The following is a 142,104-nucleotide window of genomic DNA, read 5'->3' on the forward strand; positions in this document are numbered from 1 at the left end:
GGCTCTCCAAAAGTGCTTTATTGTTTCCTTTAAAACTGAATATTTATTTCTATCATATTTTCTCATCTTTAGATGGTGATCGATCCCAAATGCAAATGAGTGATGTGAAAATGATTGCACACCAGGGGAATGGGACAATTGTTTGCACACCAAACACAGACAGTCCATAAAGCCACTTCCAATGTTTGTATGAGCAAACACACCCTTTGCCTCAGAGGCAATGTGATTACATGGCAGATACCTCGTTCCCCACGTTGGCTAAAACTGAGGAATTTCATGATCATGTTTTCACATATTACATTTTTACATTACATTTCATTTAGCTGACGCTTTTATCCAAAGCGGCTTACAATAAGTGCATTTCAACCATGGGGGTACAAAACCCAGAACAACAAGAATCAAGAAAATACAATTTCTTCAAGAAAGCCAAACTACAAAGTTCTATCATTAAGTGTCATTTTAAGCGCTACTAAAGTTCTACTATTCAAGGTAAAGTCTGAAGAGGTGTGTTTTTAGTTTGCGGCGGAAGATGTACAGAGTTTCTGCTGTCCTGATGTCGGTGGGGAGCTCATTCTACCATTTAGGAGCCAGGACAGCAAACAGTCTTGATTTTGTAGAGTGTTTAGCTCGCAGCGAGGGAGCAACAAGCCGATTGGTAGAAGCAGAGCGGAGTGAGCGGACTGGGATGTAAGGTTGGACCATGTCCTGGATGTACACTGGACCCGATCTGTTCGTAGCACGGTACGCAAGTACCAGTGTTTTGAAACAGATGCGGGCAGCTACTGGTAACCAGTGAAGGGAGCGGAGGAGCAGAGTAGTGTGAGTGTATTTCGGGAGGTTAAAGACCAGTCGAGCTGCGGCATTCTGGACGAGCTGCAGAGGTCGGATGGCACTAACAGGTAGACCTGCCAGGAAGGAGTTACAGTAGTCTAGGTGTGAGATAACCAAAGCCTGGACCAGAACCTGCGCCGCCTTCTGAGTGAGAAGAGGACGTATTCTCCTGATGTTGTGCAGCATGTATCTACAGGAACGTGTTGTTGCAGTGATGTTGGCAGTAAGAGAGAGTTGACTGTCGAGTGTCACGCCGAGGTTCCTAGCAGTCAGGGTCGGGGATAACAGAGTTGTCCAAGGTAGTAGTCAGGTCGAGGGTGGGAGAGTCTTTCCCTGGAAGGAAGAGCAGTTTGGTCTTGTCGAGGTTGATTTTCAGGTGGTGTGAGGACATCCACTGAGAGATGTCAGTCAGACAGGCAGAGATTCGTGCTGCTACTTGCGTTTCAGATTGGGGAAAAGAGAGGATCAGTTGGGTATCATCAGCATACTGTAGCTGTGGTAGGAAAAGCCATGTGAGTGAATGACAGAGCCGAGAGAGTTGGTGTACAGAGAGAAGAGGAGGGGACCCAGGACGGAGCCTTGAGGGACACCAGTAGTGAGAGGACAAGGTTCAGACACAGATCCTCTCCAAGTTACCCGGTAGGTGCGGTCGTTGAGGTAGGATGAGAAAAGGGAGAGAGCAGAGCCTGAGACACCGAGGTCCTGAAGGGAGGAAAGAAGGATCTGGTGGTTCACTGTGTCAAATGCAGCAGAAAGGTCAAGAAGGATCAGGACAGAGGAGAGAGAGGCTGCTCTAGCAGTGTGGAGCTGCTCAGAGACAGCAAGGAGGGCCGTCTCTGTTGAGTGGCCTGCCTTGAAACCAGACTGGTGAGGGTCAAGAAGATTATTATGGTGAAGATAGGAGGAGAGTTGATTGAAGATAGCTCGTTCGAGAGTTTTGGAAAGAAACGGAAGAAGAGAGACGGGTCTGTAGTTGTTTACTTTAGCTGGGTTGAGGGTGGGTTTCTTCAGGAGAGGGTTCACTCTCGCCTCCTTCAGAGAGTTCAGGAAGCAGCCAGTTGACAGAGAAGTGTTAATAAGATGGGTGAGAAAAGGAAGAAGGACAGGAGCAATAGACTGGAGATGAATACCAAATAGTTTGTTAACTGATACTCATGTTTCCACTTAAACTGAAAAGTAAACTGAAAAGATGGAGAGCTTGAATGATTTGAACATATAGAATAAGATATAATGGAATAACAAGGTCATCTTGAAATATATTTATTAAAATATACTTTAACTGTAATCAAATCATTTCAGCACATTATAACATTTTTGACATTATCGTTATTACAAATCATTCATTATACATAAAATATAGTATGATATAAAAATAAAGACAATAATTAAAGCTTTGAATTGAAACAGAATTCAAATCTTGGCTCCATATTCACCTACACGTTACAGTATACATAAATTCCTGCACCATCTGTATGCTCCACAAGTACATTCAATACCATGCATCTAAAACACAACTAGACCTTAAGAAGATAAGCTGATTGACATTTGCTTTCTGTTGGCCTGTTTACATTTCATGTTGTGCTCACCTGAGTTATAAGTACAGTAATAGACCTGTCAAGCAACGCTTGCTCTAAAAATACAGTAGGGTGATAAAGTGCTTATGTTACATTGGCACCTCATTGTCACATTGGGTCCTGGGACAGGAAGTGCTTCCAATGTAGATTACAAGTTAAAACATGCAATAGACTCCAGCATTAAAAGTGTTTTACATAGATTTGAGTAAAGCAAGTAAAGATTTTAGAGGCAACAAAGAGGTGAAAATTGTTTGTGGGCTGTTTGGACAAATATATAAAGACATCTTGTTCATACTCTTTGGGCAAAATGCCTCTACGTGCTGCATGAACATGTTTCCTTTGTATCATGTCAGTACAATCCAGGTGCTGAAGACATACAGTTTACCAACACAGTAAGGACAAACCATTGGACTTTTAAACAGGTTAGTGTAAATATAGGCAAGAAGTAACCAAGGCCTGGGTCTCAACTCATTTTTAGTAACACAAAATGACCAAGGCATGTGCTGACAGACTTACTAACACTGCTCCCAAGTTTAAAATTGAAAAACTGAATCTTGAATGGATATTTACTAAGAATGTATCACTGTGCTCTTCTGTCTTGTGAGCTGCATTACTGTTTTGATTTTACCCAGCTGTGAGAAGATCCTCAATTTCTGGTATGTGTTGCATCGTCGGACATTTTTGGATCAAATCAAGTGATTTCAGCATACATGCTGGCATTTTTAAATAGACTTCACTTGGTGATTCTACAGTATGGGTGTCCTGCTGTACAATTATACAATACAACTATGCAATTTCTTTCAAAACAAAGTTCGAATTATAATTTATAGAACTGTAAACCATAAACTGAACTTTTGGGCTACAAGGAAGATGTTTCCAGAGATAACAGACACAGCTGCATTACCTTTATCTGGAATTGCTTCTAATTTTATATCACCCCTGAAAACTCCAGACTTTGAGAGCCATAAAGGTCAACGTGCAGCAGAACATGCTCACTGACCCACCTACCCCACAGACCTTCACATTACCTGACACTGAAGCAATAGCTAAATGTTTGCTCACACCGCTGAGAAATGACCTTGGGTTCATATGCTGTCAGAGCCAAAGTTACCCAACTGATCAACCGACTTGTGTAAATAATACAGTGCAGATGCTGATTAAACATATTTAAACTGTGTGCAGCATCGGCTGCACTTAACCCTCATGTTGTCCTTGGATCAAAATGACCCGCAGCTGTGGTCAACCAAGTTCTATTTTATTTTCATATTTTTTGGGATCATTGGTGACAAGGAGGCTGTGAGGGTTTCTTTAAAAAATGATGACCAATGATCCCAAAAAATATAAAAATATAGAAATAAAATAGAACTTGGTTGAACACAGCTGCAACCCAGAACCCAGTGTTTTGACCCGAGGACAACACGAGGGTTAAACAGAGCTCAGGGCAAATTTCACCTGCGTAAAACAATTCAGTCCAGTGTTTTGTTGTGCTGTAATAACAACCGCTTCTCATCGCAGCTTCACTACACAATCAACAGGTTTGTTGAACGATTAGGTCATATAAATCATTGTACATATTGTGTCACGTGTCCACATAACAATACACTGAAAGTCAACAATGGAAAGAGGTGAAAAGCTTAAAAGGGCATGACTGTTTTGTCAGTTGGCCAATTTTATCAGCTGTTAAAAATCCAGCATCAGTCAGGCTCTAGTTTAAACTGAAAGTCAAGTATAAACTGATCCTCTTTGGTATTTAGATTTCTTTCTGTCAAAACAATAATGCATCTCCAAGTTGCACTTGTCATCACAAATTAAAAAAGAAGGCACACTTTAAATCAAGGATCTCTTTCACTTTTTCAAACCCTTTGGTTTAAAATGGCAACATTTATGTAGATCAAGAAAAGGTGCAGATTTGCAATGTAAATATAAATGTTTTTAGATATTGTATGTGGATACTGTGGCTATAACATGTAACATAGTGGTGTCAGTTCTGCTCACATTTACCCGAGATCCGTAAAACATTTTACTGCATCTCCAGAACTGAATTCCAGCAGCATTATTTAAAGAACTAAATAATTAAAACAAAAAAATGGAAATTGCTTTACACTACAATGAGTGGTTTACAGTATCATAATTTCTTAATATAGCCAACCCTGGCCCAATTATTTGTTGAGTTACTGTTTGTCAGGGTTACTTTGTTTCCATCCTCTTTAATTGATGCCTCTGACATATGGATGAAGAACTGTGACTCCATTCAAGGTTGTTTAGGTTCACTTACTTCCAGGCACTGAAATGTGTTTCAGTCTTTGAAACGGAAAAGTGGAATTTTGATCTACAACCTGTTTTTTTTTTACAAACTGCAAATTACAATACTTTAAAATGGTATTGTATTGTATGATTTCTTAAATATAATTTTTAAATTCTAGTGGTTTAGTATTGTAGTTTTTAATCATGAAATTATGCCTGACTGTATAATAAATAAACTGTACAGCCTTTAATATTCTCTTTTTGTTTGTGTCTAGAAGTTCCCTAATATAATCTTAATTTTGAAATTTTCGTATAAAATAAACACTTTCCAACTTTCTGTCAGCTTTAGGACAAAACAAACTTGTTGTCTCTTATTTTTAGAAAAAGCACAGGTAACATCATAAGTAGATTATTTAAAAATCTATTCTTTTTGGAAAAGACTATTTGAAACTAAACATGTCGTATTTAAAGTATATTCCCAAGAATGTATCTTTTTTTGTATCTTGTAGCCTTGAGTGGAAAAGTAATATAAATGTCCACTTTCCATTTGTGTTTCTATGAGTTTGTCTGTCTACAACACAGACTAAACAAATCCAATAACTAAATGATGTCTTCCATACTATGTCCCTTATGTGCATCCACAGGACTCCACTATCATGTCGGGGACGTCCGTTTTGACAATGCTGTGCTGGGAGTTGAAGTAGACCATGGAGAGCGGTCGGCGCTCGGTGGGAATGCAACATGAAGTTGTAGCTGTGTTAATGCCGTTGACTTTGAGCTGGCTGAAGACAGTGGCATGGAAGGAGGATGCTATGCCCGGAGATCCAGACAGATGTTGGGGGCACTGACCCATGCAGTAGTTCATATGGTAGCCTTCAGGTGCAATGATCCACTCATCCCACTGGATATCCTTGAACTTGATATAGAAGTCTCTCTTGCAGCACACTGTTACTTCGTCACCACAATGCAACGAGCGCTTCCTGAGTACTCGTTTGGAGTGGTCGTCACGGAGACGCACCTGGGCCACCATGAAGGGCTGGTTGGGGTTTTCAGCAGAGCAAAGGTTCTTTCCATCTTCTTCGCAGCTGACCTCCAGCCTCAGCCGGTTTTGGCTCCCGTTCAAGAAGGCCTGCAGGGTGCGGGTGATGGGGAAAGTGTGCCAATTACTCTCCTGGACCTCCAGCATCTTTTCTATCACCAGAGTGCGATTAGAAGCGGATGTCCCACCATCTGCAGAGAGGAAGACCCGGGCAAGGAGACGGGAGTCCCGGTGAGGGTCCTCAGAGGAGCGGGCATAGATCCACAGGGAGGACTGGAGGACCTGGATACTTTGGCTACGTTCCTGTAGAAACTGGAAGGTAAGGCTTAGGCTCGCCTCGTCACTGCTCCCTCTCTTATCTATTAGACAATGACAATTTAAAAACAACACAGACTGTTAATAGTTTGAACAATTTAGAGACTGTCTTCTTTCACCCATTTCAAGTATTTTACCATATCACTGTAGTATGGTTGACCTTTACCATTAGCTCAAAACAAGACGTGGAGATATACTACAGTGGTATGCAAAAGTTTGGGCAAATAACTTTTTTTTTTTCTTTAAGTGAAAATAAGTAAAGACAAACCCTGCAAGGTTATAGAAAGTGAGCTTTTCTTCAAATGTTAATACACAGTTACTTTTTACTCCCTCTTTGGCAGATATCACAGCCTGCAAATACTTTTTGTAGCCACATAGGAGGCTTTCTGTTCTGTATTTAGATATGCATACTCACTTCTCTTTCCAGAAGTTATCTTGCACACATATCATGTTAAAAATCTACCCACAAATCTTCAGTGATGTTCAAGTGGAGGGACTGTGAGGGGCGCTCCAAAAGACTTAGTTTACGTTTCTTAAAGTAATTCATGGTGGATTTTGAGATCTACTTTTGCTATATTTTGTGGAACAGTACCATAACCTAAACTAACAAGTCACAAGGAAAGTTTGACTAATGTGCGTATTTTACGCACGAACACGTGTCCTTGTAAAGTTCACAAAGAGAATAACAGCTTTACAATATAAAAGGTGAATACCAAACTTACTTATATCTGCAAAGCTCACTATTTCATAGCCTTGATCTTTGGTTGGTATATTGTTTTCTAGTTCAAGGGTGCCATCCTGTCTGACGCGCCCCGAGTGCAGTTTGCGCAGGGCAGTGAGAAGCGCTACCCGGGGCACAGTTTGAGTGATGTTTGGTCTCTCTTTCAGGTGTAGCTTGTCCAAAAGTTGCTGCTTTGCGATTTCTATCATCAGCCTTTCCTCTGCGTCTCTCTCCATTGCCGGCAAGCCACAGGACGCGCAGCCCGGGGAGCCACTGACCCACAGACCCTGTAACAGCAACGGTGCCAAAACAAGAAACGCTGAAAATGACGAAGACGGCGTCATCCTTGAAGTAAATAAATGCTTTTTTTTTTTTGCACACTGAGTGCGCAGACAAGAAATAAAAATCTTCAAATCCTTTCTCCTGAGTTGTTCTTTGGAAATCAACAGTTTCCCAAATGTTGTCAAAATTCCTCGCAGGCAGCTGGACACCGTGATGACAGGAGTTGAGAAAACGAAGTGGTGTTTCACTCTCTTGATGGTGAAGATATCTGGGGTAATCCACCAAAACTGGTGACACGTTGGAAGGATGCACCAATGAGCGCATCCGGGAAATTACTGGCAGAGCATCTATGTCCTTTTATCAACACAGACACTCACACAACACTCACTTAACACGCGCTCACACGTAAGTTACTGACTCAGTCAACACGCGGATTCCATAAAACTTCTATCAGTGACACTGCGGGTACAAGATCTCACACGCAGCTTCATATTAATAACTGCGTAAAGTGACAGGCTTGGAGACATTTCAAGAAACCCGTACAATCAGGTCGCGCATTTATCTCAACAGGTATTTTCCCTGCCACGTTGCCCTCTCCAGGTCGAAGGATACGCATACTGTCACCACTCTTGCCGATCAAAGTTTGAATTTCTGTGCCCTTTAACCCAGTTACAGAATAGAAAAGACTCGAAGCCATCGAACAATTGAATGGTAGCCTGGTGCAAATTGTGCAAATGCGCTCGAAGCTATGAGGCGGAGAGCTTAGCGCGGTATTTGAAACACGTCCCGTCATGTTTCTTTCAAGGTAGGATAATATCTCGCAGCAAAAATAATTACTCATATAAAGAAGATAAAAAAAACAAAAAAAACCCGACAAAAAGAAACATGCTGTTGATGGTCTGTCTGGATCCTCACGCTCATTTGTATTCATAAAATAAAACCCGACCCAGAACGAGATTGCAGAGCTTTTAATCAAGTCTATTGTTAAACTGTAACTGTATCATATAGCCTGTGTCTAACATATAGGCCTACACTGACTTTCGTAGGCTACCTAATATAGGCTATATACTGGTTTACGGTAACAGACCCTTAATCTAAAGGATTTCAAGAAAGCTATTGTAACAAATCATTTCAACAGTGGACCTGCACACTACAAGCCTAAAACATTTTAAAGTGGGGAACACGTTTCTAATATGGCTTACTACTTTACAATATAAACTATTGGATAAAGAATCGTATGCACAGAGGAAAAATAATGAATTTCAAAATAAAATCAAAATTCAAAATAAACTAATAGACACGTACCTGGTCATGTTTTCACAGCATTGTCCTAAAACAGGACACGTTTTGAGTGTGTACCCCTCACTGACTCATATGATACAAGCAGTATGGATAATCAAACCCAATTTCTTTAGCGTTACAGGTAATCAGTACCCATCGTGAACATGTAGCTCTGCTTTGCTGTGTGCCTTGAGTAGGAGAGGCACTAACACAACAGGAGTATTTGCCTGCCGACATGTGGGAAATTGTTGGAACTACAACTAACTTCACTTCACGTACTGATTGATACCTGTGAATAATGTGTCAAATACAAGTGTGTAAAATAAAAGTAAAGAAAGACATGTATTTCACTCCACAGCTGGCTATTAATCCAGGCTACGTCATCTCACGAGGAAAGTTACAAAAAGTCACGTCAAAACTCTTTTCGGTTTTAGACAGCCGATGTTAATGTAAATAATGTTGCTTACATTTCGATAACGTATTTTAAAAAAAATATATTTTTTAATCAGATTGATTGGGTCTGATACGTGGGAGATTTTCCGCAAACGTGCAGTTCAACAGTTGCAGAATGACAACACGCTTCGCTCGCCATTGATTTACAACATAACCGCGACAGCTGTCAAAAACGACATCTTAAATCTTAAAATGCACGCTGTTAACAAACCAACACAGATCGCACTACGTTTCGTGGCAACAAATATGAACAAGTTTACTGTCCCCTGAACGTCTCTCTGCTGCGACTGTGAAAGTACGCCGCTGACGTAAACTGTCGGTAAGAGAGGAGAAAAAAAAAAAAAAAAAAAAAAAAAAAAAAAAAAAAGTGACGCTGACACTCGCAAGCCGGAGCCGAGAAGGAGGAATAGCGTTTTGTTTATTTTTTTTTCTTTAATTTATGTCCTTTTATTCTTTGCTCCCCCACCCCTTTTGTTGTTGTTGTTGTTGTTGTTGTTGTGGTTTAGCGGTGTAACCGATTCGACTGCCTCGCGCTCCAGCAGCGCGTGCTGTCTTATCGCTAACGTTCACGCCGCTTCCCCCTCACGCGGCGCTATTTTGACAGTCGGGGTCGCAGCGCACCATTAAACTAGCACTGGTAAGTCATTCGGAAAGCTAGCAAACCGGACCGAGGTTCAGCCTCACTAATAAACAGTCGATACTTTGTTGGTGAACGAGTTTGCCGTGTTAAAAAAAAAAAAAAAAAAAAAAGGTTAGTTTTTTGTTTTGTTTTGGGGGGATAGCTAATGTACACAGAAAAAAAAAAAAAAAAAAGAAAAGGCTAGCTAGCGCGCAGCTAACGTGAGCTAGGTGGCTAATTATACTCGCCGGAGGAAGCGAGCTAATACCGTGAGCTAGCTATTGTTAGCGTGTGGGCAAGCTAATATTTTCAGTCAACTGCAACGCGCAAGCCACGACTTCTGACTCCGCACTGCATTTTGTTCTCCTTTACAGAAAAACAACGGAGAGGGATCGTCCACACGGCCGAGCACGACGGTAAGATGAACCGCGAAGATCACCTGAGATAAGTTAAAAAAAAAAAAAAAAAAAAAAAAAAAAAAAAAAAATTCGATGATTTAAGTCAGGTATCGTTAAGCACCATCTTTAAAGTCCGCGTTCTCCACGCCGGACACGAGATGGCCGTGTTTAACATGTTGTCCGTGTTTAACATGTTGTCCGTCCGATTAAAGCACATATCGGATGGTGGCAACGAGGTGCTATTTATGCATTTGCGTCCTTGCGTGTGTGTGTGTCCCCACTGTTGGTCAGAAACTACTGCAAACAAACGTGAACATGTGATACCAAATCCAGCGTGAGTTTGTTTAGTTTGTGGGTTGTGAGACTAAAGCTTGGTTATCTGATTTTAGAAATTGGTTTACAGTGCTGCTCAAGGTGTAGTCGTTGCATTACGGCGTTTCAAGTTTATAAACTAATGTAATACTATTCATTTTAGGCTGTGGCTCATTTATGGTGTGACTCTTCCTTAATTGATTGAGATGAATCAGAAATGAAATTGCTCTGTGTGGCTTGGCTTTACCTCTACTTTTTGTATTCTCAGGATGAAAACAGAAGGTGAGACTGTTGTAGTAAAACAAAAAAAAGTTGGAATCAGAGCACAGCGACTATTGGAGCTGTAATCCAAACATCTGCTCTGGGAAAATGGCATGTGTGTCTGAAAACAAAAAAATTTCCATATCAATTGCCATTTCCCAGTCATGTGATGTTGAGACTTGGCAAGTGGCTGCCAGGGGCTGCCAACAAAGTCACATTTGATGTTCACACTGTCATGAAAATATCACATTTTGTTGCTTCCTTTGTAGACTGAGTGAGATCAACAACAGTTTATGGCTTTACATCTGCAGTTTGTGGTTGAAAGAATTGGTATACTTTTATTTATTTATTTTTTGCATCACCCCCATGTTTTCTCTTAATTTGTGTACTATGGAGAAGCAATGCTGAGTTCAGTTGCTGGTGCAAAGGCAGTATCATTGAGAAAAAGTCTTATCCATAGTAAGAACTGGTGGAGGTGAGTCATTGAATCAACAGTCTGCTGTTGCTAGGGCCACCATGAGAGAGATGGAGTATCCTGCCTCCCTGTCAACATATTTCCCCCCCTTATACCCTGCAGCTCGTGGATCTTTATGCATCTTAAGGCATTCTGCATTACTTATCAAATTGTGAGGTGTCAGTAAATTGTTGTATTGGTTTACATTACAGTAAGAAACACATTTATGGTGGAAAAGTGCAAGTATTTGCTAAATAGATTACACAAGTGTGCTGATTTTGGTTTGCAGGTTGCATGACGACAAACGGTTCTTTTTCCTTACACTATTAGAACATGTGGTTACTTGCTTTTCCTGTATTCACTTCCTGCAATCAAATATTTATACAAGCCAAAGTGGACATTGTAAAAGTGTTCGTAATATTCTATTTTATGGACTGATGTAATTGTAACGGGCAGTTGTTATCTAATAAGATGTGATCTCTGTTTATTTGTCAGCAAGGTATCCATATCTGCTTCTGTCTCTGAATCTCTGTTTGCAGCAGCATAAGTAGAAGAGTGGCTTTTTCTAGAGAGATTTGAAGAGCTATTTATAGATCTCTGCCAGAGCACCAAGCGTGGTGCTGTTGCTGCTGCTCCTATCCGTCTCTTCTCTTAACCGCTCCTGCTTCTGTTTCTCTCTCCCCTTTTCTTCATCTTTATTTGCCGCCCCCCCCCCCCACCATTTTTTTTGTGTTCTCTGTTTTTTTTAATGCTATTTTTCTCATTATGTCTTCCCCTTTCAGTGTTTGTCAATCTTCTTTTTCCATATCCATCCTTCATTGCTTGCTTTAATGTAAAATATTGATCAGAGCAGAAGGGAGGTGACTGGTTGCATGGCTGTAAGTCTGTACTCAGATTGGGTTCATCGGCCTGACTGACTTCACAGTCATTGCTGCAAAGCTGGAGGGTTTTCCCATGATAGTTCAAAGGGAAAGAAAAGGGAAAAGGTTATCACATGTTGGAATGTTGAATCATAGGATCCAAGCACAGATTGGAAAAAAGTGTCTGTTAGTTTTTTTAGGGAAATTATAAAACACTTTTCAAATAAGTATCTCCTAGCTGAAGGGATGTGTAGCTTTAGTTATTAAAAAAAAAAAAATTGGCTCATAATAAGCCTCAATCAATCCATGCAGAACCATAAGTCAGAAATAAGCTGCTTATGTCCACGTTTTGTTGGTTTTAGTAAAGGCCTGTTTTGGATTGTTTGTATGTTTGCAGTGTAAATAATAACGGTTTTCCTAGTGTGTCCTAATAGCTTAATGTCAGCTGTACGCTTCATGCAGGAACTGCAGCATGTTGTTTGGGTATTGTGCTCACAAATGCTCTATTTGTGGTATCTTTGGCCACTGATCCTTGTTCAGCTTGTCCCCTTTCTCCTTCCTACCTTCTACGCCCCTCTTTTACCTCCCTGTGAAAGAAGCTACCTGGCTGCTCAAGTGCAGAAGAAACGGCTTCACTTGTTTTAAGCAATTACGTGGCAATAGTGCATGCCATCCCTTTTATCCCAGTCATGTGGTCAACCTGAGACAAGCGTTTTTCCACGGCCATGCGAGGATTGCAGAGTCACTGGTTAGGTTTTCATCCTAACGTAGCAAAGTAAGGATGGAAAGCAAGTTCTATGCTAAACATCCGCCCATGTATTTTCTCTGTGTGCTTATTTTGTCCGCAAAGTTCATGGTGAAGTGACAGTGCTAACCATTGAGCCCCAATGCCTCCCCTTAATGTATACAGTTGTAGTGCAATCTACTGTATATTCAAAGAACATACAAAACATAGACTATTGATATAAGCCTGATCAGATATATATGATATATATGATATATAAGCTCATATATATATATATATATATCAGAGCTTTGCTTGTTATTAAAAGTAAAATCTAAGTGACATTATGGAATACCTCAGAGTAACCAAAGTGGCTTTATCACCGTGCAGGCCCTTTTTTCCTGCCTCAGATTCTAGTACTTTAAAACAGAGTAGTCCCCTTGGAAGTAAACATTGGATGATTAGCATGCTGGACTTTCTAGTATTTGTATTATGCCCCAGCCCATGAAAACAGGGTTTTGAGAAAGAAAAATTGAAGTGAGACTTCAGTGAATTCTGGAACTGGTGAGTGTATGTTGTAATATGCATTTCAGTAGGCTAAATGCATCTCACCAATTGTAATACTCGGGCTATAATGGACTTAAAACACTATATACGTTACTCTAAAATTGGGAAAGGACTGGACAAGCCACGATGCTGACTGGACAACCAGTATATCTCAAATCTATGGTTTAATGTTGAGTACTATAACTGTAGGAAACAGGGACATTGCTTACAAATTTGCCAGGGGCACCTTTGTGACCTTTTGAAAGTGAATTCTAAGCTTGAGTTAAGATCTACTGTTTCTACCCTTTACCTCATTGGTTGTACACGCACAGTCCGCTACAATACTGTAGCTGACACAAAAGCAAAAGTTATTGTACACTAGCCTTGACCCGTGTCAGTGCTGGAAAATGGGACAGTGTTGTCGTTTTGCAGAGTCCTGCCCTGAGGAGCACCTTGAAAATAACAGTCCCAGCTGGTTTAATGCAGTTCGTACGCAGTTGACTTAATGCGTGAACATAGTTGCATCCCTAATTTTTACCGTTGTTCTCGTTACCTTGCACTTTTCTTGGTTATTGTGCTGTTGAATGTTGAAACTGCTAATTGATCTTTTTGGTTACAATTACAGCCAAAATATTCACTACTTCAGACTGAGCTATGAGAGACGAGCCCGATCACTGCAATTTAATCAAACTTGAAGCTGAAACGCCCTCAAACTTGGCCACACATCTGTTCACAATGAAGCCTGGTCACATACTGTCAACTCATCTATCTTTAAGACAGACATCGGTGGCACCTTATGCAAAATTTGACTGCTTGTGTGTCCTTTTGGTTCTGAACTTTTGACTGCCTCTTTCCCACTGCATCTTTGAGCTGCAGTTAGTGGGCTGCAGGGAGAACATGCAAATATATTGTCTTGTGGGATTAAGGTTTTTCCTTGCTAATGAGGTAGTTTCATTATTTCCCTCCACTATCTTCCCCTCCAAATCCCCCTCCTTATATTTTTATTTGGATCATTGCAGCAGTGCTCGGTTTCACCAGCAGCTGTCAGTACTTTTCTGCTTGTTCAGTTTGTCCAGACACAGGCTACAGATAATGACTTCAGATATTTCCGTAAAATGGTAAGTGATGAATGGGGACTAATGTGAGCGCGGACTGTTTCTTCTGCCTGCCTGCAGATGTAAACGACGTCCTTTTAGGGGGAGAAAAGAAAGTACCAAACCTTTAAGTGGAAAATAAGTCTATTTATTGTAAGCTTCTATTATAGAGTCCTGCTGTTGCATCAAGTGACATATTAGCTGATTCAAGCAGCCCTTTAAACAGCTGGGCTTCTAACGCGCCTTGGTTTGGCTGTCATTGCAATTATATTGTTTCACAGAGGCAGAGAGCAAACAAGATATGTAAGAGGGAGAGAGAGAATCTACACGAAAGGGAGGGTTGGAGGAGAAGGGAGCGGTGCAAACTCTGCGCCTGATAGCATAAGAGTGGTGGAGAGAGAGGGAGCCAGCAAGCAAGCGAGATATTCTGTTTCACTGTTGAGCTTGCGCTTCATTCAGAAAAAGAAAGGGGGCAGTCAAAATAGACTTTTTTTTTTGACCATTTTCATGAAACTCATTAAGAAAACGGAGCTGCTAGTACCTACAGACAGGAAGGCAACATGGCAAGCTTGAAGACGAAGACAGTTGAATGAGCTGAAGAGAGTGACAGACCTAAACACTCCTGAAGTCTGCTGTATGCACGCTGAAGCAAATGGAGTTCATTCATTTATAATCTTTATCAAGATAAAATAATGCCAGAGCTTCTTTTTAATTCCGATTTAAATCTGCGAGACTCCTGATTTGGATTGGCTGGAGATCCCCAGAGCTGAACTCCAAATACAGTAAGGATGTGCGGTGCATGTGTGTGTCTGTGTGTCTTTGTCACCGGGTGTTCATAATTTGTCGGTGAAAGTAGCTTCGTTAGCTGTAGATTTGGTTCAACGTTCAGCCTTTACGGTTGTTATAATTACCACTTATCATGGCACATTTCATTGTTGCGCTTTGTAAAGTTCCCAAAGCAATTTCTTTAATTATGCCTCAGTAACGGTGCAGAAATCATATAATGTGGTTCACAGAAATCTAGTTTCATATACCGTGCATGCAGTTTCTACTTGTGTAAGTGCAGTTCATTGTATCAATGTGGCAAAGACAGATTGGTTTTGCATAGATGTATTTTACACATTACACGCTGTACGATGCTTTCATGTGTGGTGACTTGGATGTTGTTTGTGCCATGTGGTCCGGTAATGTTCATATATGTATGCACAGGCACATGCAAAGCCTGTTTAGTGAGGCAAACGCTGAGGTAATGAGGAATTCCCTTCCACTGTCCCTGTGTGGGAGGAGGGGAGGAGGGAAGGAGGGAGGAAGGAGGAGGGAGGAGGGAGGAGGGTGGAGGTGGCCTGGTGGGGGTGGAGAGTCACTGAGAAGTAGGCGTTACTCTCTGCAACACTGTCATACTGAAGAGGGAGCGATGGAGAGGTGCAGTGAAAAAGGACAACCTATTGGCTTACATAAGGCATGTGGGAAGTCCTGGATTCAGAGACCCTGAAGTTGATCCTCACTGACCGTCTAGACTTAAAGGTGCAGTAATGGGTTTTTGATTGTGACTGTTAATGGGTGCATCTTAAATTAGAAAACTCCTTTGATCTCAAAATGCAATGAGCATTTTATCCCTCCATATGTCTGTGTATTCCACCTTTATTTGTGGAGCATGATGTGAGGGAACCGAGAGAATACAGAGGAGGTGGGAGAGAGGCAGCACATGCGTGAGAGAAAGCACAACAACAGAGCCCTCTTTAATAAAAAAAAAAAATAAAATAAAAAAAAATCGGTCACTATAAATAGCACGCCATCCTCATGGCCTGAGCTTTGTTTCAGGTTTAGAAGACCTGGCTTTTCCCTCTCCTTCACTGTTCTGATCATTGCAGCATTGCAAAATCAGGCTCACAATCCTCATCATCATCACTTCCTTTTATTATTTTTTTGTTCACTTGGCCCAGATCTGTTTGTGCTTCTTTTACTCATGGCCTGTTTATATAATGTCTGCCTCTTTCCGTGCGTGCGTGCGTGCGTGTCTTTCTGCATTAAAATAAACCAATATGCATCAGTGTCCTATGTGATGCACCTTAATTCAACTAGCTTGGTATTTATAAAACGATGATGATACCATGATTCGACACAATTGTCAGTTAGAAATACAAAAGACAGACATCCACTTCCGCATCCCTCAAATTCGATAGGCCGCCGATTTGGTGTCGGGTTGCTCAAGCTAATGTTGTTTTCCTCCAGCGGTCTGTTGGTCAACATGTTAAATCAGGGGTGTCAAACTCATTTTAGTTAAGGGGCCCACATACTGCCCACTTTGATCTTAAGTGGGCCAGACCAGTAAAATCATCTGCTTTGTATGTATGCGTTATCATAATAACGCATATATAATGAAAATATTTCTCTTTGTTTAAATCATTGGTGAAGGTTTTTGGATGATAAACCCTATTTTAAGGTCTTTCTTTAATAAACTAGAAACAAAAAGAGCAAAAACTCAGACATCAGCCCACTGTTTGTCTGCCTGGGCTCTCCTCTGCAGATTCCCTCGCTTTGTGACGCGTTTGACAAAGCGAGCGCTGCTGCCTCCGGAGCAGACGTCGCATTTACGCTGTTTTTGAAGCAATTACTGGATCGATTAAAAAAAAAAAAAAAATTACAAAACGTTTGTACTCATAAACCTCCATATTCTCATAGAAATGCAATTTATGTCTTTCTGTAATTTTCACACTTAGCAAAGTCATCCGGCGGGCCGAGCTGGACTCCCTGGCGGGCCGGATCCGGCCCGCGGGCCGTATATTTGACACCCCTGTGTTAGACCCTTTCTTGAGCGAGACAACAAAGGGACAGGGGAAGTGACTATAGCTTAGCTTTGACCAACATAAAGAAGTCCATCCTCTTGCATTAAGCCATTGTGTCTGTGTGCTTCCCACTTTGTGGGTATGACCAATGCTTCTGTTGTTCGTTTGTTTGTGACTTTGGAGTTCTGTTCCCCAGGTAGTTGGTGCTCCTATACCCCCACTCCTCCATACTAATTGCCAATGCGTGGGAAAAAGACAGAGTATGAAAGAGAGGAAGCTCAAAAGGGAGAAGAAGGGAGGTAAAAAAATCAATAGCAAACCCCGGCGTAACTTTCTGCTGTAATTGCCTTAAAGTCAGAAGGTTCACACTTTCTTTTCTGCTGCTTTCCCCCCCCAAAAAACAAACTTTTTGTTTAGATTAATAAATCAAATAAAAACAATAATGTCATTAAGGCAGCCCCACATTATATCCTTTCTTTCCCCTCTGGTTCCATAGTCTCTTACTATTATACCTCCCTCTGCATTTGAACTTTCTGCTGCCTCTGGTTCCATTGTCACTTTTTAATGGTGTTAATGTATGTTTACATAACATTACATTACATTTCATTTAGCTGACGCTTTTATCCAAAGCGACTTACAATAAGTGCATTTCAACCATGAGGGTACAAAACCCAGAACAACAACATGTTTAGATTAGGTAATGCAAATAGTTGTTGTGGATGCAAAGCAGAGGTTTAACAAAAGTAGTTTGCAGGGGTAAGTGTTCATTCATCTCTGAATTGCAATTTTTGTAACAATAAAATATAGAGAAAAGTACTCTCTTTAGGGCTGACATAATAAAGGCTAATGACAGTGTGGTGCAAATTGGGCCAGTCCAACCTTGTATCAGCCTCATACTCAAAGACCTCGCACACACCTGGCATCAAGATCCCCCATGGCTTGAACAGCACAAGTTTTCACCTAAAAGTACGGGTGTGAACGAGCCGAGGACGCATTAAGTCCAGTCTGCTCAGGCCACATTCGGAGTCGGTCTGGGACGCATGTGGCCACATTTGTTAAGCGGTGTGTACGCAATGCGCCCTCAATGCGCCCTCCTCAATGCGCTCGGGGCCTTATTGGAAGACGGCCTGCTCAGCTGACGTCCTCTGAAGTAACAAACATTAATCCAGCTCTCTTTGACACGTTCCTGTGTTCGTATCTGACCTGGCGCTTCCACAGGTTACCGTTACGTGACGGCATGTTAGTTTTTTCTTTAACCTGAAGATCACTACGTGCTGTGATTTTTATATTTTTTGTTTCCTGAAAAGAATCTCCACCATGATTGTTCCAAGTGCAGCTGAACTGTACAGAAAGCAGAAGGGATGTTTCTGTTTCACCAAAGCCTCCTCTGGGCTTATCTTTTTTTATTTTAGTTTATCTTGTGTTTTTTTCCAACACACATCAGACCCACAGCTGTGAGAGAGCGTCCGACCCTGGTGCAGTTTTTAATTGTTTTTTTTTTTTTTTATCCACAGCAGCGGTGTTTAACGCAATGGAACAATTATTTAATATGACCCGAGCTGACCCGGTCCTCACAGTGAAGGTTGTGAACTAGCCTACAAACTCACTGAACTGTGTTTAAACATTTACAAATGTGAAATAGCCTACATTGTAGATTAAAATGAGGCTTCATTGAGCAAAGATTTCTTTTTTTTGTAAATGCCTGTTTCTTAAACTCCTCTCCTCCTGTTTCGTTTCGCGTTTCTGTGGTTATTTACTTGTATATACTCGTGACGCTGTGCTCATTTGCATATAGAGCGGAGATATGAGATCTGATCGCAAGTGGCCACTCGAGAAGTATGTGGAGACGCATGAAATGCCAGGTGTGAACAGACGGCATAAAGCTGGCCTCTTGGGACAGATGAGGACAGACTGATGATACCAGGTGTAAACGGGGTTAAAAAAACAAAACGCACCCACTTGGTAAAGTTTCTCGAGAGACGGACAAATGGAGCAACTGAGAGAAGGCAAAAGGTGTCAGCTAGAAGCCTCTAAAGCCCATAGATCACCTTTTCAATCACACTACATTTAAACAGAAGTTTAGGAGCGGTTGTTTCTGACATATTTAGAAAGTTGCCATGACGGATGGGGAGTTTGAGGGACAGAGAGGCAAGAAAAACTGGCAGGAGGTGGGGAACAGATAAATTGCTATCTTTAGGCAAGCCGAAGTATTGGGAGTGGTTGGCTTTTATAGGTAAACAGATGGCATCGCACAGCGCAACGCTGACCCGCCACCGCTGTCAGGTCAGCTACGTGATCTAGTGACTAGCTGCCGTGTGCAGTTTCTCTAATTAACACGGCCTCCTAATTTGTGCTGTGGCTGCAGTGTTGCGAGTGCCACACACACACACACACACACACACACACACACACACACACACACACACACACACACACACACACACACACACACACACACACACACACACACACACTCTCTCACAAATGAAATGGGTAAGAATGGAACAAAATCATCTATGAATTTAACAATGCCATCAAATTTCAAACACAAATAGTTTGTTTTAAACATGTCAAGTACAGCTTAGGATCTGCACAGCTGTATTCAGATATAGTATAATAGCCCTGCTAAATTGAGCTCATACGTCTGTCGAAGCGCATACATACTATGCTTGTCATTTTGTATCCACAACCCGTACAGCCGACAGCAGGCCTGTCATCATCATACCCCTATTTTTTTTCTATTTCAGCACAGTGTCGTCATTGTTGGAACATTGCAGTCGTCCGATGCCTGTTGTAATGATAATGCATAAAGGACAGAGGCCATTTTCTATCCGTTTGTGCTGACTTACTGGTATGGTTGCATTTGTTTCTGCCTCTCGTGCTCTCTGGATTTATGGATGCTACAGATCTGTACTGGTGTGTGATAGAGAGATCATGTTTGGGTGTGTGTCTGGGTTTCAGACCCTGACCTGTGGTACCGTGGCTTATGGGATTTGAAGGGGCAATATTTAGTGGGCTTGGTGCCTGAGGAATGAAGGGGCAGAGAAGAAACATGGAAGGGGAGTTGAAGGGGGTCACTTAGCGTTACACTGAGCTGAGTGTTAGTTAGCTTGAGGTTGGCTGGATGGATGTCTGAATGACTGGCAATGTTGCCTTCCTGCTGGCTATTCTGGAGTGCACAAGACACATTGTAAAAGACCACGCTTTGCACTGGTCCACCAGAGACAGCCTGGCAGGGTTCATGGCTGGATGCCTGACTTCTGGGTTAGGCTGGCTGGCTGACAGCACTTAAGCCTCCATCACTGTTGTGGCATGGCAGCCCAGAATACCAGCTGTCATTAAGTGCGGTTGTGGCAAAAGGAAGTGTTGTGTAGACCATAGAGGACATTGGTCACCATTTGGATACATCCAGTTTTTAATCAGTGCATTATTTAACATATTCAGAGATAAAGCCTGGCAGTAGCTTGTTGTTCTGACCCCCCCCCCCCCCCAATAACAGTGTTACAACATAATGCAAGGTGTGGTTGTGTTGGTACAGACACTGCTAAAGGGAGGACATAAAGTCTAGTTTGGATTATTCACATTGCCAAACTGAACAATCCAGTCGATCAGGCTCTATTGAAAACTGTTCAAAGGTCATCCGAGGTAAAGTTAGTACGGTTTTATTGATAAACAGTGAAAGGAATCTGAAGGGACGACACAGTTTCTGGCAAGTTTGTCATCAGTATGTCTGCCCTGTTATGTGATGCACAAAAGTCATTACAGGAATATTTTAAATGTCCTCAGTCAGGAAATGCATCCATTTGATTGCAAAACTGAGGTCAACTTTCCAAAAAATATGTCTATATAAAATGTGCAGTCTATCTAAAATACAGATGCTTTTGTCGGTTAGTATCAAGACAAGAAGTATGTATTTTGTGTTTCTTTTACATTTCTGTATGGACATTTGTGTGTGTACATGGCAAACACTGACAACATCTTCAAAACGACATAAAAAAATACAAAGTCTAATTGCTGGTCTGATGAAAACCGATTGATAAACAAAATTCTGAAACTTCAAACTCAAAGGTATGCTTTTACAGCAGAAATGTCAGTTTAGAACCTATGTTGACAAAGTGATTATCCACACTAGTTGTGAACTTCCCACCGGCTCAATCAGTTCCCATGACTGACACACATGCTGTGGAACAGCCAAGTGTGATGGATGTCCTACTGGGAACGACTATTAAAAAGAAAAACAAAACAAAAAGAAACAACATGACAACTGATGAGCACTTGAGGAACATCTTTGGCTCAATGGACTCTGATGCAGTAATACACAACTAAGGTTTTTTTTTTTTTTCTGCACACAGTAATAAGCTTCTCACCACTTTTTATTTGCTAAGTCTACCATCAAAACTCTCACAATGCATGTAGTAATGGGAAGCTCACAATAACTTATCAGTATAGTCTCTCTGTTAATGTTAAGTGCCATCAAATCCAGCAGTCATTTACTCATTAGCTGATCGCTGTCTGCGTGTGAACTTTACTCTGACAAAGCTCAGCTTATAAGTGTCAAGATCTCCAAAAAATAAATAAATATATATTTTTTTTAAAGCAATTACAGCATCAAGGCTTTATTAGGTGGGGAATATCCACACCGAGGTGTCTCATGAATTGGTAAAAGTTAAAAACGAACTTCTACTTTAGCTCAGTAAAATTGCTGCTGGTAGTGTTGCAAGTTCGTGTTCATGTTGATGGAAAATTACATATAACTATTACAAAACACAAAATGCATACATCTTTTCTTGATACTGTCCCACAGAAGCATCTGCATTCGGATTGACTGCACATTTTTATAGCTTTAGTTTTGGGAAATTTACATCAGTTTTGCAACCAAAGGTTTGTATTTCCCGACTAAGTTTTATGCATCGTGTAACAGGGCGGACATACTGATGACAAACTTGCCAGCAACGCTGTTGTCTTTTATCTTCCTCCAGATTCGTGTTACTCCTTTCACTGTTTACCAATAAAATCATACTTGCAATACTTGGGATAATGACAAATTTTCTTTTGGGTTTAAACAGTTTTCAGTAGAGCATATGACTATATATATATATATATATATATATACACACACACACACCATAGAGACTGTTTATACAGAACCAGAAAATGATTTCAAGGTTCTGCAGCAGGTACTAAGATGCTGTGATCAACTCAATCTTTCTCACTGCTTTCAAACACCACTAAACCTCCGATTCAGGCACGACGAACCCTTTGCAATTGGTTAATGGTCGTGTTTACTTTGCTGTTCATACAGCTGTTATTTCACTTATTGCACAGACCTGCCACTTCAAGTCCGCAGAATTGGCATGCACCTCTTTGGAATAGTGAATTGAAATGGAGTGGAAACAAGATCCAGCAAGCTCTAAATGCTGCTGTGCCCATCAGGTTTTGGAGTGCGTCCACAAGTCAAACACTTACAAATACACAGCCGGCACAACAAATTAGTTAATACCTGTACGTGGATCAGACGGCACACTTTAGTAATTGCCTTTACTCATAGATATGAGTTATCTGTACCCGGATTGGAATACAATTCACGTACTGAAGCTTCTTTATATAGTTTTAGTTATTCTGAGCTCTCTCTCTCTGTCTTTTTTTTTTACTACATCATTGTCATGTTTTTCCCACTCGACAGCCATTCCTGGAGAGGCTGTGTGCCGAGCAGTATTTGTCTGTCATTTTGTGGCAAACAAAATACAATTGGAGTGTGCTTAAGGATGTCGCACGGGTTCTGGGAGACTTTATCTTTCTGCATGGAAAGTCAAATTTGAGGGGTTAACTTCAGATGTTAAGACAAGTGTCCAGTGGTTTACCACCAAATGTCAGCTAGCTCTAGCTCATGAAGCTAGTTTAGTAAACTCTGATGTATGCTGACTTCACATTGTGCATATATATATATATATATATATATATATATACATATATCTGTGAGTAAAGGGCAGTTTCTCTCTGCTGGGGCCTACTTACTTCTTCTGGAGGTCTGTTCTTGTGTCTGAGCTCAATCTGTTCAGTTCAAGGTTCAGCTCCACCAGATCTGATAGATAGTTCCAGCACTCACCAGGACGGTGTGCAACAGCAGTCTGCAGTCAGACAGCGTGTCAGGGAAGTCATCGCCATCTGCACATTTAAATAACTGTGTGTGTGAATGACTCACATTCTGATCACTTCGTAAGCCCCGTTAAGTCTGTGTGTACATCTGCAAGCCTTGATGGATCGCATGTGTTTGTTTGTTGTGTCTGTGCAATTGAGCTGTGTTGCTCAGCCTGTAAGTAACCCATGATGCTGCTCTGTGTGTCTGTGTGTCTTTGTGTGTGCACTGTTTTATTTGTCTTTACGTGAGGACCCAATGATAAATACACTGGGCCTTGTAATTGGGGAAAGGAGGGGGGTCGTGAGAGAGAAAAGGAGAGAAAAATATGGGGGTGTTGAGGGATATGGCTTCTTTTCTCTTGGTGACAGAGCCTGTTGCCATGGAGCTGGTCCTCCCATTGGTGGAGGTCTGGTCCAATCGCTTAACGGTGCAGATTGTTTCATCATTGAGAAGTTTTTCCTCTCTTCCTGTCTCACTAGCCACCCCTCGCTCCTCCATCTTTCGCTCCTCTTTTCTCTCCCCTATCTCTCGTCCACCCGCTTCCACTGCTCCCTGCTTCTCACTAAAAGAAGCTGAAGAATTACATAAGGTTTATAATGAGTTCGGGAGCTGCCACCCAATTTCATTTTGACACGGTTGTTCATTTTACATCAGCAGCTCAAGTGTAGCGGCAGAATCTTTCACTAATCTTCTTACGGTGAGACAAGATAACCACACAGCCCACGATACACAATATCCATTTATTGGACAGCGAAGTAATGTCATTATTTTGAATCATGTTTCCGACTGTCCAGAAGGTTTAATGATTGAGATATCCACTATTTTGACTGGCAGACTTTCTTTTAGTACAGTTAGCTGATGGTTTAGTATTGCGATTCTAAAATGTCAGTGTTTGTTTAAGTTCTTTGCTTTGCAGACATTTGATTGGTTTTCTTGGAGTTTCTTGTCTGTCTGGGAGCTGCCTCAGCTCTAAAGCTAAAATTTTGTTTTCATGTGGCACTTTTATTTGAACATTTTCTCATTTCAGCAGCTCTGTCTTCCCATGTTTCCATAAATGCAGTATTCTTTTGCTATTATTGCATTCTAGAACCCAAGAATTAATATAGATTAATATCCTATTTTCTAATCAAAGGCTTTAACCTGTCAGAGTAACGTTATTTGCACAAAGTTTGAATTGGGCGTGTTAATTATCATTCTGGCATTGTGTGTTTTGTGAGTTGGCATCATGGAATGTGCTCTGGTGGTGTTATTATCATGCTCCTTAAAAGCTCCCAATTAATATACAGTACATCGGGATGTCTTGTAGGCTGAGCAGGCTTCTGGACATTACATTGGTCATTGATCAGTTGTAGTGCAATGCTGTCGCTACACCAAAAACTTTCTTGATTATCACATTCTTTTTTTTATTTTGAAAGTTTCCAACAACAGAACATGATCTATAATTTGGTGCAAAGCCAATCATTCTTTCAGCAGTTGGATCAGACAAATTTCTTTCCTTCCTTTCTTTCCTTTAAAACGGTTTTCATGGTTGTGACTCATTTTCTCTCCTCAGTTGTTCCTTAGAAGCATTTTCTAGTACTGCAGTCGTTCACACATTCGATTTGTTTCTGCCTCCACTTGTCTGTGCAAAGTTTGGCACGTTTAAATGTGGTCTTGTCATTTCAATTCAATTCAATTTTATTTATATTATACATTTTTCCTGATTATTTTTGCCTTTTCTTAACTCATTTATAATAATAATAATAATAATAAAAAGAATAATCAATCACATGAATGATAATAAAAGTGATTATTTGATAAGTCTTATTTACTTGTTTGATTTTGAGCCACAAAAAACTAAATATTTCTCTCCGTCACCCACATTCCTGCACTCTTTCCGTCATCAACAATGCAGCCAAGCTCAGGATCCCTTCTCTCGCCTCTGCTATTCGTTCATTATGCAGAAGATAGACTCTTGTTTACTTTGCCAACGTATTTTCTCTCCCATCACCCACTTTCTCATTGTGATTTTAGTCTTCGGGCTTCCGTCTCTCCGTGCACCTTCTGCATGATCCTCCACATGCGGCATAGAACTATACATACGTTATATCTACCGAGGGCAACACACAGAGAGAGAGAGAGAGAGAGAGAGCTACAGAAAGGCAGGTAGGTAGGTAAATAGGAAGGTAGAGGAGGGAAGGAGGGAGAGAATGAGTCATAGCTCGTCCCACAGGACTGAGTGGGCTGGCTGAGTGGAGGAGGATGGCGTCAGCAGCAGGCCTGACAATTTAAGAAGACACGTTAAAAGAGCAAGAAAAAGAGAGGGAGAGAGAGCTAATATTTAGTAGTGGGTGGATGGAGAGAGATCTTGATGGGAGGGGTTGACGTGGAGGAGGTGGAAGGTAGGAAGGGGTATCCTCATCGCGCTGAGAGAAATGAAAGGGGGTGTCAGGGAGAAGGACAGAAAGAGACATGGATGGAAGAAGAGAAACCCCGTCTTCCGCTGCATCTGACCATTTATGTTCTCCTCATCTTCCTGTTATGTGGCTCCAGGATGTTCGTCATCGAAGTTCCCTTCTCCTTTTCTAAACCATACAGTCAGCTTAATCCCTTTTTATTTAGCTCGTAGCATAAAACAATATCCGGGAGTTTTGTGTAATGATGGATCTATGCATATTTTTACTCTTGTTTTTGTTGTTTTTAAGCACAAATGTGCCTCGTCTGTTGCTCTAGAGTCCCGTGTGTTTTGCCGCCCGTCCCCCCCCCCCGTCCCCCTCCGTCCCCTCCCTGTGTGAAATTGTACAACCAACGCAAAGGGGAATCCTCTCTGACACAGACGAGCACTGGTGCGCACACACCGCAAGGGAGGCTGATATGTAATATGTGCCGGCCCTGAGCTTGCACAAACTCTGCCATTACTACATACATCAGCCTCCGCTCCGTGAAGACATAACCTTGCTGCCTTTTGTGAAATGGGTCCTCTCTGACGTCAAATGGGCGAGGTGTGCAGCTGAATATAGAGGCGCTGAATTGGGTCGAGCTGCCTGTGTGTGTCTCTCCCACTGCTGTCTGTGGGTTTGTACGTGCTCGCTCGCCCGCTCCTGTTTGCAGCGTTCTGCGCCTCCATTCACCTTCATCTTTCATTCAGCCTCTGCAGAGAAAATGGAGAGGCATGTTTGCTATGCACGCTTCTCCATTTATGAAATTCGAAATAATGTCATGAATGAAATAAATAATTGATCATAGTAGCAGCTTTTACCCACACAGATTTGTAGGAATATATATATGAACGCAAGTAGTTATTCTCTTTCCACCTGCACCTATGCTGCCTTCACTGAAAATGTACCTGGACAAGACAGAATAGATGTATTCATGTATATTCATCTGTTTGTACTCTGTCTGTGCTGATTTGTACATTTCTTTTAACTGTTGAACTTATGCTTATTTATATTGTCAACTATGATTTAATCTTAATGATTCTTGGTCAGCTGATTAATCTGTAAAGTGTCTTCAGTCCATGTTGTCATCCTGAGGTGAATGACAGGTGATGATGCATCAACAAATGTTTAAAAAACAAAAAATAAGCAATGGGAGGCTGAAGCTCAGTTGCTGGAGTGGGTTGCACACTAATCGGAATGTTGGTGGTTCAATCCCAGCTCCTCCTGTCCACATGCCTAAGTGTCCTTGAGCAAGACACTGAACCCTAAAAAAATTGCTCTCGATGGTGTACCATCGGTGTGTTGCAAGTCGCTTTGGATAAAAGCGTCAGCTAAATGTAATGTAATGCAGTGGCATTCAGTTTATAATTATGAGTTACCCACACGGAACAATCTGAAATGGATACATATAATAATTTTATATAAAAAAATAAAAAAATAAATACTTAAGATGATTAATCAATTAGTGGGATTGTTTTTACATTTGTTTTTCTTTGGATCCACTAATAAATACATTTTGTGTGGAGGATAACATTTGGCCAAATGTCCCGTGGTTTTATAATCAAACCCTCAACCTGTGGATTTTGTTTTACTGTCTGATTATGTCTGCTAATTAAACAGCCATTAAGGCTTGATATCTTCTCTCTCTGCTCTTACCATCTGCCCTGCAGTAGAATTCCTCCCATTTCTCTGGCTTGCCCCCACTGCTAACTATTGCCGAGACCCTGACCCGGCTTGACCTGGGGCAGCTAAATTTGACAGTGAGCTCATACCTTCATGAAATATGTAGTCGGGCAAGCCCACTGACCGAAGTGGTCCTATATAGTTTGTCTGCCTTAACACAAACACACACACACACACACACACACACACTTATACACACCGCGTCGACCAGGCCGGTAGCTCTATCTGTCTCTTTCCCTCACTGGCCCACTCACTCACACAGATGCTCGTCTCACTCGGGGCTCCCTTCCATTCGCGGTTTCTGATGTGGTAACCTGACCCAGTGGGCAGGGCAGTGAGTGGCCTGTGTGTCTCAGCTGGTCGCCTGTCATCAGGAGGGCCCATGCAAGTGTGAGAGTCTGTTCATGCGCTCTTGCACTGCGTGATTACAACTGATGAGGATTGATGCGATTGTTTTTGGTTTCATATTTTCACATTGTGCAATAACTTGGCGCAGATAAATTCACATTGACACCAACAGCTGTGATGTTGCCTAAAAGTTGAAAGAACATGCATGACTGAAATGTAGGCGTGGTTGTCGGTAATGCCATTTGATTGGTCATCTTGCTCAGTGATAATTCGTTGAGAAGGATGCATGCTGATTTTTGGAGAGTTGCAATATAAAGCAAGCTGATATGAAAAAAAAAAAAAAAAATGTACTTCTGAAACGAGCAACTAGTGGCATCTCGGGCTGAAATCAAGTTTGTGCATTGGCAACAAAAGTGGTGGATTTTACAGGTTACTTCAGTGTGAGCTTTTTGTAAAAACAATCAGGAATAAAAACCCATCTGTCATCATTTTTTTTAAATTTGAATACTTAGGACTTCAACGGGTTTGAAATGCCTGATGAAAGCGTCCTGTTGTATTGTACCAGTCCGTTTGAGGTTTTATGAGGCCAGCTATGAGGCTAACTCATTTGCTATGATGTAACTGGCCCAAGTCCTGTGTGAATCAGCTGCCCGGCTGCATATCTGCAGCCACAAGTGATGATGCAGACAGAGAGATGTCAGCACCAGGACCACCAACACACTGACTGAACTGGGACACAACAGGCTGAGAGCAGTGCTGCTGCTGGTATTGTAGTTGTTGAGTCTGCACTGCGAGTTACCACTTCCTAGGAATAAGGATGTTATTTTGTTCATTTGAGTTAAAACTATAGCTGCACTAATATTATTTTGGGTTAAGTACCACAGTACGATTGCAACATGGGACATACTGCTCTGTTGAATTGGTTAACCATCAAGGTGATTTTCCAGCAACAATAAAGCAAGATGTCTAGTAGTAAATTCCAGGAGTGTAGTTCAGGTAGTTTGGTTCCGTATGAGACTTCTGTTTTGTTCACCCTGTGACAGATAGAGATTCTTACCGTCTGAAGTCCATTAATGTCTGTGCACTTTCGCTCCTGGAGCCGAAGCTCTCGAGCATGATTTGGACCTGGAACGTTTTGGTTGTGCTCTTTCTATCAGCTAAACTACATGCTTGTAGGATCAGCTATGAAAGAGGAGATACTGATTGATTTGTTGTTGTTGTTGTTGTTGGTATTCTTCCGTTATCACAATCTTACATAACACAGTTTTTCTTTTCCTTTTAAGGACAGAACCTCTTAACTTCTCTGCTACTGTACACGTCAGTCAACCGACCCCCGTTGAGCTCCTACTGAGCACAGCTGAACCAAAGCCCTTTTGTCCAGTGATAGTTCCAATAAAGTTTATTAAAACAAAATGGCTGCGTCGTTAGTGTTGACTTAAAGAGAGAAAGGCAGCAATACTATGTTTAGTTTTTTAAAGCTAAAAGTGCACTGCTGGCTTCACGGTTGATTATAAGGGAATTATGAATATTGTGCACTTTTTGATATTTACTTTATAATTGGGAGTATAAAGGTCAGAGTCTCACAATGGTGCATTTTTCATGCCAGTATTTGAGTACCTAAATTGTTGCAGTAACAATTATGGCCAATAGGTTTTCTTTGCTGTACCAGAAACATTCCGATCCAAATCGTAAACCAGATCAGGAACTTTGTGTTCGACCCTTGTCGATTGTTTTTCCTCATCTGGTCTGCTCAGCACTTGGATTGATTGTTTTTGTTGATTCTCATGAACACTTCAGCAATATTCACCCTAATTTCTGGGATTATGGGTTATTGAATGTTCTGGTAATCATTTCTGTTGCAGTGACAATTTATCAGGTGATATAAGAACAGATAACTTGAACTGTCTTGTCTTGAAATTCAAGGTTTCAGGCAGGTTTTATGGTCTTGTCTGAATTGAAAGTCGAGTGGTCCGATATAATGGTCACACCTTTGGTCGCACCTTTCTAAAGTCAGATGGGGGTGTCTGCGTTCTCCAAGAACAACCACATCACGTTGTAATTCACCACCTGTGTGAGTGGGACGAGGCATTGCACTTTGTTTTTCATTTAATTTCTTGCTTCTTCTTTTTTTTTTGGGGGGGGGGGGGGGGGGGCTTTTTTTGAACGTGTACACTCCAACACTGAACCACACACAGCTTGCATAATGCACCCCCCCAGCGTGTGGTTTTTAGAGAGCGTGCCGGCTTTTCGTAATGGAGAGGTGACCTCGCACGGCAGCGTCTGCGTCTTGTCCTGCGCCACGCCAGCTCTCCGTGTCTGTGGGAAAACCAAAGCCGGTCTTGTGCAGATTTTTACTCTCATCTCCCAGCTTTTCTGTTTGGAATGACTTCAAACGCATTTGATTTCCGCCGTGATTGCACATGCCTCCTAAAAACTAAGCCAAGCCCTTAGACAATCAGTCATTTTTAAAAAGGTAAATGGGGGGGTTTTCAAGTATTGGCGGGTCAAAGGCAAATGAAGATAGTGTTTGAAGAGGCATCACTACTCATCTGAGAGGTTTTATCAGTTCAGCAGCACTAATTAGACTTTCTCTATTTGATATCCCATTACCTGGCTAATTAAGGACCCACATTGTTATATCGCAGTCTAAGATCTTCTTAACTGAGAAGAAATTGTAACATCGGCAGCAGCATGTCCTGGTCTCGTAGCTATTGTTTTCACCATGGCCCTGTTCTCTTTGCTTCTGTCTTTCCGTTTCGCTCTGTATGTGCACACAGCAATCCATGTATTTATTTTTAATATCATTCTTCTCCCATCCCATCTCACTGGTATTCGCTCAGCACAAATGGCAGCAGTTGAGAATGACGTTACCATCTCCTTGGCAACCTAGTGGGCTGGCATGTGGTTGTTAAGGGAAGCTGGGGGGAGTGTTGATGAGAGAGCTGAGGAAACGTATGAGAGGAATGGCTGGAGAAGGAGAGAATAGGTAAAGCTTGTCTATTCATAAGCACCTTATTACTGGCTCTGATTCCTATTTTATTTTCTGCAGCCCCTCCCTACCATTAAGCAGGAGACTCCGCTCAGCCAAGAGATCTGACATTGCCTCTTAAAATGAATTGTTTTCTTTTCTCTCTAATCCAAAACCATTCACTCCTTTTGTGCAAGAATACACTGTATGTGTGTGAACAAGCAGAAGGAGATTATTTTAAAATGACTGAGTCAGGCCTACATTGCAGTGTGGCTGTATTTTGTGCTGCTGTATGGTGGATTTGTGTAAGCAGAGTGGGGTTGGGTCATGTGGGTGTCCTGGTCAGTGATGCAGTGTAATGCTGCTGATGCTGCTGCCGATGACGCATTTGCTGTTGCTGTTGCATTGCCTGGGTCTTTCCCAGGCTGGGAATCCCTGCCTCGGTTTTTCACTCATCTCATCTATTCTACAGCACAGCACAGCGGCACAGACAGGGACATGCATGGATGACACGCACCCATGCACGCATACTGACAATTGGAGGTCAACCAATTAATTGGTTTAGCCGATTAATCAGTGCAGATAGGACGTTTTACAAATGATCCTTATTTAGGGACTGGGCTCCGATAGTTGTCAATGGCTACACAGCCTCCTACGCTGACAGCGTTTTGCAATGGAGGATCTATACAAAAGGCCAACTAATGTCATCATGCACTTGAGATCAGTAGTATACTGGCTACCTGGCACACCGGGACAAATCCCGGTCAGCCTGTGGACCGTCAAAAAAATCCATAAAGATTTTACTGGCCCAAATAATCGTTTATTGGCTGTTTTCTGTTTTAAACTGTCACAATTTAAAATCCGCAATCGGTCGACCTTAACCGGCAATAGCACTTGTGATGCCTGAATTTGTGCTAATTGCATTTTATTTCAATTTTACATGCATTTATGCATGCAGGATTTTATGCATTCTTTTTTTATTCATCTCAACAAGGTCACAACTTGTGTTGCTGTTGACAGAGAATACAGACTTGTAGGACCGATGGATTTCTGTTCACTGGTAGCTGCGTTCCTGCATGTTTGCACGACACCAGAATCGCACCCGAAAGCAGCATAGAGGGAAATTACCAAAGGCTGGTAAAATATAAAAGTGCCTGGTCGATTTCAGACACAAAAACCGATTTACTATTGAGTTGTTGGTGAATTTGAACAATTATCTGTAAATGTTCACATTCTAAATCTAAACAGAATTTGTTGCAATAGAAAAATGGGTTTATCGATGTTAAATTAGTGGAAGTAAATAGGGGCAAGATCGTTATAGTAATTGATGTAATTTATTTCTGTTGGTGAAGATCAGCCCACATATAACCTGTTTTTGTGACTGATTGAAGTTAGATTAAAGGAACTTGCCATGGAAAGAGGGGATTGAAAAAGCCAGTGCATTTATGTATTATGTGTGTCGAACTAAAGTGAATATGTTGACACAGAGTAGCTCAGTCAAATGGTGCTTATGATCCAGTTCTCGGTCTGCATTGTATCGTGAACTGCCAATATGATGCTTCTCCTTGTTGGCTTATTTTAGTGATTCTTTGTGCAAAAAAACGAATGAGAAGTGAAAAAGTTGGCAAGCGTGTCAATACCCAAAGTCCGGGGATATACCTGACTGTCGAGTTCTTAACAGTTCTTCAGTAAAAAAAAAAAAAGTGTAACTGTTGTTTGCACCACCGTTGAAATGGGCAGTAATTTTCAGTGCACTTTGCTTTACCAGATGATGCATGTCTGATATCTTTCTACGATGATAAGTTTTAGGGGTAACCCCCCCCCCCCACATTTCTCATGAATAAAGATATGAGAAGAGACACTGTGGAAATGTGCACTTTTAGAAATGACAAAGTCCAATAACGAACGATGTAGCGCTTAGCGTCTCATTTTTGAAACCAGTGTGCATGTAGGCTCTGAGCTTTCTGCTGCTTTATTCCCCTCCCTGCTAGAATTAGCAGCAGCAGCGGCGGCGGCGGCAGCAGCAGCAGCAGCGATGAGTCACTCAGTGTGTGAAACATGACGTCATCCGTGTCTTCCTCTTCCGCTCTCGGTGTCCAGGGCTCCTGACTGTAGGACACACCATGCTGCTCCACTAAGCCAGAGGGAGAGAAGAGAGAGAGAGAAAAGGCCCCAGAGGACCGCTGAGGTGGTGGCTAGCCTGCTGGTGTGCCCCTCCTCCTTGTCTGGCTGGCTAACTGCTGCCTCTTCAGTTCACCTGATCGCTGTAAATATATATATATATATTTTTTTCCTCACATGTGCATGTTTTTCTTGATATTGTCCTACTAAAGATTTGTTCTCTGGAGCAGGTTTGTTATTAACAGATCTTTAGAGAAGTACATGTTTATGAATTAAAGGAAATAGTTCTCGCTTCCAGTAAAACACCTTAGCATATATATATATATATATATATATATATATAAAAAGTCAGAGTGAGAAAACAATCTTACTGGGTATGCTTTTTTTAAATTGAGATCCTGATTCTGTTCACATTCCCTTTACCAACCCCTCATGGTAATGTATCAAACTGGACTTTTTGCCCCCCCCCCCCAATATGATGTATCTTATTCTGAACATGTAGTAAAACAAAAAGGATGAGTGGATTATTTTTTATTCTGTAGAAAACAATACTTTATTTCAGTAAATTTGTTATTTTGAATACAGTTTGGTCATTTTTTTCTACTGTGTTGTTTCCCCACAGCCCCACCCCAAGGCTAAGGCTTGCTATGGATTGCGCTTCGCCCCCTGCTGCAGCTCGGCCCAGTACAGCACCTTAGTGGGCTCCCCTCATCTTTCTGTGTGTGGTTCCTCTCACGACTCACTGTACAGAGTCCAGCACAGATCTGGTACCACCTACAGGTAGACGGTGTTAAAATACTCCCACAAATAAGCTGTCTGTGTCTGCTTTCTCTTTGGTAATTAATTGTAATGCATTTTTGGGCCTTTCTGTCAGAGCCCAGAATTTCCCTCTCTTATCACTCGCCTCTTTACTTTCAGCCACTCCTGGGTCCTCCACCCAACCCCCTCCCCACTCCCACCCTCTCCCCCTCCCTTAAGAAGATGTCAGTGAGCCTGACAACAGACATCCAGCAGGAGGGAGAGAGTGGGCCACTTATCGAGCCCTGCAGTCGAGGCAAAACCTCCCCTCAACCACAGGGCACTAAGGAAGGGACCGGAGAGAGCCTGGAGCCTGACGAAAGCTCCCCACATGATGCACAGGTGGGAGGAAGTGGCAACATGAGTGCTAATAACAATATTAAACCATTACATTTAGTTGCAATGGATTTGTTGAATAATTGAATAAAACCAAGGCAGAGAATATACACCCTCTGTACTAAACTGGCAACGGCCAAACCAGCATTTTCATTCAGCCCAGTTGTAATAAAGTATTTTTCTAATGTCTAATTTCTGTTTACCTCGTGTCAGACAACTGGATTCTTGTGGTCAACAATAAATAAATTGTTTGAATATTTATTGGTACAGTATAAGTGTTATAAACAAAATCAAATGAAGCAAGTACAACGTCTATTATTACGAGTCTCCTTTATCTATTTCATGTTTAATACTTTGGTAGTAAATTCTTGTGTGTCTTTTAATGTTGCGACTTATTATTAAAATAGTGAAGTAACACCTTATTTTTGCAGAAGCGGGCTCCTAACCACAGCCATGGCAGGAAAAGGGCCAAGGTAAGTGATTTGTGGTCAGTGATTTATCTATTTATTTATTTCAAACTCAGAAAGATTAATATCTGGTTTTGTAAAGTCACCCACCTAACTTCATAATCCTGCCCCTTGAAATAACCCCCCTGCTGGTTTGTTGTGTAAAATAAACTTCTAATACTCTCAACTACTTTGGACCACCTTTTTGGTTAAAAGTATGAAAATAATATGCTATATCCAGCTAAATATGAAAAATAGATATGGGTTTGCTAAATAAATAGATACATTGTGCCAAAAGACTCATGAACAGTGTAAATAATTTGTGTGGAGTACAGAGGAACAGCATTATCGTTTACACCTAAGCTATAGGTGTACAGAGCTGTGAACCCTGTGGAAACACATCATTGTCAACTGTTATTTTACTTTAAAGCAAGAAAATGCTAATAATTACTCCAATACAGTATTCTGTAGTTCCCTTATACTAACTTTACCTTGCTTATAACCCAAAGACATATGCACATTGTTTCCCAGCCTGCTGTGCATCTATAAAGATGTCAAGGCAGTATTTGCTCATACGTGATCATTTCAGTTTTTGGGGGTTTTTTTGGAGAGCGTTTTGAGAGAGGCTTTCTGGTGTGGCATGCCATGCTTACTGTAAAGAGGTTTAGCTCAAACTACTTTTGTCTCTGTAATAATATTTTCTAAAAGTTCAATCATTTCATTGTGCTATTGGTTTTAGTACATTATCCACAAAGGGAACCTGTCCCTATCAGCTATGTTGTCTCAAAGCCTGGTGTGTTCTCCATATCTCTCTTCCATAACTCCCCCCCCATTCCTCAGGGAACGCTATTACTAGTTGTTATTCAGGGTTTTACGTAAGCTTTACAGTCGTACAAGGGCTCGAGTCATATTTAGGCTCTTGTTTATGCGATGAAAACGCAAAGTTACTAAAGAACTTTGTGGTGCAGCAAAAGACAGCAAACCTTTAAAATATAGGGCAGAGGATTTTCTCTTCCCATCAAAATGTCAGGTGAAAAAAACCCACTTGGTATTACACACATAGCTACATATGATGTGATTGCACAAAATACGTTTTACCTCAGTACTTTAACTGCCTGCATTGAGTGTTATAAAAGATGATTAGGACATTTTTTAATAGTTGGATTTAATTTTGTTTTTCAAACCACACGCCATGGTTTGTTTAACAAATAAAAATTATTTGTATTTTATAGGACAGGTGGACTTTTCTTTTGTTTTTCTTTTAAGAGTTGCTGTTTACTGTAAACTACAATGATCTGTTAATGCAGGAAACAGTCAATTTGTTCATGTGGACATCAAATCTGAAAAAAACATATAGAAGTGCTTTGCTAAATTTAAAATGGTTAAATCTCTTAGAACAATCAAGCCTTGAAGATAATATATTCATGTGATTCTTTTTTTTTTTTTTTTTTTAGTCGAATGCCAAACTGAAGCTGGTGCGGAGTCTAGCAGTGTGTGAGGAGTCCTCTGGTCCGTTCTCCAATGATGGACCCCCAGATTCGGTACCTTTCCTCTTCTCTATCCATTTACAGTAACCTCAGTCCATAACCCAGAGTTACTCAAGCTTACAGTTTGTTTTTTGAATACACCAGTGTTTTCAGTAGGATTAGAAATTCTTAATGGCTAAAGAACATTAGAATTTAAAATTGTGACATCTGTTCTCATAGTAATGTAATGTTTCCAGGATATCATCCAGCTTCATATCAGCTGTCCATCAGACAAAGAAGAGGAAAAGTCCTCGAAGGACGAGTATGAAAATGAAGAGAAGGAGAAGAAGGACAAGACTCCCCGAAAGATGTTGTCGCGTGGTAAGATGCAGATTAGGTGCTTAAATGCATTTTGGAGCTGGTGTCATCAAACCTAATCAAACATGTGTCCACGTCGGTTTTGGTGTCATTCTTAAAATCCTGCGTGGTTAAATTTGAAAAAAAGTTTCGTCATATCATGTCTATTACATGCTGGTATGATGTCTACTGTGTGTTTAATAACAATGGGATCCCCTCCCTGTTCTTTTTTTTTTTTCCTCATTTACCTACCTCAGTCTCCGTCTCTGCAGAGGCCCTCAGGTGTCATTAGACTGAGAGCAGCAGAGATGAAATGGCTCGCCCAACTGTCTAGAGTAGTGGAAAATAGTGAAAATTGATCCCCTGAAGAGAGTGTTTGTGTGTGTATGTGGAGGAAGAACAGCGAGCTGGCGTCTCATGCTATTTGCTACCAATGTTTATCCTTCCTGAGAAACCTGGAATGTCGTCGCTGCTGTATTAGGGTGCCGTTTTAGAACACATACTTTGCAGCATTGTGACTTTGCTCTTTCTAACTTGTTCTTTATGAAAGTGCCACATTCTCTTTCTCTACTCATTCATTCAACCTTTTAGTCTCATCTCAGCCTCATCCGCCCATTTCTTTTTTTTCTCTTTTTTGATAGACTCCAGTCAGGAATACACTGACTCCACGGGAATCGATGTTCATGAGTTTTTGGTCAACACACTGAAAAACAATCCCAGGTATGAGAAAAACACTGATAAACATGGTCGTTATAAAAAAAGAACACAACAGTGAATGAAGTGGGATAATGGTCTCTGTTTATATTATTAGATTTATTCATTTACATGTATGTTTATATACGGTTCAAACAAAACAAATTATGGAAATACATCAATTGAATTTGTATATTAATTGAATATTTTTGATAATATAATCCAATATTTTATCTTTTTTCTTTTTCTTTCTATTGACTAATTAACATATGAAAATAATTTACATCAGACAAATTAAACAAACACTTCATCTTTTAGTTTCCATCAAACAGAATGAGATGCAGTTTAGTAATATTTTAGATGCATTGGTGGCAACTTGCACTGACACGATGTGGAATCATCTAATTCGCCAAAAGAACCACAATGTTAAAGAAAAACACTGAAGATCATCAATAGTATATTTGTAGACCCATTTGAGGGTAAATTTCCAATTGCACTCGATCATCGCCGGTCCTCGCATTTGCTGTGGAAAATTGGCAGCCGAAATACTGACCTTCACCCTTTGCATGCTTTTCTGCTTGAGATGTTGATACAAGTTGTTTTGTATTCCCCAAAAATGGCAAGATGATTGCAGCCAGATGTTTAAAAGCGCAGGCAGAGTTTGGAAAACCTCATCTTTTAAAGTTCGGAAGGATCTCGTCATAATGGCACGGTGGTGATACGCTGTGCTCTCGTCACTGACTCTCCTTCCCTCTTTGGCCCACCAGGGATCGAATGATGCTGCTCAAACTAGAACAAGATATCCTGGAGTTCATTAACGACGACAAGTAAGCCATGTTCTTCGTAACACTCACTTGTGTTTAAATTTAGACCTCCTGCATGGATTCCTTGTTATTTATAGATTGCTGCGGTAATAACATAAATGCACCTATGTCAAGTTGTAGTTGACATGTTTATCCCTTATGCGGCAGGTTTAGGCTTACTTTATTTTTGGCTACGACTCTGTATTTCTCTCTGTTTCCCTGTAATGAATGTATTGTTATTAAACTTGCACATTATGATCTGAAGTAATTCTCAAAGTGCTAAAGTTCCTTGTACACAATAGAGCCCAATGAATTGCCCCATTAAGTGAGACATCCTGCTTGCCACCTAGAATTCAAACCTTTATGAAGAGGATAATTTTTGTGCAACATCTTTCTTTTTATTACAGGAGTTTTTCAAAAATGACATAATTGGACTTTTGGCCACTGTTCTTTAAAAAAATGTGTGGAATACAGTTTAATGGGATGGTTGAGGAAGCCCAGTGAAACATCTATAAAAGTGTTTGCAGAACCCTAACAAGCAAATCTATGGGGTATACATATGTGAAACATAACTTTATTTTCTCAAATGATTTGCTATTTATTGGAGTAAACACGACAGAATTTAACAGCAAGAAAAAAAAACTTAGATTGTAGTAATTTAGCACTTCTTTGCAATGCTGTGTGGAAATAACATTCTACTCACAACTTCATCATTGGCGTCTCTTGCAGTAACCAGTATAAGAAGTTTCCCCAGATGACTTCTTATCATCGTATGCTGCTGCACCGCGTGGCTGCCTACTTTGGGATGGACCACAATGTGGATCAGACGGGCAAAGCTGTCATCATCAACAAGACGGGCAACACACGCATGTGAGTGTAGCCTCTGATTATCGTTAATACGATAACGTACGATAATTCGTTGGTTTCTCTGCGTCTCTTTCTCGCCACCATAAGAGCAGCCGTCTCTCCAAATTTGCAGACCTGATTAATACCTTTCAGTCGTGCTAAAATAGACACGCAATCACTTCTCCCTTTTCTACTGTCAGGTTTAGTAAATATCGCTGCGGGTGCCAAATTTATTTATTTGCATTTCCTCTCCCCATGTTTTGCACCTTCAAGTAGAAATGCTCAATATTACATATGCACTCAGGCAAACACGCGAAATGGACGTGTGCAAAATTGCACATTTGGGAGACGCACTCCTCACCGCACGTCGTTAGGAAATCAGCTTGGACATTTTTTTGCGGGTGCTGTGGAGTTTTCACGTGATTTTACACATGCAGACCTTTAGTAAATCAGGGCCTTAGTGTGAACATGAGACAAAGAGGAGGAAGTCAGTAATTTATCTACCAGCTGTTTTAAGTTTTATTCCACAGCGTTTGAGTGAAATATATGTTGCTAGTAAATGCATCACTAGTGGTTCATTTATTTATTTTTTCATTCCCGTCTCCATGCCAACAGGTTGTTGTTTAAGTTTTCTTTAACATCTATAACAACTGTGACATACAAACCATCTTGTCGAACATGCAGTTTGACCAAATCTATAGAAAAAAGTATCACAATTAACCATTTGTACTAACATAGAGGGCATTGATCTCTATCCATTCTTATTTTAGTGTTGGTAGCTCTTCTGGGTGAAGTTTAAAATCATACACGGTAAACGTGGAAGCCCTTACTTGGTGTAACCAATGTGTCAGTGTCCATGTTTTGAGGATTTTTTTTTTTTTTTTCCTGATAAGCCTGTTAAAAGTTCAAATGTCAGAGTTTTCCAAATGAATGTTTGAAGATTTTTCGAGGAATTCACAAGCCAATTGTGAAGTCTGGGCAGATTTGATATTCAGATTCTGAGCTGCTACCATTTGCCACATTCAATGTGAAACTGCTTTTAAACACGTTACTTTTGCTGTTAGCTTACTTTTGTTTTTTTTTTGTTTCACTTCCTCTGCAGCCCAGAACAAAGGTTCTCTGAACACATTAAGGATGAACGAAATATGGACTTCCAGAAGAAATTCATCCTCAAGAGAGATGATGCTAGCATGGACAAAGATGATAATCAGGTAGGCTGGTTGTTACCACTAGATACTTGAAAACACCTACTTATTGTTCTAAACATATACTATTTCTTCTTACACGTTCCTCCCCCTAATACTGCCATCATTGCTACAACCATCAGTTGAGTTAGTCATTAAACTACAAAGAACTGCCACGAGCTTGTCTTCATGTAATCTTTCATAATGACCTTAAAAGCAACTATTTAAAGTCTAAATCACTTAGAAATGTTGTCCTTAAGTAAAGTGGTCTTGCTGCTGCAGGTAGCAGCTTTTCTAGATGGATCCCTTAGATGTTTCTCTAACAGGATTTGATGACATAAGGCTGTTTCTTACCTGGCAAAGTGTATTTTTGATGGCAACTTAGCTGTCAGTCAAACACTCAGTGTGGGCCCACAGACTATCTGGGCAACTGGAAGTGGGAGCAGTAGTGGGATGGAGTAGCTTCAACATCACTACAGCATCATCTGGGCCCAGCCATGTGTTAATAATCAGAAATAACCCTTTAATTATCTCAAATAAAGGAGAAGGCTAAATAGATTTGTTATTAATAGTTATGCGTAAGAAAATGCAGGGTTTGATCAGTGCTTACTGAACATTGTTATAGTTAGCAGGAGGGTGTGAAGCTGCATTCATTTCAAGAGCTGACAATTAGTGATCCCACTAATGGAGGAAGTTCAGGCTCCACTTTAAGACTTTGTTTAAGTCCAAAAATGTGGTTGGACCAAGGTTGAACAGAGAAATCCAGTGTTGGGCTTCCTCTATGCAAAATACTTTCCCCTTTGTTCCTTTTGTTAAATCGCTCATGATGAATTTAGAATTAGAATTGGAGATGGCTCGATTCCACCTTTTCTATTTCCAACATCACCAACATGGTGAGCATATAGAACCGTTTTAAGCCGTACTTCCCTACAGTTTAGTTTTCACTTTGCAAGGCATATAAAATCTCCCCCAATACCGCCGATTCCCCATTCATCCATCAGCCAAAACATTGTGACCTGTCGCAGATGAAATAAATAACATGAATTATCTCATAACAACTGTTAAGTTAACCGGCTTGGAGCGTCTCCAAAATGGCAGGGCTTGTAGGGTGCTTCAGTGGTGAATACCTAGTGACAGAGGTCAAGGGAGGGACTAACCCAAAAATAGGAGGCATGGTGTTCTGGGATATCCTAGAACAAGTCTAATCCTTGGTGGCTCCAGCTCACAACTTACTGCAGTTAAAGGATCTGCTGCTGCCATGGCGGTGCCAGATCCAACAGCAAACTGTTTTGGCGTAAAGAACCAACAGAATGTCTGGCAGGGGTGCTCATAAAATTTGGGATTATCCATATATGCTAACCACAAAGCTTGTGAGCCTTAAGCACTGCTTTTTGATTAGTAAAACTTGAATCCATCCACTGTGCCGTCAGACTTGGTAATAACACAAAACACATGATTCAACTTTGTATTTCAGCTATAAAAGTCACAACAGCAATTTTCCCATTTGTTTTGAAGGAATTTAAAACCTTTCTTGCAAACACGTTCAACCGTAGTGTCTGAGGTTTTGAAACCTGAGATTTTGAACCACAGAAACAGTTTGATCATCACATGAAGGATTATACATTTTTTTGTTAATATCTAGAGCAAGTTTCTCATGCTGCTGTATTCCTTACAGCAGTGTTTGTTTGAAGCACTGACACTTCTCTCTGGCACCTATTGCTTGGACAGATTTGTTATATTCCTGTGTATGATTCTGTGTTCCATCACATTTGTGGCGTTAAACCCACCCACGCTGATTCCATCCCTCAAAACACTCACTTTGCGCAGTTTCCGTTCTGCAGTCTTGTTTTGACAGCAGACATCTGCTCTTCCTCACATGCTATTGTTGTAATCCTTTACAGCAGGTCGCACTGAGTGTGACTACATCAGTATTTACATACGGTTTTGGAATATATTTGTCGATTGAGCACATTAAATCCTAAGATTAATGTTTTTTTTTATTATTATTGCTGTCTTTCCAAATATTAGATCCGTGTGCCACTGCAGGACGGGCGGCGTAGCAAATCCATTGAAGAGCGAGAGGAAGAATATCAGCGGGTACGAGACCGGATCTTTGCCCGAGAAGTAAGTATTGAAACTGCACAGGGTGTGAAGCACTCGGAAGGAAAGATTTAAATTAAATTACAAGACATTTCACACACATTAGCTGTTGCCTCATGAACAGAAAAAAAGCATAATTTTTACTTAAAATGAGTGGCTCCCAGTGCTTTCTGCTTGTGACCCCTCAATGTAAATCAAACTGTACTTGCAACTAATCATCATGCAGTAAATGAGTTGTGAGCAGTTCATTCAAAGTGATTTTTATCTTCTTAGAGGGTTTATTAATAACCGTTTCTAGAGTACTTAAGAGGTTAAAAGGTAGAATGTTTGCCATTAAATGAGCAAAGACTAGAAAGACTTATTTCACATTCATTTTGTAACCATAAATGAATGTCACCCTCCCTTGAGGGGTTCCAGACCTCTAAAATGAATTCAAACCAGAAAACCTCTGAAAGGTTGATATGCAAAGAAATGTTGCCCCTGGAAGAATGATGCTTTTCATAATGTGCAGGTGTCCTTTTTCTTACAGTCCTCTCAAAATGGATACATCAATGACAACAGGTAAGATGATGCATCCTCATGGAGACTTCAGTGTATGTAATTTATAAGACATTTCCCTCCACTCCCATTATTGATACTGTTTGCTTGTTAGGTTTGAGTTTTGAAAGGTAGGCTGATATTATCACATAAACATAGCACGTTTAAATGTTTGTATATTCATTTCCTGTACAAATCTGACCTTTCTGACAATGGTCGTCTTATATAACATTTGCTTATAAAGGAAAAATGAACAAAAACAGCATTTATTAAATAACATATACACTTATTCATCTCCTGGCAAATGATCCAAATTTTCCAAATTTTGTATCTTTGATATTTTATGGTGAAAGCAGTAGAGTAGTGGAACACATATTTTCTAGGAATAAGGCAGCTACAGTCAGCCTCCATCCTGAAGCACCCTGGACATTGAGGTTGAAAGATTAGGACATAATATGCTGAGAGAGAGGGAACGAGGAAGCGTGGGCTTTTCAACAGTCAAATTTCTGCCTTGTGTGCGTTTTATTTTTTGTCTCAGGGGTAAAAGTTCTACATTGTGCCTACATCTACCTCCCACCCCTCTTTATCTCACCCTTCTTAAAACCCTCTCCTGTTCTCCAATGCAGTCCTGTAACCCCAGCATTTTCTCCTAATGTTAACCCCAACAGACTTTCCACTGAGGGCTACTGCTCTAGCTCTCAAAAGAGGAGGCAGATCTTTAGGTATTGGGGTGCTGCTGACTGACTTGTGTGTTGCCATGCCCATTTTTGAAAGTGGTTTGGTGATGATAGTGGTGACTTGTGGTGGTTATTATCTCTGCTTGGTGTAGTCGGCTGATATATGGCTATTCCAGCATTGCACCGTGGGGCTTCCCATGGCCCATGCATGGCTGCTTCGTGGTTTCACTAGGAACTGATTGACCTACTTACCCTTCCATCCATCCACCATCAACTACACTTTTATATAGAGTAAGTGCATCGCTTTCACAGTAACCTGTTTGTTTTTTGTGGTTGACTTTAGTCTTGTAGTTTCTGTGAACATGTCACCTGTTGCATAGTAGTACATAGAAACATGGAAGTAGTGCATACATGCAATAATGCTGCTCAACTGACAATGAAGTTGAGCTGAAAACAAACATGAGACTGTGAATAAATGACTCATCATGATTTTTGGAAAGTGCAAATGGACTGCAGCTGAGAATTATTTTAATTATTGATCAATAATCTCATTATTTTATCAATTAATCAATCTTTTGGTCTCTGAAATATTAGAAAATAATGCAAAATTCTCAACATAATTTCCAGGAGCCCAGGTTGACATATTAGTGTTGCCTTTTTTTTTTGTCCAACTACCGATCAAAACGCAAAGATACACTGAAAAACACTACGACCACCTGCCTAACATGCTGTTGGTTCAACTCACCACAGCATGGAGTCCATAAGACTTCCATAGACACCCTGTGGTACCGAGACGTTAGCAGCAGGTCTTTTTAGTGCTGTATGTTGTGGACTGGAGGCGTCACAGATCTGACTTGTTTGAACACATCGCCAAACATCCTGTCTCCTCTAAATGGCTTTTGCCTCCACTGACCACTGTCACCTGGAACACCTCACAAACGTTGCTGTTCGGGACGTGCCCTGACTCAGTTGTCTGGCTGTGACAATAGTGTCACGCAGGTCTTTAAATCTTCCCATCTCACTTAACATGTATTGTACGCCAAAAATGATCCTTCGTTACAAGATAATAGGATTATTCACGTGTGATCATTTATGTTTTGGCTTATTTGTGTACTCGCTTTACTCAGTTTGTGTACAATTTACAGTGAATATTCACATTTTAGAAGTAGGAACTTATTAACTGAGAGACATTCATCATTTCTCTAATCAATCAACAAATGACCAGTTTCAGCTGTGAACTGCAGTAATAGATAGTGTTTTTGTCTGCTGTTTGTAAACAATCTTTTTGTTTTGTGCATAATGTAATTTTTTGAGATTAATTTTTTGACACAGCCCTTCTTTCATTTTAAAGTTTTTTTTTAATCGAATTATTTTTCTCATGTAACTCGAAGGATCACATTTTTCATCTCCAGCCTCTGAACAATCCACTTATTTGGTGCCTATTTCTTAATTCCATTTTTATAACTTTTACTTCAGCTGTTTGTAGAAATGTAATCTGCGTTTCACATGGAATCTGAAATTACACTCTTCATATGGATGATCGAAGTTTTGTCCCTACAGCTAAAAACAAACATAATAACCGAAGCCCCTCATTCGTATCAAGTATACGGTATGAGATGTACATCTTTTCCAGGATATATGCTGTTAAACTAACGAAGCCGTAAAATCACAGATTTTAATTCAAATGAACCAAAACAAGAAGCTCTTTGGTTAATTCAGCACCTAAAAAAGACAAAGAGTATAAAGCAGATAACAACAGCAGCAGCCTATCCTCCCTGTTTGTGATGGGGAACACTGTCGTGAGGAGAGAGTGGAGATGGGAATATCATGTGATCAACAGCAGAGTCCCTCCTCCTCCTCTTTTTTTTCTCGCTCATCCTGCACTCATCTTTGTCTGCAGAGTGAAGCGAGCAAGTGCACAGCTGCCTGTGCGGAGAATGTCAGAGCACCCACCCTTCCATAAAACGGGCTGTTTAGAGAGAGGCCTCAAAATAGATCCTCCATTAATTACCGTCGCTCTCAAATATTTATGAGCCGCAGCCACCTTTAAACACTTACTCGCTCTTAGTCGGGTTTTACAACCCTTACCGCATCCCTGTCTTCGTCATGGAGATTCCCACAATCTGTCTTACATATTTTGAATTCATTCGACTTGTGTTCTCTCCACGTGGACACGCTCTGTTTATAACCCACCTCCACCTCTTAAAGGGTGAAAAAAGCAGGTGCTAACAGCTGACTTGGCTGTTCTTCTTCTTCTCTGCTGTCCTCACTGCGGAGTCGTAGGTCTCTGTTCACCTGCGAGGCTTTCTGTCTACATTAAGCTTTGTACGTATAGCGTTACGTAACATTTTCCTTTATTAATTTAAATTTCATTCAGATCCCCCCCCCCCCCCCCCCCCCCCCAAGCGAAAGCACAAGCACACTATAACATGTTCAAATAGAATGATAATATTCCTAATGCTGACATGTCAACGGCAGACCCTACCATTCACTTGTGATGGAGGGGTTTCCAAAGAGTGGTGGTTGCGCTTACAGTGTGATCATTGATTTTTCTCGGCAGCTACCTTTATCCAGAGTGACAGCATCACAACAACACAATGAGTGTGTATACAGCAATATAGTTCACAGAACCATAGTGGTGAACCAGTGGTAGCAAGTGATTATTTTGTAGCTAGTGTGTGTCTGAGTGTTGATGTACATCTGCTCTTAATGTGTGTGTGTGTGTGTGTGTGTGTGTGTGTGTGTGTGTGTGTGTGTGTGTGTGTGTGTGTGTGTGTGTCTGTGTGTGTGTGTGTGTGTGTGTCTGTGTGTGTACATCGGGTATTAATTAAAAGATGTACCTGTGTCGTGTTTCTGTCCTTTCTTGTCTTCAATACAACAGATCTTAAGTGCATGTGTTACTGTTTTATCTGTATTTCAATGTGTGACATGTATGTTTGCAAGTACTCTTTCTGTAAGTCATTTTATGTGAATGGTGTCTACAATCTTCAATGGTGTGTGTGTGTGTGTGTGTGTGTGTGTGTGTGTGTGTGTGTGTGTGTGTGTGTGTGTGTGTGTGTGTGTGTGTGTGGCGAATTCATGGAAGTTTGTCTCATCTTATGATATCCTCTTTACACCCTGCTGTTGTTTGGAGCATCTTTTCTCCCTGCATGTGTGTTTCCTTACGTGGATGGGTTTGTGTGTGTGAATGTGTGGGTGGCCGTACGTTTAAAATTGGAGGTAATATCGTCTGGTGGTATGTTGCCTGACTTTGTACCGTGGTTACACTAAACCAGACTATATGCATCTATGTCGAATGCCCCATCCTAGAACCTGTCAAACTGTGCGTCCTCCCAAGTTGTTGATGACCTGACTCTGCTCTTCTGCTCTCCCCTTTCTATCCTACTCTGTCTTTCACCGTCTTTATGTTTCTGCCTCCACCCACACATCTTTCTGCTTCAAATTCTCCTATACGTGTCCCATCTTTCTTTTTTTCTTTTTTTTAATCTTTTTTTATACACGTTCCTGATCCTGCTCTTATACATTTTTGTCTCTTTCCTGTGACTATTCTTGAATTGTGATCTCTGTAATTTGCACATATCCATCACTTGCTACCTCTCAACTCTTTTTGCTATTCTGCATCCACCCGTTCTCCCATTTCATCCCCGTCATTTCACCTCTTTTTGCTCTCTTCTTCCTCCCCCGTTCTGTCGTCTCGCAGAGGGAACCGTGAGAGCTCCAGCCGGGCGTCGAGCAGTCGTCAAAGCAGCACCGATAGTGACATGAAGTGCCTGGAGCCACGGCCCTGGAGCAGCACCGACTCAGACAGCTCCAACCGCACCCTCCGGCCACCCGTCACTAAAGCCAGCAGCTTCTCTGGCATCTCCATCCTTACCAGGGGGGACAGCCTTGGCAGCAACAAAGGCTCACAGGGAAGCTGCAAAGGCTCTCGCTCTGGTAAGGAAAAGGAAGAGAGGCATCTGCGTCTCTCTAGTGTTTGTCTTGAAGACTAACATTAGATAACTTGTAACAGAAACAGAAGCTTTCCCTATTCATTATAAATATTGTTACTTAAGTGAAGCAAGCACAGCAAAAAATAAATGGATTATCTTGAGTCATGTAAGCTACTTTTTACATTAAGGGTAATGTCATAGATTTAATGACTTGGAGCCACTGAAGCTTATTAATTGAAAAAAAAATAAATATATATATATATATAGCACTGAGCTGCACAAATTTAAGGCAACAGCTATAAGGTGATTCCAGTTTCTGCCATGATAATGAACCGTTTCAAATGTCTGGGGGTTTGTTAGCGTTGACAACCTGTGCAGGTTTTTATACGTTTTCAGAGCAGAAGATAATTATCCTCCTAAGTGCACAGTGAATGTACCCTCATATTGTTTTGGGACACGTGTCATTTCGAAGATACTGCTGAATGGGCCTGCTGAAGCAGTTTCTCTTAGATATTAATGGGGGAGGCTGTGGCTCAGACGGTAGAGTGGGTCGCACACTAATCAGAAGGTTGGTGGCTCAATCCCCAGCTCCTCCTGTCCACATTCCTAAGTGTCCCTGAGCAAGACACTGAACCCTAAGTTGCTCCCAATGGTGTACCATCGGTGTGTTGTAAGTCGCTTTGGATAAAAGCGTCAGCTAAATGTAATGTAATTAATAATCCAAGACGGTCCTTGAAGGTTTTTCCTTTCAGAAATGAGAACCTAAATGTCAGCCACATCCTCACACACCAAGCTCTCTGAAGTAGTCAGAATAATAATAGCATTGTTTATCTTTTTTCATTGTGATTGAATTCTGGGACACCATCAACTTTAAGCTAAATGACAGAGGATTCAGTCCATTTGGTTTCTATAGTAGAGACATCAAGAAAGGCTTTTAACTCAACTTTTTCTTCAGAATTTATGGTAGTTTGTGGTAGCCAAACACATCACAGAAATCATCAGAAACTTCTGTTGTTTAAAAGAATTAACTGAGAGTAACATAATGTATCTTACAGTGAGCCCTAAAAGTATATAAAGTTATTTCACAATGAAACCTTCCACCTATTTTATGTCTGACGGTGCACAATCATTAAATAACATGATGTTAAATTAGGTCTTAATTAGTTTTTCACATATACTGTATGTTAAGTATTTTTCTATATTTGATTCATTCGTCCACACAGTTGAGATGAATGAACTTTGGAGATACATGAACTTTGGAGATACATGCAGAGACATTAAATTGGTTGCACTGATGCGTCTTCCTTTTTCATCCAAGTGCACCGACTCAGAGGTTAGAAGCAACGTAACATTTCCAGTTCACCTTTTGGTGCTGCATAAACACATTTTAGGCGTTACCTTTTTTTTGTCAGTTCCCACACACAGGCTGTTGTTGTTGTTTTTTTTTACACAAAGTGGCAAAGGACTGATGTTTAAAGTGCCTGACAAACTCAAATAAATAGAAACTCAAACAAAAAGGGTCTTTACACAACTTCTCCCTCGGCTGGGCCGTGCCAACACCTGCAGGGGAAGCAGGTGGCGGAGCCGCTGTAACGGACACCGCAGTATTATTCTTGAAAAACAACAATCAATAGCTCTCTTCGTTTCGGATTACAAGTAAGTTTTTAAGGTTGCGATGTTGCTTGAGGAGTACTGGGTGTAGTCAGAGCCAGTCAGAGTCTTAATGCAAGTGGCGGAAAAAAGAATTACATAACACGGATGTACACAGAGACACACCTGCTAAATGTCAAGCTCACTGGTGCGACCAATGACAATGTTTAGGCCTACTCGACAGATTGTTGGTCACACTCTGCAGGAGGTCATGCTGTTGGTCAAATTATTATCGCAAGAGGTTATTTTAAATTCTCTTCTGCTCTGCTCACACTCTGCGGGGAAGTGTGTTTTTTATAGATGAATCCGATCTGTTGTGAGAAGAATCTCTTAAACACCTTAAAATTGGCTCATTCACAGTGTTTCACAGTTTTTTGCGCAAGACTTGAAGATTCACTTCATATATTCATTAGTGATCTTAGAAGGCGGGGAAAGTGTTGAAAGTGATACGGACACGTTTGAGAGTTCCAGCGTTGCTTTAAGGAAACTGGAGGACGTGAGACGGGTACATTGGATTGCCGTCACATTAAAAGAAAGTGGTGCACGTCTGAAAGCAGCTCATACGATCGTAATACTTGTGTGAATAGGGAAGCTTTTGTGGGTTCATAATTTTCGAGAGATGAATATGCAAAATTATTTCCTGTATGTATCATGTTTTCTTCTGCGTCACTAGGCCTGCCCCTAGTCAGTCCTGATGTGTGTCCCCCACCTGCAGCCTCCCAGTCCAGCCGTAGCCTGCTTCCGTGCCCATCTCAACCGCCCCAGCAGCCTCAGCCCCAGCCGCAGCCTCAGACTGCCCTGCTGCCCACTCCACAGCAGCACCCCATGAGCAACCACATGATTGCTCAGGTGAGTACCTCCACTCGCATCCGTAGCAGTAAAAATGGAGAGCTGCGTTGAAGTTGCAGAACATCTAATTGAAACACGAATTGAATTTAACGCCTTTAGTTGCTGCTCCTCTAACAAAGTGGGTTATTAATTGAATGCCGTGCCCAAGGCTGAGTTCTGTTTACATGTAAAGAGCAGGTACAACAATATGAAACATTTGACAGCCTGTAACCGTATGTCTAATGACGGACATTTCCTTACTTGTCTCTCTTTGAGTAGTAGTGATTACATTTCATTTTCTATACACAGTTTTATTGGGTTTAGAAACTATATGCGATTCCCTTTACTATCCTGTCTGCTCATTTAACAACTTTTCCTTTGTCTCCTAACCCTCATTTTTTCCCCTACGTCTTCATTTTCTCTTTATTCCCTTCTGTCCGTCTGCTTTTGACGCCTTTCTTCTCACTGCCTTGCTCTGCTTTCTCTACACTCTTCCTCTTTATTTCCTCCCTCTTTCTGGTGTGTATAGCCGGCGTCTCTGCAGCCCTCTCAGCCTGTCTCCTACTCCAGCCCTTCCTGTCCCCAGGTTCTCCTGCCAGTTTCTCCTCCCCAGCAGTACACAATGGTACTGACACCTCTCATAGCTTCATCTCTTAAAACCTACATCAAGACTGACACCCTCACACTTAGCTAATGCTGTGTTCAACTAAGAATTCGTGCACTCATTTATCCGGCTTTCATTTCCATTGGTTAATTATTCAACTTGGAGAAGTTACATCTTTGCTGCTTTAACAAGTGAAGTTTAACTTTCTCTCATGCTGCACACCTATCTGACACCGCCTGGGCGACCAAATTCAGGGCAAAAGAAGTCTGTTGACCCGACCAAGATATTAACGCTTGTGTGTTCGCATGTGATGTTTGTTATGAAGTACATGTACCTTTATATTACTTTTTTTTTTTTAAAGTGATAAGTGGCACAGTTATGCTTTATAGCACTTTATGTTTGTATTTTATGTAATATTTTTGAAAATAAGTTTAATTCAGCATTTTTTTTTTTTATATTGAAGGACTATTTTGGGGAAGCAGGTTGGTATTAGCTGTTACTGTTCTCATATATTTTAAATATCTGCAGAGTACCGTTTTAAGGTTCCAAAAACCATTCAAGTTTTAAAAGAAAAAGAGAGCTCAAGACCTCAGACTTCAAAAGTGGGTTGAAAATACAAATACATACTTGACTTATTACAATAGTTGACTTGTGTGTTTTTGTAGAATTAACTTCTGAAATTGATACATACAATCATGGAAACTCATCAGCGGTGATCATTTAGATCTGGCCAAAATTTGGGTCAGGTAAAGATTTCCAGTCAAATTACTTTTGTGCTCGACGCAAAGAAATGAAAATGGTATTGTTGGATTCAGTGCTGGGTGATTTGGGTAAAATCAAATATTACAGTATTTTTTTTCCCCAAATACCTCCATATCAATATTGCAATAATGTTGTAGGGATGATCGTCGGAGCTTTCACAACATGTTTACACAATCATTTTTTTTTTATAAATGCTCCTCAGTAATGTGGATACAATTACTGAGTGGGTGGAGGGAAATAATAGAAAAGCTAGAACAGCCTGGTAAGTTCGGAAAAGGACATCACTTCACTGTAACGCAGCCTTTAAAACTAGGAAAATACAACAACCGTATCACGATATTACAACATCCAAAATCTAAGGCGATATCTTATCTCACATAACGATATAAAAAAAAAAAAAAAAAATGATATATTGCCCAGCCAGGGGTATTTTCCAAGATAACATGTTATTTCTTTAATGCTAATGTCTCCAATACTTTTACACAGTTGCTAATGTAACGTTATAGCTTTGATGATCACTCTCAGTAATGCCATTCACTGCAGCTCCAAAATGTACAAAAATACTTATATTTAGACATCAGCCGCAAATCAAACCCCACTAATGACATCATTCCTATCCCCCCCCAGGGAGAAGAGCTAGCGCCCCAGTTCACCCAGATGACGCTGAGTCGGCAGGGTTCCAGCGAGAACCCTGAGCCTCCCCCTATGTATCAGGCTCCTCCCACAGTGCTGTCGCAGCATCCCCCTCCTCAGACCAGCTACATCATGGCTACTACGGGTCAGCCTATGGCGCCTCCGTCTGGCTACCAGCCTGCCACTGGACACCCCCATCCTCCACCGCCACCGCCTCCTCCATCCCAGCCTGTCATGCAGGCTCCACCCCCTCCACAAAGCTACATGCAGCCCCCTCCTCCTCAACAGGTACGCCATCCAACACAGGATGTCAGGCGAAGGCATCAAACATCTAAACGTCTGCATTTAAATCCAGTTCTCAAGTTTTTTTAGGCTTTGTTTCAATGTCTTCAGAGCACCAGAAATTGGCAGACTTGGGAAATCGTACCAAGATTAGAGTTGCAGATATTCCCAGCAAATCATACGCAAGGATTAGAAGATGAATTTGCAGCAGCACCTGTAATAAATGTTTGACTGGACAGTTAATTGGTATGTGCAAAGGGTAATGTGATATTCTGCCGATGCATGGGTTTACCTAGTCATACAACACAATACGAATGTCTAATAAGCCCAAGAACTAATTAGGGCATAACACTTACTTTCTCCACAGTTAGAATAATGGTAATGAAAATGATCGATTTCTGTCTGATGTACCGATGAGAACTGATTTTTATCGAAGGGAACCAAACAACTTGTGTCAAGCGAAATAAGGACAAGAAACTATTAATTTAAAGATTTGCTCCGTTAATGCTTCGAGACCTTTTTAAATCTAGTTTGAAGAACAGTCCTGACTTGTGCAAGTTCTTTGAGGAGCTACATTTGAGCCCCTATAGCTAAAATAGCATTTAACTCAGGACTGTTGGTGGTCAGTACATAGTGTAAAGACAATTGTTCATGTACAGTACCAGTATTTATCCACTTACACTATTTGTCTGAGGTTTAGGTGTGAACCGCACAGACAAAATTGTCATCACCGTGACTATCCCAGTATTACCACTTATTCATTATTTTTACTACAGTTTTGCATTAGTGTCAAAATGAAAGTATTGTTCTTCTCTGGGAGTCAGCTGGTGTTTGATGAAAGACGGGTACACGGTGTGATCATCACTGCACCTCGTTGACACAGACGGATGGCATTTTTATTTGTTTTCTTTCATGTGACCCTGAATGAGTCATCTTACTGTGGTTTTCCATTACATGTCGAGAACCAAAACGCTCATCGCTGGTCTTTTTTTTTTTTTTAAGCAGCGCATGATCGGAAATTTTATTACACAAGCGTTAAACAACGATCTAATTCAGTCATCTCCCTCTAAAGGTGTAGAGGAAAAACTTTGTAGCAAGAAATACTCATCACAACAGAGCTGCAGAATTGTTTTCTGGTGTTTTCTGTTTTATAAAATATGACAAACATCACGATTAAACAACATCATGCTGTTTTCAAGTGAGTAACAGTTTTCCAGTTACAAGGGAAAACTGTTTTAGTGCTCTCCACTGGTTGCAGCCAGCTCGACTCACTGTAATTGCTTTGTCTATCACTGTTTCCAACTGTGGCACATGTGCGCCACTCACCACAAAATTATCACAAGGTGTGTCATCACGAGTGAAAAAAAAATAAAAATAAATTGAAACCCACATATCCTGATTCAAATGCAAGTCAAAAAAAATGCAACACTGTCATGTCACCTTCGGTCTGTAATTTTATACTCATTTAAATTCAAGAAAGGTAAGAATTTGCATGAAAAAAAAATCACCCTGGAAAATCCTCAATCTTTTGCTTGACTCTTCACATATGTTGAATTGCATGCTTGTTTGTAGACAGATTTGACACTTCAGCATGTTTAGCTGCCCTGCTCTGCACTGACTGAAACACCAGGTCACAGCAGCTTAGCAATTTTAATTGGAAGTGTGCCAGTGGTAACTCTGTCTCTACCTCACATATGACTGGTATCAAATGCATTGTTTTTAGGAAACTTCCAGGGAAATAATTAGGAAATAACAGACCGGTAAAAAACAAAAACCTGATGAATGGACGTCATAAATAATCACAAAATAAAAAGATCAAATTCTTGGAACGGTAAAAAAAGTCAAACATTATTTTTCCTCTATAAACTTGTGATGTGATTACTCTGAAGTAGCAGGTTTCACCCAGTAGGGAGTTTTCATTCAGAGTGCTATGTGTCACCATCACTAGCTCGGTCTCAGTCAGTCAGCTAGCCTGTCACATTCTGCTAATTGCAGAGGCGGTGACAATAATGAGTTCTCTCACTCTGTGTCACTCACACTCTTCCGTCCTTCCCTCGGGCCTTTGCTTGAATCCATAAAGTAGTTATTAGAATTCATTTAAGGAGAGATGAACTAAATTGACCTGGCCATTAAACACCCTGTGGGAGACGTTAGGTCCTGTAATGTTGCTCTGGGGCTAAGCTATAAAAGAAGATGGTCTGTTTCGTAGAGTTTTAATAGGTGAAGTGAGTATTTTTTTTTTTCTAAAGTGGCAATAGTTTGTGCTTCTAACAGGAGAATTTGGGGTCAGTAATATTTCAGCATGGCAGATTGACAGTTGCTGCATGTAAAACACTTGTAAAGCTCACTATTATAAGAGGTGTGCCTTTGTCACAGCAGCAATAATAGAGAATACCAGGTTTCCAGTAATCAGATGCACAATTTACAGCACCCAATAATTGTAGTGCTTTTGTGTTGCTCTACCACATGTACCTGTTGGGATTTGTGTTATCAAATAGTAGATACTTTATGTGCGCCTACTATTTCCAGTCTTACAATTAGTTAAAAAAAAAAAATAAAAAAAAAGGTTTTGTGCTGTAGATTTTTTTTTTTTTTTTTTTTTTTTTAAATTTTTTTTTAGATATTTATTTCTGAATTGATGTATCTCTTGTTTTCTGACTTTTTTTTTTCAGCTTTCATTTTCTGCACTTTTATTTTCTAGTTCCAAGCTCTGACTTGTAAAGACAGCATCTTTTCATGCCTTTTATCACCCTACACACCTGCCTATATTTTTCTGTCTCTTGGATATCTATACTTGTGCAGACAGTATCGGTTGGAAATGGAAAATGCACTGTGTTGGTCAATGTGTGGGCGGTCGACAGTGTAACTGGCAAATCCTGACACCGCTGCAGCCTCTAGATGGGCTGATAGTTGTCGTGTATGCAGATGAAGGTGGAGGCATGAACTATCGATCCTCCTCACATTCAACTTCCTCTCGCTTTGCCCGTTAGATGGCTCCTTTGGAATTTCTGTGTGCTACATTTAGCCCAGTTGTATAAGCTGCAAGTTGTTCAAGCTTTAACGCTTGGCGCCGCTGTCTACTGTTGCACTTGATATTTACACTCTTGCTTGCGGCATCACTGTTGAATACAAAGAAGCACAGAATTGAGTTCTTCAGGCATCGTCTTAAGCTCAATACATTGGTTTACATGACTATTTGTATGTACTGTAAAAGGAGTTGGTTGTTGTTGGAAACCCACAGACTGAGGGGGAGTCGGCAGTTAATCACCTTTTTATATCATCATTTTACATTTAGTCTCACCTGTCTCGTATGTAGTCCGTGTCAGCCATGCCATGTTTTGGCTACAGCAATTTTCAGCAAAAAAAGTTCAAAAAAAATCTGAATTACTTGTTCAACTATTTGCACCAATTTGCCTAAAAAACGCAAACTATTTAACAGTTTGTCAAATATTTACGAAAACCTTTGATGCTATATATATATATATATATATATATATGCACTGTTAAATTTCTGTACAAATTTGGTTTGAGAATTGGATTCTTTGGCAGAAACTAAATTAATTCATGCTATAGTTTATTACTATGTAGTAAATCTATATAGTAAATCATACAATGGTGTCTAAACCCTATTTTGGTAAAGGGTGACTTAAAGAGTAATACAACACCAACTTTTAACACAAGTAAAGCCTCTCTCTCTCTCTCTCTCTCAAGAGAGAGAGGCTGTAGCTCAGTCAGTAGCATGGGTTGCACACCAATCAGAAGGTTGGCGGTTCAATCCCAGCTCCTCCTGTCCACATGCCTAAGTGTCCTTGAGCAAGACACTGCTACGTACACTAAAATTGCTCCCGATGGTGTACCATCGGTGTGTTGTAAGTCGCTTTGGATAAAAGCGTCAGCTTAATGTAATAAATAAAGCACAAATAATACAATATATGATCTGTATTAATCATATACAATACTATTACACATTACATAGAAAGGTGGAACTAATTGAGCAACAACTCTTCTCCTGTGTCTGTATTTATTGTCCTTTTAAACTGTTTCTGTTGATGTTCCTCTACAGATACAGGTGTCATACTACTCTCCCAGTCAGTATCCCAGCTCAGGCCAGCAGTACCGTGTGCCACAGCCTATGTCCCACCAGGTGTCTTATCCTGCCCAGCGCACACAACCCATGCCTCAGCCCACACAGCAGTCAGGTCAGTCCATTTTGTTACGCTCTGCCGTGCTGTTTTGTCATCACCTCTTATCTCCGTTCTGCATAGATGAATGGATTTATACAGTCAAGGCTCAGAAAAAGGTTGAATATCTCTGATCAAATTACTTTTTTTTTTTTTTTTTGTGGAAAGAAGTAAATACCACTCATAGAGCATACAGACACGAGGAAGAATTAGCCTTTCTTGAAATGTTAATGCACTGTTAGTTTTTATTTCAAAAACTTGACGTCGCATTTTTTGAAAAAAAAAAAAAAAAAAAAAGAAATTGTATGTGTAAACGCATGGACGCCCTTCTGCTCAAAACTTTTACCTGAATTGACTTGTGTCTGCAGTGAAGACTGATATATTTACATTTGTAGTCAAACTGTTCATACAGTTCATACAGCTCATACCACTTCACTGTTTTGGTGTCTATAGACAGATGTGGCATATGAGTTTAATCCAGCTGCAGCGCCATCGTCACCATCATGTTACTATGACAATAACTTAAAAAAACCCACTTCTGTGTCATTGTGTTTGTTATTAGGTATTGTAATAAAGAGACAACACTGCCGGCAAGAAGTCAGACAAAACGTACAACATTCCCCTCCTGTATTTATGCAGAATACTGTTGTTTAAAAAAAAAAAAAAAAAAAAAGAAAATATCTCAGAACTTGAAATGATTTGCAAGGGAAAAGTGAAAATGGGGGAAAGAGGTTTGCACAGATGTCAATTGCTGTTTTATTTGTTTATTTTCTGTTCATTAAAATAAAAAAGTAAATGTGCATTTAAATTAGTAGAAAGGCTGAGTTTTGTGTGTTCGTGACCGAGGCTGCATGTGCCTCTTTTCACTTCTTGAAATCATATAAATATGTACTTTTCCCACCCATTGTCTTATCTGTGTTATAATATTTCCAATGTGATGTACACGTATAGTTTCCTCTCTGAAAAGTTGAAACATAATAATTCACCTGCTCAGGCCACTTTCCAACATTTATCCAGAACAAGTCAATACACAGATCAAGTCCACCTGTCTTTATATTATGCTGTCCCTCAGCAAAGAAGCTGCTAAATCATACTGAGCTTTAAGTCCACCAGGTGAAAGGTTGAATTTCAACAACTTTGGTTGTTAAACAACTAAGGTTGTTTAACAAACAAGTCAAATGCACTTGGACAAATATAGAGCTTTTTTCTTTACACTGGCAGGCAGCAGCAGCTTTGTCCTTCAGTCTGTTTAATTTGTTCTTTGTGAAGGCTGAATGTGGGTTGATATACTGTAAGTGACGGATAGACATTGTTGACAACGTAAATGGACATTGGATCATAATGGAAGACTGCCAAATCCACATAGCTCATGAACACTCAGGTCAGTCAGACGTTGCATCAAGCTTAGACTTCTGTCAGGTTTGAAATATACGTTTTATGATGGTGGAGATTTATATTCAAAGGAAGTCTGAACTTAGACCTTTTGGATTGCAATACTTTGCTTCCTTCTACATATTTTATCACAATTGAGATTGTTGCCTCTCAGTTGGTGTAAAACCACTTGATCTTTATTTGTAAAACCACCAATTTTGAATGAATAAAGTATCTTTATATAATCCTAAAAAAGTAAAGAGACAATTGGGTTTTTCTGCCATCACTTAAGTTGTTTAAATTTGAACCAGTAATCAAGGATTACTCATTACATAGTATTCTGTAAAATGTTTCGCTCAGTGTTTACTGTCCTGTTGTACTGTCTTCTCTATCTTCTGTTCTTCCCTTTTCACCCGCCTTGTACTGTGTTCTGTCTTTAACCTCCCCAAATGTTCTTCTCCAATTTGTGCGTGTTTTAATCAGGACTCCAGACAATGATGCCCAGCCAGCAGCCGAGCTACCAGGGCATGATGGGTGTGCAGCAGCCTCAAAACCCTGGACTTCTCAATTCTCAGAGGGCAGGCATAGGAGGACAAATGCAAAGCATAATGGTCCAGTACCCACAGATGCCATCATATCAGGTACGGACTGTTTTCAATCATCTGTTGAATGATTAATAAATGCTACATACGTAGAGCTTTTCTTGTCTTTGTTAAGTAAACATTATGAATTGATGATTGCAGAGTTGTCTGTTTGCTTAAATTTGATCCCCACCAGCAGCCAAACACCTTTGGTTTATTTCAGCATGTTAAACAGCTCCATCTGGTGCACAGTTAAAACATCTTGAGGAGTCAAAGATATAGGACACTGAAAACATATGGTTTTAATTGTTAATCTTGATGAACACGAATATAAGCAATAAGTACACTATCAAGGATTATGTCGAAAAAACAAAGCAAATGCAGTGAAATTGTACCAATTAGCACATTATTTCCTGATACGTTTGATGCGTGAGCCAGTTTTAACATCATCAAAAGCATCTGCCATATCCCCACTGCACATAAACACACCACGGCACACAAAGAAGTTTGTGCTACTTCTCAATCTGAATTTATTAAATGGGAAAAGTCATGCAAAACACTGGTGTAGAAAATAAACAGGTCTTGAGTGAATCCTTCTGTCAGTCTTGTCCTTTCTCCGATCTCTGTTGGCTCCGACAAGAGTCCAGCAGAAGCACCGTTATATTTTCTTGAATGGTGTCGTTTTCTCTTCACCCTCAATACTTTTCCAGGTACCAGTGGGAAATGAAAATCAGCAGGTGGTGCAGCAGCAGTACCAGCAGCAGGTGATGGTGCCAGTCAGCCAGTCTGTCCAGGGGCCCATGCCTGTCTACTACAGTGTTATCACACCCACTCAGCAGAATAGCACAAGGTAGGTACAATTGTCAGACTTGGATTGATTGCTAAGTCAATTTACTTGTGAAGAACTTGCCTTGGTGTAGTGGTGCATAACAATCAAAAAACGGAAAAAAATTAAGAAACAAAAAGTAACACTCATCACATTCATTCAAGAGATTTGGTAAAGCTACCGAAACTTTTTTTTTTTTCCAGCCGTCTGTAAAAAAAAAAATAATGTTTTGAATCAATTATAAGCACACAGTGCCGCGATGACTAAACCAGTTTACCGTCTTACTGAATTTGTGTTTTCTCTGACGGCATCTGACTCATTCTCACCGACATGTCTTGAAACTTCAGATGAATTGTGTGCGGATGTGATATGCTCCGACAGATGGCCGGTACACATTGGAAAAATGCCTTAAAAATTTGACATGGGTGAAATTTTGTATAATATTCACCTGAAAGTGTTGTTTGCATCTTTCGCTGTGTGTGCATGGATTACCTTTTATGTAATATTTGTCTTCCTGTGTTTGTGCCTGCAGCCCGTCGGTAGGTTACCTGCAGCCTCCCAGCTCAGAGCAGTATCAGATTACACAGTCGCCGTCCCCCTGCAACCCTCAACAGTTGCAGCAGCAATATTCAGGTATGACTTCATGTCAAGTGATGTAACGCTAGAGGAACATTAGTTTAGATTTTTTTTAAGCTGTGGTTTGATTTTTGTTACCCAAGTGGGTGTTATTCTGCCAAAATGAACATCATGGTATTTGACATTTGAGTGACATCCATAATTTATGTACAAATATTGGTCTTTAAAAGTGCAGATTCTCAAATCTTTTTCAACTGAGTGTATTTGGATCAGCACTAACATTAAAACCACTGACTGCCATTAATATGAATTGAGTTGACAAAATATTGTACACCTCTCAGTACAGCCCAGTGCAGTTCAACAGCAGCACAAACTACAGTCTCTACGTATGGTAGTCGTTTGTTCTGAAAGTTACATTTTAGTCTGTTTCCAAGATATCACTTTCTATGAGATATCAAGCCCGAGCATTGTTTTGGGGTTTTTAAAGATGTTGTCAGCAGTTTATTGTATATTGAGGACTATGAATGTAGTTTATCTTCTCAGTTTGTCTTACAGGTTGTCTGCAGGTCACTAAAAAAAAAAACATTTCACAGATTCCCAATTTTCAATAGTTGTAACATATCATATGAAGATATAATTTATACTAATAAGTGATCCAGTATTTGTTTATACAGCCGCATCAACTTAAGGGATCCCTCAGGTTTAGTCATAGTTGTTAACTTATAAGTGCATTATAATGTGCTGAGAACTAAATGTTTATATGGCTCATAAAAAAAGAAAGCTGGTATTTGATTCAGTTTGTTTGAAGCAACCTTTGTGCTATTTTTGGTCTTTTATAACAGGTGAAAGGCTGAACACCGGAGACGTGTCCGTGCTGTTCTCAGTCCATGAAACTCATAAATCATCTGTTTATCTACTTGCTCTGTCTGTGCTCTCTCAGGAGTGCCTCCTCCTGGACCCGGGGTAATGGTCATGCAGCTCAGCGTGCCCAATGGGCCACAGCCTTCCCAGAATCCTCCTCTGGTCCAGTGGAACCCATGCAAGTACTACAGCATAGAGCAGAGGCCCAGCAAGCCAGGGGAGCTCTACAAACCTGACAACACTCCTCAGGTACACACATGGCGACCTCCTCGAACAGGGGTGTATTATTGTTCATGCAAAGGACCTCATTAATTCAGGTTGCAACTCACACATCCCTCCATTCCTGCATTCAGTCCTTCTTCTATCAGCCTGCCGCGCCATAGTGGTCATCTGTCATACTGTTTTACTTTAAAAGGTGCTTTAGATCAGTGCTTCTTCTAAAAGTAAAGGGAGCAAATATGTTAATAAACTGCAAAAGTTATCGCTTAATCCGGACAATCTTTTTCACTTTTCTTCTATGTTATTTTTTTCTGCGTGGACAGGCCAGTACTCAGCTGACGAGTCCCCTGGCCTCCCCGACTCAGTCTCCCACCCCGTCTCCCTCCGGCAGCGTCAGCAGTGTCTGTCCAGGCCTGGGACCATTACCCCTCATTTCCCAGTTTCCCCGGCCAGGAGGACCAACTCAAGGTACGAGTGAAGGTTCAAATACATAAACATATGCAGCAGTTCATGAACAAAGTCCTGCAGTAAAAAAGTGTTCCAGATATCCAGCAGAGGACAAGAATGAGGGAAATGCATGTGTATGCTTGTAACCGTGACACTGTAAATAGTAAGAATATAATAGCAGTTTATTTCTTGAAATTTGGGGATTATAACTGACATTTTAGATTATTTCAGTATTTGCTGTAGATTTGACCTCCAAACAAGTTAAGATATTACATTTGAAACTGTATTGTAAAAGTTGATATTATTCATGTTGTACGTTGTCTGATTGTAGTGAGAACTCCTCTTCCACGAATCTAATCAGTTCGCTGAAGCAAAATGTTGTCATCGCCCAAACCAGTTTAGTAACCACATGACTTCAACCTGCAAGCAAATAAAGAAATCCTGCTGTCCCGGCTGTGTGTTTTAACCCCTCGTCAGGTTTACGCTCTTTCACCCAGTTCCACAGTGACCATCTAAACCTGGTGAGGTGGCTTTTGGCCCTGAACCAAGTCATTTCACCTCAGCAGGTTCACATGGCGGGCACCGTGCCACAAACCTCCTGATTCCATCACATGAGTCTTACCTCATCCCTGTGCTCTGTCTTATATTTGCACTCAGTACCTTCACTGACAAACAGGCACTCTGTTTGCTGGGCACGATTACACACACAAACAAGAGTCTTGCGTCAGTCTGCGATACCTGTAGAAGTCAGCCACATGCGGCTGTCTGGGCCGTTGCTATGGGCTTTGGGTGCTTTGCAGGTTTTTCTTATAACCAAAACATTGTTTTCTCAATCTTGGCCGATTCCATTAGCCGTTATTAAATTCCTTTTAAATGTCCCTTTTAACATTTGGTTGTCTGTTTATTTTTATTACGCATTTTTATGCTGCCTTCTTGGCCATCTGGTCTATTTCTCTCTCTAAAGTCCAGCTGTCTGTTGAAGATTAAAGATTGATCATTTTGAATTTTGCTTATGATTTGCGTTGTTTAGGTGATGGTCGCTACTCCCTGTTGGGGCAGCCCCTCCAGTACAGTCTGTGTCCTCCACCCCTCATGCATGGCCAGTCGTCCTACACCTCCCATCAGGTCAGTAATGCCATGTCTTAACAGCCTAGTCCTAACTTAACAGCTGGTGTAAAATCCTCTGTAAAAGAACTCTGTAAAATCAGAATGAAATGCACGACTAAAACCTCATTGCTGCTAAGCCTCACTTAGATCGTTGAAGTGATCACTGAAACAGCGTTTCTGAAGTTGAAAGACATTTATATGACTAAGAACACAAGAGCATAAACTGTTCTCTCATTATTAAAGTTAAAAAAATTGTTTCCTTTTAATTCCTTACTGACTGAATAGGTACCACTGTGTAACTTGCCTTTGTGAATGAAGGTAGTCGGGGATCACTCGCATCTTTCTTACATCACAGTCCTAAAATGTGGGCTGTGTGGAAATCTTAATATCTCTTTACAGCATGTTGTGTAACTAAAAGGTACAGAAGCTGTGATACATTGTGAGCCATCATTTCCTCCCTCTGCATCAGACCTCATCACTTTCCTGTGCCCACTAATGTGCAGTTAATGTTGCCAGTTACCAAAGATTTGCAGTTTGCTCCAACTGATTGCCTACACCCCCACCTAGCGTCCTGTTGTGTTCCTGCACGGTGGTAATGAGCTTCCGTAATATGTGGTGTGGTGGTGTGTTCAGGGCCAGGGAGTAATGAAACACGGAGCGCGAGGGAAAAAGCAAACACTCAAATCTGCATCAACAGATCTCGGCACCACTGATGTAGGTAAGTTGGAAATGCATCATCACACACCGGCAATAACGTCCACAAGTGTTTATCATTTCATTTCCTGCAGGTATGTTGCACACACCCCCTCGGGGTCTTGTATTTTTAACAACCCCGAGAATTTGTGGGTTTAAAGATGTATGAGATTTCCATGTGGGAGATTTCAGGCTCTCATCTGAGCAGCATCGCATCAGACGCCTGGCTGTTCAGGTAAAAGTGTTAAGACAAGATAGAAGAGGAAATCAAAGCATGTGCAGCGGCTGTTTCCCCACAATCAATCTGGTTTGGATTTTATTAAATAATGATCGCTGTAAGTACTCTAGCTGCAGTGCATTCTAGTTCAGTTCTGCAGCCCTAATTGGATATCCTGTAGAGTATGCCTCTCGCCTCAGGGCCGTGCACACTGTAATTCCCCCATATGTTGCACGCTGCGAAAGGTTTTCAGTTGAAACAGATAAACAAACAGAGTGAGTCCCTGAAACAGGTGCTTCAAGTGTCTCAAGGTACACCGCGGGAAATCAAGCCTGCCTAACGACTCGTGTCTGACTTTTTCTTGTCGCCCAGTGGTGAGTCGGGTACTCGAGGTAACAGACCTGCCGGAGGGGATTTCACGTCCAGAGGCTGAAAAGCTCTTCAACCAGCTGTCGCTGTGTGGTGCCAAGATCCAGTGGCTGAAGGAGCCCCAGGGAGGCCGAGGAGGACCAGGAGCCACAGCCGGGCCCGGCGTGGGAGCCGTAGGAGTGAAGTGCGACGGCAGCGACCCAGCTCACCTCTACACGGTAGTGGCGGTGTTCCCCAGCACCATGGCTGCCCAGAGTGCTTCCTTCAAACTGAACAACAGCGGGGCCAGCCTCTTCAAACTGAGGGCCGCCAAAAAGAACTATGACCTGCGTGTGCTGGAGAGAGCCAGTTCTCAGTGAAAGGAAAAGAGAGGGAGAGGACAGAAAGAAGGTGAAACAAACAAACAAACAAACAAACAAACAAACAAACAACAAGACAGACAGACAGACAGACAGACAGACAGAGAGACTCTCGGTGGACTGGTGGGAAAGGAAGGAGGACTAAAGGGGACTGCCCTTAGTGTACAATTCAAAAACACAACGACTAAAAAAAAAACAACTTGACAAGTTTGTGAAAAAAAAAGAAAAAAAAAATGTGTCAAATGTATAAAAGGGAAGAAGGTGTGAATCATGAAGTGGCTGGTGTTCGGTTGCAAATATGATTTTGTTTGTTGTTTTTACTCATTGTTTTTGTTTTGTATTTATATAGCAGAAGAGCACACAAGACACGCGAGCATGTGTTTCACTGTTGCCGTGGAATGTGTGCCGCCATCACACACACACACACACACACACACACACACACACACACACACACACACACCAGGAGACTCAAACAGACAAGGAAGCGCAGGCACGAGGGTCGTAGCACATAACAAAAACACACTGGACAGTCGACCTAAGTCAATACCCCCCTCCTCCCTCCTCGACCCAACAACCCTTCCTCCTCTTTGTGCCAGCGCTTTCTCCCCCTCCTCAACTCTCCTTCTCCCAGTCGTCTCTTAATCCCACATATTTATACAATTTCATAGCACACAGCGGCGCACTCTCTCTTGCTTTCCCCTGCTGCTCCGCCTCTTTTCTCGCCACGTCTCACGCCGCCTCCGATCTTTCACAGCTCCTCCGTCCCTCTCATGTACTCTGTCACTGCTCTCTCCTCTCTTGCTTTCTGTTTGCCTTACTGCTGTTGTGGGTTTCTGTATTGCGCCGTTTTTTGTTTTTTTTCTCAGAAGTTTTCTTTTCTCTTTTTTTGTTTTTTGGGGTTCAATATATTTATATAAGTGATGTAAGGAATAAAAGAAATCTATATATTCAGTGATTTTTCTTTTTCTTCCCCCAACCGCCCCCTTTCCCTCTCCCCCCCCGCCGCCCTCCCCCCGAGTGACAAAGGTTTGGACCCTTCTTTATCCTTTCCTCCTTCCCTCTTCATCCCTGCTCCTCTTCCCCTCATTTGTTTTCCTCCTTACTGCCCTCTACCTCACTTCTCGTGTCCTCTCCTCTCTCCCACATGCCTCCCCCCCCTCCCCCCGCCCTCCCCCACTCCTTCCGGCGCCCCCATTGTGTTTGCGTTTTTCCGTTGACAGCTGTGCGGAACGTATCAGAAGAAGTAGTTAAAGTGCACAATGATTGCATATGTCTACTGTAAATTTTATTTAATCTGTTATTTTTGTTTGTTTTTAAAAATATAAAAGTTGAGAAAAAAAATCTATGAAAACACGTTTTGCGTCATGTGGTTTATTGTTTGAATCGCCCGAGGCCGACGCTAAAGCCTGAAGCCTCACGGAGTCAGAACCCACCGTGTTTCATACAAAAAGGCGCATGTTTAGAAACAGATGGCAAAAGAAAGGAGAAGTGTCTTCGTAAGTCACCCACCAGCTTCAGCGCTGCTCGGTGTTGATTCTGCAAGTCTCCGACTGAAGGATGAAGTCTGACGTTCCAGAAGATTATTCATCTGCTGTTTTGCTACTTCTCGATATTTCAGTGCAAAATGAGGGTACATTTTTCAGACGCCTTCACTTTTTGTTTCGATTTTATTCTGAATTGATAAAATGACCCATTTTCACACATCAAACCGCTCTCAATAACCCATATTGACAAAGTGAAAACATGTTTTTGGAAATGTTAACATTTAAAAAATAAAATGTCAGACCCATTTTTCAGCTCTTGTTAGAAGCCCCCCCCCTCCCACCGTTCAGCAGCCATAACAGCTCAGAGTCTTCTCCGGTAAGTCTCAAGACTTTGCATGCTTTCATTTAGGAAGTTTGTCCCGTTCTTCCTGGCAGATCCTTTCAAGCTTGGATGGGAAGCGTCTTTGAATTCTTGATTGAATTTTATATTCTTTGTCATTTAAATGTCTATCGTGTGTCTGACACTTTTACAGGAGAGCAGCGCAAAATCAGTGGCAGCACTCGTTCAGTGGCGATACGACCTGGAACATCAGGGCAAACTAAGCTCTTGTCTCTAAGAGTAATAATTCAGTTCGACCTGAAGAGTTGGCAGTTTCAGACAACCGTTATTCCCCAACAAAACCTACCAACCGCCTTTCCAGCTGGTGCTCTTGTGTGTTTCTAACCAGGGTAGATCCACTGTACCTCTAAACTACTGCCGTGAATTCATGTAATTACCGGTACCTGACCGACGTCTCATAATGAGCCAGCTTCATTTCCTCATGAAGACCGAGAGATGTCACCTAAAGCTTGAAAAATATATTTTAAGTGTCATGTTAAAGTTTAAGAATGAGCTCTTGTTTGAGATCGTTTTTGCCACTAATTCTACTCCAGCCTGGGATTTGTCTTTGAATGGGATTTATTCAAATCGCAACGCAGGTCATCTGATAAAGTCCACAAATAGTTTATGAGCGTGAATATATTTACGACACAACTCTTTACTCTTGAGAGAGGATCCAGTAGCAGAACACTCCAGTTTCTTGCCACTCAGCTTTTGGAGAGCTCAGCTGTCCCCAACATGTATGCAGGCACATATGTAAACACGCGTAAAGAGTCGGGGCTGAGCCGGGCGGGTTGTCCCGCTGGCATTACTCATCCCAATCTCCCACCTGTTAAGAGTCTCATTTGGAAAGTCCAGCATGTAAAGGACTTAACAGCAGGGCTGGTAGAAAAAGCTAGGAAGAGTCCCATCGAGTTTCCAGCCGCCGAAAGTCGTCTGACAACAACCACGTCTCTTTGAGAAGAAGTAGAAGTCAAGTTACACGGTCAGTTGACAAATTTTGCCTGAACATGCTTCCAGAATAATCATCCGCCCTCTATTAGTCGTTTACTAATAACTTATGGAGCACTTTTAGTTGTTGGATTGCTGAATGTTTTCTGCTTCATGTCTTTAGCATTGATTCTAACATGCAGAGAAACCTGAGAACTGGGAAACCCTCTGAAATCCTGTGGCGGTATACCTTGTACCAGGTTACAAGTCAGTCCTGTTTTTAACTTCTGCTAAGATCAAGTTGCATCTTCAGAACAGACCTCGGAGTCTGCTGCATCATGGGAGATAATTCCTAAGGTTTGTTCACTGATAACTAAAGTGGGTGCCGCACATGCTGAAGGGAGTATTGTAAGGAGGTTGTTGGATGTTCAGAAACTGCCCGGAGGCCAAACAGAAAGGAGTTCCTTCATTGTAACACTAACAGGGATTTCAGAGACACTTCTCTTCACTTGTCCTAACGTTGTGGCTGCAGCAATGATGCTTGTGTGTTTTCTGTGTATAGTGCCATCTGCTGGTCCAATCTCTCAATATCAGGAAACCTCGAGCACCAAACGGCACCAATGGCTCAATATGACTCGTAAGTTCAGTTTGCAAATGTTCACTTATTCACTCAGAATGAGTTTGTATGTTTATTACAAAAATCCATGTAACTTCTGAGGCCAGTTGTGGGACTTTGTTCTCTAATGTCTTAATATACGGAAAATGATTTAATTTTTTTTTTATTTTTTATTTTTTATTTTTTTTAAATCAAAGGAATGAATGTGAATAGAAAACCAATGCTTCTCTTTTTATATTATAAAATGAAGACGTAAAGCCCTAAACATGAGGCAGGCCTCAGTTTATCTTTGGCTGTTAAACATTTGCTGCTCAGTCTGACATTTGCTACCCTGACGATGACAGGCTGGAGGACAAGGACTCTGGATATTCATGACAACCCACCTCTCCCTGATAACGTGGTGAAAGAAGAGGACAATACGGTGAGACATCACATAACACAATGTGACACACACACACACACACACACACACACACACACACACACACACACACACACATCAAAGGGCTGTTCATACACCAGATACTCAGGAAGCTGATTTATTCAGGTTAAGTAACTGACAACAAGGACTATACACGTCTGACTGACACATTGTTTATATCGGGATGTTTTATATGAATCATAGTGTGTATCAGATGATATTGTCTCTGCAACAAGATCACATCAATAATTTAAAGGATAGGTTCACCCACATCCCTAAAGAATCCACCATATTTTCTGCCCCTTGTAGTATCAAGTATTTTTTTCAGCTTTAATGACCAGGTTTGGAGATATCTATCTCTGCCTTTCTCCAAATACAAAGGAGGTGAATGTAATAATATCATTTTAAAAACAACAGATGTAAAAATAATCAAATATTTCTTTACTAAAAAGCCGTTTGGTTTAAAATAGATTGCAAACTTTTGTTTTGTAGATTATCCACAGTAACCAAGACATGGAGGTAGGAAGCCAAGAGACAAATATAACCACCTCTATTTGTAGATACCAGTAAGTCGTAAGTAAATAAATAAAGTATAGATGAAGTGACTTCTATAGATTAGATTAATCGACCTAATCTCTCGTTACCACTCACACTTTTGAATATGTGATGAGAGTAGAAATGGACAGATTCCATCACCTGTTTCTCTGCTGTTTGGTGAATAATTGTCACAGTTGGTTTAAATATGTCAACCCTTAAGCTGACGTCCGAGCCGAGGCATTGTGGTGGGTTTGTTTTGGAGTCCTGACAGCTAAATAGAGTTGCAGAGTGATGGCGCTGTAATGTGCGAACTATGCCTGGTATTAACAGTTATTGTAGTGTAAATCCACAGCCCGACGGGCCGCAGGACGCCTCTAATCCCGCCAGTCATTGAGAGTCTGAGCCAGTTTAGTCTGTCAGGCGTCCCTCTGATGGTGTGTGTACAAATCTGTGAATGTGCGTGCGCGACATCCTCATAGCTGCGTTAGACGAGACTGTATATTCAGCGGTAGCGATGTCAAGCTTTGTTACATTTAGTCGGGGATGTTGCCAGTATCTGTTGAAGGCTGTTTTGAGATCTAAGCCTTTACTATGTCCCACCTGTGGTTTGTGTGTCACGCAAAAGAGTCCCAAAACTCTCAATAACACGCAGAGCAACTTTCTAATCTGAATTCTTGAATTTTAGCAAAATAAATATGTAAAAATTACGCACAGTAGTCTTGACACTGAAAAACCATTATTCCTGGATCTGCTTCTGGCTGATATGATGCAGTTTGCGTGACGACTAGACAGCTTCCATCAAGTCAGGCTGCAGTATTAATAGAGTCGTTCTCAGATGAGTGTGTCGGGCTTCGGCTGGTTCAGGATACTGAGACAGTTTGGGTTAAATAAACCCACTGCAACCGACAGCTCCACCGTCCACAGTTATTCATTCAAATGCGACCAAAATTGCCGCAGACCTTCTTTGGATAGTAGATATACGTGTTTTCAAGGGGGTCTGCAGTGATATTAAATATCTTCCTGTAATGTGTAGTGTATGCAAAACTTTTTTCAATTTCACTAAAAGTTGAATCACCATCAACAAGCCATGGTGGAATTTGAACCATTAATAGCAAAACGGCAGTCGGAGGAGAATCTTTTACGTGTTGAGTTCACCGGACTGTCGGTTCAGTCACTGGAAAGCTCTCGAGTGAACTCCGTGAACCCAGCTCAAGGTAATCCACACGGTTCACGGAGGGTGATTCCCCCTAAGGGTAAGCCACACGGTTTCGGGTTTGCGTTGCAAATGCAGTCTTACTAATAACAAACCAAAGGTCAACGACAATAATAACTAATACAAAAATAAAAAAAAATAAAAAAAAATAATATAAAACAAAACTCAAATAAAAGTCATGTTTGTATCTAGTATAGCCAGGGCGATGCAGCCAAGTTCGATGTTTCGCCGTGACACAGGAAGTTGATGTTTAAGGTCAAACGATGCTCCAAACCTCACGAAAGTTTGCACATGCGTCAGGCGCCAACTTTTGTGAGTTTTTGAAAATGTTAAAACTGACACAAAAAAAAAGGCTATTTTTTTTTTTATTTTTTTTTTATTTTTATAAAGAATAAGGAACGAGATTGCACTTTTTTTTTTTTTTTTTTTTTTAAACTGCAAGCGGGAATATGCGGACCCTCGCGTGCTGCACGTCGGGGATCCAGCGGGCCGCCGGCTCCCCGACGTGCAGCACGCGAGGGTCCGCATATCCCTGCTTGCAGATTTCATTATTGTTGTTCTCTATAGTGATTTTCAACCTCCACCCTCACTTACTTCCGGGTCTATTTTATCTATGATGAGGAGGTGGAGGAGGAGGAGGAGAAAGACGAGCCTCCTCCTGAGCCTGTCAAACCAGTCAACGACAAACCTCACGAGTTCAAGGACCACTACTGCAAGAAACCAAAGTTCTGCCACGTCTGCGCGCGCACGATTGTTTGTACGTACGGTTGACCTGCTTTTTGTTTTGTACGGAATGAAAATAGCAGTCTATAAAAACCTGTTTTTCGGAACTAATTTGGCTTCATTTGGTTTATTCTCTTTAGTAAACAACAAGTTCGCGCCGCGATGTAAGAACTGCAAAACCAGCATCCACCATCCAGTGTCAGTCGTACGTGGAGTTCCAGAGGTGTTTCGGCAAGATTGTAAGAGACGGAGAGCTAAAATAAACTGCAGATATTTGTTTTTTTTAGATTTAATGTATACACTCCTCTGCTCCTTTAGCCTCCGGGCTTCAGAAGAGCCTACAGTTCTCCTCTCTACAGCAGTCAGCAGAATGCCACAGTCTCTCAGCTGCTGCCCTTCTGTGAGTCCCGCTTACAACCAAAATGCATGAGCTGCAGCTTAGACATTTTGTTTTGTGTTATGGATTTGCTTAGGCACATAGTGGTGCTTGAGTGTGTGCAAATCTGATGATATTTAAGGTCATACTTGTGCAGAAATATATTGAATTCTCGAGAGTTGACAAACTTTTAAGCAGCACTTTAGCGGTTAGTTTTTCCATTCATAAATTACATCATACAAAACATTTTCACTGGCAAAAAAAAAGCATACATAACTCTCATTTTTATTCTCAGTTTTTTTTCATGCTGATCAGAAGTTGCTTGTGGGATTTTTCAGTTTTATTCAACTCAAATTATGTCTTTTGAGCCGGTGTCTTTTTTTATTTACTAGTAAATCAGGAATTGGGGTCATCACCAGATATGAAAGGCCTCGCTTTCTATTCCCAAGGAAAATTGGTTCGCAAAATCAAACGCAATCGTCCGAGATTGTTGTAGTCAGTCATGTCCTTTAATGCCGTTGCAGTAAACAGCTCATATATTCTCACTCGTCTGCGTTTGTGTGGTTTCTGTGTTTTAATGAGTGCCGATGTTTGATTGGCAGCACACAAACCGCACCGACCCTGTGTTTGAGACTCTACGGATCGGTGTGATCATGGCCAACAAGGAGTGCAAGGAAGGCTCAGGGGACAATAAGAGCGTACGTATGGACGCACTAATGAGACTTCTGACTCGTACAGGACGAAACCACGTATGCCCAGTAAAATCACTGAATGTTTTAAAGCCTTCTCAGTTTCTGCAACAGCCTGGTTAACATGCAGAACCATTTTATCCATCCAAGCCTCATTGAAGACTTTGATGTTTGATGATTTACTTTAGGTAGACCTAATTGGTTGTTAGCGTTAGTATCATTTTATCTTTTAATATATATATATTTATTATTTCTGGACATTGTTTTTTTACTAACCTTAAAGTCTCAGTAAGGGAAATATAAATGTATTGTTGTTCCTAAGATGATGATGATGATGATGGAGGAAGACGAGTCCCAGCCCAAGCAGGAGGATAAAGGAGGGGAAACAGACGCACAATAACAAGGCATCAAGTTTAAGTCTGGTCCTGACCATTCTTTATGTCACCTTACTTGTATCCGTCGCTGTTAGCTGTCTCTATTTACTGTTTATTAACTACAGAAATGTAATCAGATTATTAAGTATGATGAAAAAGATGCACAAAAAAAAAAAAAATGAAGCTGTAATTTTCACGTCGAATGAATACTTGTCTCTTTGCGTGTCTTTTTTTGTTGTTGTTGTGTTGTGAACTAGCAAACACAGGAGGAGACAAAGCTCCTGCCGACGACAAGGTCTGAAAATCTGAAGACGACATAATGATGTCACGACAACTGATAATAATGCAGAGAATTACAGTGGTGCTAATGAATCCTCCAACTCATAGCACCGTTTAGGTTGGTTGTTCCTCTCAAACACGAGCCAATAAAGAAATGTTTCCTAAATTAGCGCCCCTGGTTAGTTTTAGGCACAAACACATGGTTTGGGGGGGAAAAAATGGTTTAGGTTAAAATGATTACTTACACCGTGTTATTTGTTACGGTTATTACTTCCTTAAAGTTATGCAACCTTTATTGTCAGGGCAACAGTAAATGCCTAAATCTATCCACCCAACCCGCCTTCCGACAAATGAGTAAAAACTCACATTATACCGACGTCATCTGAACTTCTCCAGGACACTAGCTTGTTGTTATTTATACGACCACGAGAGTTTGTTTCACTTTAAAACAGCTTTGAGTCGTAATAAGCTGCTCGCACAAAAAACACGTGGAGTTTTTTTTGGGTTTTTTTTGGAGGACAGGCTCATCAGTTGTAATAATGTTGAATGAATAATCTTTTATGAAGGATGCTGACTCTGAGGTCAGTGCTGAGTTTTGTGTGTGTGTGTCTGTTTTCAGAGTAAAAAGCCTCAGCTGGGGAAGATCGGTGTGTTCAGTCAGGCTCACTATTATCTGGCTCTCTATCGCTTCAAGGCCACAGAGAAGGATGATCTGGACATTCAGTGAGCCTCTTCTCTCTCCCTCGATGTTTCTCTTAACGACTTTCTCTTTCCTCCTGGCTGTGTTTTTTTATTATCATCATTTCATATCTGAATATTGCTGAAATACTCATATCTTGTTTGTTCCTAAGTGATGGTGACATCACAGTGATAGATGACTCCAATGAGGGATGGTGGAGGGTGAGTCCCACATGTTTCTGTTTTTAATACTGCCAACACAACATATTTCTATGTGTTCATGATCAAGGTGATGTTTTCCACCTTGTTTGCTCTCCAAAAGGTATGAAATTTTACGGAGAGACAGCCAGATGGCTTGAGGATCAATTAATTCGATTTTTGGTCATTATCAAGGTCTGGGATTTTTGCCATTAGATGATGATCTTTTTTTGAGCCAGAACAATTAGGCTGGTTTTATGTGCTGGGGGGAAAAAAAAAAACTGTCCAACTGCTGTAACTACCAAGTTGGCTGCTTATGAGGTTTGTTTTCAATATCTATAGAGCTGTTAGGCAAATTTTAGCTTTGAAACTAAGTGCTGCAGCTTGGAAGTGGAAGAGCTGTTCTGTTGTTTTCCACTTTTGACAGTGGTTAAAGGTTGAGGCTTTGGAAAAGTTGATGCAATTCTCACAAACTATCCTCAAAGATCAGGTTGTAAATAGAGCATGTAGCTATTAAATCACGCCTCCTTATAACCACAGGCTGCTTCAAGAGAAGATGCGGGTTTTAGGAAACAATGTATTATTTTCTGAACGCTCCCCAGTTTGAGATGTAGTTCAACTTTGTGTTTCTCTCTGAAAACGTGCCAGACGAACTGTTTTCCATAATGACTGGTCTCCACTTCATCATCCATCCAGCTATATTTGTCAGCCTCTCAGGTTTCAAAGCAACGGTGGACAACACATCCGCATTTAAATTGAGCCGTGTAAGTAAACTAAATTAGGCCCTGAAGCTGCGTTGCCTCACTGTCAAAGTTTTTTTTTTTATTCCACCAGGGGAAAATCGGAGAGAGAACGGGGTTCATCCCTGCCAACTACATCATCCGAGTGCGAGCAGGCGAGGGGCTCTGCAAGGTGACTCGCTCCTTCGTTGGCAACAGAGGGATGGGACAAATCACTCCGAAGAAAGACCAGGTTAACACAGACGCACACAGACACACAGGTACACAGTCTCCCATACGCAGATACATCATTATATAACCAAACTATAAATCACTCCACTATATTTACACGCAGTCTCAGTCTGCTCGAACCTAAAGCCCAACACACGGGAATACAGAACTGAGAACTTGAAATATTTGTATGTATCTTTCTATAGCTGTAAGGACAGTTGAGCCTACGCACAGGAGCACAAACACACACACACACACACACACGCACACACACACACACACACACACACACACACACACACACACACACACACACACACTGCATACCTACCAGCCTGAAGCATTGTCTGCTAAATCAAATCTCTAAATGTCTGTTTGCTTTATTAAAGTCTTAATTAGTCTGCTGCACACACACACTGGATAATTGAGGTCAAAGTTTCAAAACACATGTTAAACTGCTATAAATCCACAACACGTTCATCTTTTACCATTCAGTTCAATGAACATGGAGAAGTTATTCAAGTAAATGTAGTCATCATAGGAGCTGACATGATGGCTATAAACGCCATGATTAGACATGAACATAGAAACTCACACAAGTCTGTTTCATGTTGACAGGAAGAGACTAATGATTAACATTCACTGACCTTCAGCCCAGTTTAACCCCTCACCTGTTTACATTTAACCCTCACTATAAGTCATCCTGAAGTCTAACTCTAAATTCTATTTCCTCGTAAAGAAATAATAACTATTTAGCAGCCTGCATTGCTGTTTCATTGTTATGTCACCACCGAGAAATTTAAATGTTTAAGTTTGACACTTAAGGGCTTTTAACAAATCTGCAAATTAAGATTTAAAAGTTCAAAGTTTAAAAAGAATGTGTTTTTGCACTTTCTCCGTCAGTTTTCTGCAGATTTGAGGTGTCTGAGACTGTGAAAAAGTTCCTATGATGTCTCGGATCTCACCAGCTGGACACTTAAATCTGTGGGTCAAATATTCGCCATGATCTGTTTGAAGGGGGGAAATGCAAAAGCTAATGGACCACACTCCACAAGTATCGCGGAGTTACTAAGAGGGTGGAGGGAGCACACTTTACTTTGAGTTTACTATGGAGAGACACGATGTTTCATATCTGAGGGCGGGTTGAATTTGCTTTACTGTTTGCTCAAATATGACACAATTGTTTTACATGCACATTTTCTGTTCTCGCCTGCTATTAAGACTTGTTTTACTTTTATGAATGTGTCCCTGCACGCAGTCAAATATAAAATTGCATGTTCATTTCTCCTCTCAGTGGATGTCTTTTTTTGAAAAATCATATATAACACAAACACAAAACCACACACTTCTGTGCTGGAACCCGTCAGGGAAATGATTAACTACACTTACTAGACATTGAAGAAATGTCCATGTAAAAGATTGTTTGTTGTGCGTGTCATCAGGTTGTGGTGAAGAAGGGTGAGGAGGTGAACGGCCACCTGAAGGTCAGTACAGGACGGAAGCTCGGCTTCTTCCCAACCAACCTGCTGCAGGAGATCTGAGGAGGAGCAGGAGCTGGTTCGACAAACCTTTGGCCTCCTTTCTGTGCTGTGACTGACATTCTTGTTCTCGGTCCAAAGCAGCAACAACACTCCACGCAAGTATTTTGATTTAAACACACATACCGGGCACTTTTCCTCTGTTTCTTTGCAAACTGCTATATCACTTTACAAAGTCTGCGTGTAGGATATAATTCGTTGATGAATGTGCTCATGGTCTGCTGATTCGCATAAAAAAAATGAATAAAAATATAAAATTCCCCCCCTAAAATTTGGCAAACAGAGTATCACGTATGTGAAATGAACAGATGCAGATTTTCTGTTCCTACATCACTGAACACGCACAGTTTACTAATTGTATTATAAAAACACATTTTGTATTCCTGATGTAGTCAAGAGTTAGTTTTTTACTGCTTTATTAATACCACAGGACTTCCTGTAGGGGATCTGTTTAGTAAGTTTCCCTTCACTCATTATTTTGCTGCATCGTAACTGTTGAACTACAGCATATTGCAGCATAAATTTGTGAGTAAAGTTACATTTTGAAAACAGCATTTCTGTGTATTTTGTTGTTTTACTTGGTGTCACTGGGGACTTCCAGGAGAGGTATGATGGTACCTTAGCAGTCATTTTTAACAGATTTAATAATATTAAATCCATCCATCCATCCTGCTGCTACATGACTGCCTCTTTCCCCAAGTTGCCCATATAACACTCGTGATGGAGATGAACATTATTGTCAGTGAATCTCTGAAAAGGTGCAGAATTATCACTTTGTTATCAGTGTAATTCTTAGCGAAGGCAAGAATGCATTCTGACTCCCTCACATGTTGGGGAACAAATGAGGGATTCAAATGAGGCCGAGGTATTTCCACATCTTCAAAAGGATGCAGAGCTATTTTCTACTCTTGAGTGCAGAGTAGAGTGCTTACTCTGTAAGCCAGAGGAAACACCGTGGGGACGATTTGCTATGTAAAGGGCCGGCTCAGTGATCAGGAATGCAGGGAATGGCATCTGTGGATCCGAAGAGACATTCCAGAGGTGATGACAGGCCTGAATAACATGACACCCAGACAGACAAAGTTCATTTTGGCTTCCTCTTCTAGACGTATCCACCACCTGTCCTGCCTTCTCATCATTTTTAAGAAAATAAATCCTTTTTTTTTTTTTTTTTTTTTTTTTTTTTTTTTTTTTTTTTTTTTGCTCTTTCACCATGTGTTTATATGGATCCGATGGATTCTCTCATTCACTGCCTCTCCGTTTTGTCTGGCGTCCTCTCCCTCACTGGAGTTCAGACTCAGATGCTGAGGCGCCTGCAGTCACGCCTCCTTCTTCCTCTGTTGTCTGTCAGAGGAAAGGAGCAAGGAGGCAGCAGTCCTCTGATTGGAAGACAGAGCACCCCTTCAGACACGGGTCACTACTTCCTCCTGGAAAACGGCCTCCGCTTCATGCCGCTCTGGCCCGAGTCGCTGTGAGGAAGATACCGCAGCTGCCATGTTGTCATCCTCGACCTCCTGACCCTGCCACTCCAGACAGGCAGGATGGAGGAGGGCTGCCATAATATTTGTGGATTTGTGTGGCTGGACGATTTTATATAGTTGTGTGTAAGTGTGTGTTTGTATACACAGTATATGCCAGTGAGAGGTCAAGGAGGGGTTGACAGCATGAAGCTGTGGCAACGAATCTGTTCAATTCAAAATAATCTTTATTTACAAACGTACAGTTCAGCTGCATATAACTCTGCTGTAGCCCCAAACAAATCTTTGAGATATATTTATTGCTGAAATTAAAATCGATAAGGTCAACTCATTGGCTTGTTTGGGGCTTTAAACTTTGTTGCATGGTCCTCATCTGCGGATTACTGAGTTTGCGCTGTTGCAATGGAAGCATACTGTAAAAGTTCAAACTTTAAATGCCACCTCTGGCACATAAAAGTTGAGCCTGACAGTTAATTGTTGAGCTCGGGAACAGTTTGGAAGTTTAGAATTGCACGTTTCCACAGAAAATTCACTCGGCTGATGAAAACCAGTCAAGAGATAGAGAAGAAAAGGAGCTGGAGCTGGAGGTGAAATTGTTTTATCCACATAACTTTTAGCATTGTCAAAGTTTTATGCAGATTATGTTTGAAAGAAAAGCTTCTTTTTTTTTTAATACCATATTTTTGAAGATGTTATTTTTACCCAAATGAGGAAAAAGAGCTCCTTAAATTGAGGCATTGAAAGTGAAACTGAACTTTACTGGAAAGATGATTGGCCATTCGAAGATTTAAGCTTTTTACTTTCAAATACCAAGTGCTTGAAAAGATTTTCAGCTAATGATTTACACAGAAATACACTGCTACATGGGACAGATAAACAGTGTTTCCATTGCTTCTAAACCAACAACATGCAAATAAAGTAGTGCAATAAAAAACAGATATCATGGATGATTAAAAGCAGTATTTCCGTGTGTCCCACCAATGTATTTAAACAGTAAACATCGCATACCGAATTCCATCAGTTACCATGTAATGATGATTTTACCCAACAGAGGTCCCTGTTGTACTGGATAAGGAGAAAATCGTGCTGACCTTCTCACTGAACCGTCTTCACACTCAGCAGCTGTGAAGCTGATGTGCAGCATAGCTCTGCGCAGGCAAACATACAGAGTACCAACCTTGTTGGAGGAAAGAAATCTATAATCTTTCATGTCAATAAACTGATGGTATGAAATAACCATGCTGCAACTGTTCTCTAAACATCATAATAAATCCCATTTTTCCAAAGTAATTGAGTGCTTTTACACCCATTTAATCAAATACAGACATTTTATTAACTGTGCAAGGATTAGATTAAAGTTTAGATTTCAATTAACTGTCTCTTCTAAATTTCTCTTAGGTGTTAAGAATCACACTCAAGGGTGCAGTTTCAGGCCACGCACAGCTTGTTACTTTCCACCAATCATGGAAGCCTCCTTGAACGTGTGATGTGTCATTTGCAACACGTTGAAACAGCATTATGCAGCGTTAAAAAGTAATATAATTCGGTGAGGTGTCAAACTGCACTCATGGATGTGCAGAAAGTGAAGCATCCCTTTTTAAGAGTGCAGGCTCTGCATCATCTCATTGAACCAGCACACTCAGAATCACATTTACCATCCAGTCGAAGAGAAAATCCATCTTCCCTCCGCCAGCCGCTGAGAAATGTGGCAATGTGTGAGGAAAAATAATAACATAAAACTATATTAGAGATCCTCTTTGCCTAGGAGAGAAGGTATTGATTTTTAGAGAAATGTTTCAGAAAGACTCTTCCATAGGCCAATGCTAATGCTATTTCTTTTCCCAGACCTCAAAGCAACAAAACAACATTTTGGGCCTCACAAATTTTAGGGACCGCGTTTATTTTTAGAACGTTTTTTTTTGTTTGTTTTTTTTAGTCTATTGCTCTCTGTCTGTCTGTCTGTCTGTCTGTCTGTCTGTCTGTCTGTCTCTGTTTTTATGACATAGGTGTGTGTGTGTGTGTGTGTGTGTGTGAAATATCAGGAATGTGTATCAAATCTCATATTTCCTAACAGAACCTCTGACGCGTTAGATTAAAACCCTGACATGATTCTTTTAATAACTGTTGCAGAATAACACGCCTTTTATTTCTTTCCATTTTTCACTGAGGCGCCAAAATTCAATTACCTAATCTGATTTGTACCATTATTAATCTCCATTTCTCGTGCATTCAAAATGACTTCGCAATCCATGTGAGACACAAATCGGTGTCTTTTTTAAAGTGGAAATGTAATGAGGTAGGTGATGGCTGGAGATATAGGCTCACTATGGGCAGAGGTCAGAGTTATGGACTGGACACGGACAGGTATAGAGACAAAAGCAGTTTCCTGGTCGGCACCTTTAAACAATTCAACATGTTGTAGGCACTGGGCACCACACAGACACCACAGGGGAAGACAGTGGATATTGGCAGCCTGTTACCACAGTACAGTATGTCAGTGTGTGTTTTTGTGAGTTTCAACTGCTGTCCATCCATCTGAGTGAGGAGAGGGAGCAGGGGACAAAAAAGACAGAAAGGGCTGGTTTATACATGTGATTTCAGGCTTGTGCAAGAATAAATGAAAGATGTTGATCTCTCACACACACACACACACACACACACACACACACATACGTAAAGTGAAAGACAAGTTTACCGAGTGAGTCCTGAGGCCTATAGAGAGGGAGGAGAGGAAGGAGAAAAGGCTGGAGAGAAGACTGCAGGGTTGAAACCAATTAGGCCAGGAGAGGCTCCCTCCACCTGCACTGCGAGGCCCCCGGGGGAGAGCCCCAGTGACAAGATGAGGGATCATCATCATTACCATTATTTATTTGCTAAGCAGAGGCCGACTCTGGGGCCAATCCTTATAGAATTCGCGAATCACAATGAGCAGCTTGCTTTTGGGGCAGGTATAGTTTGCTGGAGGAGGTGGTGGTGGTGGTGGGGGGGGGGGGGGGGGGGGGGTTAATGCACGGATAAAGGCAAACATGCATTTGGAAACAACAGCGAATACGACTGGCTTATGCTAAATAAAATATTTGCCTTTGAATTAATTATGCACACCTATCACAGGGTCCCAACTTATCATTGATAATATATGTAGTGTCCCTGGAAGTTTTTACGTGACGGAGTCAGGTCAAAATGACCCCCAGAATCAATCCTGCTAATTCAGGTGCTGGTTATTGATTTCACCAGAACAAGACCAGGTCATTAGTTTATATACTAGCACTGACATCAGGTGCATTTGGGCAAATTTGCAGCCATTTTCTTTATGCAAAGTGTTGTGATTGAATGTTCACGTCATTACAAATGTATTATTGTCACTGTTTTTTTTTTTTCAATTTCTGCTACCTCTTAAACTCGCTTTGAATTTTGGAATTTCAGTTTTCACTACAATTCGGTTCTTACTGCACCTACTGCTAATTAAGTTTTAGTGGTCTTGGTCCACATAGGCCATATAAGTAAACTTGACTTATATCACCTTCACTAGCTTTTTCACATAGGTCAATTATTTTATTCCACTTAAATCTTTTCTAAAGTTCTGGCTTTTAAAAAAAAAAAAAAAATCTAAACTACTTACATGGTTTCATTTCAGAAAAATTTCAGATGAGCCAACATTGCATCAAAAATTAAAGATCAGTAGAAAAACCCCAAAACTGAAAAATGATTTGTGCATCAGAACTTTGTTTTTCTTCTTTTCTCTCCCAGTGATCATCTCATGAAGCCTCACTTTTATCTGTTATCCCTGTTTATAAAATGGATATGAAGCAGTTCAAACTAGCTCCAACATGCTGCTTACACAAGAATGCTTCTGTATTAATCATCATTAGATTACATCATCAGATTATTAAATCTGATATAGACTATTGCCTAAATCAGAGGACCAAGGCTGTTGTGTTTATTGTGTATTTTCACATTGCAATAATAGTACTTTTACTTCTGTAAATAATTTAAATACTTCTTCTACCTCTCGTTACAGTTTAAGTGCTCCCAAAATTGTTGTCATTTCATATTATTTAAAAAAAAAAAAAAAACGGTCTAGCATAAGGCATGACACGTAACCTGGTGAAAACTAAGCACTGTATTTTAAAAGAAAAAACAACAGTGAAAGCATTATATAAGAACTCAAATTGATTTCTGCATATATTATGCTGATGATGATGAAATAACCCTATTCATAAAAGATAATCCAGGAGGTTTTACAAGTGACCGAGAACCGGAGCTACAGGATTGTAGGCAGGCCCTGTGGTGCCTTACAGTACTTTATCGCAGTTTTCTGTGGTGCTTTACAGCCGGTTTTAAAATCCTGAAGCTTTGTTGCAGGTTCTGAGGTACTGACACCAAATTCCTGCATAAATTTCTCAGTGTACGTTTTATTGTCCTGTGATGCTTTTCTGATTTTCTCAGGAAGTTTGATATTTTGGGACATAAACCGCAGGAATGTGCCACAGCCGCCTTGGTACATGACAGCTGGTACGTGCTTCTACCATGTTGCTGTGGTTCATTCCTTAACTATACTGTGTACTATTTTGGGGTGTTCCTGTGTTACTCAAAGACTGAGAGATCATAGCTGCGTTACAAATTACATATTTTTTATTTTTTATTTTAGTATGTACTGCGGCTACCATTACAAAGTATGTACTGTTGCATGTAATGTGCACCTAATTGGGACATAGTAATTTGTCATAAAAATGCGCCTTGAACTTTGACCCTCTTGGTTATATCCCTCGCGATCCGTAACTCAAAATTTGAAGTAAAAAGAAAAAGGATGCGATTTGGACGCTTCTTTTTAATGCCTCTTCTTCGTCTTTTCCTTTTGCGAATTGCAATCGAGTGGAGCATTAGCGGCACCGAGTCTCTCGGCTGCTCAGTTGTTGTGATGAGTGTTCCGCTGCGCAGGCGATTGTGTCAGAACAGCCAGAGAAGCATGCTGGCCTGGATACTGCACAAAAAAACAAAACAAAACAAAAAAAAGACCGGATGTCGTAGGGCATCCTGGTGCTTTTGGCAAACCACATTTCACATACTATGTATTGGGGCATATTAAATCTTTTTCTGGCTTACTAAACAGTATGGTAGTATGGGTATTGGAATGCACAGTGCACCACCGGCTCTGTGGTACTTCAAAGCAGGATGTGCGGTAATTGACCATAAGTTCTGTTTCCACAGCGATTACTGTTTATGTGGCACTCAGACATTGAACCGCAGAAATACCAAAGGAACATTTTCCAGTAATCTCGTCCCGGAAATTTGAAGGGAGGCAAATCCTGCTCAGTCAGCTGTAGCCGGTTTTCACCTCTACTGCATTCACTGAGTTTTATGCCTTTACTTGTTCCCCAGTTGAGAAGAGGTGTGCATATCCTTCCTTTCTGTGGAAGTAGAAACAGCCCAGTGTTTTGAATTCAAAATCCTACATGGGTAAAAGTAAAAAAAATAGGGTTACCAGCACATTTGACCTAAATGTACTCTCTATTCAGAACAATGGTGCCTGTGATTGTTTTGCTAAATATATCTTCCTATTGAATAATTAATACTGACGTGTTAAGTCTCGTCAATTTTATATAGTCCAGTGTAGCAATTTCAGAAATTTGCCACAAGGGACTTTACAGTCTGCGTAGTATAGACCCTCCTCTGCCCTTACACCCTCGAAGGAAAAACTCCACCTCAAGAAAACCCTTCAATGGCTAAAAAAGAGGAAGAGATGTCAGGTTTAGGAACTGTGGGAGGATCCTTCTTTCAGGATGGACAGATATATCTTGGATGTTGTGTACTGAAGACCAACATTTCCGATTAACAATAAATAAAGACATTTAACAGTGGGTGAAGGACGAGCTGGTTTTAACTACTTAAACTAATTCATGTGTCATATTTCATGTAATATGCATGTAAAATCTTAATCTTCAAAGTAACTAGCTGTAATTGTAAAGGTAACTGTAGTGGACTAAAATGTAAAACAGTTACCTCTGACATGTAATGAAGTAGACGTTTTAAGTAGTGTTAGAAATACTCAAGCAAAGTATAAAGCGCTAAGTCTCGAAGTATTCATGATGCGCCCTCCCCTGGGATAATATTATTATATAATGTATGTTTTCATATCTCTATTACAGATATGTTACTTTTTTAAATTTTTTTTTAATTTTTTTTAATTTTTATTTTTTATTGTTTGTGGTTTAGTTGAAACAGCTGTTAAATGCGGTTGTTGGTGTTGAGAACTTTAAAGTCTAACAGTGGGTCATTTTTCTGATAAACTGCAGGGTTTTGGGAAACTTTGGTCTGAAATGTAAGCTGTGACTGAAGTTACGTAGAGAGAAAAATGCACAATGTGTCCCTGTGAAGTGTTGAAGAGTAGAAGTATAAAGTAGCACAAAAAGGACAGTACTAAAGGGAAAGCTTGTCGACTTGTCCTTCAGCACAGTTCTTTACTAGATGTACTTGTAGGAAGTTACTTACCACCTGTGTGTTTATCACTGAAGATGATTCTCAGCGATCGTGGGCGAGCCGATGCCTCACGCATGAAAAGCTGCTGCTGAGCTTTGAGAGAAACCGAATCTTCAACCAAGTGACTGAAGGCTGACAGGATTTCATTCTAAGATGGTTCAGCACCGACACTTGCTGCGTCTTCTTCTGTTTTAATGGGGAGTAAAACTTTGATTTTTTTTTTTCTTTTAACCATTGGCTTTATTGGGAGTCTGTTGTCTTTTCGATTTATTTGTACTTCACACACTTCTGTTGTCGTTCACGCTGTTGAATCGTGGATGTAATAATTAGACAAGCATGCGGGATTGTGTTGTAAGTTTGAGGGCATTGCAAAGAAAATGGAGAAAACAAAAGGTCTGAGGTCACTGCTGGATTTAAATGAGCAGAAGTGAAAGAACCAGAGGTTATAAAATGACACCTTTCAGTTATACCTTTGTTGAAATTAAGTTGTTTTTTTTGTTTTTTTTATCTACAAAGAGCATCCGTGTGCGTCTCACCGACTATTGTATGATCCATGTGTGTGTTCTTTTTGCATTGGAGAAAGCAGTTTTTGTGTGTGTATGTGTGTTTGAGTGTGGATAATACCATGTCTGCCGGTGATTCAGGTGTTGTGGAAGAGTGACTATAGTTAGTCCATAACTCATGATGCTCTCCATTCAGAAGACACCTTAGGGCCCGCATTACACCCAGTGAGACTCAATCACAGCCTACGCTAAATCGATAATCCCGGAGATAGTCGGTGGGAGGGAGAAAAAGATGGAGAGAAAGTGGCTGGGGGAGAAAGAGAGGGAGGAGGAGGAGGAGGAGGAGAAGGAGGAGGAGGAGAGGATACAGGGGATGAGGCGGGGAGAGAGACAGGAGAGAGAGAGAGAGAGAGAGGGAGAACGGGGCCAGGATGGGGAAGATGAAAGATGAGGATTGGTCTTCCCACAAACTCCCAAAGGCCCCTTTGCTGACTGTGTTTTTATCTGAGGATGTGAGGACATTGTTGAGGTGTAAGGAGGGAGGGAAGAGAGGACGGAGAGGATGAGTGAAACCGAGAAAAGGTGAGCAAAGGAAAAGAAAACATGAAAAGAAGGGACAAAGTGAAATAAGACATTCAAAGCCTTTCAAATATTCGAACAACTTTGGCATTAACCTTCATTCATAAAGTCTTGACTCGGCTTGTTAAAAAGTGTACAGTCATGTTAATGTTGGTCTTCCTATCTTTGGCATTATTCTTCTTATCGAGAACAAACATCATAAAAACATCAAAGTCTATGATGTTACATTATGTGACTCTTACACAAGGGTGGATCAAATAGTTCTGACATTGTTACTGTTGTGTGTAAACAGTGCACAGTACCTCGACGTGCACGTTGCAGGGCGAAGATATAACCTTTGTGAGTAAGAACTCCCAAGTTATGTCACTTAAACAAGCACTCTTTTAACCACGTGTGCATTTGTGATTTCACCATGAACCTGAGCGAAAACGCGCATCACATTTAGTGTCAAACTCGGGAAATCGGCCTTAAAATGCTTCGGAAAATCTACTGCATTATACCGGTGTGCCAAGTGCCAAGGGGTTTGTAGTGACATTTGTGTTTCAAGAAGGGTGTAAGGTGACTGCAAGACCAAAGAAGACCCATCGGGTCAGGAGCGTGTCCAGGTGGGTTTTCTTTGAAATTCGCATTCATTTGTCCCGCAGGGTCAGACTGTGAACGCTGGGTTTCACTGCGATGTCCTCAGGCATCTGAGGGAAAGTCCTCGGTGCAAACGACCTGAACTGTGGCGCAGTGGCACAACGACACGCCCACTCAGAGCGCAAGAAGACGCACAAACTTTTTGCAACAACACAATCGTAGCTCCCTACCACTTCCTTTGATGTGTGGTCTTTGCTGTAGTTTCAGGTAAATGGTGAAATTGGAAATGTGGACGTACCTGTGCTCATAAAAAGGTGTGCGTCTCCGGTGCTGATGTTGCCCAGGTGACATAGCCTTGGGCTGGAATACGTACTCATCAAGGTTACACTGTGCTCCATTGGTGCGCAACAGGAACGGGAGTTTTTGATTGCCCCTTGTAGTCTCAAGCCCATTTATAACCGTTAAATATGTCAATTTATTTGCAAAAGTATTTGTAGTATTCCAACAGGCTTAACTAATGCATTTGTTCAGGGCCATTTTCAACCCGTGTCTATGGGATTGACTCAAAATGAACTGAAGTGCCCACGTTCGGTGTAATGAACCAGAGTAAGCAACCTACTTGCGTTCAATGTTTTTGTAGAAACACAGCAGGGAAGAGGGGAGGATGATAAGAAGGGGAAGAGGGGCTCTGGTGATATTCGATCTCGGGCTGGTGGGAGCCGGCAGGGCACTTCCCGTTCGACATCTGTGGGCACAACAGGGCAACATCCACAGGTTGGCTCATAGACGGGCAGCAGAAAACAGTAGAAAGTCTCCATCTGTCTCTTCCTCTCTCTCTCTCTCTCTCTCGCTGTATTTACCCCTCCCTCCATCACCCCGGCGCTCTGTCTTTTCACCCTCTTTCCCTCATTTACTTTCACTCACACCCTCCGACTCTCTTTCTGTCTCTGTCTGAGGCATCGTAGAGTATGCCCTCCCCCTCTTTTCCCTCTTTCTCTCCCCGACTTGCTGTTGTTTTTGAGTGATGTGCGGCTGGTGGCGAACGCTGGGCGATGACAGATGGATGTGACAAGCAGATGGTTTTGCTTGTCGTCTCTTTAATCACACAAATTCAGTCGGCCATGAAGTCGGAGCTCTGTCTTGTCGAGCAACACAAAGTGGAGACAAATTTATCCAGCCTGCCGCAGACTTTGATACAGAAAATGTGAAGGCATTTGTGAAGAAAAAGGGGCTAAACATAAATGGGGGTCCTCGTGTTGAGATCGGCTCTGATATTATTTTGATGAGTGTTGACTGCTGTTTGGTTGCGTGGCAAGAAGTTGAACTTTTAATATGACAGCTGTGATGATGTAAAGCTCGGTGAAGCAAGGTGAACTCTTGCTGTTGTGGTTGTGGAAATGCCCGACATGATGTGCATTAAACGCAGTATTATGCTAAAATATTTGATATGGACACAGACAACTTGATGCAGAGTCACGTGTGATTACAATTTATTCAGCAGCATCTATTCCCTTACCAGCTTATGTTAATTTATGTCACAATATTTGAATATTGTAAGGGAACATTTTATAGAATAGAACAACCAGATAGGGAATGTCTTTTTCTTATTCTCAGTGAATAAACTACTTTCCAATTGAAGTCATATATCCAAAAATCCGGTGAATCGAATATCAACCTTTTTTCCCCGAGAGCTACTTTGACAAAATGAAAGGGACGCTCATGTTTAGTAACATTTATTCACATAGCTGAGCTCCAGCCAAACCAGCTGAATATGCTTCTCATATGCGAACAATAACAAATTGATGGTCAACACACATTTAGAAACACAACAGCTTAAATTTAACAGCACGTGCGCGTATTTTTTTCTGTATGCGTTTCTTCATGTTTGTGGTCCTGCCAAACATTTTTGTATTTATGTTATTTACCTAATTTATAAGCGCCCGTTTCTTTCCAGCTCCGTTTGAGAGTCTCTGCTGCGTTTTGCAGGCATGCCGCAGAACACAGTTTCTGTCCTCTGAACTTTGTGTCTCAGTCAGTCAGTATACCTGGGCAGCCCACCCAAGCAAGTCCATCTGAACTATGAGTTGGAGACCCTTGCTTTTAGACAGTCTAGTTTGCTATTGGCAGCATTGCCTGCAATGGCCTTAAACAAGCTAGATAGATAGAAGAGATTAAAAGAATAGTAAAATCACTTGTCTTATGATGTCTATCGTCATATTACTTGACTCGATTTAACCAGAGCTAGTTATTATTTTATCATATTCATATCTGTGTTGGCCAAAAGCAGTATGTTTTTAGGTATTTCAAGAGCATTTACTCTGCCTATACAGTACCACGATTTAACCAATAAAATACATCACGGGGTAAATTAAAGTAATATTGACTGAGTTACACGTTTATTTTGTAAGATATAGTTAAGTCGGGTAGTTGTGCATACAATCCAATCTATGTGAAGCTTATCATTTTTGACGGTGCTGATACTGACTCATCTTTATGATAGTTTTTGTTTGGATTTTGTGGGGTTTTTGGATTTCATTCTGTTGAGAAAAGGTACAAATATTGATCCCTCTCATCTATGGAAATAGGGTACATTTGACAGTCTATTGTAACAGTAACACCACCAACAGAATTTGAAATGCCCATATAACTGAATCAACACCACTGATGTGGTGTGAACCAAAACAATATGTATCTAATGTACTGTATTTCATTATGAACTGTTTGTTTATAATGGATCTTAACCTGCCTACAGTAGGTCTAAGATTCCAAGCATATTAACCTAGAACCTTTGATCCTCAAATAAATGAAAAAAAAAAAAAAAAAAAAAGGAAACTGAATAAGAACGTTTTCTGGTAATTTAACTTTCAGTGATAAAAACATCAGAACATGCATACATCCACGCAAACGGGCACACACACACACACACAAACAGAAACTGTAGCCAAGATGTCTTTGATAAGTTTTCAGATGAGAGGTGTAATTAACACCTAAATGATCAACTCAGCAGAAGAAGCTAGTAATTGCCTGATAAGGTGTAATGTTGAGCACACAAACAGGCCACAACACATCCGCAGAAACATCTCCTACATCAGCGCAGTCTATCTTCACTCTGACAAGAAGATAGAGCCAGTGATCTCTGCTGGTGGAGCGATATAGTCCATCATTTCCCTTCATCCTTCCCTGCTTCTTCTTCCTCTCCCTCCATCCCACCATCAGCCCTTCGCCTCGGACTACTCCGAATCTCAGTCTCAAGGTTAGTCTGCAAGGTCAAATTGACTTTAGATTAATTAACTGTCAATTAAGGGAGTAATTGTTTCATAATGTGGTGTGCCCCCGAGACAAGGTGTGTGTGAGCGGGGCCAGCCCTGTCAGAGCTGGTTTAAGCCGATAAGCTGGTGAGTGAAGCCTTTCAGGGAGAGAGAGAGAGAGAGCGAAGGGAGAGAAGGGAGAGGATACAGGTGTATTTTATGTGGGAGAGAAAGACAGCGATAGAGACCTGTAATAAGAGAAACGAGTGATACATCCTCCATTATCCCATAACAACAGCGCTGCTGGACCCCATGGTCTCCTCCGCTGACATCTGAGTGTAGCAGGTCACCCTGGTCATGGAGGTGGCTCCATGTACACGCAACAAAACTGTAAATGCAATACTTTTGTTTTCAATCTCGTTTCTTACGAGTTGAAGTAAAACATTATTTTTTTTATTTTATTTTATTTTTTTTAAATTGTACGTACAAAATGTTTATTTCTCTCAAATGTTCACAAATTTGTTAAAATCCATGTGAGTGAGCATTTCACCTTTGCAAAGTTAATCCAGCCACCTGACAGATGTGGCACATCGAGACGCTGATTGAACTGCACGATTATTGCAGGTGTGTCATCAACTGGTCACAATATAAGGCTGCTCTTTAATGTGAAGTTTTACAATGCAACAGTATTAGGCATAATTACACATCTGGCTACAGTCAGATATGCATGTTTTTCTTGGGGGGAGGGTGGAGGGCAGTAAAACCAGTCAGTGTCTGGTGTGACCACCATTTGCCTCGCGCAGTGCGATGCATCTTCTTCGCATAGAGTTGATCAGGTTGTTGATTGTGGCCTGTGAATGCTGGTCCACACATCTTCAAAGGCTGTGCAAATTTGCTGAATATTGTCAGGAAACGGAACATGCTGTCATATACCGCTGATTCAGAGCGTCCCAAACATCTGTGCCACGCAAGAGCCGGGATGTTTTCGTCTTCAAGGAATTCTGCGCAGATCCTCGCAACACGTGGCCGTGCACTATCACGCTGCAACATGATGGCGGCGGAGGAACGGCACGACAATGGGCCTCGGGATCTCGGGATCTCGGCCCGATATCGCTGTGCATTCACATCGCCATCAATGAAATGCCCTCGTTTTCGTTGTCTGTAGCTTATGTGTGGCCATACCCGAACTCAACCGCCACCACGGGTAACTCCGTTTACAGTGTTCATATCAGTAAACCGCTTGACGATGACCACTCAGATGAGCTTCCCCAGAGATGGTTCCTGACAGTCTGCAGAAATTCTTCGGTTGTGGAAACCCACTGTTTTATCAGCTGTCTGGGTGCCGGTCTCAGACGATCTGGTAGGTGAAGCAGCCGGATGCGGCGGTTCTGGGGTGGCGTGGTCACTCGTGGTCTGCTGTTGTGAGACGGGTTGGATGTCCTGCCAAATTCTCAGAAACTAATTTTGAGATGGCTTATGGTAGTGAAACATTCAGTTTCCGGGCAACAGCTCTGGTGACCATTCCTGCAAGCCAAGTGCACATCTCTTGTGGCATCTGTGGCATTGTGTTGGTGATGAAAGTGCACATTTTAGATTGGCCTTTTTTTTGTGACCAGTCCAAGGCACACCTGTGCAACAATCATGCTGTTTAATCAGCATCTTGATGTGCCACATATGTCAGGTGGATGGATTATCTTGGCAAAGGTGAAGTGCTCACTAACACAGATTTAGAACAAATTAATGAACAAAATTTGAGAGAAATAAGCCTTCCGTGTGTATAGAAGATGTCTTAGACCTTTTACTTTAACTCAATAAATGAGCGAAAACTAAAGGGTTTTTATTTTGGTTGACTTTATTTGACACAAACATCAACAAACACTTAAACACACACACAACTGACGTAGCCACACATACAAACAAAATCTTTCTCACTGGGTTTGTATTCTTCACTCAAATCAACATTCATCAGCGTATACTGAGGCTGATGAATGGATGTATCCACCACCAGAGTCTACCAAAGAAAGGAGAAAAGAGCTCAGAGGGAGAACAGTGATGAAAACAGAATGAAAATGAGAAATGAAGCTGAAAAAACAACTAAAAAGAAAGAAGACATGAATAAAAGAGAGAGGGGGAGAGGCCGTGCGGTGAACGTTGATGAAAAGGTGATTGCCTCTTGCTTGCTAATGGTTGGCCTGGAGGGATGTCAGAGAATGACATGTGCAGCTAAGCTCTTCCCTCTGCATTTGTCTCCCCTCTTCCTAATATTGTCTGGGAGCTTTGCCTTTGCAGACAATTGCTGATGGTCCACCGAAAGAACAGAGGACGAATCAATAAGAAGTCAATAATTCGTTAATTGTCTAAAATGGCAAACCTTGCAAATATCTGATATTCTGTTTTTATGACGCCCGGGGTGTTGTAATCCAGAGCCACAGCTTAATGCAGTGCTTTACAAAACAGGTGAAGGTCTTTTCACTCGAAGTTTCCTTCACCTCTTTTTCTTCCATCACCAATTTGAATACATTTTCTCAAAACAACAGATTTTTTTTTGTAACCAGTTTTTTTTTTTAATTTATTTTTTAAAATCTATTATTATTAATTATGAAACAAATTATACAAAGACTAATAAAAGCCAAACCTCCAAATAACACAACATAAACACAGTGGATGCTATAACTGAACACATAATACATACTTATTTTACACTTTTCCAGTGTTTTAATTGCAGTCTTGTTATCCATAAGATATTATTGTGGTTTTAAATACCAAAACCATCTCAATACAGCTTTATATCGCTTCTCTAATGCTTCTCAGGACTTTTACCAAGAACAGGCTGTTTTATGTCCATGTCTTTAAGAGGTCAGTGACCCTCTCTTCTGATTGGCTGACCCTTTGCAGAATAAAACACACCCAGGCCAACCAGAGGGTTTTCTTCAGTTTTGTAGCTTGCTATCTCTACAACTGAATGACAATGTTTTTTTTCCACTTAAAAAGATTGGACAGCGGGCCATGCTGAGGATGGACGTATGGCGAGTGTGAGTTTGTGACATCACAAACTCGTGAAAGTCCACGCAGCTTTTCCAATCAGCACAGTTGCTGAATATGGGCAGGCCGCATTTCTCCGTCAACTGAGTAAAGAGCACCTAAACCTGCGTTATCATCAAAAAAGAATATAGGACCTTTAAGTGAAACATAAACATGACATGACGCACAGAATCAGCAACATTATTTATTTGTGGAGTAGAGAGTTCTAGTTATGTGACGTTTAGGAAGGAAATAATCATTTAGTGGTTTAGTGAGAAGCAGCATCTTACAGTGTGTTGTCTCTCCAAAAGCAGCAGTTTTATCAGTCACTCCTCAGATCGAGACTTGCTTGTTACTGTAACATTTCTACAACTTGTGTTTGTGTGAAGTGCCTGCTGTGTACTGTGTCTGTTACTGACCTCAGCTGTGAGGACAAACGAAAGTCGTGGAGACTTTCCAAAACTGATATTAAAGCTGTGTTATCACTTCGAGATCTACTTTATTTTCCCAGTTTGATACACCGCTAAAATTACAAGGTGTACAAATTAAGAACAACCAGACTAATTACTGTGATCCAGTTGATCTGAGCAGCAGCTGACAGTGTGTAGACACCAGCAGACGGCTGCACTGCTCGTCACCTCGAGGGACCGTCATCTTTAAAAAAAGAAGAAAAAAAGTCTCTGCTTAAACCAGCGTATACCTATTTTACGCATCTTTTAAAGCAGATTTTAATTAAGGGGGGGGAGGAGGGAGAGGAAATCAACTATCTTTTATTGTTGAGAAACACAAATATGGGTTATTGGCATTCGGCATATTGGCTTGATGGCCTGAATGCACAAAGATCATCTCCACATCAAACAATGACATATTAGAATTGAGAATGAAAACTAAGAACCAATAATGAAAGAGTCATCGGTTTGTAGAAAAGATACTACAAAAACAACAAGAGCGTTTTCTAGTGAAAAATTACACTAAAGCCAAATTGCAATGCTAATTAAAAGATCTTTCTGATATTTTATACAATATACATTTCCAGCAAAAATACTGTTTGACATTCACTGGAATCTATCCAATTGTTACTCAAAGAACTCCCCTTCTAGAGACCTTTTCACTGTAAACTCGGGCTCAACGAATGGGATCAAACTTCAAAAACCCTCTTCATTGACAAATCTGATAAGCATGTCTTTACCTTTGAGCTGAGCGTCGTTGTTTTCTCTGCACGTGTAACATCAAACCTAATTTGTCTGATGGCAAAGCTGGCCATTGATTGTAGATCTGTGGATGGACAGTCTGCCTGGTGCTTGGCTCTTCATGATATATTACGATATGCTAGTCTTACCTGGCAGAGTTTTCGCTGCAAATTTGTTTTGGTTTATTTTTTTGAAGAAGTTTCTTCACAGCACTTTTTGGTGACTGAAGATGTCTTTACGTCTTTCTCCTGTTTGCACCGTAGCATTTAATCTCACAGCGCCCCACACCGGGCCCGAGTACTAATGTGTTCTTCTGTTTTTGTGGTTTAATGGTGGTTGAAAAACAGTTTGTAGGTGTTGTTACGGCCAAGACAGACTCCTTTTGGTTTTCTTTAAGTTTTTTTTTACAACTATTTGAAAATGTGAAAATCATGACCCATCCCTAATTTTTTGACATTCTGCTGGTAGGTGGATTTCATTAACTTTGAACAGGGCCAGAGTGCCTGTTTCCCCTTGTTTCTTCTTTGTGCTGAGCTAAGCTTACGAATTGCTCATGGCAGCTTTGTGTTTGGTGTGCAGACTAGTGCTGGGCGATATGGACCAAAAGTCATATCCCGATATATTTAGGCTGAGTGGCGATATACGATATATATCTTGATATTTTCTAAGAAGAGGGTTGAATATTCATTTGTAAGTCAAAGCTACATGTGAAATGTCACAAACACTTTTATTGACACAGTGTAATCAAAAGAAAATACAAAGGCAGGATTTCCTTCTTGATTGAAAATATAGCGCTGCAAAACTGAAGTAAATAGCCTATATTAAAAGAAACGGGTATTTCTCTGAAATGTCTTGATATATCGCCCAGCCCTAGTGCAGACATGACAATGGCATTCATTTTCTCATCAGCTCTTAGAGAGAAATTAGTACAAATGTGTTTCTCCCTCTGCCGAACTAACCACTGGCCTGATGGATGTGGCACAAGAGAAAAGCACAAGCTCAAATCCATTTCAATTACAGGACATATCTGTGAGCTTGTAATTAAATGCAGTGACAAGAGACTCTCATGATAATCCACTGTGTCACTAATGCCTCCAAATCCCCCTACATTGTTTTCTACAAGTGTTTTAAATTGTTTTTTGGTATTTTCTGGGAAATATTGAGTCACTTAAGCGATTGCTGCTTTCCCTGACTATTGATTGAAAAGCTCATCTGTTTTGCATTTGTCTGTTTGAAAGTCTGACATGACTGCCTGTTGTTCATGTGAGGCACTTTAAACAGCTGAACTGGAGTCTTGATGGCGCTGCTGGAAACTAGTGTGTGTGTGTGTGTGTGTGTGTGTGTGTGTGTGTGTGTGTGTGTGTGTGTGTGTGTGTGTGTGTGTGTGTGTGTGTGTGTGTATGTGCGCGCGCGCGCGTTGCGAGAGGATGGATGGATGGATAGATGATAGACAAATGGATGAATGATGGGGAGATAAATGGATGGGTAGATGAATTGCTGGATGGGTGCACAGATGGATGTGTTGATGGACTGATTATCTGAAAGATGGAGGAGAGGCAGAAGAATAGTGGAACGGACCGGGTGGATTGTCATCAGATGAGCTGATGAATAAATGGGCAGACAGATAGGTAGATGGCCGGGGAGAGATTGATAGGTGCTTTCCTCAGTGGGCCACCTGCATCCTCAGCATTTAGAATGGGGTGGAGAGTAGATACTCATCTGTAATAGGGGTAATGGAGCTCAAAATAAACTCACAAACAACTCTATTTCTGTCTCACCCCCCCCCACCCCTCCCGCCGTCACTCCCTTTTCATCATCTCACTCCCTCTAACACTCTCAGTAAGAATGTTGCCGCCTACCAGTCACTCCATTTGGTGTTTTGGAGGGACTACACATGCTGCAAAGTGGAAACGAGCTCAAATACTTGAAAGAAAAAAATTGGAGCATGCTTTGTAAAAATCAAAGCCCATACAGCAGAAATGCTAACTGCTATCATGATTCTTTTTCCTGAGGATACATTACAAGATTTTTCAGTGAAACTTAACCAAGTCATTAATTATTATTTTTCATTAGCGATTAATCTACCAGTTATGCTACCTGCCCGTTTCCTGACTCCGGATGTGTATAAGTCCTGAATAGAGGGCACGTCGGCACCGATGATTTGCTCACTGTCCGTTGCAGTCTGTTCCTGTCCTGTTCGGCGGCCGATCCAAACCAGACGGTGATGGAGGTGCAGAGAACAGACTAGATGATGGCGCTGTAGAACTGGAATAATCATGTTCTTTTTTCTGAAAGGTAAAAAAAAAACTGCAGTGAAAAATTGTTTAAGTCCATGGTGACAAATGTTTTACTCTTTTAGACTAACCCAGATAAATCCATTTTATAAAACATCTAGATATAAAACACAGAAAAGCAGCAAATCATAACACTGAAGACGCTTAAAATGGAGAAAATGTAGCGGGGGTTTTTTTTTTCACAATTTTTTTTTAAATGACAAAAACGATTCTTTCTTTACCAAAGTGATTACAGATGATGAATTAAACTATTAAGTTTATTTGAACATTTCCTTCTCTAAATATAAGCTTCAGCAACAGCTGATGTCTTTTTCATCCTTAGTGGTGTTTGATATTAATTGTTGTTTTCTCACAGCTTTGTTGGATGTGTGTCCAGGAATGAATGTACAATGTGTTATATGCATGGCTGAGTACTACTATTATGTCGTGTGTGCCTGTCTGTGAAGCACCGAATTATGTTAATGTTCATGTTTCTGTGTAAGTTTGACAGTTTTCTGTTATGTTCTGTTACTAAACTTTATGTTCTCTTAATCCGAATAGTACCAGTATAACACCTTACTGTCATCCTCTCCTCTCCTCTCCTCTCCTCTCCTCTCCTCTCCTCTCCTCTCCTCTCCTCTCCTCTCCTCTCATCTCCTCTCCTGGTAATGCCACCAGCCACACACTCAGAATATATTTCCATGTCTGTCACCTCCCATCTCATTTAATAGTCATCCTTGTGGTTTCTGCATTCAAACCCACTTATGTTAATGTGTTTTGGGATTTCAGCCTGCCTGATCTGAAACCATTTTATATTAGCTGTATTGATCATCACTTCGCTACAAATAATTGTGCAGATAACTGTTATCTGCTGGTGGGAAATGCAGGACATACAGATGTCAGGAAAAAGTGAAGAGTCTGCAGAATGGAATAGGCGGGTAAAGAAAAAGAGAAATCAATAGAACGTAAGCAGTTTTCACTCTCCGGAGAAAAGTTCAGGAAAACTGCCGTGACGTCTATCTGCAAAACGCACAGTCCTTCAAACCAGTGAAAAGTTAAGACAGCTGAAAAGCACTAATGATGTCCAGTTGAGAAATGCACAGTATAGTTCTGCAGCTGCAATTTCAAATGGAGTCGCGCTGACCATTAGTCCAGGTTTTTTCACAGTTGTGACAAAATATTGATGAAAGTCATTTTTAAGCAGTTTTTATGTTTACTGTGAGAAGATCCAGGTAGCTTCACTGTTCCAAGACAGCTGTACTACCTTTTTTCTCAAATACACTTAAAACACGTTTGTTTTCGCTCCCATTTTTCACGAGTTGCAGTAAACGATCTAAGAGTTTTTCTTTGCACACAAAAGGTTTATTTCTTTCAAAGTTCGTTGTTGTTGTTGGCACATGAAAACGCTGATTAGGCAGAATGATTATTGCACAGGTGCGCCTTGGACTGGTCGAAATAAATGGCCGCTCACAAATGTGCAGTTTTATCTTAAAAACAATGGCCTGAGGCTATGTATTGCGACACACATCCTTCACATAGAGTGGATCAGGTTGTTTATTATGGCCTGTGAAATGCTGGTCCACTGTTCTTCAATGGCTGTGTGAAGTTGCTGGATATTGGCAGGAAATGAGACATGGCTGTCATAGATGCTGATCATGAAGCGCGAGAGCAAAAATTGTAATGTTTATATTTTTGTTTATTGTTGCATCCATATCCGCTAAGCTTTTTTTTCATTTGGATATCTGAGTATTTTAAGTGGTGGTTGTAGATAAGGGTCTTTGAAGATACACAAGAGTGACAGACTGAAAGACTGATGGGCACGGACTTTACTGTTTCAAGTCTTTGTCTTCAGGTAAATCACTTGTATATCTGAGTGACAGAATGGTGCCAGTGATCAACAAATACCCTCCAGAGGATATATCAGGTCTCTATAAACAGATTCTGAGATGAACTGTCAAAGAAAACCTGGTGGAAGTAGTTTAGTAGTTACTTGTCGTTCAGATTCTACAAATGAATGTTAGGATTTAGGAGCAGGCATTAATGAGGGTTGGTCAGTTTGTTTGAGTGACAGTGATTTTGGTACAAACATTCATGGACCCCATTGCGATATACAGGATAGCTCGAAAGCTGATGACTAACTTCACTTCAGCCTCAGTAGTCCAAGATTAGTGATAACAGGCCAACATTAGCATTGCAGTGTTTCCCCTAACATTGTCTTGGTGCTGAAAGAAACAAAATACGCATGCACTCATAAAACCGGAGCTACGTCCAGTAACGACTATTTATTTACTTAACTACACCCGCTTGGTTTCAGCTTAGTGTGACAGTCACTAATGCATTTTTTTTTATCTCTGAAAGTCGCTCTAATCTCTGTCCTGTTTCTCTGCTCTGCTGTTAGCTCTCTGTGTTTCACTCACACAGACACGCAGGGGAGCACAGCAGGGTTATCAAGGAACAAACCTCGACCCCAAACTGCTGAAAATCAGAGCAAAGTATCAGCATTTTTTTTAAAACGCATCCTACATGTATCTATTAAAATTAGCCAGGATGCTAATTTTAGTAGTTTGTCTAGCAGTCCAACCCAGAGCACAGTAAAACAGACTTTGATTCATCTTTGATGTCGGAGAAGAATTACGCCTGGCTTTACAAAACGGATATTGGAAAGGTTAGGTAAACAAATATATAATTGTTACCCGCATCCCACATTCCCCCCCCCCCCCCCCCCCCCCCCCCCCCAATGCTGTCTGCCAAATCCAACCAAAATCCTGTATGGAAACACATAATTGCATGTTACTCAAAGTGAAATTTAAACTGCTAAAAGTCGTAACAAGTCTGACAATGACAAGCGAGAAACTGATTTTTTAAAATCTGATATGTAACACGGTGTATGAATTTATTAACAGGAGCCTTCTTTCTTATATTACACTGTGAAATTGCTTTATTTTACCTTTTACCTTGTGCCTCTTTGATATTTAGATTTTTTTTTTCCATGAATGTGATTGTGGTAAAGTGAAAGGTGGATCACAGAGAGGTGTGTCTCAGCCAAGCAAGGTCATGCAACATTTACGACAAGGGCCACTCGGATGTATGCTTAACACAACTTCCATCTCCGGTAGAAGGCAGATGAGCACTGACATGTTTAGTTTTCAACTCTAAACTTTGCAGTTCAGAAAAAAATAATTAAAAAAAAGGATGATATATATATATAAAAAATAATTTACATCAAAGGTTAATGTCAAAAACAAATATTTTGGTTGGCTTTGAATGTTCCTGTTGATTTACTCACTCATTCATTCATTACTAACTTATATATAAGATATATGTTACACGTGTATCAGCACCCATTCATGAATTTACATTAAATTTGTGAGCTTGCGTGTCTAAATATGACCTGGAACATGGTTACATCCAGATAGACAGCTCCTTCCGTCTCAAGTTTGATCTTTTTACGGGCATATCAACTTCTGCCAGGTTTAATTATGACAGGTATTGAAGTGACAGAGGTACATTCATGCATACTGTATCCACACACACACACACACACACACACACACACACACACACACACACACACACACACACACACACACACACACACACACACACACACACACACACACACACACACACACACACACTAGCAGCTGTGATGGGCTTTTTCCCCAGAGGTAACACAATCAGTCAGGGTAGTAAGTGGGGAGAGAAAGGCTGACCTTCACATCCACAGGACTGCTAGGACACAGTGGGTGGCCGGGAGGGAAAAGGGAGACAAATCAGAGTTTAGATGCCACTTTAAAGATTAAAAAAAAAAAAAAAAAAAAAGGATATAAATATGTTGAATGGTAGTTTAAAAACTTGAGTGGGGGTTTGAAAAAAATAACCCAAAACAATTATCCAGGCTAGAAACAACTTAAAGCCATTAATTTTCTCTCAACTGAGGAACAAGATGAGTAAACTCTGCTATGTGGCAGGGGTTCCCAACTTTTGGTTGGAAAAAAAATGTTGGCAGCTCTTTTAGAAAAACATTGCTGGGTGGCCGACTGCCTTTTTACTCAATATTATATCTTTTCTGCCTTTATATGCAGTGCTGATACCCAAAACCCAATCAAAACAAGTGCCCCGCAAGCTTTCCAGACTTTTTGCATTTTAGTTAGCCTTAAGGAAAATTATCTGACCTTTACTGAACATTGATGTAATGAATGAATACAAATATGATAAAAATGTGATATATCTGATAGTATAATAATAGAATGGATTAACAGAAATGTCACATTCAAGGTAATTGAATTAACCCCATCATATAGTCATTGTACCGTATCTCCTACAAAAGTCATACAATACAGTACATTTATCTGTTAGATATAGTGTGATGATTATCTGTCAAACTGCATTGACCACATTAATACTGACACCTCCACTGTATTATTAGTTTTTCTTAACTGCCAACATGACAGTTGAAGGTCTCAGGTCAGATCATAGGAGTCTGATCCTAGCAACCTGGTCCCCGATTGCTTTGCAACAACCCATAAGTCACGGAAACCACATTAACAACACCTGAGTATGAAGTGACATGTGGCAGCCAATGTAGAAAGCCTCTACAGTCATGATATGTTAATATTTAGCCCGATTAAAAGAACCATTAATGCCTTATTGTTACATTTCTGAAATAGAGAGTTATGGGAAGATACTGTTTACAAAAAAGATGTAAAACAGATCAGAGTGGGTCGCAGTTTTTATTTTTTTTGCAAGACCCATCATCACATCTTCCAGTGTTAGCCCACTAATCATGTCTTTGAGTGCCCTGTCAGTATTTATACAGTGCTGACCTTCCTCTTGGTAACCTCCTGATCCTCTTCAGCATGTATAGTTTACTGACTGACTGTCCAACACGGGATAAATCACACTTGATGTGTTCTCTCTCTTCTCTCGAGAGAAGATGTGTGAATACCAACTAGAGATTGAGACACAATGGACTGATGCTGGCTTGACAAAATCAATAGATTCTAATAGCAGACCAGAAAAAAAAAAACAACAACCCACAAAAAGCTGAGTAAGGTATTTATTTGTAATTGTCACTGTATGTACTGTACATAAGTGTGACAGATTTAAAACATAGTGTCTTAGTTAAACCTTTAGTGAGGGAATTTCACATGTAAATCAACATTTATTACATTCAAGCCCTGCCAAAAGAGTTCACACATTGCAGATTAACCCTATCATCACCAGGCACCACATGTAAAATAATTCAGTCTTGCAGCTCTTCTAGACTCTCTGAATTTTATCAGACTGAATGGATCAAATTTGGATATTGCACTGCAGGTTTCAGTCAGTGTTTGGCTACCTTGAACCTTCAGCACAGCTTAAATGATTCTTGGCAAAGGCAATGGTGCAATTTTTAATCAGCCACCATTCATGTAGCAACTTGATGATATACTTTCACGAAGCAGCTGGTAAGAGGGCCTTGAGAAGGCAATTGGATGTACTTTGATTTTAACACCTGGGAAAGGTTTGAAATTGAAATGTATTATTTATCCAACCGAAACTCACTTACTGTTATAGAGAAAATGCCCACCAAAATTAAAGTAGATCTTCTGGTTATAGAGTCAAGAACGCAAACGTTTCCAACACTGAGGGGCTTCAGGAGCCCCAGGAGATACATGTTGACAGGACATAATGAATCAGGAGGAACCCTCTGGAGGTTCATGAGATGAGAGGAAGGTTGAGGAAAATATGTTGTGAGAAGAGGGGAAAGAAGAGAGAAAGGTGAGGGGGAAAGATGAATAAAAGATGGCTACAGGCAATTGAGGTTAAAATCCATCTACCTGCGTTAGTGTGCACAAATGTATATGTATGTGTGACAGCGTCAGCGGCAGATCAGCTATCATGGACACGTTCCCCTGGGGAAAAAAGCAGAATATCTTTTAATGACAGACACACAAGTTTTGTGTCAACATCAGGCTGAAGGGAGAGATAAACATCTGTTTATCATTATTCTCATTCACCAATTTACATTTTTTTTCCCAGATGAAATTTGTAACAAGTGAAAAGAAGAGCGGGCACTCTCGGATAAAAGTATAATATTGAAGTAGACAAGTGGCTAGGAAAATTAATGCATCCGTCAGTGCCGCATTATATATTCAGACAGTTTACATTCACAAGTACAGAGGGGATCATCAGGAACCTGCCATTGGGAGAAAAAAAAAGACATTCTCTGGCAACAAAAGCCCTTTTCCTGATTTTCACTGGGGGAAAAAAAAAAGTCTGATTGTGTTTCTGTATGTGCAGAGTAATGAAAGATAAATTCTGTTTCAGGAAAATGAATTAGTTAGAAGAGAGTGTCTTGCTGAGAAATGACTCTGTCATGAAGAGGAGGTGTGAAGATGGTGGTAATAAAGTAGCCTGGGTAGTTGCAACAAACCCAACAATAGCAGTACTACCAGTATGGCTACATATGAAACATTCCACTTCCAATGTACAGCTAACTCATCAGCGAAGCTACAAGTCTTTATGTCTCTTATAAAGTTGGTGTTTTTCACTGTAGACTGAATTATAATGAAGCTACACTTGAACATCCAGAGTAATGCTATAAGTGTATTTCTCTCAAAATGATTCAAGAAGAACACTAATCTCAATCTGAAGTGTCTTTGTCTTAAACAGTGGAGGTAGATTAATGTATCATATTTATCAAGTATATGAAAAACATATTTTATACATAAAAACATAAAATACATCTAAATAGACATTTATAAAGATTTTCCAAAAGTATATGAAATTTGCAAATTTGAAATATGTTGGTTTTGATACATTGGACAAGAATAAAGTGTTCATGTTTGTGTATTCATTTGCTGTAGGACAAGGGTGTACTTTATGAGAACATTTGTGACTTTTTTTTGAGTGATGATATATTTCTATTGACCCTCTTTTTTTCAACCACCCAGATGTTAAGTGCTGACGTTAGGCAGTATTCACAAATACATTCATGTGTGCAGATGTTTGATTTGCCAGACAAACGTGCACGTTTGCACAATCATGGTGATCATGGTTTACAAATGGCACACACGCTGAGTGCTGGCACTTTGGTCCCTGTCCTGTTTCACCTGGGATCTTATCAGTGTGTGTGGTTGGGTGGTAATCAGAAGACATAATACCTCAGGCAGCTGGCTGGACAACCCCAGTGGAGGGAACATCACTGGTGTAGCCACATAGCCATCACACTCTCAGCAGCCAGTATGTCCTTGAAACGGAGAATGAGAACAAGTTGGAAAAATTACAAGTCCAGCACCCAGTAATGGTGAGTTTGGCCAACCCTGTCCACACTCTGATCTCACTCTTTTTTCTTACTCTGGATTTCGCATGTTCTCCTTGTCCAATGTAAGAGTTAAATGACTTATGCACGAAACATCTGAAATAACTTACATCTTGAGTATTCTACCTGAAATTTATGATCTGTAGAGTTTTCATGATATCAGATCCCATTTTTGATACTCTTTGATTTAAAGTATTGTCATTTATTTTCCAAAATAACTATTCAATATATTTACATTCTGTAATTTAGTCATTTTATAATAGTTTTTATCATTACTGACACAGCTCCTTTTTTCTGTGAGGCTTTCAGTTTTTTTTCCTATTAGAGCCTGACTGATTTATTGGTTGGCTAGTTTTATGGCCTGGTATTGGCCTATCGCAGATATATTGGTATCGACTTGCATGTTGTCTGACATGAACATTTTTTTGAAACAGAAAGTATTGCACATAAAGATGCAATGAGGTAATTTAGAACTTTTTCTATGTCTGCTTGTTTTTTAAAATTTATAGTTATTTTTATTGATTACATTCCTACTGTAGATCCCGTTTCAATGCACTTATGTCTTTTTGGACGATAAAGTTATTTGCTAAACTGTAACATATCCTGCCGCCATTATATATCCTTATGAGAAGTATTTGATATATTGATATCACATTTTTTTTGTACTTTGTAATATTGGTAAAGCCCCCCAAAAAATGTATTATTGTTTGGGCTCAACAGTACGCCAGCTCAAAGGATTTTTATGTTTATTGACAAGCAAATGGAAAACTTATCCTTTATCAAGATTTCTTTGTAACTAAACTAATAATTGAGCAATTAATACATTAATTTTGAGATTAATCAATCGTCAAAAAGCTTAAATTGTAGTTTTCAGCTGTCAATTACCATAAATTCAATTACAAAAATGCATATTGTAAGGATTCTTTTCGATCCTTTTCTTCCTTCGGGTACCACAATCCAACATCACCTCCAATCAGAGAACAGCATCAACATGGGGACATTGTGCGGTGTGGGATTGTTTAATCTAAATTCTCTTATTCCATCTGCTGCAGTACCTCTCTCCAGGGGTCCAGCACTACTCTGGTGCTGGCTGTCACTGCTCTGTTCCCTGCCTGCCTAAATGAACAGCTCTGCCTGTATCTCAGGGTCACCTTCTTCAGCTCCAAGCCTCCACTGCACTCTCCAAGAGACTTTCTCTCTTTCCCTTCTTCCCCTTTCTTTTGACTACCTGTGTTTACTAAGTTTTACTGTCACACACTTTATACTTCACAATGTTTCCTTCACTCTGACTTGTATATTCTGACAGGCATCGATGTTTCCATGTAATAGTTGAAGATTAGGTATAGAAATGACATTAATCTAAGTATTAAGAATTTCTCAATTCTTTGGAAAGTTTTTTTTGACAAAGCTGTGGTGGCATAAACACAACCGAAAGTAGATACGCCAATGAGTGCAAACTAGTCCATAATCCATGAATGCCTTTTTTTATTATATGTGATTTTGAACAGTTTTAAGACAAGACTCTGCTTTTTATAATTTTTGGTGGGTTATGCTGTTATACTGCTGTGCTTTGTGCACACGCATGCATGTAATAATTTTAAAAAGTGGAGTAATTGAACGGACAAACTGAGATTTGACTGAGGGTTGTTTTGACGAAGACTTTCTACCAAACTTCAATACTTTTATGACACCAAACGAATATGCTTTGGTCCTATCTAATGTTAACAAAATTCCTTGTCATTTGTACCAAATATCAATACCTGCATTCCATCAACATTAATACGTTTGTGTTTTAAAGCGTGCGACTTTTACTGTTTACACAGGAGTAAATCTCATCTGCACCAGTGAGCCACTGCGTTTACCATACGTAGCCTTTTACATTACATTTATTTCAGTCTTTTCAAACAAAGTTTTGGCCGCATATCAGTCTGAGTTGCAAGCGCTGCAGTAAGTTTAGGCTTCTTAAACATGGGTAAATTGTACCATCTATTTATTGAAGCATTTAGGGCACATTTGTTGATTGTAGCCACAGAGACAACCTGGTCTACACTCTCCCCCTCCAAACTGCATGAAAACTGAAGATTTGCACAATAATATGTATTTTCTTAAAATGGATTTATATTTTGTTGTATATATTAGAGTTTTATTCTGGTACCGCTATCAAAGTCAAGATATCAGTGCCAGTACTGTTATAAAAAAAAAAAAAAAAAAAAAAAAATTCAACACTTAGTGCTTAACCCACTGAATGTTTCGGGGACTGCTCTACTTGGCAGCATGAAAGGTTTAATAAAGCTGAGTTGAGCTTTTTGTGCATTAGAATTATGGATTTTAGTTTCCAAGCCATGACTTAGAAGGTGCAGTCGAGTCATGTTGAACTAAAAGCAATTATTGGTACCATTACTTTTAATCCAAAAGCTTGTACCAAAACGTTTCCCACATACTACAAATTAGAAAAAAAATTTCACCAAAATTGACCCGAAGATCCAATTAAACCCTTAATATTCCCAGTAATTACACTTGGCTGAGGATTCCAATTTCCACCCGAGAGCCTTTTGATTGATCAGGGGATCAATGCAGCAATTAATCACCTCATTAATTACATCAGGTGCTGATTGTGATCAGGTTGAAGGTCAAACCACAGAGACGGGACAATATACACCCTGACTGTTGCTGTTAAAGCAGAGGTTGCCAAAGTTTTGGGTCACAGTTCCCGTAAACAACCTTGGATTTAAAAAAAAGAAGTCATATAATAGTTAAAAAGAGTGTAATGCACCAACAATGATCACACTGTTAAGGACTGTTGGATATAAAAAAGAAACAACACACTCTTCCCATGTGTAATAAAACATAACCTTTATCTACATATTAAAAAAATACTTTACCAACATAAGATGCACTGAACTTTTTGGAAAAATAGCACTGTAGGAACATGCACATAACCAATAATTTGCATGATAATTTTAAATTTGCACCAGTTTTTATTTTTGGTATCCCATGCAACCATACATACATAATCCAGCCCCAGTGATACCATGCAGTGATCAGTGATTTGTGCAACAAAAAATTATATAATTTCTCCTTAAACAGGAAAACGGTAAGATTTCTAAGATCTTTATCTGCTTGTTATGCTTGTGTGACAGGAAAACACATTTTTACTGGTGTCAAATCTCTGGCAGTGTGAACACTTCATAACTGTGGAGTGTCCATCAGATAGAGCAGCCCGATAGTGAGATCAAAACTGACGAAAATCGTGTAAGATAACATCCTACCCAATGTTGATAGTACACATTTCACCTCTCCTTCGCGCTCTCCCTTCCTCCTTTTTTTTTTCTCATCCCCCTCTTCGGGAAGACCTCATTGTTTACGCTCACTCCCTATGGGCACCACTCATTCCTTGTGTAAGTGATATGGTTGTTGGATACTAATTGCATTAGCCCAGCGGGTTATTGAAGTTTTGCTTCACAACTTGTGGGCAGCACAGAAAAGATGACCTCAGTCACCAACCCAATCAGTGGGTTGAGCATCAGTGAGTGCACGCAGGCAGAGCACTGAGTAGTGGTGCACAGTGTGGTTCCCATTAGTGTCAAACACACAAGGAAAGTACGGAGGTTATTTAGCTCCAACAGAGGGATGTAGAGCCAGGATTTAACATTGAACTGTCGTGGTTAAGAGGCCCCCTGCTAACATCCCATGGTATGCTTCCAGGAATGCATCCTGGTGATGGTGACTTTCATAAAATATTACCTTTTTGTATACACTTTTTACAAAGAGGGGCAGTTTACAAAGTTGTTTTTTTTCCCCCCTCTGCTTTTCTCATTTTAGCACTGAGTGAGTTTACACCAATATGCTTATTTCAGCATGTTGGTGAAGGAGCATTCATCGACTCTTATGCAAAATAAAATTAACACAAGGATGTGATCAGAGTCTGGTTGGATGTCTGTGATTTAATTTTAAAAATAACATTGATGAGCAGCTAATTAAATTGTATGACGGTACATGGTGGGGGCTGATTAAGAGGGGTACTTGGAGTGCATGGAAATGACAGCAGGTCATTATTTAGGCCTCAGGCAGTCTGTTTGTATATTTTCAAATGTTTGCATTTGAAACCACATGGAAAGTAAATATACACAGTGCACAAGCACCGAGTACATGTCCACTCTTACTTCATATCCAGGAAAACTAATTTACAGTGACTGATCAGACAGACGCTCTTACTGTAGCCTATCCTCCTCTTCTACGTCTCTCTGACTTTCCATTAAACATGGTTCAAGCTTCAAAAAAGCTTTTCACTTCAGATGTGTGAGCGGGACTTAGTGATGCCTAATGAGTTTAAACACACTCCAATGAAGGCCACATTTCCAACCTACAGCAGCTACCCAGTGTATTTAGGGATCTTTTGATTTAAACTGAGCGTTTGTTTTCATCCTTATTTTTTCAAAGTAACTCGCTGTCACCAGGTTATTGGAGTAAGGAGACCATTCACGGTAAAGACGAGAATATATTTAGCACCTGACATTTGAGAAGATGAAATAATAAACAATAAAATGAGGAGAAGTAGAGAGAAAATAAAAGTGAATTTTGGGTTAACAGTGTGGAACAGGATTAGGGGTCAGTTTATAATGCAGTCTAACAGACATGTTATTTATTTTTCAGATTATAACAAGCATAGTAGAGTTGGAAAAGGACATCTTTTAATGAAGTGGATGAGTGGATGTTAATGAGACGTACTGTGTCTCCTCCACATATCCTACAAATAACAGTGACAGAAAGGGAGTCAGGCTATTTGGGACATGATGTCAGGTATGATTGTCAGCGAGAAGATTACAGGGGAAGGGATGTAATCTTTACTTTCACTGGAGTTAGTGCAGAAGAGAAGAATCGGGGTGCTGAGGCAATTCCAATTTGTAGCGAGGGTGTCGCTCGTTGGTCACAGAGAGTTAATGAGGCGAGGCCTTGAGCTCTAAGTCATCCTGCCACCGCCGCCGATCCCAACCCTGATTACTGTAATGAAATGGTCAGGAGATTATTAACCAAACGCCACTATATATCCACATACACGCACACACAATGCTCAGATTGAATCTCAGACGCTCACAAACAATACGAACACATACAATGTAGCAGAAAAAAAATGAGTGACACAGGAGTGATAGAGAAAATCCATGATACAAAAATACCAGAGGGAGCACACAGTATCACCGAATTGTTCCAAACATTAGACCGGTAGACTGGAAGTAGTAAATGCACTGCTCTAAAAGTAGTTTTTTTAGAGAGTGTCGGAAATGTTTGAGTGCTGCTGTACGCAGGAACTCCCGCTACAGGATTCGTTTTGATTCCTATAGTTGCCTGACTTCCTGAGCTGTTGGCACAACAGGTTACTAAAATATGTTGCAGCGTAAGAAGTATTTTTGACTTTACTTTTGTTCCCATGCCAATAGCATTTACAGCATGTATTTGGGTCGTGTGGACAAAAATGCATCTCATATCAAGGACTTTTTCCTGTTTTCCAAATGGCATGTTCAGTATGCTTGGCAGTACTTTTTTTTGGCTGGTATTACGGTATGTTCTAGGCTCATAAAGAAGGATTCACATTATCAGTTTCCATCTCTCTTTTGGCTGGTTGATAATAGGCTGGGCTTATCAATTAATTTTGAAATACCACTGTATTTAGTGCTGATATGTAACAGTCTTGAAGTTGTCAACTTTGCTCCTGTTGGACTGAGAGAGAGCGTTTACCTGTTTGGTCTCTTTTATTTATCCGAGAACTGTTAAACCAACTACCTCCAGATTTGTTTCCTTTTTTGAGCAACCACAATCAACAAAACTTGAACAAGAACATCTTTTCAAACACTGTTTGGGCTGAAAGCTCGGGGATCCTGTGCTTGACCTAGCTGCTGATGCCAAAATGGGGTGAACCCAAAATAACCCACTACCCAGCAGTCGTCAGTTTCTTTCCACCTAGTTTATTTTCTTTCACACACATGTGCACATTTTATGTTCGAGAAGGACCATTGCCCAGACACTAATAAATTGCCAGTTAATCTCGTAACGGGGTTTAACCCTGCTGTTGGCATTAAGACTCGATTGTAGTCCAGGATGGACGCAGAAGGCTACAAACTGCTTCTATACACACTACTATCGGGTATGTGCACACGGACGTGCTCGACACATGGGCAATTGCTGTTACTTCCAGAGGTTGAAGGTTAAAGCTTTATTTAAAGGTCAAATCTGTGAAAGTCTCCTTGCTCAGCAATTCTACCGGACAATATAATTATATTTTTGGTTGAATGTCTTGTGAAAGGCAGAAGCCTGAAACTTAATTTTTAACCTGCGTAGTTAGACCTGTGTGACATTTTCTGCACCAAGGAGAGGAATTGGCCTGTGTACAGAACAGACCGTTCGTCCGTCTGCCGCTTTGCTGCTCCCACAGAGAGCAGAGGTATTTTTCACTGAATTATCTCCCCTTAATGACCAAGGGATTCTAATTAAAGGCATGATTAGGGATCGCTCTTAAGCACCTTATTGGAAATTTAGTACAATCCATTCTGCCTGACAGCAAGTTTCCAGAGATGCACTTTTGCTGATCTCCAGGTGAGCAGCAGGGGAGAAGATGCTAAGTCTTGCTTTTTTTGTTTACTATGGCACAACAGGCCAGGCCTTTGGCCAGGTTTTATTCACAGAAATATTGTTGGGACACGTATCTTCAAGATAAATTAGACTCCCTCCCCTTCCCTCAGAACTATAAAATGGAATATAATACTCTTTTTACTCTCCATTTTCTTAATTTTCCCTATTGTCCTTGGGAGTAAGGTTAATGCTTCATGTCTCATTTAAGTTTTTTCACAAGTGACACCCTCCAGCGTACACGAGGCACGTTTGGAAGAGCCCTGTTTGTAAGGTGTAAGTTGAAGGTGCTCAGCTCCACGTCCTCTTTAACCTTGAGATTATTAACTCTGTAAATGAGCCTGAAAAATCAATCCAATATCATGCCATTTTGCCTCGCCTTGGCGTGAAAAGTAAGTAAGGGCCTTTAGTTTTAGGTGCCAAAAGCCCACGTGATCTGAGTTGAAATAGTATTTTATTTAAGTAATGTTATGTACATTATGTAAGTTACTTAACGTACATTACATAAGTTTAATGTGTGACGTAAATAATTTACTTCCGTGTATTTACTGCATGTCGACTTTTCCTTTTTCACAAACTCATTCTTCACTTTCCAGGATTAAAGTGTGAAAGTGTTTGTTTCTTCCAACCAACCTCAACCTTCTCCTCTTCCTGAAACTGCACTGTGCCTTAAATTACATCTTATATTTAGAGCGCATAATTGTGTTCACACTGTCAAGTATAGAAAAATGCAATGCAATATGAGGACTTGGATGGTATACTTAAAATAGTCCACAAATTGAGTGTGAAAAGCTGGACACTTTTCAATGTTAACGGTTGCCATTATGGCTCCGTAGCAGAGAGAGACCACCAACCTCATGTATTTTCTAACTGCCAAGGAAGCCGCAGCTGTTGCGGAACATGGTACTATACTAAGTTGTACACGTCCACAAGTGTTTATTTTTCACGAAATACCACCATACTGCCGTCAGAAACACGCATTCAGTATGTTTATTGTTTGCATTTAGCAGAGGCCACAAAAACGCTTTTATTTCTGAGTAAAATGGAAGGTATGTTGTTGAGTGATGCAGTCATATACTGCAGTCGTCATTTCCAGTTAGTGCACAACAGCCATGTGTGATTAGGGACAACAGTAGCCTGTCAAAAATCAATGCGATGCGCAAGTAGGTGTACTAACATTTAAGTGTACAACACGTGAGTGTACTAAAGGAAGTCAGCGATTTGAGACACAGTTTTGGTCACTCTTTGTACTTTGTCACGTGACCTTCTGGCGAGGTGAAAGATGACACTTACAAAATATCCTCTAGTGGGCCGGCAGGTGTATTACACATTTTTGCTGGAAAAATCATTTAGGACTGCATTATAAAGGAATTGGGAGAACATTGAACTATAAGATCAAATCTACTGCTCATTGCCTGATCTTTTTCCATTTCCTACATAATGTTACATGCTGAGCAAATTTACTCACTTACTGAAAAAAACGTTGGTTAAATGTTTTAGATAGATCCTGAAGCTAGCAAGTTTCAGACCAGGCACACAAAAATCTTACTAGCATTTGTTTTTTATGAATTTGTCCTCTGTCAATTGAAAAAGTAATACAATTAGATTATTTCTACACTCAGCTTCTTTGGAATCAGTTCAATTTACTGTACATACTGTACACACACAGGAGCTCTCTCACACACACACACACACACACACACACACACACACACACACACACACACACACACACACACACACACACATACTGAAATGAACCTCCAGCTACAGTATCATCTACACACATAACAAAAGCAATTCTATTACAGTCCATTGATTTGCTCAATGCAGCAATAACAATGTGGGATATTGATCCCACCTAATTCTGCTATACATTATTTGAGAAGCATTACTCGCGGATTGGCAATGCTTAAAAGATATTGTTTCCTTATAGGTCAGATTTATATGTATGGTACGTGGGTATTACAAAGATATCTTACATTTACCCTTAACTCTGATTAAAATTATTATTTAAATGTAATATTATTATTGTGATTGCAGTAAAACACTTATAACACGTATATAGAGTATGATACATTACTAAGTTCATCACATTGAATGGTAAATAAGTAAGGATCCTCTGCCAACTCTAAGACCATTTGTCTTTAGAAGAAGGAATAATTACCGGATTTTCATTTAAGACAAAATTTATATGACAATCCAAGTCAAAACAAGAGAATCCTTACTGTGGAATTTTAAAGATGCATGCTTTGCAGCTGCTGCATCCCTCAGTGTTCTGACAAAGTTTCTTGAAAAGGTCATTTCTATCCTGTTAGAAATGAAAATCCTTTAGGAGAAGATTCTCTACCCTTTTGTAACCTTTACACAATAAATCCCATTGGGTTGACTCATTGTGCAGTGAAGGGGCTCATAAATCTATATCCGATAGAATGGATGTTTCTAATCAATGGCTTTCGGTGCTTGTCTTGTCTAATCACCTGGTTGCACCGATTGATCGTGACAGCTGGGTCAGAACTAGGGAAGCAATTACCAATCACAATGCATGCTGCTAGTGAATAGTGTGTGCATGTGCATATGTGTAATTATGTCCATACTTGAAAGCTCGTAGTACCTGCATTACTGGATGTACGTGTTAATTGAGCTGCTGTGGGAGTAAATGGATTGTGGAGCTTTGGCGTTACCAGCTGAAGTGTGGAAACTGTGTACAAGCCGGCAAGTGTGTGACAGGAAGGGTCAAATGTTCCCAGAGGGCACTCCTGACCTCCCCGCAACACCAATTTAACCATCGGTAAGTCCATGTGTGGCATGGTGTGGGCTGTCAGTGGTGGGCTGTTGGCAAGTCAGAGGGCTGCAGATGTGTTCAGGTGACATCTTAACTAACTCTGCTCCTATCAATTAGAGTGAAGGGGCGAGGGGCTGTGGATTCAAGTGAAGGCCAGACGTGAGAGTGGGACAGAAAAGAAACATAACGAAGGAATAAAGGGGCAAGACACAGTGCTGCTCAGAAAGCGGTAGATGTTCACTGAAGCGCTCGGGTAACTGAGGTTGAGCTAAAGTGTTACATCATGGACTTGTTGAGATGCTGGAAAAGAGGTAAAGATGCAAATAATCAGCAAGTCATCAATCAACTGTGATCATGAGCAACCAATTCATTTATTCAATTATTTTCACCATATTTTACTTCTTAATATCATTAATATGCATTACTACTGAAACCTTTTCCATCAGTACATATCATTTTTTACACTACAATCCAATGTAACTGCTGACCAGGACCCCATACTGAAATTGTATAGAATTTTTTCTCTGGTATTACATGTATTTTCATTATCATCTGTGATGTGAGAACTTCAGATTTGCCCACAGTCAAAGGGAAAACATCACACACAGCACTGCTCTTCATCGTTCTTTTAGTGTTGTGCTGCTCTGTCTTGCTTTTTCCTCACACTAGTCTATTTCAATTGCAGTCAGATTTACATTTTGGTCATTTTGCAACAAGGTCAGGTTTGAAAATTTAAAAGATGAGATCTTTTGATATGTCTTGTTTAATTCATGTCACATTAGAAGCATTTGATAATATGTTGTAATTGATGTGAACTGGGCTGATGAAAACCTTCATTAAATGTTTTTTTACTGTATGTTTGTGAGATTTCTAAAATGCATGGACATCATGCAGATGTTCACAGTAAATGTAAGTTGATAGACATGTGAATAACATTTGCACAAGGCAGCAGACATTGTAAAATGTACCAAACTGCAAGGTACAATGAGCAAAGTAGGCAGACAGTTTACATTTTTAAAGATGGAAACTTTGCACTCTGACAGTCTATCTTTATTGTCTAATTTTTAACATAGACTGAATATAAAAAAAATAAAGGACCTAGCCTTGGTAACATCACCAGTAGGTTTCCTGAAGAGCGAATTTGAAGTCCAGTATGGGTTGCTTTTACCATCTTGGCAGTGTCTGACTACGACTAATCCAAAAATGGGAAAAGAGGTGGTGCGTGGAGGTGGGGCCGCCTGAAGGAAGCCCGGTTGCTGAAACAAGCATCATGGACAGTGTATTGAAGGACTTTATTTGTCATTTTACGGACTGACAGAATCCGCCGATCTGAGCCCTTGTTGTTGGCCTGCCTGTAATGTATGTGCTTGTTGTCGTTGAGGTTGTTGCTGCAGTGGTGAGTGAGAGAGAGGTTTTATATGCGGGACACAGTTTCCAGAGTTTCACTGTGACTGTTTGATAAATAGTGTGTGTTTGTGAGTTAAGTATGTTTAGTTAAGAATTGAGCCGTATGAGCATGAAGTCCACTGGCCGAATGATAATGCTAACCACATGCTAACGCTTATTAAGCATTAGTTAATCAGAGTCTGGGAAGGCCACGGTTATTTCTAAAGTGCTGTGCAATGATAGGCATCTGTAGCTAACAATGATGTTGCCCTGTAATGACTCTGAGTGGATGGTTTGCTGTTTATCTTCAAGTTAAGTTATGCCAAGTTATCAGCCGTTGTTGGCCATATCCCCGCCCACTATTTCTATCGCATTATTACCACTGTGTGCTCGTGTTTTCTTTTTGTTTCTGCTTTCTTGTAGAACCGCACACTTATACATGCCGCACACACTTATCCATGCACAACCTCACTCACAATAATATTCAATAAAGAAGACTGGAATCACATCTGCATCCCCAACCAGCCAGAGTTACAGTCCTACAGCTATTAACCCATCATTACAGACCGTCTCTGTGTGTACGGTAATATACACCTCCTGCACATGTGTCATGATTGAGGAAATAAGCCGTCGAGACCAAAAACTTATTTGGTACCAGGCTGTATTCACGTTTATTTGTGCTGTAAAGTTTGACATTTTAACACGGGGTCTATGGAGCCAACCTCAAGTGGTCATTTAAGGAACTGCAATTTTTGGCATCAGCGCAGTGGTTTAATTTTTTAGTCCTTGAGGTTGCAGTTTGCTTTCTAGTTTCTCCATCTCATCTTCGTTCACCGACCTTTTTATTTTCCTCCAGTAACATTTAACACTCGGGCTCTTGCAAAGCCGGTATTAGCCTAATTGCTGTTTGGCAAACAAATATGCTTGCATGCAAAAGAGGGAAAGTAGATTCATAAATGGAATAAAAAAAATAAAAAATAATTAAAGAAAAAAAACAGACCAACACAGTTTATAATATAAAAGTTGACGTCTTAATATGTACTGGCCATTTAATGGGTGTTCCATCACAATCAGACTCAGATATAGATGTAGTGGGCTTCTTCTTTATCAGACAGTGCCTCATCAATCTTAGCAGCGCTGTCCCCACAACAAAAAGGAGAGGAAAGCAAATTGCTGTATTTAATTAATGCACTGCCTCCTTTGTTACACTGCTGCTCAGCATCTTTCAGTCCACAGGAGGAGAAAAGGAACAAGAGAAACTCTGCACACACAGAGAATGCGAAAGAGAGAGTGAGAGGTAAAAAGATGGAGAAGGAAGGAAGGGTTGAAGAGAGAGAGGGTCTAAAAAATGAATGGCCGAGCAGAACGGGCTGCATCCATCGGCAAACTTTATAATGAATGTCTAAGTTTGGCAAGCATGATGGATGAGTCGGGAATAGTGTTTGTCACAAATGCAATCTTCTTTGAATCGCTCTGCTGTTTCCCAGTTCAGGGCAAGGGCTTGTGCGCTGTGCTGAACCAGCTAGAGCGTTGCCCTAATCGTGTCATTAACGTTTAATGATCTGACAATTAACTGAATGACTACAGAGCACATATGTATAACAAATTTCTCATATCAGTGCGTGTAAATGTTAATCTCGTTAAACTTGTTTACAGTAACACGTTAGACAATTAAGGCAGAGTTGCTGCATATTCAATTAGCTCTGAGTGATGGGTTGTAGCTGCAGAGCTAAAGTGACCTAAAGCTTGGTTGATGGTCACCTTGTGCTGAATCACAGAGGTGGGCTGAGCTCAATGTGTTTAGCTGGTCTCCAGGAAATCCCTTGATGGTTGATTGGGAGAGACACATTTTTTATGACCTTAAAGATCAGATATTTCTCACATACAGTTAATAATAAACAAAGGTTTCATATGGTCTGTAGTTCTTTATTCTGATCAGTCAGTTTGGTGAGGTTAAGCAAGACCAAATTATCAATTTTAATCTCAATTGCTGTTTTCCCTTAAACTTTGTATTGAATGTTTAGTCTCTATCCTATGTACCTCTGTTTATATTTCCTTTACTGCAACTACTACACAGGACACAGCAGCCTGGTATCATGTCAAAGTGTGTCAGTGTCACGTTTTGACATATGCCTATGTGTAAAAAGTAAATGCTTCTTTGACTGAGAACGAAGAAGGGGGTCCTGAGACAAAATACAAAGAGTGATACAGTCAGTATAAGGAGGAGTTCAGGGGTGGTTGGATGGAGCAAGTACGGGACTTTTACCTGGGAGTGCGGTGTTTGAATCCATCTCAAAGCAAAAGGCAGCATGGATTTGTATTTAGAGTAACATAAGTAAAGTACTTCCATAGGGCAACATATTTAACTTAAGTCACGTGCATTAATTAAATTACATGTAGCTTACTTAATATAGCTCATTTTAACCTAAACCCTGATCTTTTCCGAACCCTAACTCACATTGTTTTTCGGTGCTTAAATCTAAGACACCTTACTTTCACGCAAAAGCGAAGCAAAACGTGACACTGACACGGTATCATCTCATCGACTTACGGGTATTTAATAAACATTGATCTGATACCAGGTTGGACACAAAGATCATGTCACATTTCATCACTATTCAGAACATGAAATTTAAAAAAGTGTAATTCATGTTTCTTCCCCACTTTTAATAGAAATGTCAGAGTACATACACAGTTTTTACACCACAAACAATACCATGTTAAAACTATGCTGATCTAATCCACCACATCAGCACAGATACTGACTGATTACATTTGGCTTTAGACGTATTTGCTACTGACTTAGATTTTACTGAGCTAGATTTGACACACTTGAATTACTAAAACATCTTAGCAAAACATTTTTCACTCAGATGAGCTTTGACACACTCAAGAGGGTGAAACTTAGAAGTTGTCTGTTTACTGAGTTTTTTTTTTTTTTAGCATCTATGACCTGCTGTTGGTCATCAGAGTTTTTATTAAAACTGTCCACTGTCACAGCCCTCGTCTCCATGCTGGAAGCGTCTCCCACAGGCTGCTCGTTCCAAAGGACGAACAGCAGGGTCCATTTCTCAGAAATGTGGGTGGCCGGCTGCTTGCCCACCCATCAATATCATGCAAGTATGTTGCGGTGACCTGCCATGCGTGTCCCCTCAGCTTAGATCAATAACACGAACAGATTGTACATCCCCCACCCCGCCCCACTTGAAACCTCCAGCCTCACCACCACCCTCTGAGGGATTAGTGTGTGCCTTTTCAACATCATTATCATATATCCCCTATTTGAAAGGGCAGTGTCAGCTAGACTGTTGGAACACTACAGAAATTCAATTGACAGGCTAAGCTCTGTGGGACATAAGAAGATATTTAACTGCTTGTGTGATTGATTCATTATCAATTACACTAAAGACTTTTCTCTTCAAAACGGCGAATCACTTCATTTTATCAAACTTTTTACTGGGATCTGTTAACAGATGTTTTAGATAAGACCTGCTATTGTCATTGTTATGACACATACAGCCGCTCTACAGAAACAATGTAAAAATACAAAACATAACAGAATAGCAAGAAACAGGAAAAAAAAATCTCTCATGCACACTGGGTCAAAAACAACCAAGAGGAGATGGGCCACACGCTGCAAGTCTCAGTGGAAAAGAGGACACGTGGGATGAAGGGGGAAGAGAAAAAGAGAGGAAGGAGAGGTGTTCACCTTGAGAGTGCTCATCCATTACAGGAAGGCTTAGGCCCGCTCTGTCACACTGTCACAGTGATGCCACCTCTACACCACCCGAAAGGTCACCTAGCACTTCACTGCACTGCTTTAACCACAAATACACACACACACACACACACACACACACACACACACACACACACACACACATCTGTCGCCCTGTCGCTGACAAGTCGCTGCTGCATCCACGCAGAGACACAAATAAGCACAGATATGCAGACACCTACTGTATGTGTGAGGGGAAGATAATCTTTCACTCTTAAACAAAAACCATCTCACCTGCACCCTCTCTGGCTGTTGGATTTAAAATGCACTCACAGTTTACCTGCAATACTTTACCTAACACCCTACGTTATTAGTATTTTGTATGTTACTTTCTTTACAAAAAATTAGATCTGGTAGTGAAAGGTTCTGCCATGCAATCAGCCCATTCCTGTTTTTTTTTTTTAATGCTGCAGTGAGCAATACGCACATACAATGCTACTTATACTTTGGAACTCACACATTTCAAAATAGCAGAGCTTTTGTGTGAATTCACATTGTAACAGATTGTGTCATACTGGAGTAAACAAGGGAAAAAAGCCTACGTTTGGCAGTGCGATTGAATACATCAGCAGGAACAAGGGTGGTGCTCTGTAATATTCTTCTGTATGTCACAACAATATTGATAATTCAATAAAAACTAAAATAATTAAATAAAACTTTACCATTTCTTGTAATTTTTGACTTCGGTTTTGCCTTAACATGCTAAAAGTGCACATTTTGTGTTCGGAGGCCTTTGTGCATAATGACTAGATACAAGTGGTGTAAATCTGACAACCATCACTTAGCTTTTAAAGTGAAATGACAAAAAAAACAAAAAAAAAACATTAGCCAGAAAAGACAAAGAGTGGGGCTCAACATGAGGCTAGAGATCAGCAATGTTAGACTTAAATGTGTTATTTTACACAGCAGAACGTCTGAGGCTATTGTTTAGACTGCCGTCTAAGAACTAACATGATGATCGTCTGTCATCTATATTGAAAATAAAAGAACAGAAACACTTTTAAGGGAGGTCAAAGATATTTTGTGATCAAAAGCTACATCCCAAAGAATCTCTTAATGTATCTAAATAAGCTCTGAAACACCATCCCATGTAACATGAAAACTAAAAGACGTAGATGGTTCATGAGTGTTAACTACATGCATGAGGCCACCACTTAAACAAAACTGCTGGTACAATCTCGATGATCCTTCTTAATTTACCTCTAAAATAACTGTAATGGTAGAATTATCAAGCAAAAAGAAAACAATTCACAGATTTGTTTTTTGCTTGATAATTCTCACTTTTGTTTCATCAGATGGTTCACAATTAATTTACTATAATATGCTAGACAACACACCAGCAGGTAAAAAGTCAGATGCTATAGTTTTTAACTAGAAAGTTATAGGTTATACTGTTATAGTTTTAGTGTGACTGTCTGGGAATGAGGCAAAAATGGGAAATCACTTTGTCTGCTCGGGCAAATATTTGGTCAATTGGCGTGTGTGTTCATGTCCTGAAACTTGTGAGATTTAATGCATTTTGATTCACTCCTGGACACGATAATGTGTCTTCCTTGGCCAGATGGCAAATCTGATTGGAATATAGTGTTGCTTTTCCCAAACTACATGCAAATCAAGGTCAGAACTGCTTTAGTCCAGAGGGTGGTGGTACTGCGCCTGAAGCTGTTTTGTCACTCCAAAAATGCCAGCAGATGACTAACTTGTTCGTAGTAGCAGTTTAGTTGCAACAATAGTTCAGATGGGTAGCTAGATAAACACATAAGATTTAAACAATGTTAACTTCCTTTTGCTTAAAAAAAAAAAAAAAAAAAATATATATATATATATATATATAATCTGGGCATTAGATTGATATTAGACAATATTGTCATATGAAAGTAGATATTGTCTCAGATTTTTGATATAGTGACATCACAATGTAGCATAAGTGTTGTATTTTCCTGGTTTTTAAGGCGGCTTGAAATGATGTAATTATATATATATACATATATATATTTGTATATACACATTTCTAATGATTATTTATCAAATATCTGTGTAAATATTTTGTGAAGGCACCAAAAGTTATACCTACAATATTGTCATTTGGTGTGTATGGTTTTGGATGTGGAGAGGGTTGTGTGTTTGCTGTTTTTCTCCCTTCATATCTTTTTCTGAGTGTTACGACAGAAGCTACCAATTATTGAAGCAGTACAGACAACAAACTGTCGTTTGCCCCCTTCAGAGGAGAGACCACAGCAATCATTTGTTAGAAACCTAGATTAAACAATGATATGGATGGTATTATGTCCTGTGCCCCTCTTCCACGCCAGCCAAAATCATCATTTATTTGCTTATTTTTGTGTAGAAGAGAGTATCACACGCACAGAGATGGACAGAAGAACATTACATCTAAAAGTACAGAGTGAACTGGAGGGCTGCAGGAAGACTGTAGGTGTGTGAGTGAGTCAGAGAGGTGAGAGAGTATGTGACAGACAGATTCGCTCTGCTTCAGGATCTGGAGAGAACAGGTGGTGTTATGATATCAGCACGGTGCTTCAGAGGCTGCCTCACACAAATGTTCATCTAAGCGTCCAGTTAGCGGTTACCTCAGCATCTGCTTGCAGAGAAGAGCCTCACAGCAGGACATTTAAGACCATCAATAACCCAGTAAACCCACAGGCTTCCTGCAATACGGAGTTCAGCAGACTGCATTTTAGGGCTGGCTGGTCCTGGATCAATGAAAAATCATGTACAGGACATGACCAGCACTCTTTTACTGAATAACAGACATTTTAATAGTCTTATTGCCTTATATTATGAACTACTTAAAAAAATAAATAAATAAAAAATATATATATATAAATATATATATATATATATATATATGTATATGGGCATATATATATATATATATGATTTTTCCCATTGTATGATGCCGTACTAATATGAGACTCGAATTTATGGCTTTTATCAGATTGTGGCAGTTTTTACTGGCTTTTGTGCCTCATACTGATGTGTTAATTCAAGGAAAGAAGTGGAGGAAGTTGGAGTCATTTTTGCTGACAAAATACAACTCTGACTGCTGGACTGTTCACTAAATTGCTTCGCTTTCAGCTTTGCTATAACACACATTTTGAATATTTCCATCCCAATTGCTTCCAAATTGACTAGTTATATTTTGGCATTGACTTTAATTACTAAAAGCACCCTTCTGCTCAACATCAAACTGGGCAAATTTTCACCACAGATACCTCTGTTTTCTCTGCTCTGATTTATTTCATAGCTCTCTGTTAACATGCATCAGCAATTCATAATGTCCTCCAGACATTGATCAATAGGTCTGAAGTGCAGTTTCCATCAGTGTCATTAATTATCCACAATAACAGTAAATGGTGCCCAGGGTATTATAGGTTTTACACAACAGTTACAGCTTCACTTTTTCCTCATAGCAGTTAGCACAGATAACACACCCCTGATTAGATGCCCGATTAATAGTTTTTAAATTAAAAGTTGCCATCGCGACCAAAATTGTGCATTCAGGCAGCTGGGAAGCGGAAAAGTTCAGATTTGGTAACCTCCAACTTCCCAGTTGAGAGCGTTCACATGACAACACCAAAGAGGCACCATGGCTGCCCACAGGAAATCTGCTGTCTGAATACCCATCACCGATGTACACCATGACACGGACAAAATGGAGTCATTAATATTTGTACACTATATTTCTACATTTAGTTTTTAACAGATTACGTCTAAAAAAAAGCAAACTAATGGCAACAAAGTAATGGCTGTGTTGGAAGGCTGTTACCACTTGTTGTCTGTCAATACAGTAATTTGTATTGTTTAACAGCACAACACCATGCTCCACCTAGTAAAACCTAAATTAATCATGAAGTGACGTATTTTTGTGCTGAGCAAGTATATATCTTCCTTTCACCACAAATGTTGTCATGTCGAGTGACATCAGACCTACTTCTCTGAGCTCTTAAAATCCTCCAACTTAACTAGTGGAAAGTTCCCCGTTTGATAATCATTCAGGTGATTTCTCCCACTCGGAGGTCAGAACGTTCCCTCTTCACAGTTGCTTATGAACGCACTATGAGCCGTGTAACTGCTCGAGTATAAACTTGTATTTAAGGTTTACAAATCATTTAGGAAATACTTGCTATATTTTTCACATACAGGAAACACTGTCAGTTATAGTTACACTATGTTTAAATGCATGTTGTGTAAAATGTTCCTTCAGGACCATTGTTTTTTTTATTTTATTTTGTATTAAATTAAGTGAAAAGTGGCTGATCTTTTGAATTGTGGGTTAAACAAGGACATATTCTATATAAAGAACTACAGTTAATGATTCTTTAAAACCCTTAAATACTATCACCAATCAAATAATGTTATGACAATTGCTGATTTCTAAAAAGATATTTGCTTGCCACAGTATCTTTACATGGTAACTACAGTATTATTAATGTTTTCAGCTCAAACACTGTGTGAAAAAGTAAATACACCCCAAGGGAATTGTTGGCTTTTTTTTTTAACATTTAAACTAACAAACATTTTATCCTCTTTGCAGCAGTCCCTACAGATAAAAGTGGAATACTTGATAACAACACACACTTCAAAAGCAAAGATAACATGAGACCCCAGATATATAGAGGTAAAAATGAGACTGGATGTTCTAAATAGTGTCACCAAACCTTGAACCCCTGATTCTATAATTTTATGGATGCGTGATAAATGTTTTCATGAGAATGATGTTGTTTTTAATATTTGGATTATCACATTTGTCGGTAGGCACTGTTTCAAATATGTGGAAAACGACACCAATTTCGTTTGGCTGGTGTTATTTTTTTCACATGACTGTTTGGGTGTACAAGTAGAGAGACTCTATTTGTCTGTATTTAGGCTGGTTGTAAGATGCTCTCATCCAGCAGACTGACAAAAGCATCGCTCAAACAGTCCCTGTGAGTTTAGATACACACTCCAACATTTGGTCGACTTTAAAGTCTTGCCCAAATTCTCTGGTTCTATCGTCATCACTTTCACAGCGTTGCCAGAACCACTCAGCTGTATCTCTCCATCATAAGCATCCATAAACCAAGCCACACACAACATAAAATGACAAGTACACTAAACCTTCCTGAAATTAAATGAAGGGAGTCTTCTCCCTACATGTAAATAATAGAAATCTAGTCACCTTCACATCAGTTAATGAAGTAGTGCAGTATATAACAACGAGCCTGGCTTCGCCGACTGTGGCTCACAGCTTCAGTTTTCTTCGCTGTTATAACGTCTGGTAACTCGGCTCATATTAGCATTTGCACAGCCACTCTGAAGGGCAGACCAATCAGCGAACAGTGTCGGTGGCTAACTGCGTTTGTCCCGCCGCTTCTTCACTGGGATTGGACGGCTGGTGAAAGTGATGAGCGCGGTGCTAATATTTTTTAATTGTCGTTGACCGGAAAAAAAATTGCCACGTGTTAAGCGTTCAGACAGGAGGTCCATGCCAAGCAGGATGGAACAACTGCAAACGATTCCCTATGGAGGGTAGCCAAACCCATAAAATCACGGATTTAAATTGGGGTCTGGTTTGCACCAGCCTATATAACAACAGGAGTTGCATATATGAAACAAAAAGTGTCGGAATTTTTCCACCTGAGCACCAGTTCAGTATATGCCCTCCAGCCTGTTTACTGCCCTGTGGTTCTTTCATCCTGTAACTGTTTGTTCAGGCGTGTGACTCCTTCGGTTGATGTATTACAAGGCCTGTAACTTGTTACTTGGCCTCCCTGAAGGACGGGATGCTGTGGACGACTCCATCTTGCCTTTCAAACCTCAAGGTCTCAGTAGATTGCCGGACCACTTTGTAGATTACATGGAAATTTATGTTAGAGCAAAGGCAAATAATTCTGTGGGCTCATCCCCACAAAGAAGACTAGACTCACTCCTTGCATAATATTCAAATAAATAACTGTTACATAATTAAAAGAGGAATAATCTTTTGTTCAAACTTAAGTTAAAATTTAATAAACTGTGCATGTACTCAGCAAAACTACACGTTTTAAACTTGTGGGATTCTCTGACTGTATCGACTTATTTACCCAAAATTTGAGAAAAGAAATGTACTCTCTATTTCTAGAAGAAAAAAATTAAAGCACACATGAAAAGTTTTAAAAACAGGAAGACTTACACAATTTCATTGGCACTGACATTTAAGCGGATATAAAAAGTGTTCAGTTCACTCTGAAAAATGTCATCACCAAATTGAAGAAGATCCAGTGGAGCTCGCTGCATGAAGTAAGACGGTCCTCTGCGGGGCGCAGACAGTTCAGAGACCGACAAACCTCTGTGACTTTCCCCGGGGATTTTATAGATATAGAGATATAGATTAATAGCATTGTGTTTTTTACTGATATCATCCAACCACAGGGACTTATTGATGCACTAAAGTACTGCACTTATACTTACAAGATACGACAGTAAACTTACCTATCGCTTTGAATTATGTTTTTATATTTATTTTTAAGTTGCTCCTCGTTTTAAAAAATATGTCACTCTGCTGTCAGTACGCTTGTCCGTGTTTGTGATTGGTCAAATACTGCAAACACCTCCTCTTTTACGTGAACGCGCTCAGAGCCTGAAGCGGAAAGCCCGAGTTTCTACAACAGAGAAAGCTGATGACCACCGTCATAGTACCAATTATCTCTGACAGAGTTTCCGCTTTGTCGACCCACCTCATTCAAAGAAAGCCTGGGTATGTTGAACTTACTTCGTAGTAGGCTACACCCCTCAGGTCTCTTCACACTGTCCAGTCCAGTCGCTGAGATAGAGAGGGATTGGAAGAAAATAAACAAACAAAAGAAACTTAAAAACTGTAAGATTACAGCCCAGTAAGTGTCAGGGACCAGCAGCTGCCGACAGCCCAGGTCAGTTAAATCTGCAGCATCCAGGCAGCCGGCTGAGAGACAGGAAACGACAGAGAGAAACCATGGGAGAGGGAAAAGGTTAATTGTATCCAAGAATGCTTACGACTGTTTGCATTTTCCATCATTCGCCAGGGCCCACCTTAAGGTTGCTTGATCTTTTGTTTGCTGCCTAATAAAACCCATGTAATAAATCATGACGCAACACAGCTCTTCCCTCTCTCCTACTTCTACTTGTGTATTTACTGTTGCTGGAAGTCCATGTGCCATCTCTCCATCGCTCTCTAGTTCTTCTTCTTCTCTCTCTCCTCCTGTGCTGATGTGTCTCTCTCCCTTTTGTGAACCCGAGGCCTGCATTAATAACAATGACACTCCAAACGGGGGAGATAAAGGGAAATGAAGATGGGAACCAGAGTCTCTCAATATGTGCACTTCATCATATACCAGACAGCCTCTGAAACAAGGGGAGGGGGGTGCCAAAGATGAGGGAGGTGTTAACAGAGATTGGGAAGACTGAGAGAAGGTGGGTAATGAAATGGAAAGGGTTGAGGTCAAAATGTTGGCGGCTATGTGGAAGGAAGAAGTGAGGAAGGGGACAAGTTGCAGTTCGGAAGCTGACAGGATTACTGTTGTTGCAATGGTCTTTGGTGATATCCAGAGCAGCAGGAAGATGGCTGATGGAGGTTGACAAGTTTCTTAAGGTCACCAGGGAACATAGACACATATAAGAAAGCAGTAGAAGTACACATCTCAGCTTGTACATTAGCATCCAAGCTGTGCTTATTAATCAGCAAATCTTATAAGGTTTAGTTTTTATCTTCTTCATGTTATTGTGACATGAGCCTTTGTGACTTCTGTATAATTGGCACCGTCTCCACACTGTCAACAGATGGTGGTAAAGATTAATGATGGTGTATTACTAACAGACTTAAAATAGACTGCTACCACCGTGTTTTTTTTTTTTTTACATTTGTAATGATATGAGTGGTACATTTGTACCAACTGTAATTATTAGCTACATCACAGTGTCACAATAATAAATACATATTGTTGGCTGTGTGCCTACATACATGCCAAGAACTGTTTAATTTAAATGCTTTCATTTTAAGATGTTACAAAGTGTCCTGTCCTGTCCTGTGAAAACCCTGTATCCCCAAAATGTCAGCATTTCACAAAATATGATGAACACACTCAATGCTGTATTGGCTATAAAGAGTGGATCACATGTCGACCGCTGTGTGAACGGGGTTACTTGTCGTCCATGCTCTCTGGGTCTTTGTGGCGTCTTTCAGCTCCTTGTTTTGATTTTAGCTTCTACAACTTTGATTCACTCTCACTGATGTCACCAGTGTCATTTCTAGCTTCAACCCCAGGATGCTATGCCTGCCCACTTATTTCTGGCAACCTGACTACACCCCTGGCCTGTCAATCAAACCAGACATCCCCCCCCCCCCAAAAAAAAACTAATCTGAGGCCTAAAACTCTATTTATAATGAAATTATTTTCAGAGGGACCACCAGAACGCTGAGCTAAATGAGTGTATAGTGATTGACACCAGTATGACTAATGGAAAATATTTGACTTTGTATTTCATGAGAAGTTGATGCCTTTTGGTTGGAGGTCTATGTAACCAGAGGTGTTTTGGAGCCTGCCCTCTGTGGTCCTTAGTGGTATTACACTTACAGGCACCTGCATTTCCATCGCTTTTCAGACAGACAGACTACATCCATTTTTATATACAGTCTATGGCTAATATACTGAAATTTCCAGAAATAATCTGTTGCCTGTGAGCAAGAACTTTGATTCCGGCTAATCAACAGTTCAATTTTAAATTGGCCAGATTTATAATTTCTCTCTCTCTTTCAATCTTTTCCAGTGTCACCTCAAAAACAGAAACTTTGGCATGACTTTCGGTTTAGAGTCAGAGTAGTATGTAAAGACAATTTGCTGAACTCGTGATCGAAGACGTAAGGCCATCTGACAACAGAGTCCCCGTCATCAGCAGCAGTCCCCTCCCTCTCACCATTATCATCATAATCCACATCATCACCTCTCAGTTACAGGGTAAGTGAGGAAGTTTTAACAAACAAACATTTGTACATTTGTGTCTCTCACCCTCCCCTCTCCACGGACAACAAAAGCTTATCTTACATAAAAAAAAAATTCAAAAGAAAATAGCAGCCACTTTGTTTTTCGAAGCAGATTTTTTAAAACTCCAACAGTAATTAACAAGCAGGGAGACACGGGAAGAGACAAAAGCAAACAAAAAAGACAGATCCTCAGTGGTTTTAATTGGAACAACATCTCACACATATATAAAAGTGTCGTTCTGTTCCCGTCAGGAGCAGCCTTTCTGTTTCCCTTCGTGCCTTTCTGTGCTCTCTGCTTTTTCCAACTTCTCTCTCGTTTTGCTCATCTTCATTTAGCACTGGTCAATCAGTAGCCCAATTAAGGGGTTTTGTGACTTCCCGCCTCTTCCATTTCAAGCGGATGAACACTCCCAATTAGAGGGATATTAATTAGAATTAACAAACAGGAGGTCAGTGACCGCAGGCTCACTCAGTCTGTGCATTCATACAGCTGGAACAGTCTTTCTTATGAAATAGAAATAGTGACCTTTAGTCAGACTTATAAAAGGTTAGAGAGTGGGTGGATGGTTACACATTATCCGTTATAATAGTTGGTCTGTTTTTTTTTATCACAACAGCTGCATTTAGTAAAATGGTCTTGACATCCAGTGTAAAAACATTCTCTTCCAACCACCTCAGACAAACTCTCCTTTTTCATGTCCCCGCTTTTGTCAGCCGTGTTCCTTTACAAGCAGACAGAGTAGAAGCAATGAGTCAAGGCGACCGTGCGTGGCTCTCATGTGCAGCTCTGTGAGCTTTGTTTGAGCTCGAGGATGCTCAATGAGACGCAGAGAGTGTCATTTCTCAGGCCTGTCCCACAGGCTCGCCGAGAGGGCGGAGTGGGGGAAAATGGAAGTGTAACAAACAGACTGTTCAATTAGGGGCAGAATGGTGTGAAATTGGCTCCAAATGATAAGCTTGTATTATGGCTGTGGTCGCATACTTGCCTGGTAGTTGGGTATTTTCCTATCTGTTAATGCATCTTCATGACAAAACAGACATTATGGATATTGTACACTGTGCGGAGTCAGGAAATCTGGTAAATATGGACCCACATGAGTTAGTATGAAGAGCTCACTCCTCTTGTGGCAGAGCAATTTGTAATGTATGAGGGTATAAACCATTCTCCATATCAGTGAAACTACACTCACCAGATACCAGTTTATTAGGCACACTGAGCTAAAACTAACATATTCTAGTTCAACAGTCCTGCAACAAATGCTACCTTACAGCATACGGTGAGGTGTTTTTGTTATTTACACTACCTTATTGATTGATTGGGATCAAGGAAATAAAATAAACACCGATCAGGATAAGAGTACAACACAATTTCTATCTGGCGGTACTGAGCTGAACTGGCATTTAATTGTATATTCAGATTAAATCAAACTTTTACTGTTATACATATCAAGTGTCGTGTCATGTCATCCTAACACACTGGTTTTGTGCTGATTTGATATTGAAAAGGTTACAAGAAACTAACTTTAATTTTCATAATACACTATTTAAATTAATCCCCCAGTATATTAAACATCAGAAAATACTTAAAAGTCCAGGTGATATTTTCAAATTACCAATTTTGTCCAGCCATCAGTAAAATCCAAAAATGTTAAACGTTAAATAATATAAAGCAGAAAGAACCAGCAAATTTTCACATCAGAGGAGCTTCTACCTGATAAGTTAGAGAAGAGTTTTTAATTATTTAAAGCCAATTAAAAAGATAACAGTCCTGTTTATGGCCTCCCCACTCCTCCTTTGCAATGCCCAACTTCTCGCTGACATTATGGATGCACAGGCCTGCAGCCACTCCTCTAAGCTCGTACATCACTGCATAAAGGTTAAGGAACAGAACTCTCCTCAGACAATGGGCCTAGGAAAGGGCATGGGTAAGTTATTGTGCGAAGTTTTCCTTTTTTTTCCTCATAATGAAGAGGGTGAAATCAAGGATTGAAACTTTGCAGAGGAGCAAAGGTCGCCGGGGAATGATAACAGTGCAAGTACTTCTACATTGAGATAAAATTCTACGAAACAGTCGGTGTGGTAAAAATGTTTTCTATAACAGCAACTGATAACAGCTGTCAGTTCAGACAACACGTTGACATTATGTTGAAATTTCCATCATTAGGCCTCAAAAAACAAGATTAAGTCCATCTCCACTCAGACATGTGTTTGATTTTTGTTCGTTTAACCTGGCACGAAAAGATTGTTTTTACGTGTATCTGCTCAAAGGAGGCAGTTTCTCTAGGAATCTTTTATGTTTAAAATATATTATTATTTAATGAAATAATATTCATACAATTGTATGGATATTGTTTGTCTATAGATATATAGCAAATGCACACAAGAATCAAATATAAATAAAACTAATGTTGAGTGCACTTTATCAGACTAATCAAAAACACCACAAAGATGTACCTAAAATAAAACCCTTTCTTTTTTTTCCTTTGTCTGTCATCAAGCTGCCACACAGGAGGTGTATCTTAATGCATGCTCACATTGACTTACCCACTCAGCTGTGGTGGCTGCTGCTTGTATTTGACCTGAGTCTTATCTACAAATGTAACAGGGTCAATGTGCTTTATCCCCAGTCAGTTGAAGCACTGTGGGGATTTTGGCTCCACTGCCCACTGATGTCTTCACCACTAGAGCCTACCACCAGCTGCCAGAAACTAGAAAAATAATAATTACATTTTAATGGATGACTTTATCGAGCAGGGTAAAGAGGCTCACTAACAATGCCGTGCAGGTATGATGTTTAAATCCCTATCCTGCTGAAATCAGCAGACCATACCGTCGGTGTTTTTCCTCAAGCAGGTTCCTGACAATGAAAAATGTCCGCACTCTCAATTCTCAAGTTCAGACTGAGGGAGTGTGTGTGTGTGTGTGTGTGTGTGTGTGTGTGTGTGTGTGTGTGTGTGTGTGTGTGTGTGTGTGTGTGTGTGTGAGAGAGAGAGAGAGAGAGAGAGAGAGAGAGAGAGAGAAATGGAGACAGCTCTACAGAGAGTGGCGGCAGTGGAAAGAGACCATCACTGTGTATGCATGAGTCTACAAGCAAGTTGCATAAATTGTGTACAGTTGCTAACTGCGGTGTAAAGACCTTGCAAAGTGAATTTGTTTAATAAGTGAGCTCCCTGCTTATGTTGTAGAGGTGACTGGACAGGTCCCTGCACAGTGTGTTCATCCCCTTACCAGCTGGCCATCGCAACCCCACCCAAGACAGAAACACTACACATATGCATGCAGGTATTTATCTCCACGCACTTACATACACGTTGCCACCCACATCCATCCCACCACACCATACAGAGGAAGGGGTAATGCCCCCTGCAGCTACTCTGCAGCCACTCGATTGGGGAGGGGTCATAAGATTTATGGCTCACAGGCTCTTAGTAGGTCTTTTTATGCATTCCTTCGCCATCTTTATCCTCTTCTCCTTTCGCTCTCTCGCCATACCTCTTGTTGATCATGCTGACATAAGCTGAAAAATCTCATTGTGGTGTTCGGGTTTCTCGCTGCTCCATGTTGGTGTCCTGATTAAACTCTCTGCAGGAGACACTCGTGACCTCCGCTGTAACTAATGTAGAAAGAGGCCAGGTGCATCTAGGAAATGTTTTAATAATCTATTTAATGCCTATCGAAACAGAAATGAGACACGGTAGTTTAGGACGGAGGTGCATGGTTGAGGATATTTCTTGATGATGAACTGTTTTATTCATCCACCCACCCTGTCTGCACAGCAATTACAGCTACAGCAGGTGTTCATACACTTGATGACTATTAAAGAGCAGCATGTTGCTGTGCGTGACAAACAGGAGTCAATAAAAAATGCCTCAAGCTGTAATTACATACGTTATACATGTTACATTAATGTCGGATCATTTAAAACTTTACAGTCGTTGTGGAGATTTTTGCAAAATTTGCGATATTTTGCAACTAAATTGTCGAGAGTGCAGATTTTCCACGTGTGGCCCACTTTGAGAATTTATGCGTATCCAGTAATTGTGTTTTCTTTCCAGTCCGTCTCACTTAATGTATCACCAAGGTGACATTTTGCTGAGGATTTCATGTAATTATGAAGTACACTCTTTCACTTAATCGATGGGTACAGAAATTGCTTATAGATTGTGAAGGCAAAGTAATCCAAAGGTAACAGAGATGATTACCTGAAGTAAACGAGCAAGCTAAGAGTTTTCAGCATTTACACCGAGCAGCTAATCACAGACATTGTGATTGTACGGTAATAAATGTAACTCTCCAAACTCTGATTACCAGTTGGGTGACAGGGGTGGAATCTCAAGGGCAGTAAAATGGGACAGAAGACAGATGATGATGATGAGATAAGGCATGAATTGGAATATGTGACCTAACTCTCTGTGTAACGCTGCAGATTAGATGGAGAAATAGAGCATTATGGGTCCAGTCCCCCTGGAGCTGCAAAGTACAGAGATGACTGTCCACTCCTGTCTGTCAGTGTCTGCTGTTTCTCATTCACCTCTCAGAACTTTTCCTTTGCTTTGACTCTCGGGCTTTAATTATGCCTCAGGCACAAGGCAGTCTGTCTCCAAGCATAAATACATAAATACATGACAACAGACAGGTAAAAGTACAGACAGGTCGACAGAAAGCCACGCAAAGGCATGTGCTACCCATACACACACACAAACACAAAAAGTCATTTGTCATTTAAATGTAACGCAGAAACTGTCAGCTGAGGTCCTGAAGTTTCTCAGTCCAGCTATTGAGTTAGTTGTTGCCTGCTCTCCACCGCCTCTGAATATAAAGACCGTCTGTCTTTCCATCCATCTCCCGTACTGTGAGCTGAGCAGCATCGCATACATATGTGGGGAGAACTGTATGCATAGACCATTAATCAGGGACGGGGATCAGAATATGATTTGATGGGCAGTGTGTGGGGAACACAAATCCAACACAGGCATGCAGTGTTATACAATAAATTTTAGATGGCAGGTATTGTGCCAGCACAACTCTCCCTGACAAGCAGAGGGAAGAATGCTCCGAGACTACATTATAACCTCCGATCAGACTCTGCCAGTGTCTCCAACACCTTCAGACTCCATCATTACCTATTCAGAGCCTATTCCACCAGACTGTCATGGGACTCATTACTCCATTGCTTTGTGAGGCTTCAGACAGTCGCGCGGCTGTGCGGTGGGTAAGAGATAGAAGGCGTGTGCTGACCCACGGCACAGGTGCTGACATGGAGTGTCTATCAACACATGTAGAGTACACAGGCTTTGACTGCACTGAGGGAGGTTTAGAGGAAAAACAGTTGGGCGGACGGTCATGCAAGCTGCATGCATGCGGGGATGATGTCATGTAATGTGGGAGGGGCAAAGGCTTCTTTTATGAATAATAATTCTTACTAGCATACAGACATCTTTAGAGAATAGGATCATATTTTTTGCACAGTTTCTCCAGCCATGTACAGATTCGGAGCATACGCTTAACATATCTTCCAATAACCAGACTAAAAGCTTGAAGAAGGAGCACTGTCCAAATTTATGACCTGGGACTCAGTATGCATGTGTTACACTGGACTCAGATGAGATTTACCTTTGTCAAATCCTAACTTTTTTTAAACATGTTGTTGGGATCAAATTAAACTATATTTTTCATAACACTTCTCAGTTTCAACATTTGAAATGTTGTCTTTGGTCTATTTTCAACTCAATTGGAGTTTACATGATTTGCAAATCATTGCATTCTGTTTTTATTTACATTTTACACAGCGTCCCAACTTTTTTGGAAGCGGGGTTGTAAGTAGAGTCATTTCTGGGAGATAAATGAAAGTAAATGATTATAAATAGACCACTAGCATATGAATAATCATAAACCATACGATTTTTACTGAGCTTCATAATGACAAGATACTTCCAAATCCCATAGTTTTCGGTGCACCTAGTCTGACTTGTCCCAGGTTAAGTCTCTGTTCCTTAATAACCTCCCGTGAGGGCGGTAACACAAAGAGGACACTTTTATTAATATGGGCATGAGAATGTGGTTTATTATAAACCATGAACCTATTCTCTGAGTTTGTTTTCATGCACATCTGTCAGTAAACCTGTTTGTGTCTGTCTCCCATTTTGCCCCTGTGTACCTAACAGTGTGTGACTTTCTGTGTGCAGAGTACAAAGAGAAACAACTGCGGTGTGTCAGCGTGGCGGCAGACAATGAATGAAAAGATTCTCTTTATCTCGCTTCTTTCGCTTCACTCCACCGTGGTCCTCCCTTGCTCCTTTTCTCTGCTCTCCTCCCACAAAGTTCCCAGGACCCCGGGCAGTGGCTAAATTAATATCAAACGCGCCTGTCATGGTCCTCAGTCGGAAGAACAAACCAGATATTAACAGTAATAAAAAGAAAGATTTAGAAGAACGGGGCAGCGAAGGAGAGAAGAGGAGGGGAGAGCAAAAAATGAACAGGGACTTGGTGAGACACATTGATATACAGTACACACATACAAGCAATCACAGCCGAACACTGTACACACACACACACACACACACACACACACACACACACACACACACACACACACACACACACACACACACACACACACACACACACACACACACACAAACACACACATACACATGCACATGCAGCTCAGTGTTATATGATCCAGAAAGAGCGAGATAATGGAAAAGCCTGGGGGTGTGAGTGGATTGTGTCTTCTCCCTAGCTACAACTCTCCACTGTCTGCTGCCTCACAATCCTTCAGACCACTCCACTGAAACCTTAAGCCAAGCTTCAAAACACAGCTCATTACAACAGTTTGCAAAAAAAAAAGAAAAGAAAACCCCTTACATCTTACCCTTTACATCGTAAAACCCATTTATTTAATCTGTCTTGTATCTAAGAAGCGGCTTCTCATCAAAAATTGCTGTGATCACGTTACGCAGCGTCCTCTCACGCTGAATGTGAATTTAAATAAAATGAAGTTGTTTGATGGTAATCGGGAAATAATTCAGCATTTTATATGTGAGCATGTTAGAGAGGCTTTTGTGATTCAGGGAGGTGATAGGGGATCAGGCTACCCTCTGTACAAGCCCGAGGCTATCACCGAATATTTATATTTCCTGCTTCATGGATCCAATTCCTTTGATGCTGTATATGACGAGCTCATGATGACATAAAATTAGCCCACTTCAATTAGTGCCACCATTAGTGGCTCATTAAACAGGTGTGCAGTCCCGACATCAGAGACCACTTGGAAGTGTCACAATATATACAACCAGATCGGCTCTGTGCGGAGTGGAGACCCCTCTGTTTTTCTGCCTCTTCTTCTTTCTCTTTCCCACTATAATTAATCATTTGTCGTTTATTTTACTGAACAGAAAGAGCAAAACTCAACTTCACAGGCATTTTCAGAATCAAATCAAGAGCCACAGTGTTATTTAGCTAACGAGGTTTTACTGAAGTTCATGAATTTTAACAAAAATGTCTAAAATGCCTACTAATGCTCTGCTATTGTATTAATTTTGAATACTGAGAGCTGACAGGCTGAATACCTGGTCGACAAATATTTCTCTCTTACATACGGCTGACTATTGAACTTCCGATAATTTTATAGCATGGGCGGAATTACTTCGGTACTGTGAAAAAATGCCATGTCATGTAATACACACTAACACGTTTTAGTCTTAATACATACATTTTGATCAGTTTACGCAGTAAATATTGTCAGCATCAATGAGCCACAGCATTTTCCCATACATGGACTCTGCAGCTCTACCTGGGTAGCCCCGCCATGTACATAAAGTCACTTCAATTGAAGTTAGATAAATCTTACATTAGATTGTCTTATTTCACTTTATTCAAACCATTTTTTGGCCCTGTCTTGGTTATGATGCAGTAACTGGAGACTTCTCTGTGTGCAACCGGCTAGCTAGCCTCTACCATGAAGGCGTTCAGGGAACATTGGTAAATTGTCCAGCAATAGTTTACATGTGAGGCTTTTTAGGACACAACTGCTAATTGTAGCTACAGAAAATAACTTAGGTTACACTTTTCCCCTCTGACCGGCATGAAACTAACGATCTCTGTTGTAATCTTTAATGTAGTTTTCTTTTTCTTAAAACAATTTGTATCGAAAACAGTATTGTTCAGGAACCAATATTATGGTAGTCAAGGTATTAAGATCGAGGTTGTTTTTTTTTTTTTAACAATTCCCAGGTCTACTACAATACAGCATACAAAGGAATCGGCCTGTCATAGTATTACCTTTTGATTCAACCCCCATACCTTTTCAGGCATTTTAACTTGTTGACTAATTCAGATTAATGCGCGGTAATCCTTTGTGTTTGTACGAAGTCATGATTTAAGTTGAGCAACAGCTCTCTAAGAAGACAACAATAAACTCCCCCGAAGATACCTCAGCACATAAAGGTAAAATTGGAAGAAGAAATAAAAGAGAAATCCTTCCTCCTCCAACAGTAGAAAAGGTGAGAAAATGTTTATTTGTAACAGCTAATACAATGTCAACACAGATGGGATTTCTATCTCAACAATGGGATTGTCATAATTCAAGTACAAATATATTATTGAATAAATCCAATAAAAGAAGTCAGATGGGTCTGAAGAAAAAGGTCTCAAGCAATACATTGGGATTTCAAATGACATTCAAGCAAATCAATGCATTTTGAAGGGCAATATTACAGATATCCACTTTTTTTAAGTTTCCACATGGTTTGTGTAACAGAGTCAATCAATGCTTGTGCTGTTATCTGATCTATACCCTCTTTACAACTGGAAACTCTGTACATTTCAAGTTTATTTTTGAGCTCTGTGGACACATTAGGATCTGACAGAAGGTGTTCGTCGCAGTTGATTTGCTGATTTTTACTGAAGAGATGTTTGCTTATAGACACGTTATGCTTGTTTTTGCGGAAACAAAAGGTTAGAGACTTCTAGTCAGAAGTTAACATTTTTGGTCCGGAATGAATGCATGCATTTATCTGTCTTGCCTTTGGTGCACGATAGGCTCTGTAAGTTATTGGTAATTTACTTGTGTCTGTGTTTATTCATGACACAAGCAAATTGTGGTTTGGCTGTCTTTTTTTGTTTCAATGTACGAGTGACATATTATTGCTGAGTAACACGGCAAGGGTCGACTGACTCAATGTTACTGTCTGTCTTCACCAATCAAACGCCACGCAACCTCACAGGATGCTATGCTAATGTTACCTTAATATGACTACCCACGTTGCTTTTCACCTAAGTACGCTATCTAGGACAAAGCCAAAGTGAGAGTGTGCAGTATCTCACTGGGGTTATCAAGTGGGTACCTCCCTTCACTATTTTTTCTTCAAGAAGGCCCAAACGCATTCCCATCCCAGAACTACTTGCCTTTATACCCACACATACCACCTCTGCTCTATCTGCTTTACATCTAATCAGTCAGGATGAGCATCCTGTGTGTCGCTCTGACTGGACAAAAGTCAGACAGAGCAGAACATTTTTGGTGGAAATATTTTTACCGTCTGGCACTTTAATGATCATCTGGTTTTGTCCCTACAGTTTTGCATTAATGGCGTTTGGGTGCTTTTTAATGTCAAACAGGAAAGCTGAGCTACATTAACACTTTTCATCCCAGAACCTGTTAATGGTCACCCCCTTTGCTTTCTGTGAAGCACCCTCACACATCTCTTTGAACTGATACCACAGCTTTAATAGACAGCCCACCCCTGTGTAAAAAAGGAACAGCTTGAAATAGAAGTTTTGTGCCAAATACAATAGATATTATTCACATTTTCAACCGGTATTTTTTTTTTAATTTTTTTTTTTAGCATTTAACTTTGAGGCATTAAACGCCTGGACCTTGTTTTCAGAAAGTGTAGCTCTCAGTTGTCAGTGTGCTATTTCCAAATATGTGTGTGAGAAGGTGTGATGAGCACACAATGGGGTGTTTCATGTAGCACCTGTACTTTTCAGGTGACAGATTTTTACATTTTTAATACAACAACATATTTCTCCTCTCTCACATCCTCTTTTACCTCTCATCTACTTATCTACTGTACTTATCGCACCTCTCTCTTCCTTCGTCTTACACTTTCAGTCCATTCACAATCTGATTTCTCTTCATTCATGTCCTACAGTTTATGTGTATTCTGCTATTTTATATGTGTTCATTTTCATTAAGTGGAAACATAATGTCGTCTGAAGTTACAGTTTTCTTCAGTGTAAGAAAAAGAGCATTAATATCGAATGTTTCTTTAAATGTTCCCTCGCCAATATTTCTCAGTTGGATATCTCTTAATGTGACACTGGTTAATGTATAATTAATATAAAGCAATGAAATCCATTTGGATAAATTGAGAAATAAATCTGTCATTTTTAGAAAACAAACTCAGCAGCAACTGCAACTAGGCCTAAAACCTGACCAGGGTCCAATTACAATCATTAATTCTTACTTAGCTCATTATGTTGCTAATTACTAAACATTAGTCATTAAATTATTGTTCTATCAGAGGGCGGATTCCTCTTTTGCAGAAGGCTAGCTGTCTGGCCTTACTTCCAGCCCATGCACCAAGCTAACATGTCCCAAAACTGTCTGTCCTTGATGAAACAGATATCAATTATTGTATCCAGCTGCTGGTGGGCCAGCATGATAGCGGATCACTCAAAACACCAACAGAACTTTACTTGCATTTTATTACCAAGATGCACTGCTTTATAACACTAGACAATACATGAACTTAGGCTGCCAGTAAGGATGACAAGTGCTTTGAAAGGATAGAAACTTACTGTGACCACTTATTTCCCATTATCAACACACACACATACAAAAGCAAACAAACAGAACAATAAGTTTAAAAATGTTGTAAAAAAAAAAAAAAGAAAAGAAAAAGTAGATTAAATAAAATGCAAGACTTAAAGTTACAACAATAAAATGTGTTAAAAACAGGAAATCAAATTCAGTAAAACAGAATAAACACCAAGGATAAAATCTCTGCTTTATTCTCATTTGCAAACATATTACCACTACGTTATTTCTTCCTGCGCCATCACCGCCTCTCATAAGTAATGTATGTTCCTTTTGCTGCATTTCAGCCTGCCCCCCCTCCTTTCTCCACTTCCTGTCACTCTGATCCCTCTTAAACATGTCATACTCTGGATCTACTCCCCAGGGAACCTATCACTACCCCCGTCTGACTCGGCTCCAGGGGAATCTGAACACAGAGAAAAATGCCTGAATAACAGGTGATAGGAAAGGTAGGAAAGAGATAGTGAGATGAGTGAGGAAAGAGGCTCATGTGAGAGGTACCAGAGTGAGGCTGTGGCAGGGAGAAATAGAAGGTGTGAGATATAATAACTTTGTAAATATAGACACAGAGAGAGGGAGGGGATGATTGTTGGCAGGTGATTGTTTTAAAGGGAATGCCTCTTAATGAGCACTGTGGATGTAAGGGGAACCCATCCCCACGCTGATGGGAAGGCACCAAGGAGCTCATTAAGAGCCACAGCCATCTCCTGCCCTGCCCTGCTCCATCAACATCTCAAAATGAAGGACAGGACGTGAGCGTTGCATCCTGCTCTGGACAGTGCATGCTAATGAACTGTGCGCATGCTGTGAGGGAGGGTCTGGGCGGCCAGTTGTTGGGGTGTATAATTGCTCACTCTGTAGAAAGCTGTATGGTTGTCAGTTAGTTCCAAACACTTTGATATTTGGGAGCATTTTTGGATAAATTCAAGGATAATGCAGTGTAAAGCCTGGATGCAGCATTGGCTGTAGTGTTTCAAATGGAAGCTGCCAACTGTAGCCATCAGCTTTCAAAAAGGAACATAAACATAATTCATTCTCATAATTGTACATATAATACAAAAAGAACTCTCTTCATTTATTCTTCCAACTTCATATTTCTTTCTTACTGCGTGATGTACAGTTCATGGTGTAAAAAAATATTTTCCAGTCAAAGGCTGCTCTCCACTTGTGGCTTGCAAACACATTTAATTGCATGCGTGATGTGATGTTGAGGTCTCAAAGCCTTTGTTGCAAATAGTGAAGAAAAAAATTACTGAACCATCGTAGGTGGATTTTCTGTTGTAAATGGGCAGTGGGTGTTTTTCCCTTTTCAACCACAATACATTAGGACACTAAGGATCCTCCATATACAAGTTGTTATCACGTGGACCTTCCAGACAGTATGCAGAGGTCAAAGCTGCTGCTGTGAAGCGGGTGGTGCTGAAGGTGCGACCAACTGTTGTTACATGAACTCATAACTTTAGTCCCAGTCTGTTTTAAATCTCCATCATCTTTTTTTTCATTTATGAAATGTAATGGTATTTTTACAATATAGTTAATGAGTGTGGTTGGAGTGTAATTGTTGGCTCTGAACAGCATTTGGAACACTTGAAATTGAAGTATTAAAAGATTTGTTCAGTGTTCACGTAAAACAAAATATAAAAATTACAGGCTCCATTTTCCTGCTGGCACAAAGTCAGTGCTGGAGCAAACACAATTTTTATGCAATTTTCCTCAGCCTATTTTTTCCAATTGTATCTATTTGGTAATTTCCTGCAACTAAAGTTCTGTGTTTGCACCATGATTGGATGAGAGGTGCAGCTGAGGCAGTAATTATGTAGCCAGTCTTCACCAGTCTATTGCTCACAGCTTCACCTTTCTTCACTGTGATTATAGTCTGGAAATCCTGTTCGTATTAATGTCTGCACAGCCACCATGAAGGAGCAGCGTTGCTGGTTAAGTGCGATGGCATTAAGGTCAAGCGTTTTTTCTCTAAATGTAGTTTCAGTGGTAAAGTTTTGGCGCATACCAACTGGTTAAAGCTGCTCCAATAGTTTCAATATTTAAAAGAGGTCTACGCCCATTAGGATGGAATGACTGGAAGCAATTCCTAATGGAAAGGGCCAGACCCATATTCATAGTTATTTTGGGTCTGGTTACACCAGGCTAATGTTTATGCTCATTGGGTGCTCAATTTTGGTGCACATTTTAGTTTTTACATTGGGTTTGCATTAAAGCTTGCTTGGCCCTAGTGGGGCTGGGCGAGACGCACAATTTGATTTTGTGCTTTCATAGAATATTTACGTAATAAGATTTTTGATAAATAATCATCAGTAATGTGGATATGTTGGCTAAGTGGGTACTTTACTGTACTTACTTTACTGTAATTACTTTACAACATGTCCCATATCATAATATCCAAAATCCAAAACAATAACACTACTGGCATTTATTTGAACTGTTGCTTCCTTTTTTAATCCACTGCAGATATGTGTGATAAAGAAGATTCTTACCTATAATATCATCCACAGGAGTTTAATCCGATGAACCAGTGACCCAGAGAAACATCAATATGGATGTGTTGGAGTGAGTCACCCACAGTAACTTCTCAGCAACAGGATGAGTCAAGACCTAAAGGTAAACATTGTTCAGTGTTTTTTTTTAACATCACATTGAAAAGCCATTTCAAACCGATTCCAAGTTTAATAGTAAAATTGCCTGGAATAATGAGTCCTGATCACCATCAAATCTCTACGAGCAAAATGCTTGAACTTGTCTCTGTCATGTGACCGAGTCTATCACAGTAAATGTTCTACTTTGCCACATGTTGTCATATTTATAAATATTTGCAGTTGTAGCTTCGGGCATGAAAGCAAATTCATATAATCAGTGACAAAACTATCCATACTATATCATATTAAATCCTGGAGACAACAAAAACGATCTAATATATGCAATTTAAATAAATTTCAGACCTGTCTCGACCCACATGGTGCACTATAAGACCTGGCCCATAATTGAATGTGGGCTCAGAGATGCTCAGGCTCAGTGAAGGTAAATAAAACACATTGATAGCTCAGATTGTGGACTAAAAGCATCTTTTATGATTTCTGTAGAATATTTGTATGTGTTGTCCTGTCCTCACCTGATAGTAGAGGACTCACACCTCTAAAAAAATGGTCCATAAGTTACACTTTACTTGGTGCAGAATGGATACTTTGTCAATTATTGAAATGTTTTGAGTGTTTTTCTAAACACTAACTTTTCTCCAAAGTTGTAGTCTAATAATGAGGCGACTTCTCTTCCATGTTGGGCACAGCTGCACCTGGTTTGCACCACCGGCTGTGGTCACCAAAATTGCAAATATCACCGTATCATTACAGTTTGTGCTTGTGCTTTGAGATTTCGATTGCATCTGTGTCTGTGCCCTTTTTCAGGGAAATAACCTCCAGTCTTGTTGCTTAAAATATGCTCAGCAGAAAAACATGTCTTCATAAACTTTAGGTAGAAAACAAGACTGCACTTCAGAATCACCCATATGCAGCATATACTTTTGTCCTTCAGTTGACGGTTTGGCAACAGTATCCTTTTTCCAGATCTTAAAGGAAAAAATCATAGCAACATCATATATATAGCTTCTGGGGCAACTAGATATTTAAGATCATACAAGATAACATCTTAACCAATTAATAATCTATTTAAAATAGCCAGTTTTCTTTAATCTATGGAATTCAATTCTGCACACAGTGTACCAAGTCACAGTATACATACAAATATTTAAGGTAAATATTTTCAGCCCTTCTAAGGATTGGAGATGCTGCGTATATACAGTAAGTACTAAAAAGTTTTTTTTTATTTTTTTTTTAAATCTCCTTTTGTAGAGTAATAATGAGGGCCAGGGTGTTACTCAGACCTGTTTCTTACTGGCAGCCCAGGGGAAGTTCACACTAATCAGCCTGGTGTGAAGATATTTGCCTTGGCTCTGTGCTCGGACCGTCTCATTAAACACCTCACCTGATAGGTACCACCAACCAGAACTTCCTCTTAAGTCTTTCAGTTTGGCCTTCCTCCTTTCTGATTGTCCCCCACTATTCACAAGTCTCTGGGAACTATGCCTGAAATGAAAGGGCACTTTCCTCCAATGTGCCTTTGTACAGTGTCGGCCAGTACAAGTTTATAGAGCCTTGTTTTCAAATGCAGCATATATTTCTAAGTGCAAATGCAGCCTATGTGTAATTCAAGTATCTCTATAAAAGGTAAGATTTAGATGTCGCTGAAATACATTAGGTTTCCATATAACAACTAGCTGAGATGCAGAATACATTTTTTGCCATATGTTTCCACCTGACAATATAGAGAAATTAATACTGCTTTTTTGATGGAATAGCAGCATGTGATCAAGTAAAATTCACAGAGTGGGATTAGCTAATTGTTTGAGTCTGTACCCCACCGCATGCACAGTGTGTTTTGATTAGCTTTAAAAGAAGTATTTTTCTTTCATTGATATGCTAAAGTCTGTAACTTTGTTAGATTACATGCTTCACAGTGAATATTTAAAGACAGAAGAGAGGAAACACAATGACAGTCAGGGTCCTGTAAAACAAACAAAGAGGGAACTTTCAACCTTTTACAAAATGGTACAATCTAAGAGGAACAAGAGTAAGTACAAGAGTCTTCCCCCCCATATGGCTGCCGTGGGGAGCTGTGTATTTGCTTTAACAGCACGGTGGATCAGGAGTCAAGTGGCTGGATTCGTTTGTTGGAGTGCAGAGGGAGTGCTCAGAGTTAGGAGTGCCACAGAGAGAGGAGGAGGGAGACTGAGTGTCAGAGGATAAAGAGAATGGCAAGCTGTATGAGGTGAGAGGTAGATAAGCCTGGAGAGGAAGGAGACAGACAGACAGACAGACAGACAGACAGACAGACAGACAGACAGACAGACAGTCAGTCAGACAGACAGAAAGCAACACGGGTAGTAAGAGGACAATTGAGAGGGAAAGAGAGGCTTCAGTTCCCAGAGCTTTCTGACAGGCACTCATTCCCCAGAGACTTCTTATCTACAGGGGGCATCTTTGACTTGATAATCCTGCTCTTCGTCACCTATGCCACCCTGAACACCTCTTAACACACACACACACACACACACACACACACACACACACACACACACACACACACACACACACACACACACACACCCCTCCACCTCTGCACCCCTGCCCAAGGCCCAGGGGAGTGAAGAGCTACCTGTCACTGTGCCTATACCTCCAGGCAGCTTGTGGGGCTGGGTGGTGAGGGGTGGAGGGGGGGTTGTCACTGTGCCCGACTAAGAAGTCACCTTTCGGGGATATGAATCTTAATAAGGTGGGGATGAAGGTGGGGGCAGTGGAGGTGGGAGCAGATGCATGCTGCTGCTGTTACAGTATGTGTGTGACAGATGGGGAGTTGCGGAGTGCTGACAGGCTCTCTATGCTTCCGGGTGCCAGATTATTTTTGGTAATTTATAACCATTGTTGCTTAAAGGGTTTTTTATTTTCAATAGTTACTGATACAGCAACACTCCAACAACAGCATGGGCTCCAGCATTTGTGTGTTTATGCTTTTTTGTGTGTATATGCTTTGTGCGTTTGTGTGGTCGTGAGTTTGTATTTGTATGTGGGAGAACACTGAGGGTAGGAATACTCTCACTCATAGAAATGAGTCTTTGGGAGAATGTGTTCAGACAAACAAAGGCGCTGAAAATGCACCATGCTGTATGTGAGTACAGAACATAGAGGCCAAATAATATACCCCCTTGTGTTTATGAAAAATGACTTGTTTATTTGGGATCACTGTTGCTTATTGTATGGGTCATAGCTTTATCTCTGGTAGAGCACTCTTGATTGGCATCAGCTGCTTCATTCATGCATCGGTATCATTGGCTTCCATACCTCCCCAACCACCTCCTATATGCTATGGTTTTGATATTTTGCAGTTTACCTGTGTTTTATTTGCAGTCTTGATATCCATACTAAGACATCTTTGTAGTTTTAACTTCCAAAAACCATCTCAATATAGTTTAATATCTCTTTTCTTAAACTTCTCTCTGGGGCTTTACAAAAACAGGCAGTTTTATGTTAAAGGCTTATTCATCATTTCACCTTGAGCCGAGTGTTGTGACACCGAAGTGTTTATGTAGCACCTGTTCCTGGAAATCTGAATTTATACAAAATGGGACATCATAATTATCAATTAGTCATCACTTAGTAATCCTGTAGTGTCTGCTCGTGCTTGTTGAGAGCTCCTTTAAAAAGCTGAGCCTAACTTTTTGCTATAAGTCGGAAATTCCTTCATGGATGTGTCTGCGATTGAATTGTGCGGCATGTGTTTGGTTTTGTGTTTTTCTGTTCTATTACACATGTAGTTTTGCAGCTTTCTGCACAGATGATTTGGCCTCTTTAAAGTTCAGCCTAATATTACCTTGAAACTACACACACTCATAT

At 40.4% G+C, this 142,104-nt stretch overlaps 2 protein-coding genes and 1 pseudogene across 11 annotated transcripts; 2 read left to right on the forward strand and 1 right to left on the reverse strand.

Annotated features, from left to right (window-relative positions):
* Nucleotides 1-5,024: 5,024 nt before the first annotated feature.
* Nucleotides 5,025-7,112, reverse strand: LOC138196730 (inhibin beta B chain). The gene is made up of 2 exons (XM_069147073.1): nt 6,726-7,112; nt 5,025-6,047 (listed from the first exon to the last, which is right to left on the reverse strand). The coding sequence occupies exons 1-2, from the start codon at nt 7,066-7,068 to the stop codon at nt 5,278-5,280; spliced, it is 1,113 nt and encodes a 370-aa protein (XP_069003174.1). The 5' UTR covers nt 7,069-7,112; the 3' UTR covers nt 5,025-5,277.
* Nucleotides 7,113-9,089: 1,977 nt separating this feature from the next.
* LOC138196737 (R3H domain-containing protein 2) lies at nt 9,090-64,567 on the forward strand. Of its 10 annotated transcripts, none has more exons than XM_069147086.1 (28): nt 9,090-9,377; nt 9,734-9,775; nt 32,450-32,615; nt 33,093-33,250; nt 33,389-33,610; nt 34,036-34,077; nt 35,505-35,591; nt 35,774-35,897; nt 36,515-36,593; nt 37,334-37,393; nt 38,099-38,239; nt 39,318-39,426; nt 41,428-41,523; nt 42,011-42,060; nt 42,705-42,758; nt 46,414-46,649; nt 48,969-49,144; nt 49,653-49,748; nt 51,117-51,410; nt 55,468-55,603; nt 57,440-57,597; nt 58,248-58,387; nt 58,896-58,996; nt 59,880-60,049; nt 60,343-60,487; nt 61,497-61,591; nt 62,207-62,291; nt 62,856-64,567. In XM_069147086.1, exons 5-28 carry the CDS (start codon nt 33,452-33,454, stop codon nt 63,209-63,211), a joined length of 3,189 nt encoding a protein of 1,062 aa, XP_069003187.1. In that variant the 5' UTR covers nt 9,090-9,377; nt 9,734-9,775; nt 32,450-32,615; nt 33,093-33,250; nt 33,389-33,451; the 3' UTR covers nt 63,212-64,567. The 10 variants fall into 10 exon arrangements, with proteins under 10 accessions (XP_069003187.1, XP_069003200.1, XP_069003211.1 ...); XM_069147099.1 differs by having other exon boundaries at nt 42,029-42,060; XM_069147100.1 differs by having other exon boundaries at nt 9,091-9,377; nt 49,011-49,144.
* A 1,335-nt stretch (nt 64,568-65,902) lies between these two features.
* LOC138199851 (SH3 and cysteine-rich domain-containing protein 3-like) lies at nt 65,903-75,703 on the forward strand (annotated as a pseudogene).
* Nucleotides 75,704-142,104: the final 66,401 nt, after the last annotated feature.

This window comes from Embiotoca jacksoni, unplaced genomic scaffold (assembly GCF_022577435.1).
Source record: "Embiotoca jacksoni isolate LCO1_2020_lvr unplaced genomic scaffold, fEmbJac1.0.p SCAF_1, whole genome shotgun sequence".
In the NCBI taxonomy this organism is placed as follows: Eukaryota; Metazoa; Chordata; class Actinopteri; family Embiotocidae; genus Embiotoca; species Embiotoca jacksoni.

What these genes read in the sequence shown, in the direction of transcription:
- LOC138196730 (XM_069147073.1), bottom strand. Translation starts at nt 7,068, where the DNA reads ATGACGCCGTCTTCGTCATTTTCAGCGTTTCTTGTTTTGGCACCGTTG. An exon ending in AGTGAGCTTTGCAGATATAA is followed by an intron (nt 6,048 to 6,725) that starts GTAAGTTTGGTA and finishes ATTGTCTAATAG; the next exon opens with ATAAGAGAGGGAGCAGTGAC.
- LOC138196737 (XM_069147086.1), top strand. Translation starts at nt 33,452, where the DNA reads ATGTCAGTGAGCCTGACAACAGACATCCAGCAGGAGGGAGAGAGTGGG. An exon ending in ATGATGGACCCCCAGATTCG is followed by an intron (nt 35,592 to 35,773) that starts GTACCTTTCCTC and finishes TAATGTTTCCAG; the next exon opens with GATATCATCCAGCTTCATAT. An exon ending in ACTCAGCAGAATAGCACAAG is followed by an intron (nt 58,388 to 58,895) that starts GTAGGTACAATT and finishes TTGTGCCTGCAG; the next exon opens with CCCGTCGGTAGGTTACCTGC.